The sequence below is a fragment of the Globicephala melas genome, chromosome 7 (genome assembly GCF_963455315.2).
Source record: "Globicephala melas chromosome 7, mGloMel1.2, whole genome shotgun sequence".
Taxonomy (NCBI): domain Eukaryota; kingdom Metazoa; phylum Chordata; class Mammalia; order Artiodactyla; family Delphinidae; genus Globicephala; species Globicephala melas.
This window is the reverse complement of record NC_083320.1, coordinates 50,303,715-50,447,893: the sequence shown is the minus strand read 5'-3', so window position 1 is coordinate 50,447,893 and position 144,179 is coordinate 50,303,715. Positions and strand designations below refer to the sequence as shown.

The 144,179-nt window shown below is 36.7% G+C and overlaps 1 protein-coding gene across 2 annotated transcripts; it reads left to right on the top strand.

Moving 5' to 3' along the window:
* The first annotated feature begins 44,961 nt into the window (after positions 1 to 44,961).
* On the top strand, positions 44,962 to 112,723 carry DNAJC10 (DnaJ heat shock protein family (Hsp40) member C10). 2 transcript variants are annotated; one of them, XM_030850339.3, is made up of 24 exons: positions 44,962 to 45,181; positions 45,742 to 45,792; positions 46,686 to 47,035; positions 48,880 to 49,042; positions 51,016 to 51,066; positions 56,734 to 56,816; positions 57,426 to 57,557; positions 58,124 to 58,217; positions 59,302 to 59,379; positions 78,519 to 78,562; positions 79,210 to 79,347; positions 81,566 to 81,655; positions 82,433 to 82,546; positions 84,100 to 84,214; positions 89,259 to 89,386; positions 89,683 to 89,799; positions 93,778 to 93,879; positions 95,087 to 95,242; positions 96,187 to 96,320; positions 96,978 to 97,031; positions 97,304 to 97,451; positions 100,913 to 101,032; positions 102,830 to 102,934; positions 104,072 to 112,723. In XM_030850339.3, the coding sequence occupies exons 3-24, from the start codon at positions 46,832 to 46,834 to the stop codon at positions 104,081 to 104,083; spliced, it is 2,382 nt and encodes a 793-aa protein (XP_030706199.1). In that variant the 5' UTR covers positions 44,962 to 45,181; positions 45,742 to 45,792; positions 46,686 to 46,831; the 3' UTR covers positions 104,084 to 112,723. The 2 variants fall into 2 exon arrangements, with proteins under 2 accessions (XP_030706199.1, XP_060158155.1); XM_060302172.2 differs by lacking the exon at positions 45,742 to 45,792.
* Positions 112,724 to 144,179: the final 31,456 nt, after the last annotated feature.

Here is a 144,179-nt window from a genome sequence, read left to right as displayed (position 1 = left end):
GATGAATGGATAAAGATGTGGCACATATATACAATGGAATATTACTCAGCCATAAAAAGAAACGAAATTGAGTTATTTGTAGTGAGGTAGATGGACCTAGATTCTGTCATACAGAGTAAAGTAAGTCAGAAAGAGAAAAACAAATACCGTATATTAACGCATATATGTGGAAACTAGAAAAATGGTACAGATGAACCGGTTTGCAGGGCAGAAATTGAGACACAGATGTAGAGAACAAACGTATGGACACCAAGCAGGGCAAGTGGTGGGGGGTGGGGTGGGGGTGGGGGTGGGTGTGATGAACTGGGCGATTGGGATTGACATTTATACACTGACGTGTATAAAACTGATGACTAATAAAATTATTTAAAAAAAAAGAAAGGAAATGAGGATGGTGTTTAACTGGGAATAAGGAAGGAGCTTGTGATGAGAAAATGATATGGGGGGGGGTTTGAGATGCTGACAAGTATCAACACTTTCAGATCTGAGTAGTGGTTATGTAAGTATTCTCTTTTTATTTGTCACATTGACAGTTTTGTCCTGTGCACTTCTCAGTACGCATATCATATTCTACAATTAAAAACCTGCGTAAAGGGCTTCCCTGGTGGCACAGTGGTTGAGAGTCCACCTGCCGATGCAGGGGACACGGGTTCGTGCCCCGGTCCGGGAAGATCCCACATGCCGCGGAGCCTCTGGGCCCGTGAGCCATGGCTGCTGAGCCTGCGCGTCCAGAGCCTGTGCTCCGCAACGGGAGAGGCCACAACAGTGAGAGGCCCACTTACCGCAAAAAAAACAAAAAAAACAAAAAAACAAAAAACAAAAAGAAACAAACAAAAAAAACAGCCAAGCCAACTGTCTCGTTTTTTTTGTCTTGATTCTTTACACAGGTAATACTTTGGCTTAGGGTGAGCACAGACATTCGGGCTCACCCTAAGCCAAAGTATTAGGTCAGTAAAGTTGGTCTCCTGAACTACTTCTGCCTTCTTGATGGTGCACCTTTCTTCTCCCCATCTTAAGTATCCAATATATTTGTCCTCCTTTCCACTTTCCTAATGAAGTCTCCTTTGTTGTTATTGGCCAATGGAGCTGAATTCATTATCCCTGCTGAAATAATTTGCATTTTAATAAGACACAAAATCTATTCCTTTAGTCATTAGAGCAATCTTAATCATCATATATCATATAATGATTCTGTACTACATAATGAGCTTGATTTAAACCAATTTGAACTTGATTTGGATGGCCTTAGCAACCTGCTCTTCCAGAGGAACTGAAAAAGATTTTCAATACACTTCCTTTCCTTACTCTCTACTATACAAGTTTATGGACTGGAAAATTTGCTTGTTGCTCCAGAAGCTATCTGCAAACTGGGGTGAGAACTGAACTAAAATATACCTTCCAAATATGCCAGCAATACCAAAAAGAGAAAAACATCAATTAATACAATTACATGGTTTTTCTTGTTTAATCTGCTGAAGTAATGGTTTATGTTAATAGATTTCCTGATGTTAAATTATCTTTCAACCCTGAAAACCAAAAAATCACTTAATTATGGTTTATTACCCTTTAATACATTGCTGAATCTAATTTGCTAATATTTTATGATATTTGTATCTGTATTCATGTATACATTTGTTTGAACTGTTCTTACTAGTATTCAGTATTAAGGTTATCTTTGAAAAATTAATTGTAGTCTTTTTCTATGGTCTGAAATAGTAAATAATAGAGAACTTATTTGTTCTTTGGAAGTTAGATTGAATTCAGATATAAAACAATCTGGAACTGGTGACTTTTTATTATTACCTCTAAAAACATTTCCCATTTCTTACACAGTAATCAATGTAGACATACATGTCTACTTCCTCTTGGATCATTTTAGGTAATTTATATTTTTATAGATATTTGTAATTATATCCAACTTAATCATAGATTACCTAATTTATTAGTTTTTTTATAAATCCATTTTCCATTTTTATTGCCCTAATTATTTGGCAAAATTTCAGTCTTTATAACAATTCCCCAGAGTCCTGTGAAACTTTACTTCAAATTTCAAATATAAAAGTCAGTGAAACATATGGTGAACTCCGATATACCTATCACCAGCTTTGACAACTACCAATTTTGGTCCATGTATTCATTTAACTTCTACCCAATTCTCCCTGCTCTATATTATTTTGAAGCAAATCACAAATACCATATCATGTCATTATAGATATTTGTAGTATTTATCTACACAAGAAATTTTTTAGCATAATCACAATGCTATTGTTGCAACTAAAGGAACAAGAATTTCTTTTTTCTACTGAAGTATAATTGATATATAACATTACGTTACTTTTGTTTACAACAAAGTGATTCAATATTTGTATATAATGTTAACTAATCACCACAATAAGTCTAGTTAACATTTGTCACCATATATAGTTACAAAAATGTTTTTTTCTTGTGATGAGGACTTTTAAGATCTAGTCTCTTAGCAACTTTCAAACATGCAGTACAGTGTTATTAACTATACTCACAATGCTGTATATTACATCCCCATAACATATTTATTTTATAACTGGGATTTTGTACCTTTTCACCCCTTTAATTCATTTCACCCAAACCAACACCAATTTATACTGTGTACTATGAACTTGTTTCTTGTGGCAGTTTTTGTTTGTTTTTTATATTCCACATATAAGAAAGATAGTACAGTACTTGTATTTCTCTGTCTGGTTTATTTCACTTACCATAATGCCTTCAAATTCCATCCATGTCACAAATGGCGAGATTTCGTTCTTTTTTACGGCTGAACAATTTTTCATTGTGTGTGTGTATAACGTTATCTTTTTTATTATTTTTTATTGAAGTATAGTTTACATACAGTATTATATATATTAGTTCTAGGTGTACAATATACTGGTTAGACATTTCTATGCATTACAAAATGATCACCACGATAGGTCTAGTAAGCATCTGTCACCATACAAAGTTATTAGAATACTGTTGACTACATTCCCTGTGCTGTACGTTATATTCCCATGATTTATTTATTTTATGACTGGAAGTTTGTACCTCTTAATCCCCTTCACCTATTTCATCATTTCCCCTGTCTCCCTCCCCTCTGCCAACCACCAGTTTGTTGTCTATACTATGAGTCTGTTTCTGTTTTGTTTGTTCATTGTTTTGTTTTTTTAGATTCCACATATAGAGAAATCATATGGTATTTGTCTTTGTCTGACATGTTTCACTTAGCATAATACCCTTTAGATCCATACATGTTGCAAATGGCAAAATTTCACCTTTTTATGGCCGATATTCCATTGTATATATGTACCACTTATTCTTCATTCATTTATCAATGGACACTTAGGTTGCTTCCATATCTTGTCTATTCTAAATAATGCTGCAATAAACATAGGGGTGTATATATCTCTTTGAATTAGTGATTCCATTTTCATTGGATAAATACCAAGAAGTGGAATTGCAGGATCATATGATAGTTTTATTTTTAATTTTTTGAGGAATATTCATACTGTTTTCCATAGTCCCTGTACCAATTTACCTACCCACCAACAGTGTAGGATTCCTTTTTCTCCACAACCTGGCCAACAGTTGTTATTTGTTGTCTATTTGAAAATAGACATTCTGACAGGTATGAGGTGATATCTCACTGTGGTTCTGGTTTGCATTTCCCTGAAAATTAGTGATATTGAGCATCTTTCATGTGTCTGTTGACCATCTATATGTCTTCTTTGGAAATATATCTATTCAGGTCCTCTGCCCATTTATCAGTTGGATTGCTTGTTTGGTTGGGGTTTTTTTTTATATTGAGTTATATGAGCTCTTTGCACATTTTGGATATTAACCCTATATTGGATATATAACTTGCAAATATCTTTCCCCGTTCAATAGGTTGCCTTTTTGTTCTTTTGATGATTTCCCTCACTGTGCAAAAGATTTTTGGTTTGATATATCCCCCTTTGTTTATTTTTGCTTTTATTTCCCTTGTCTGAGGAGAAAAATCCAAAAAGATACTGCTCAGACTGATGTCAAAGGGTTTACTGTATGTTTTCTTTTAGGAGTTTAATGGTTTCAGGTCTTGGATTTAAGTCTTTAATCATTTTGAGTTTATTTTTACATATGGTGTAAGAAAGAGTTTTGGGTTCGTTTTTTTGCATTTATCGGTCCACTTTTCCCAGCACTGTTTATTGAAGATACTGCCATTTTCCCATTGTATGTTCTTGCCTGCTTTGGTGTAAATTAATTGACCATATAAGCATGGGTTTATTTCTGGGCTCTCTATTCTGTTTCATCCATCAATGTGTCTGTTTTCCTGTCAGTACCATAGTGTTTGGATTACTATAGCTTTGCAGAATAGTTTTTTGTTTTTTTTTTTAATTTATGGCTGTGTTGGGTCTTCGTTTCTGTGCGAGGGCTTTCTCTAGTTGTGGCAAGCGGGGGCCACTCTTCAACGCGGTGCGCTGGCCTCTCACTATCGTGGCCTCTCTTGTTGCGGAGCACAGGCTCCAGATGCGCAGGCTCAGTAGTTGTGGTGCACGGGCCCAGTTGCTCCGCGGCATGTGGGATCTTCCCAGACCAGGGCTCGAACCCGCGTCCCCTGCATTGGCAGGCAGATTCTCAACCACTGTGCCACCAGGGAAGCCTCTGCAGTATAGTTTTTATTGAAGTATAGTTGATTTACAATGTTGTGTTAGTTTCAGCTACACAGCAAAATGATTCAGTGATATATATATATATATATATATATATATATATATATATATATATATATATCAGATTCTTTTTCAGATTTTTTTCCATTATAGGTTACTACAAGATACTGAATATAACTCTCTGTATCTGTCAATCCCAAACTCCTAATTTATCTCTCCTCCCCTTTCCCCTTTGGTAACAATAAGTTTGTTTTCTATGTCTATGAGTCCATTTCTGTTTTGTATATAGATTCATTTGTATCATTTTTTTTAGATTCCACACATAAGTGATATCATGTGATATATTGTCTTTCTCTGTCTGACTTACTTCTCTTAGTATGATAGCCTCTAGGCCCATCCATGTTGCTGCAAATGGCATTATTTCATTCTTTTTTACAGTCAATTTTATATATATATATAAAATTATAAAATAAAATTATAAAATATATGTATAAAATTATATATATATATCATATTTTCTTTATTCATCTGCTGATGGACACTTAGGTTGCTTCCATGTCTTGACTATTGTAAATTGTGCTGCTTTGAACATTGGGGTGCATGTGTCTTTTCAAATTAGAGTTTTCATTTATCCCAGATATATGCCCAGGAGTAGGATTCCTAGGCCATATTGTAACTTTATTTTTAGTTTTTTAAGGAATTTCCATAGTTTTCTCCATGGCGGCTGGATTTACATTTTAAATTTAAATTTAAATTTACAATTTATACTCCCACCAACAGTATAGGAGAGTTCCATTTTCTCCATTTTCTCCACACCCTCGCCAGCATTTATTATTTGTAGACTTTTTGATGATGGCCATTCTAACTGGTGTGAGGTGATACTTCATTGTAGTTTTGATTTTTATTTTTCTAATATGTAGTATAGTTTTAAATGTGGAAGCATGATACCACCAGCTTTGTTCTATTTCAAGATTGCATTGGGTATCTGAAACTTTCATTATTCTATACAAATTTTAGGATTATTTGCTCTAGCTCTGTAAAAAAAAAAAAAAAAAAAGCAATTGTTTTGATAGGGTTGTATAAAATCTGTAGATTGCTTTGGGTAGCATGGACATTTCAACAATATTAATTCTTCCAATCCATGAGCATCATTTATCTTTCCATTTGTTCGGTCATCTTCAATTTCTTTCATCAATGTCTTATTGTTTTCTGAGTACAAGTCTTTTATACTTCCTTGGTTTGATTTATTCCAAGGTATTTTATTCCTTTTTTTTTTTTTGCATCTTTTTGATGTAATTTTAAATGGGATTATTTTCTTAATTTCTCTTTCTTATAGTTTATCATTAGTGTATAGAAACACAACAGATTTCTGTATATCAATTTTGTATTCTTCAACTTTACTGAATTATTTTCCTAATAATTTTTGGCATAGTATTTACAGGTTTTCTATATATAAAATCATGTCATCTGCAAAAAGTGACAGGTTTACTTCTTCCTTTCCAATTTGGATACCTTTTATTTCTTTTTCTTGCTGATTCCTGTGGCTAGGATTTCCAATACAATGTTGAATAAGAGTGGTAAAGTAGGCATCCTTCTCTTGTCCCTGATCTTAGAGGAAAAGATTTTATCTTTCCTCTTTGAGTATAATGTTAGCTGTGGGTTTGTCATATATGGTCTTTTTTATGCTGAGGTATGTTCCTTCTACACCTACTTTGTTGAGAGTTTTTATCATACATGTATGTTTGATTTTGTCAAATGCTTTTTCTGCATCTATTGAGATGATCACATGATTTTTAACTTTGGTCTTGTTTGTATAACACTGATTGATTTGCAGATATTGAACCATCCTTTCATCCCTGGGCTCCATCTCATTTGATCATAGTGTGTGATCCTTTTAATGTATGTTGAATTTGGTTGGCTGGTATTTTGCACTGAGGATTTTGCCTGTATGTTTATCAGGGGTATTAGCCTGTAGTGGGTTTTTTTTTGCTTTTTGGCTTTTTTTGTAGTGTCTGTGTCTGTTTTTTGTATCAGGGTAATGGTGGCCTTGTAGAATGAATTTGGGAGTGATCCTTCCTCTTCAATCCTTTGGAATAGTTTGAGGACAGGTATAATCTCTTCTTTAAATGCTTAGAAGCCACCTGTGAAGCTGTCTAGTCCTGGACTTTGTTTATTAGGAGTTTTTTGGATTAGTGATTCAATTTCACCACTAGTAATTAGTCTGTTCAGAGTTTCTATTTCTTCCTGATTCAGTCATGGAAGATTGAATATTTCTATGAATTTATTCATTTCTTCTAGATTGCCCAATTTGTTGGCAGTTAATCATTCAACTAATCTCTTATGATCCTTTCTACTTCTGTAGTGTTTGTAGTAACTTCTGCTTCATTTCTGATTTTATTTGAGCTCTCTTTTCTTTTTTTCTTGATAAGTCTAGCGAAAGGTTTATCAATTTTGTTTATCTTTTCAAAGAACCAGCTCTCATTTTCATTGATCTTTTCTATTGTATTTTTAGTCTCCTATTTATCTATTCTCTGATCTTCATTATTTCCTTCTTTCTGCTAATGAGATTTTTTTCTTCTTCTTTTTCTAGTTCTTTTAAGTGTAATGTTAGATTGTTTTTTGTTTTTTTTGTTTTGTTTTTGTTTTTTCTTGAGATTTTTCTTGTTTCTCCAGGAGGCTCTCCAAGATTAGCAAGTGAGTCTACCCAGGCATTTTTTAAACTGCTGCTTCTGCACTGGGACTCAGATTGAGTGAGTTTTTGTTCACACCTCTGAGGACTGAGGTCTCAGATTTCTACAGTCTTCCAGCTCTCTGGAGTTAAGGCCTGCTGATTTTCAAAACCAGACATCCTGGTTACTGATGTCAGCATCATGGCAATGTCAAATGCTCACTTTTTCTTTCCCCTTCCATCTACAACCAGTAAAATATCCATAACTCAACAAAGGTCCTTCTGTCCAAAACAACAGGATGCCAGAGTGTTCCACACATCTGTACATGTAAAGGCAGGTGGACTGGAATGCATAGAGAAGGCAGATTGAGGGGACAGCAGCGGCGGTACCTGTAATCCCAGCCCCCCAGACTTGGCAGCTGAGCCCACAGCCCCAGAGAACCTGGTAGCAGAAGGAGAGGTGGCACACATGAGTCCAGCCTCCTGACCAAAGACCTGCCCCCAGCCAAAGGGAACCAGGCATCAGTCGCAGCAAGGCCTGTGATCCCATCCCTCCAGCCACAGAAGTACCTGCCACTCTAGCCCTTCCACCAGCAGCAGCAAGCTTGCAAACCCAAAAATCTTGGACACAAGGTGTCTTTGACCCTGAATTTCCACACTCTCCCCCTTCTCCAGTGATGGCAGAGCCCACAACCCAGGAGACCCTGGACACAACAGAGGCACCCACCATATTGGTGCCCAGGCAGTGATACCAACTACAGCATCAACACTAGCAGCAGCAAGGCACCAGCAGCCATAAAGAGACAAGCAGAGGCAACGAAGGTACTGAGTGACACTTCTGAGAGAGGTGGTAGAGTGTGGAAAGTACTGATTCCCAGATATAGCCAGAGGCAGCTCAGGTAAGAGAAACCACAAACTTGTGTTATAGTGCCACCTACTGAAAGACAGAAGAAAGGCCTTTAATTACTAACCTGTTGAATTGTTAGAATCAAGTGGGAAAAAAAAAGTGTACCTATGAAGAAAGGTGTTCAGTACTTCAAGTGTGCCAGAAGAGGAACAACTCATCAAGCACAATGAAAAATCATGGGAACACTGTGTTACAAAAGAAAAATAACAGTTCTCCAGAAACCAAATTTAAAGTCATGGAATATTGTGATATAAATCATGGAGAATTAAAAATAGCTGTCATAAAGAAACTCAACAAACTACAGAAAAACTGAGAAAGGCAGTTTAGTGGGTTCAGGAATAAAATTATGAACAGAAGGAATACTTTACCAAAGAGATTGAAACTCTAAAAAACAACCAAACAGAAACTCTGGAGCTGAAGAACTCAATAAATGAGATGAAGAATGCATTAAAAAGCAGAAGTAGAGCAGACAATATAGAAGAGAGAATTAGCAAGCTCAAAGATAGAAATCTAGAAGTGATACAGGTAGAAGAAGAGACAGAACTGATATCTAAAAAAATGAAGAAATTCTAAAAATTTATCCAGCTCCATTAGGAAGGGCAACACAAGGATAATGGGAATGTCAGAAGAAGAGAGGGAGAATGGAGGAGAGTTTATTTAAAGAAATAATAGCTGAGAATTCCTAATTACCTCAACACAAAAAGATTTTCTCCAAGACACATTATATTAAAACTTTCAAAAGTCAATTACAAGGAAAGAATTTTGAAAGCAGCCAGGGGTAAAAAGGATGGTATCTACAAAGGAAACCTCATTAGGCTATCAGCAGATTTCTCAGCAGAAATTCTACAGACTATGAGAAAGTAGAGTGACATACTCAAAATATTGAAAGATAAAAGCTGTCAGCCAAGAATACTCTACTCAGAAAAGTTATCTTCTACCTGAAATGAAAAGGCAAAAGTATACAAAACTTTGAGCAAGGTGATAGACAGAATCAGAAAATTAAAACTCTGTATTAGAATAGGTTGTTAAGCACTTAATTATATCATAAAGGTTAAAGGGAAAAAAGCAATAAAAATAACTATAACTATTTCAATTTGATAATGATCTCACAACGCAAAAAAGGATAATTTGAGACAACAAAAACATAAAAGGGGAAGAGGAAATGGAGAGAACCCATATAGGCAAATGGAGATAAGATGCTATCAGTAGAAAATGGACTATTTTATCTATGAGATTTTTTTTTACAAACCTATGGTAACAACAAAATATAAATCTAGAGCAGAAACATGAAACATTAAAAATGAAGAAACCGAGAAAAACGTCACAGAAAACCACCGAACCAAAAGTACACACAGAAACAAAAGGTGTGAGGGGAGGAGATATAGAACAACCAGAAAACAAAAGATAAAATGGCAGTACTAAGTCCTCATTTATCAGTAGTCACCCTAAATGTAAATGGATTAAATTCACCAATCAGAAGATAGAGTGGCTGGATGGATTAAAAAACAAGACCCAACTATACACGCCTCTAGGAGACTCATTTCAGTTCTAAAGACAAACACAGGCTTAAAGTGAAGGGATGGAAGATGATACTACAAGCAAATGGCAGCCAAAAGAAAGTGGGTGTGGCCATACTTATACCAGACAAAATAGACTTCACTCCAAAAAAAGGAAACAAGAGACAGAGATGGACATTATATAATGATAAAGAGGACAATTCATCAAGAAGACATAACAGTTATCAATCAATATATATGCATCTAACATAGGAACACCAAAGTATATAAAACAATTACTAATAGACCTAAAGGGAGAAATTGACAGCAAAAAAATAATGTTAGAGGACTTTAACAGCCCCATTACATCAATGAATAGATCATCCATTCAGAAAGTCAGCAAGGAAACAGTGGCTTTAAATGCAACATTAGATCAGGTGGACTTAATAGATTTATATAGAACATTTCACCCAAAAGGAGCAGAATACACATTCTTCTCAAATACACATGGAACATTCTCAAGGATAGACCATATTTTGGGACTCAAAATACATCTCAATAAATTTAAGATTAAAGTCATATCAACCATCTTTTATGACCACAGTGGAATGAAACTGGAAATCAACTATAAGAAGAAAGCTGAAAAAGACACAAATGAATAAGACTGAATAACATGCTACTGAACAACTATAGGGTCAACAAAGAAATCAAAGGAAACAATTAAAAATACCTGAAGACAAATGAAACTGAAAATACCACATACCAAAATATATGGGATGCAGCAAAAGTGGTACTAAAAGGGAAGTTTATAGCAATACAGGCCTACCTCAAGAAACAAGAAAAGTCTCAAATAACAGTCTACCCTTACACCTAAAGGAACTAAAAAGAACAAAGCCCATAGTCAGTAAAAAAAAGAAAAAGAAATGGTAAAGATCAGAGTAGAAATATATAAAACAGTGATTTAAAAGATAATAGAAAAGATCAATGAAACTAAAAGCTTGTTCTTTGAAAAGATAAACAAAATTAACAAATCTTCAGCTAGACTCACTAAGAGCAAAAGAAAGTTCAGATAAATAAAATCAGAAATAAAAGAGGAGAAATTACAATGGATTAGAAGAGAATACTATGAATAGCCATATGCCAACAAATTGAAATACCAAGAAGAAATGGATAAACTCTTAGAATCATATAACCTTCTAAGACTGAATCAAAGAAATAGAAAGTTTGAATAGACCAATCACTAGTCAGAAGATTGAAATATATTTACATATGTATTTCAGAGAGAGAGAGAGAGGAGAGAGATTGCTATATGCAAACCTCATGGTAACCATAAACCAAAATCTATAATAGATACACACACACACACCCAATAAGAAAGGAATCCAAATATAACATTAAAGATAGCCATTGAGGGCTTCCCTGGTGGCGCAGTGGTTGAGAGTCCGCCTGCCAATGCAGGGGACACGGGTTCATGCCCCGGTCCGGGATGATCCCACATGCTGCGGAGCGGCTGGGCCCGTGAACCATGGCCGCTGAGCCTGCGCGTCCGGAGCCTGTGCTCCACAATGGGAGAGGCCACAACAGTGAGAGGCCCGCGTACCACAAAAAAAAAAAAAAAAAAAGATAGCCATTGAATCACAAGGGAACAGAGAAAAAGAAGAAATGAACAAAAACGACTACAAAAACAAGACAAAAACAATTAACAAACTGGAGATAAGTACACATACTTATCAATAATTACTTTAAATGTAAATAAACTAAAAAGGAGATGTGATATATTTTTAATGTTTAAGGAACTGTTTTTTAATTTTATTTATCTTTTCTTGGAATTTATTTTTATTCCATTACTTTTAGAGATTTTTTTTTGTTTCCTCTATATTCATTTGACTTATGTTGTAATCATATTTGCATTATCTACATAGATGTCAAAAATGCATTCATTAATATAAAATAGCCATACCTAGTAAATATATAAGTAAATGGGAATGAAAAGAGACTACTATTTAACAAAAGCCAATAATAGCTATCATGTTAAACAGTAAAATACTAAATTAATTACCACTAAAATCAGCAAGAAAACAAGAAATATCTATAATCACCTTTAGTATTCAACAGCCTTCTAAAAATCCTAGACAATGATTTAAGATGAGTAATTGAATTATTGAAAATAAATATTGAAATCAATGAGATAATTTAATTTCTACTTGTAGATGTTATGATTCTATATCCTTAAATTCAAAATTATCCTTTGAAATATTTTATAATTCTAAGAAAATTTAGTTAACAAGTATAAATGAGAATTTAAAAGATGATAGGTGTCTTTCAATTCACTAGAGAAAAGAATTATTTAGTAAGTGATGTATCTTCTATCGTCTGTTTAGGATGTAGAAATCTGAAAAGAGCATCACTCCCACACTAACAATAAGAAAAATCCAGATAATCTATAAAAGCATAACTTCCCTTGAACCCATCAAAGATCAGAGATCTCAGGGTAACCAACTAGCCTAAAATCTGAGGAAAGATAGATGCCTCCAAGGAAAGACAGGTCATGATCAGTGGCCCACCTAGAATAGAGCACAGGAGGAAAACAGGACAGCCAAACAATCCCATAAGAGTATTTCAGCTAAAATGAAGGCTGAGGGAAGGTAGAGGCAATAGAGATATATAGGGTTAAACCAATGCTTTATTTTATAAACTGGAAAAAATTGAAATTATTTCCTAGTAACAGGACAATTTGAGATGGCTACAGAGATCTCCAATGATGAGAAACTAACCCATTCAACTACTAAGATTCATATTTCTACTCAGAGATATATGGAATCTCTAAAGATTTTTTTTTATTGGAGTATAATTGCTTTACAATGTTGTGTTAGTTTCTGCTGCATAGTGAAGTGAATCAGCTATAGGTATACATATACCCTCTCCCTCTTGGGCCTCCGTCTCCCCTGGAATCTCTAAAGATCTTAAGTATAAGTTTTTTCAGATTCCAAGAGGCAAATAGATTAATTTTCACTTTGCATATGACCAATAATCTACTAAAATACCCACAGGAATATAAACCAGTTTATGTTCTGAAGTTGGCTCAAGCAAGTTCCAGTTTGTGACACCAACAGGTTCCACACTCATTCCTTGCTGTCTAAATGGGATAAGGGAGCAGTGTCCCACACAGCTGCTGAGAGGTTACTTCCTAACTCTAGTCCTTGATATTACATCCTAGGTTAAGTCCTTGAATTCTACCAAAGTCACACTATTCAAGAAAGAAATAGGTTTTCCTTTCCCTGGCCCACTGTTGCCACAGGAAGTCATAGCCCTGATATCTTGGAGTTTCCACCTCCTCTCTGACTGTATTTCTTCTTTGGTTTTCAGAACTAAACGTAAAAAATAAAAGACCTCACCTTTCATTCCCACAGGAGAATTGGTGTGGTTTCAAATTTTAAAAAAGGAATGTAATATCTAAAGTATACCCCTGTGTAATGATCTTGACCTTCTATCTGAGAGACTATTGCTCTGGCTCTTTTCCAACATTCCTTTCCTAGAGGGAATAGATAAAATCTCATCATGTAATTGCCATTAATCCAACTCACCTCTTTCTAAACTATGGCTCAGCACAGATTTGTTTTGTTTTGTTTTTTAATTGAGAAATAAGTCACAAACCATAAAATTCACCCTTTTAAATTGTACAATTTTGTAATTTTTAGTAAATTCACAAAGATATATAGCCATCATCACTATATAACTTCAGGACATTTTCATCAGCCCAAAATCTCATTAGAAGTCACTCTCCATCCTCCCACTACCCCATGGCAATTCCTAATTTATTTCTGAATCTATCAATTTGCCTGTACTGGGCATTTGATACAAATGAAATCATACAGTATATGCCCTTTTATGTCTGCTTCTTTCACTTAGCTTGTTTTCAAGGTACATCAATGTTGTAGCATATATCAGAACTTCATTTATATAGCCAAATAATATTCGATTGTATGGATACACTACATTTTGTCTATACATTCATCAGTTAATAGACTTTGGGGTTGTTAACACTTTTTGGCTACTATGATTAATGCTGCTGTGAACTTTTGTGTATGAGTTTTTGTATGTACATACATTTTCATTACTTTGGGGTACATATCTAAGAGTGGAATTATGGGAGTATATGGTAACTCTGTTTAACATTTTAAGAAATCATTACAAAATAGCTGCATCATTTTACATTCCCACCAGCAATGTATGAGGTTTCTGATTTCTATACATCCTTGCCAACACTTGTTTTTATCTGTCTTTTTTATTCTAGCCATTCTAGTGGGTGAGAAGTGGTATCTCTTTGATTTTATTTGCATTGCTCTGATAGCTAATAATGTTGACCATAACTTGATGTGCTTACAACTCATTTGTGTATCTTCTTTGGAGAAGTATCTTTGCTCATTTTTTAATTGGGTTATTTGTCATTTAATTGTTGAGTTGTGAAAGTTCTTTATATATTCTGGATACTAGACTCTTATCAAATATATGTTTTTCAAATATTTCTCCCATTCTATCTGTTTGTTGTTTGTTCACTTTCAAAATAGTGTCCTCTTAAGCATAAAACCTTTTAATTTTGATGAAGTCTAATTATCTATTTTTGGGGGGCTTGCTTCTGCTTTTGGTATTATATCTAAATGTCTAAAATACTATTGCCAATCCAAGGTAATGATGGCTTACACCTATATTATATATATTTACACCTATACTATATATAAGATATATATTATATAATCTTAGCTTTTACATTTAGGTCTTTCATCCATTCTGAGTTAATTTTTATATATTGTGTGAGGTAGGAATACAACTTCATTTTTTGCATGTAGATATCCAGCTATCCTAGCCGCATTTGTTGGAAAACTACTCCTTTCCTAATGAGGTGTTTTGGCACCTTTGTAGAAACTCAATTGACCACAAATGTATGGGTTTATTTCTGAACTATCAAGTCTATTCCATTGATATATATGTCTATTTTTATACCAGTACCATGCAATCTAGATGATACAATGAGTTTAGATGAACACCATGCATTTAGTGGGTTTGTATTTCACCTGAGGAACACTGGATTTGGGGAATTTACTGCTTTTACAGCAAGCAGTAATTAAGCCTACTCTTTGTCTAGAGGAGGATGTATCTCATGTCTTAAAGTATTAGATACACAAACAACCCTGAGAAATGGTCCAGGTAAAAGAACAGTCAGGACATGGCAGTTTTGGTACACTCAGCAGAGAAGAGACCCATGAGCGACTGTCTCTCCTGACAGGGGAAAGCCTACTTAGAGTTGGAAAGGGCAGATGTGTCTGTGTTAGAACAAATTCCTACATAAAGGACACATACCCTTAACTAATACAGCCTATTCATATGCTTAAAAATAAGAACCCAGAGAGAAGAAAGTTTAAAGATTCAGGAAGAAGAGGAGTAATTAATGGAAGAAGCTCTCAAGAAAATGGATTATGGAACCCAGAGCTCTAGTGGGAGGAAATGAAAGACTATTGATTTTACATAGAGAAAAAAAATGGGCAAATAAATTTTAAGACAAGAAATACTAAAGAAATTTAAAAGGTGATTGTGTGTGATTATGGAATTATTGATTTGTTTTACTTCATTTACTTTTCCATTTTTTGAAAGTAAATTATTTTTATAATCTAAAAAGCAATCACTATTATGGACAAATTTTGAAATCTGGAGAAAGAACTCATACTATAAAATTTAAGAATTTAATAGCTTTGACTGATAAAGTATTTCTTTCTTTGAAAGATGTCTTTTAGAATTTCATTCCTCATGTGATTTAAAAACCAAGCATATCTTCTGAAATATATGGAGCATGAAACAATACTATTTCTTGTAGATCATTGTTATAAAGTCATGATTTAAGTTTAAATCATAGAACTCAACAATATTTATGTATAGTTTCTTAAATACTTCTAAATGTAGTTTTAAAGTGTTTCTCATTACAAAATCTTGTCTTAGAGCTTAGGCGTTGACTTTTCGCTCTCATTTTTTTCTGTCTTGAGCTTAGTTAGGCTGATTGCTATAGCTGTTCCAAGATTTGTAGATGGATTCATCATTTGAGAAATGTCAAAAGGCCAAACTGTCCCAAATCTCAATCCTCCTGGTCTTCTAAGATGCATGAAATTCCCACCATTAGAGTCAGTCCTATCCCTTAAGATATTATGTCCCCAGAAATCCTCTATTAAAATAAGAATGTGCTGGGGGGAAATGAGGCTCATGAAGGCAGTAGTGCTCATCGGCACGATGAAAAGAACATGGGCCTTGGGGTCTAGGTTTGAATGTTGGCTCAGCCACTTGCCACTTAGCTATGTGATCTCAGATTGTTGCTTAACATATCTGAACCTCAGATTTCTTACCTATTACAGAGAAGCAGTTCTCCATTGGTCTATGTTGACCAGAAGGCAAGACACTACACTGCCAAGTGGACGGGAAACTGCCTTTTGTCCTCTGGGGCCTGCTTGCTCTCTTACACAGTGAGTACCTGTATTTATAATCTTTATGTGATAAGCAGACCAAGAGGGCCTGCTTTCCCAACTCCAACTTTTCACCTGTAAGCAGATAGATAATAACAGACAGATGGATTCCAAAATGTAGACTTGGAAGGAATTAGGAGGCATTTCACATCCTTCAATCCAACTTTACCAGTAATATGTCTGAAATCTTGAGCCCAGTTTGAATTAGGTCTCTGATGCTGTATTCTATTGACCAGAACCCTGGAGGGGAAAAGAGGTGAGTAGTATAATTGAGAAAACAACCCCTACTGTGTAACTTAAACAATAATAAATGTAAAATAACAATCACTGTGCCTGGAGCCAAGCAGGCACTCACCAAATGCTAGCTCCCCTCTCCCTTCTTGAGGAATTTACCAAGTTGAAAATATGCTCAATTTTCTATTAAACTCCTCTCGTGCATCAGAAGAGCAGCAAAGACAGTCAGCATTTTACTCTGGTAGCAGTGCTGCTAAATGGTTATTATCAGTGACAGAATGCAACTTCCATATACAGGTCTCATGCACCTTGTTGCTATTCCTAAACTATAGCTCCTCGGGACAACTTTCAGGCGCCATATTTTAGAAAGCTGATTAGGTTTTTACTAGGAAAAAATGGTTTCTTGCCTCCTACCCTAATGTCTTGTGGGAATATACCTTAGACCCTAAATATACCTTTGAATCCTAAAGTTCAACTCTTGAGATTCTAAAGGTAAGAAATCTAAAACAGCAAAGGTTTTATGCAGAATAATACTTACATCAGCATTGTTTATATCAGCAAAAGGAAATCTAGAAACAACTTTAAAAACTGGAAATAAACGCAGGGTGACTGTTTAAATAAATTATGCTAAATCCATTCGGTGAAATATTATACACTACACTATCATTAAACATATGTTTATAAAGATTATGTTGTAATATTGAAAATGTTTATGTTAGGAAGTTAACTAGAAAGAACAGAATAAATATTTTTATAGATCTGTAAAAACAGAGTGAGATACAGAAAAGTGCTAAGAGTAATTATATTGGGGTGGTGGAGGATGAGCATCATCTTTTTCTACTCCTTTTTGTGCCTATTCTTATTATGAAAAATATATATCTCTTTTTAAAGCCCAGAGACATTTGCATATAGTGAGCACATCACATACCGCATCACCAAGGCAAAGGGATAAAACTGCCTGGCTATGACTTCATTTCCCCTTTAAGGTTGTTCTTAATGTTCATTTCAAGATGATTTCATCTCTAAATATATTCATGTGGGAGAACATGTGAACACTGTGTATTTGGCCCTGAGACCTCTAGTTTCCAAGAAATGTCTACAGGTACTTGGCAGCACTTGAGGATCAGGCAACACAGGAGGATCAGGCAATAATGTATTTCAGTTATTCTTAAGTATTAAAGACTATCCCTGACATAGCCCTTATCAGTAATAATATTGATGTTTTGATTCCTGTTTGACTCAAATCTCCGTGATTATTCTCTTTTAATCATAACTTAAGGAGAAGGGATAAGTGGTAATACGAAGGCCTCAGGCCTTACCCTGAATCTTCACGAAGGAAACCAGGCTAGAAATTATACTCATCAAGATAACTCATGCTTCTAGACAAAGCTCTGTATGAAATAGCTGATTATCCACTCTCAGGAGGCAATTTACTCAATTTCTTTTCCCAATAAAGAAATGGGTACGACCTGCTGATTGTTTCAGGTTCACAGGTGTTGCATTTTGGTTAATATACCAAATTTTTCTTACTTTTTAGTTTCTAAAAACTGATTTTATCACTTCCCTGAGGAGATAATGAAGCACTATGATTTTGATACACTAATATATTTTATTAGAAACTTTTAAAGTCAAGAATGCAGATGTATGATTTTACACTGTAAGACAATTGTTATCCCACTTGAGTTAATTCCTCTTCAAAAAAATAATAAGATAGAATACAGAAGGTTACTTAGAGTATGTAGAACTTTAGATGACAGTTATAGGCGCTTAAGAAATATTTCCACTAAGCTTAAACAGCATGATGAAACACCTTTCTCTGCTGTAAGAATATTTCTGTAGAAAGAAAAAGGTTGTTTGCTTTTTCCTTTTATGTTACCATTTGTGAATGCTTATCATATACCAGGCTTTTTAAAGACATGCTCTTTTATAATTCTCAAAACAATTTTGTGCCATAATCATTATGACTGTTTTACAGATAAGGATAAAAGAGGTTAACTGATTTGTCCAGGGCTAAAATGGCATAGCTGGGTTCAAACCCAGGTCTTTCTCATCATCCTGTGATCGCTGCTTTTGGTCATGGTACTGAGGCTGCTGCCAGCACTGCTGGTTATTAAGCTCTGTTTCTCTCCTGAAGAAAATGGACAAGACCTTATTTTCCAGATAAACGTACACATAGGTTGTACGAGATGCACATCATAAAATATGTGCAATGAATTATCAGATGGGGTCAGAGAAAATGGAGACTCGTCTTATTTTTTATAATTATAAAAGCTATAGAAAAGACATTCCTGATTAAGGATATGTATTTCATTAATATTAAATGAGAACAATATTTTTAAAAACTATTTCTTAATTATTTAGGTTACTTTTAACTTATCATAGGCCATATTCGTAATTTTTGCTTTCACTAAACCTAAATTTTTTAGCAAAGTGACTGGTGTTGCCCCCTCATCACACCATTGATGTGACTAGTATAAATTCATGTCTTTTCCTATTAGAAATAAAATTAGTAAATAGGTGGCAGTCAAAATATATCAGTTTGGATTTTTGTGAATTATTTATTCTCTTCCTTGTGATCTTTCAGATAGGTAAATCACACAAAGTACTTTCTAAAAGATAACCATTACTTTTTAAGATTTCAAGTTATAATAACAAGTAGAGATGAAAGTTAATGATATGAAACTGTTCATGTATTTTAAGTTGATTGTTAAAGTAGAACAGAACCAACCAATTTGTTCTAGACAGACTAATAAAAGCAGAATAGAATTTCTTTTCAGGAGGGGGTATGGGGAAGTATTTCAAGATATATATTTCATGTTATGTAAAATATCCTTCTTGGAATTTGATCTTATTTCTAATAACTCTTCAGTCCCCAGTGGCAATTTATTTTTAAGTTTCTCTTAGACTAATTCTAATTTACATTCTGGAAGAAACTGACCTATCTTCCATTCATTAATTTTCACAGCCCTTGAAAGGTCAGTGACTCCCCATGCTAAAGGATCTCTGATTAAAATGCTTTTATGAGCAGAGGGAACAGTTGGAAATTCTGATTCTGATCAGGGGGCTGGAATGATCTGAGAGAAAATAGAAATAATTTTAACACAGCTAAGCAGGACTCACCTCTTTAGTTGGGTCTAATTTATGTCCCCATTCTACAGAAATTATTTACTAAATATCTATTATGGTGCAGACCTTCCCCAATGTGAAACCTAAAGAAGAAGAAACAACACACCTCTTGCTCACATGGCCTGGGGGGCTAATCAGACCAAGCTGGGAATTCCAATTCTGCCAATTAGCTGTTTTGCCTTGAATAAATCATTTCACTTCTCCAAACTAGGTTTCCTCATCCATGAAATGAGTCAAATATGCATACCTCCAAAGAAACTGAGGACTAAAAATAATAAAAGCAGCTAATAGAATATCTGACATACTACAAACCATCTATAAATGATAAGTTTCTAGCTCTAGTCCGGTCTCATTGCCTTGGTTACATGAATGTAGTGGTTATAGGAGAAATATTACCAGTTATAAAACTTTAGTTCTTTGAAGCTCACCATTCCTACTCTTATTTCTTCATATCTCTCCAATCAATTCTGCTTTTCAATCAAGTTGCTGCAAGTGTTCAGAACTCTGTAAAATTTAAGATCCAAGGTAATTGATCTGACAGTGAATCTAGAGCTGGAGGGGGAGGCGGGGTAACACAGGATACATAAACTAAAAACAGCTGAAGTCATTAAAATGAGTAAGGATATTAGATAAATATGCAGGTACACTGTTCTCAGGATAGAGTGGGAAAAGTAGCAAGTCTTCTTGGCACTTGGATTGATCAGTGGTTCAGAAACTCTTGCCTCAGAGTCCTTTTACACTCTTAAAAATTGGTAACTTCAAAGAGCCTTTGTTTATATCTGTTGTGTCTATTGATATTTACCATATTAGAAATAAACTGAGAAATTTTAAATATTTTATTAATTTTCATTTTAAAAATAAATCATTACATATTAAAATACATGTTTATGAAAAATTTCTCCCCAAAATTAATGAAGATGACAGTATTTTACAATTCTATAAATCTCTTTAATGTCTGACTTTATAAAAGACAGCTAGATTTTCATATCTGTTTCTACAGTCAATGTACTGTGATATGACACATCATGTAGCCTCTAGAAAACTTCGCTGTATATTTGTGACAGAATGAAAGTTAACGAAACACAATTAACATCTCGTTAGTATTATGAAAATGGTTTTGACCTCATGGATACCTGGAAAGATACCAGGGTCCCCAAGAGTCCCTAGATCATACTTCATGTCTGGATAGACATGACTGAAGTATTTAAAGATTATTTTTTCCTCAGTTATGTCCTGGAGAATGTGGCAAACTGCAGCCTATGGTTTTCTTGTTTTTGCAACTGACAAATTGATGAAGTAGAAACAAAATCAAATAAAACTTTTAGTGTCTACCTTTAAGAGTATAGAAAACTTCCAAGTATCCTGAAGGACCAAAGATCGTGTACAATAATTTTTCAAACAAAAATTCTATATGAAGTGAAGACTTGCTCAATGGAAAGACAGTTTGCTTTCCCAGCATACTCTGGCAACTCACCTTACCTAATTAATAGTGGGTGACACTCTGCTGGCTCAGTGGCATTTTTATGAATTGAACAAAAACAATAATAATGGAGATAGGAGGAGACAGGCATAGTGACAGTATGTTTGTTACCATCAACTTGGTGGCAATCTACCCCTTAGCTTTGTAAATTAAAAAATTATTCAACTAATTAACATTGGTAATTAATAAAGGAACAGGCATTGAAGAGAAAATTTTTTACAAGAAGTAGATTAGGTCTTTGGGATATAAATTGATCTTGATAAAGACTAACTCTTCAAATGCAAAATTTATGACAACAGAATTAAACAATTATATTTAATTGCAGATTATTGCTGATATCATTATGATGCTATAAAACTTTCTTATAGGGCTTCCCTGGTGGCGCAGTGGTTGAGAGTCCGCCTGCCGATGCAGGGGACATGGGTTCGTGCCCCGGTCCGGGAAGTTCCCACATGCCGTGGAGTGGCTGGGCCCGTGAGCCATGGCCGCTGAGCCTGCGCGTCCGGAGCCTGTGCTCCGCAACGGGAAAGGCCAAAACAGTGAGAGGCCACGTACCGAAAAAACAAACAAACAAAAACCCAAAAAAGAAAAAACTCTCTTATAAGTGTAATAACTGCATTAAAGTATCCACTGCTATTAAGAGGGAATATATCAGATTTTTGTAGTCAGTTATGCCAAAAGAATTGTTCAATATAATACTAAGCTTTTGTTGAAAAGTCTGACTATTATAGAAATTAAAACCTTTCAGTGGAGAACAGGATAGAAGCCTATATCAATATGTGAGAGGCTGTTGTTAGGTATGACAAGTCCCAAAGTTATCATCACCAGGTCAGGCACTTGCATCTAGACAGATAGGAACAGTGGTTCAGTGTTTAAAAATCTCAGAGAGCCTTTCATTGTCTTTCATAGTCTACTCCCTTCCCTGAAACCCTATTCCCTCATTTAGAGATAGGGAATGCTTGTCCTTTTTCTTTAGCATCTCCATTAAACATTGAGGAAGGTTCTCTGCATATTAGCATGCAACTGAAATTTTAATATTTTTATTTAATCTTGGTTTTGAGTATATTAATTTGGGCAAAAGGCACATTTGGTTCTGTTTGATGTTTTAAAATGTTGGGAGGGAAAAATGAATAACCCTGGAAACAGCAGGGTTCCAGCAATTCTTAGGTATAAAATAAATTCACCAAGAAACAAGGAGTCATATAACTTGAAACTGGTTACAATGAGTACTATATTCCAAGATGGCCAATGTAAACTTTTCTGATTGAAAAAAAACAAAGAAGTAACAAGATTATTTTTAAAACACCACACCCATATTCTTTTGTTTGTTTTCTTGTCCCCACCACAGAATTTTAAAGGACACGTGGCTGCTAAAGCAAGCAGAAGTTGCACAAAACAAATAATGGTTCTCTCTTATCCACAGAAAAGTCTGGTTAATTAGAGACTAATTATATGTTAGCAATATAAGAAAGACTGGGCCCTCAAAGCATTCTGATTTTACACTGCTAGTAGCAAAGGAGTATGAAAGAGTAAGCAGTGGTTTTAATGAGTCCCAGGGTTTACAGTACCAGAGGTAAGAGAAAATTCAGGTTTCTCCTTAAAGCAGAATGAGGAGACTCAAACATAAATTTGGCAGTGAAAATGATAGCTTATGCACAGCAATCATTATGTGCGGGGAACTGTTTCTAAGTGCATCACTTCTACGATTGTTCACTTACTTCTTCACAACAATTATTCGAGGTAAGCACTAGTTTATGCCCCTTGTTACATCCAAATAACCCATGGGCCAAAGAAGAATTATAAGGGAAACTTAAAATATTTTTAACTGAATGAGAATGAAAACACAAGTGAGATACCACTAAAATGATAGCAGAAGAGGGACCAAGATGGGGACATAGGAGTCTCCTGAACTTCCCTCCTTCCACTAATGCACCAAACGTACAGCTACACATAGAGCAATTGCCTCTGAAAGAAATCCAGGAACTAGCTGAGTGACTCTGGCACATTAGTCAAATGAGAATGCACTCACAGTGAGATGGGTGAGAAAAGCTGAGACACATTCTTGCCACGAACCCCACTCAGCACAGCACCCCACAGTTAGGAGGGAAGCCCCAGCTTCCACCTTCTCCCTGAGAAGTGAGAGGCTTGGACCACACATCTAGCACCACAACTTTTAAGATTCCCACCCAAGGGACGGGCCTCCAAGACACCTGGCTCTTGAGGGCCTAAGGGGCCTGCATCCATGAAATTCTTGGAACTGAGGCAAACAAAGAAACAGTTCTTAAAGGGTGCATGAATGTTTGACACAGCTATCCCCCTGGGGCTGAGTGCAAAGGGAGTGGGCAGGGATGCCCACCTCTCCTGACTAACTCCAACAATAAAAAAGGTCACCAGGATCTCTCTGGAAAAAGCTTCTGGAGCTCCACCTTTTCCACCTGCTGCCTGAGGGATGGGGCCCTAAATTGCCTGGCTCTGACAGCCAACATGATTTGTAATCACAAGTCCTACAGGTTTATAAACAAAGAAACAATTTTTAACAGTCGTGGGCATGAGCACTGGCCAGAGCTATCCCTCTAGGGCCCAATACAGAGGGAGCAGGTAAAAATGCCCATTTCCCATTCTCTCCCTGAAAGGGGTCTTGACTACATACACAAGCTGCTGCCTGAAGGTCCAGCTTCCAATTTAACATGTATCTAGGGTCTGGCTATGATCTTCCACAGAGACTGGGGAGCTGGTGGGCATACCTTTCACCTTCTCACAGAGCTTGCATGCATGGGTCCCACAGGACAATAACAAAAAAAGAAGCAGTTTTTAAATGATACAGAAGCAACCCCACAGCCATACACCTGGGACCTGACAGACATAGATAGAAAATTTCAGCCAACAGGAGCAGAGTACACATTCTCCTTATACACAGATCATGCTCCAGGATAGATCATATGTTCATCCGAAAAAAAGTCTTAATAAATTTAAGAAGATTGAAGTCATATCAAGCCTCTTTTCCAACCACAGTGGTATAAAACCAGAAAACACAAGAATAAAACTGGAAAATTCACAAATATATGGAGATTAAACAACATACTCCTAAACAGCCAATGGGTCAAAAAAGAATTCAAAAGAGAAATCAAGAAAGACCTTGAGACAAATGAAAATGGTACTACAACATACCAAAACTTATGGGATGCCACAAAAGCAGTTCTAAGAGGGAAGTTTATAGTAACAAATGCTTACTGTATGAGAAAAGAAAGATTTCAACTAAATAACCTAACTTGACACCTCAAAGAACTAGAAAAAGAAGAACAAACTAAGCCCAAAGTTCATAGAAGGAAAGAAATAACCAATATCAGAGTGGAAATAAATGAAACGGAGCCTGAAAAGAACAATAAAACTGAAATCTGGTTTTTCAAAAAGATAAACAAAATACCCAAGCCTTCAGCTAGACTTGACAAGAAAAAAAGAAATAGGATTCAAATAAAATTATAAATGAAAGAGATGTTACAACTGATAACACAGAAATACAAATAATTCTAAGAGCCTACTGTGAACAATCTTGTGCCAAAAAATTAGATAACCTAGAAGAAATAAATTCCTAGAAACATACAACCTACCAAGACAAATCATGAAGAAATAGAAAATCTGAACAAACCACTACTAGTAAGGAAGTTGAATCAGTAATCAAAACTCTCCCAACGAAGAAAAGCCCAGGACCAGATAGCTTCACAGGTGAATTCTACCAAGTGTTCTAAGAAGAATTAACACCAATCCTTCTCAGACTCTTCCAAAAAGTTAAAGAGAAAGGAACATTTCCAAAATCATTTTACAAGACATTTTAACCTCATACAAAGCCAGATATGGACATTACCAGAAAAGAAAATTACAGGTCAATATCAATATCACTGATGAATATAGATGCAAGGATTTCAGCAAAATATTACCACATCAAATTCAGCAATACATTAAAGGGATCATACAGCATGATTAAGTGAGATTTTTTTCCCTTGGGTGCATGGATGTTTCAACATATGAAAATCAATAAATTTGATATACCACATTAACAAAATAAAAGATAAAAATCATATCATCACCCCAATAGATTTGACAAAATTCCACATTTTATCTTGATAAAAACTCACAACAAATTAGATGTAGAAGGAACATATCTCAAAATAATAAAGGTCGTATATGACAAGTACACAGCTAATATTATACTCAGTGGTGAAAAGCTAAAAGCTTTTTCTCTCAAATCAGGGAGAAGACACTCTCACCACTTTTATTCAACACATTAGAAATCCTAGTCAGAGCAAATAGGCAAGAAAAAGAAATAAAAGCATCCAAATTCAAGAGGAAAAAGTAAAATTGTCCGTATTTGCAGATGACATGATAGCTTATATAGAAAATCCTAAAGACTCTGCCCAAAAGCTATTAGAACTAATAAATTCAGTAAGTTTGCAGAATACAAAATCAAGATACAAAAATCAGTTGTTTTATACTCTAACAACATATAACAACGTGTATCAGAAAAATTAAGAAAACAATCTCATTTACAAATGCATTAAGAGGAATAAAATACCTAGGAATAAATTTAATCAATGAGGTGAAAGATCTGTACCCTGTACATTTCACCATACACAAAAATCAACTCAAAATGGATTAAAACGTTGAACATGAGACCTGAAGCCATAAGACTCCTAGAAGAAAACATAGGCAGTAAGCTCCCTGACACAGGTCTTGGTGATAATTTTTTAGATTTGACACCAGAAACAAAGACAACAACTGCAAGAACAAACAAGTGAGACTATATCAAATTAAAAAGCTCTGCACAGCAAGGGAAACCATCAACAAAATGAAAAGGCAGCCTACTGAATGTGAGAAAATATTTGCAAACCACAGCTCTGATAAAGAGTTAATATCTAAAATATACAAAGAACTCATACAATTCATTATCAAAATCAATAATAATAATAACACAATTATAAAATGGGCAAAGACGTAAATAGACATTTTTCCAAAGAAGACATACAGATGGCCAACAGGTACATGAAAAGGTGCTCAACATCACTAATCATCAGGGAAATGCAAATCAAAACCAATGAGGTATCATCTCACTCTTGTTTGTATGTCTATTATCAAAAATATGAGAAATAAATTTTGGCAAGGATATGGAAGAAAGGGAATCATTGTATACTGCTGGTGAGAATGTAAATTGATACAGCCACTATGGAAAACAGTACAGAGGTTACTCATAAAGTCAAAAATAGAATTACCATATGATCCAGCAATCCCACTTCTGAATATATGTCCAAAGGAAATGAAATCATTACTCAAAAAGATATTTGTACTCTTGTGCTGCACCCTGCAGGCCTGCAAGTCCTGTGTTTGCACAGCTTCAAGACCGAAGAAAGAGCCCAGAGTCAGCAACAGAGACGTCAACAGTTTAACGGATGGAGTAACTTACACGTCTGAAACACGGTCCTGGAGCCGACACCCCACTGTGCCCGGCAGGACATGGTGGTAGTCTTCGCTCCCGGGGGAAAGGGGAGAGTATCAGTATAGGGGAATTGGCGTCAGGTGGGCTCATTAGTTAGCAGGGAAACCAGCAGAGGGGCACACCCCTTATCCCCCTTTGATAAGAACAATCACTAGCTGGGGCCTGGGGCAAGTACGTAGGAAGGTCAGTCTGTGGGTAAGATGTAGGTAAAGCAGGCACTCATCAGGCGGGGGAATGTACAAAGAGCAAGAGAACAGCCATCTTGAGTGGCCTGAGCATCAAACTCTCCTGTTCATTTCAGTATTATTCTGGAAACAACCTCAGTGTCGACAGATGAATGGATAAGGAAAACATGATAGATAGAAGATAGGTAGATAATAGCTAGCTAGCTAGCTAAATAAATAGATAATAGATGTACACACACACACACACACACACACACAATAGAATATTATTCAGCTTTAAAAAAGAAGAAAATCCTGCCATTTGAAGCAACATGGATAAATCTGGAGAACACTAAGCTAAGCGAAATAAGCCAGACACAGAACGACAAATACTGTATTGTATCACTTCTATGTAGAATCTAAAAAAAAAAAAAAGTCAGACTCATAGAAACAGAGAGTAGAATGGTGGTTAATCTAAAGCCTAGATTAAATGATGGCTTCCAGTTGATGAGGTCAAAATGTCAGAATTTTCTTGGCATACCGTAGAGGAAGAAGTCTAAAGTCTCAGGAAAAAGGGTAAGTTGGAATGGATCTATTATGCTCTGCCACTCCCAAACCATCCCTTCAGGAGGACCAAAAGAACATTACCGGGCTTCCCTGGTGGCGCAGTGGTTGAGTGTCTGCCTGCCGATGCAGGGGACACGGGTTCGTGCCCCGGTCCGGGAAGATCTCACATGCCGCGGAGCGGCTGGGCCCGTGAGCCATGGCCGCTGAGCCTGCGCGTCCGGAGCCTGTGCTCTGCAACGGGAGAGGCCACAAGTGAGAGGCCCGCTTACCGCAAAAAAAAAAAAAAAGAAAATTACCTTCACCAAAGTATTAATAAATGCACTGGGAAGAGGCAGCAGCATCCTCAAAGAGCTCTGTGGTGGCTACATTCTATAGGTCAGAAATGGTTGTGGGGAATGTTGCAGTAGAAATGAGTTGCTTGATCTCATTGAGAATAAGATCCCAGAATTGTAGAAGCCAGGTGGTACAGTTCAACTGGCAGCAATCGAAGGGTGCAATTATTAAAAAGATGGAATGAAAATCAAAGTATTTTGACCGCATTGATCTGTAGCAATGGCTAATTGACTATAGGGTCCCAATTAATAAGAAAGATAGGCACCTACTAAGGTGCTGTTTGACATTTATAGAAGGAAAACTTCTGGGTCTACAGGGCAGAAAAGTAACTCAAGTCACCATAGCTGGAATTCACAGACTGTTACCTGGATCCCAGACCTAACCAGTTCCCAAATGTAGAGTCCCTCAATTGAGAGAGATGGCGGCAACGTGACAACAGGAACATACTGTGATTTTTCCCCTTGGGCCTTCCCCAGGGGAGCCAGTGCCCTTTTGCCAGACTGACACTGGCCTTGCAAAAGGGAAACAGCCAGATCTTCTGGGAATTTTTCAGATACTAGTTCTGAGTTTTTGCTGATCCGTGGAAACTCAACATGTCACCATGATCCACTAAGCAAGGTAGGACTCAATGCAGTTTTGGCCTGAGTCTAATAGTAGGCCCAAGAGGATGTGAACCCATCCTGTGGTTATTTCCCCAGTCCTAGATTGTATAGTATAAATAGATATGCTTAGTAACTGGAAGAATCCCAAGAATTGGTTCCTTGAGGGGGAGGTAGGGCTTTTATGATAGAAAGGGCCAAATGGAAGCATCTGAAACTGTTGCACACAGACACAAAGAAAGCAAGCCAAAAGCAAGATCACATCTCTGGGTGAATTTCAAACATTAATACCACCATTAAAGGCCTGAGATATGCAGGGTTAGTGATTCCTAATATATCCTCATTTAACTTGCCTTTTTGGCTGGGTCAAAAGTCACTGACTCTCGGAGAATAAAATGGTGATGCCAAAGGAAGTTACATTTTCAGCTAAGTTTTCTTAGCTGAGAAAATCTAGCACAGTCTTTGGCACATGGTGTGCAGCTGTTAACCTGTTAAATGCTTTTTTTTTTTTCAGTTGGATAAGAGAAAAGAGAAGCAATTTGCATGTACCTGGCACCAACAACAATATATTTTTATTACCTTATTCCAGGACTATGTCAAACCTCTTATTGTCATAATATGCTTTAGAGGGTCCTTGATCATCCTGATATCCTAAACACTATCATACTGATCCACTATATTAATGTGGAACAGATAAGTAGGATGTACCAAGCCTTACTAAGGCATACATATGCCAGAGAATAGGAGATAAATTTCAGGATCTGCTACTCTGGTAAAATTACTAGTGGCCCAGTGGTCTAGGACAGGTTGAACTATTTCTTTTAAAGTAGTATAATGGTATGAGTTAATATAAGTTATAATGGTATAAGTGGTATAAATGGTAAAATTATATGAGTTGCTGCACCTATCATGAAGGAAGAAGTTAAACATTTGGTGGCTCCTTGAATTTTGGAGGAAATATTTACAATATTTGGGTGTGTTACTCCAACTCATTTACCAATTAATTCATGAGACTGGACATTTTTAGATGGACCTCACTTAAAGAAAGGGTCTGAAATAAGTAGATCTACACTGTGATGCAAATGGTCCTGTTACTTGGAACTTATGACCAGCAGACCCAATGATATTGAAAGTGCCTTTGGCAGACAGAGATACTATAAGGTGCTTCTGATACGCCCCAATAGAAGATGCACAGCCTAGGCTTTTAGAGTTTTGTTACATGGCAATGATGTCCTCTTGTAACAAATATTATCAATGTGAAATTAGCTCTAAGTTTTCTCCTAGATCCTGGTAAATGCCTGACCCTGGGCTACCAAGTAAACTGAATCACAAACTGAGTGTTATCTGATCCACCAAACATAAATCAATTTCTCTGGGATGTAGGACTTCCCCTGTTGCCACCACACTCTCCCACCTTTTATAGAGCTAAGAATGAATGCATGTGTAATAAGAATGATAAATGTAGTGTCCACACAACAGAGTGTCTGTGCCCAGAAGTGCAATATTACAAGGGACAAGGTAGAGGATGGGCATGACCCTGATTGTGTGGCCACAACAGTGGATCAGGATATAGCAGTGCCTCCAGGTTGGTGTCCATCCACCCAGTGACACAGGATGCAATCTAGGCTTCCCAACTGATTGATCAAGTCAGGGCAGAGGGAAAAGGAGTGATCGTGGGAAGTCATATCTAGGCTTGGGTCTTGCACTGTATTTGCTCCACTCCAGAAGATTCCATGCCCCCTTCTGGATTGCTAAGAACAGATAGCTAAGAACAGATAGACCCCTGAGGAGATGTACCTAAAACAGATATAGCATTAGGCATGTGGCCCAGTCTACCAATGGGATGATGAACAGCAGACTGATGAAATTTGTCCTTTTCAGAGACCTATCCCAGCATTTTACTGCCACACACTCTGCAGGTGATATGTGCATGGAATAGCCTATGCTAGGAGGCCCAGCTTAATATTTTCTGGGCCATGAAGTATAATCCAGTGTCTGATTGGAGGGTCACTGGACAACCCAAGAGTCAACAGCATCATACCTCCAATGTTGCAACCATGTGTATGAGCATCTGCAACTGGACAGCCAATGCCTCTGCTTTAATATACGAATCATCAGACGACTCTGGGGTGATGATGGGCTGGGACTGGTTAGCAACTACCTAGAGGACACATACCTTACCAGACAAACCATTTTATTATTTAAATGTCATAGGAGGGGATATAATTTTTGGTTCCTCCTTGTTCTCATCTTCCAGATGGTCTGGGCCCTCCCCTAATATTCCCTTTATCTCACACACTAAGCACTCAGTCTGGTTTTTACAGGAAGGGCCCCCTACGCCCTAATTATTTCCATAGAACATAGTTGGGGACACCTTCAAAGTTATTCTGCTTGACCCCTTTATTTAGATGCCATAACTTCATAGTCTTCCAAGAGGCAGCCTCGTGGTGGAGGTCCACCCAGCAGTTCTTTCAGTTCACTTGGTCTGATTTAAGGTTATCACTGTCATGGGATCGGTGTGGGGGTGTGTGTGTGGATGATCATAAGGGTCACATACTTTATACTTCCCCCACTTTTCTTGCTCTACATAGTGCCCTAACAACATTCTCTGTCTCATGCTACCTAATCTTGACAGAACACGTGACACCTAATCTTGACATGGTTACATGACAACCTACATTGCTCTGATTATAGGAAGTGGATTAGGGAAATGGTTCATTTATTTGGTTTTACTTTATCTAAAATTCTTTGCCCATTCCACTCATCAGAATATTCAACTAGTAGTTTCACCTCCGGTTCCAGTTCACACTTCCTCTTCTGCTTCACCTCCGTGTAACTCCCTCTCAGGCCTTAATAACAACTATGGAATATTGACAATCTGTATGTCACCAGGGCTTAACATTCTTAGCAAATTTATTGCTTAAGAAACATGGGACTTCAAAGGACTAGTTCCTGCAACCAGTTGGTAATTATCCATCCCAGTCCTTGAAGCTAGTCATGATGCCCTGTTTGGGCTTTTCCTACTCCCACAGTAGGTCTTTGATCTGTGGTGCCCTGGTATGCTGGGACAGATGCCCTACTTTGGGGGCCAATTGTTCAGCGAACAACATCAAAACTCCAGGCCTGTATAAAATTCCTAAGAAAGAAGTAGTAGGTGTACAGGTCCTCCATTGCCTATCACAACCTGGCTAGGACCCCCAGGCATCTGGAAGGCCAGACATTAGATTCAGAAGGAGCATCCGGGCCCTAGTGCTGTGGGGATTTTGACTAGGAAAACACTAGCCCCTCTCTGTCATGATCAGCATTCTGGATCTAAACCTTGTGGTTGCTGTTGTTGGATCAGTGGCTTGATCTATCACCTGAGAATTCTACCAGCACTGAGGTCCTTAAACACTCAGCTATGACTTATTTCCATGGGAAATCATGGAGAAACGAAAGGTCAAATCGCTTTCTGAGAAGAGAGCCTGCAAGGAATAAGTCTCAGACAAGTTTATTCTAAACTTTCACTCTGCTTTATTCCTTTGTGTATTTTCAACATACACATTTAAAGTCCTTTTTGTAATGCTTAGATTTCCCATTTCCTCTAGTGTAAAATCTTCCCCTTTTTTTGATCTAATTGGCTCTTTCATAGGAAAAAAAAGTTTCTGACTGCAACAAAATGTATAAGGTTATCTCTCTCACAACAGAATAAGTATATTATATCATGATGTAGAATACTGTTGTTTCCTTTCATTTACTCCTTCTCCACCTCTTATTTTAAATTAGGTTTTTTAGAAGAAGAAATCAACCCATTTCTCATATATGTCTTATAGCTGATGTCTTAACTATACAAGCCCCAGACTTAAAATTCTTGATGAGAGCTCATCTTTCTTGGAAGTTTTCTTCCACTTTTGCCCCTTCCTCTAGTACTATTTTGTATTTGTATGTGCTCCAGAACCTGCTCTACATTGGTAGGTTAGCACCTCCCAGGGCTCCTGTCCTATATGGATGGTACAATTCTGAGCCCTACTCCAGAAATGTGGCATATTCCCCTTCTCAATCTTATGCAGTTAGCTCTGCTGACATTGCCATCAGAAATTAGGAAGTTCATTTATCACTGTAAATCCCAGGAAGGAATGCAAATCCATTTGTTCCTGAGCAGGCAATGCAGTCCCATCTTTTGGTTTTGTGATGAGAGAAGTTTTACCAACAGAAACCCTCAGTAATTGCTGGTAGAAATGCCTAATGGTACAGCCACTTTGAAAAACTGTTTGCCAGTTTCTTTAAAAAATAAGTATCAATATATACTTACCACACAACCCAGCAATCACACTTCTGGGAAATTATCCCAGAGAAATTAAAATTTACGTTTACATACACACACAAAAACTACACACAAATACTCATGGCACCTCATTTGCAAAGGTCCAAAACTGGAAACAACCAAAACGTTCTACAATAGATGAATGGTTAAACGTACCATGGAATACTGTTCAAAAATAAAACTAATGGAACAAATTATTAACACCTGCAACAACTTGAATGAATCTCAAGGGTTTTAGGCTGAGTGAAAATCAAATCTCAAAATGGCAAAATTATAAAGATGGAAATATGGTTGTCAGGGGTTAGAGGTGATATGACGTGGCAGGGAGGGGTAATCTAGTGACTAAATGGGTAGCATAAAGGAGACCTCTGTGTGGTGATGGAATAGTTCTGTATCTTGAGTGACACCAATGGCACCAAACTATGCAAACATTGTATCAATGTCAATTTACTTGTCTTGATGTTGTACTATAATTACATAAAATATAACCATTGGGGAAAATTGAATGAAGGCTTCACAGAGCATCTACGTATTTTCTTTTTTAATTTCCTGTGAAGGTACCACGATTTTTAAATAAAAAGCTAAACAAAAAGAAATAAACTTAATAGCTCTGTATCTTTTTTTAAATTGAATTCAAAGTTAAAAACCATCCCGCAAATAAAATCCTAGACTCAGGTAGCTGCTTTGGTGAATTGTACCAAATACTCAAGGAAGAAGTAGTACCAAACACTCAAGGAAGAAGTAATACCAATTCTACACAAACTCTTCCAGAAAATTGAAAAGGAGTGAATACATCCCAGCTCATTCTATGAGCCCAGCATTACACTGATGCCAAAACCAAACTAAGACATTATGAGAACAGAAAACTGCAAACCAATATCCCTCATGAAAGAGAAGCGAAAATCCTAAACAAATTTCAGAAAATCAAATCCAACAATTTATTAAGAGGAACTGTATTATGACCAAGTGAATTTATCCAAGGAATGCAAGGACAGTTTAGCATTCAAAAATCAATCAACTTAATTCACTATATTAACAAACTGGGGAGAAAAAAACCCAAACATGATCATCTCAATAAATATAAACAATTCGCTTGAGAAAATTCAATATCCATTCCTAATAAAGCCTCTCAGCAAGCTAAGAAGAGAACAGAATTTTCTTAACTTGGTAAAAGTCGTCTACCAAAAAAAATATAGCTAACATCTTACCTAACGGTGAAACACTGAATGCTTTCCCCCTAAGATTAAAAACAATCTGTTCAACACTTCTACTCAGCATTGTACTGAGATTCTGGTCACTACAATAAAGCAAGAAAAAGGCATAAAAAGCATTGGTTGGAAAGAAGAAATAAAATTGTCTTAATTCATACACAACATATTTTTCAAAGAAAATCCAGTGTAACCTACAAAAAAACCTACCATAGTCAATTTAATGATGTTGCAGGATATAAGTAAAAATAATTGTGTTACTGTATACTCACAATGAAGAAAAAATACTGAAAAATATAAATTATAAAATTTATAATAGCATCATAAAATAAAGTTCAGAATCATTTCTCTCAGAACTTTGAGGAAAAATGCCTTCTTGTATTTAGTTTGCCTTTAATCTGAATATCATATATGCTTTTTTTCTTTGGAAGCATTTATCATTTTGTTCCTTCCTTTGAGGTTCTGGTTTTATCACAAAATATGTTTTTCATTCATCCTGTTCAGCACAGTGTGTCCTATTAATCTGAAAAGTTGAGTCTCCTACTGTAGGAAATATGTCTGAAATTTCTTACATTGCATTTGCTCTCTCATCTCTTCTTGGAATCTCTGTAAGAGTTCCCAACTTCTCAAATCAATGGATCCATCTTTGTGTCCTACATTCCTAGAGAATTCCTCATTTGATCTTCTAGCTTGCTGGTTTTCTGTAAACATCCCTCTACTTGGTCCATCTTTGAGATTTTTATTTTAATGATTATACTTTTCATTTGCATTTGCATTGAATTTGCTTCTTTGTTATAACAACCTGTCCTGGTCTCCAAGTTTCTTTTTTTTTTTTTGAGGGGGACAGGGCAGACAAGAGGATGAGGGTTGTACTTTTATCAGTATATTTCTTTACAAATTCTATAACATTGCTGTTCTTTTTTTGTTTTTAATTTATTTATTTTTGGCTGTGTTGGGCCTTCGTTGCTGCGCGCGGGCTTTCTCTAGTTGCGGCGCGCGGGGGCTACTTTTTGTTGCGGTGTGTGGGCTTCTCATTGCAGTGGCTTCTCTTGTTGCGGAGCACAGGCTCTAGGTGCGCAGGCTTCAGTAGTTGTGGCACGTGGGCTTCAGTAGTTGTGGCTCACGGGCTCTAGACCGCAGGCTCAGTAGTTGTGGCACACGGGCTTAGTTGCTCCACGGCACGTGGGACCTTCCCGGACCAGGGCTCACACCCGTGTCGCCTGCATTGGCAGGCGGATTCTTAAGCACTGTGCCACCAGAGAAGTCCTAACATTGCTGTTCTTAATTCACATATTAAATTTATTCATCTATTCCTTCAACAAATACTAAAATCTACTCTTTAACAGATACCTCTAGAATATCATAGGCAAAGCAGACAATATTCCATGTAGCTGACATTCTAGTAACGTAAGTAAAGTTGAATTTTTTATAATTATTTTTTGGTAAAAATAGTTGAAAAATTTCCTCCCTGCTCCTACCCCCAAAAGATCACCTGTGTTCCTCCTGGGATGCACATAGCCCACTTTGTGTGCACTATTAACTCCACTTTTTAAAATTAATTAATTAATTAATTTATTTATTTATGGCTGCGTTGGGTCTTTGTTGCTGCACATGGGCTTTCTCTAGTTGCAGCGAGCGGAGGCTACTCTTGGTTGTGGTGCATGCGCTTCTCACTGGGGTGGCTTCTCTTGTTGTGGACCATGGGCTCTAGGTGCAAGGTCTTCAGTAGTTGTGGCACGCAGGCTCAGTTGTTGTGGCTTGCAGGCTCTAGAGCTCAGGCTCAGTAGTTGTGGTGCACGGGCTTAGTTGCTCCGCAGCATGTGGGATATTCCTGGACCAGGGCTTGAACCTGTGTCCCCTGCATTGGCAGGTGGATTCTTAATCATTGTACCACCAGGGAAGTCCTCCCTCTTTTGTTAGTTGTATTTTTATTTGTTTTGGGTTTTTTTCTTAGTTTTGTGCCTCCTTTGTTGAGTTGATCTTGAAATTTTGGTGATTCTTAGTTATGCTATCTTTGTTTTTACAACTCTCTTGATAGCCTATATGTATATGCTATTCCCATGTACGATAGGATCTCCTTTGTGTTCACGAAGGAGAAAGGGAAGGGAAAATGTGCTGCTGAGAGGAATGTGACGTTCATTAATTTTCTGAGTATGTCTTCTTCTCCTCCCTCCTAGCAAACCAGGACCTTTCCCTGACACCTTGAAAAATCTCATGCCCTCACTGTACCTGTCTGGCAGCAGATGCCTCCACAGTGTACTGCTTGATTGGTTGGAAGAGAGTGATTAGAAGAGGCTGTGCAAAAAAGAGTTAACATAGCAAACCGGAGACTGCTCTCCTTGGAAAGTCTTGCTGGGAAGCTGGTCTTTGTCTGGGGTCTGGGAACTTGGCTGGTAAACAGTTTCCTGGTACAAACCTTTCCTTAAATGATAAAAATGACTCACTGTACCTAAACTCTAAAACAATGTCGTTTGTGCTGAACATTTACTTTCCTTCTGATGGTCGGTCTACAATTTTGGTGCCTACCGAGCAGAGGATGCCTGCCTGCCCATTTGTCAATAAAAACCTTAGCCACTTAGTCTCTAATGAGCTTCCCTTGTACACAACCCTTTGCATGTGTTGTCACAACTCGTTGCTGGAAGTGTGCATCCTGTGAACCCTACTGGGAGAGGACTCTTGGAAGTTACCTGGTTTCCTCCAGACTCTGCTCATGCATTTTTCCCCTTTACTGTTTCTGCTTTGTATTCTTTCCCTATAGTAAATCTTAGCCATGAGTGCAATTACATTCTCAGTCAGATGGGTCATTCTAGTGAATCATAAAACTTGGGGATGGCCTTGAGTATGCCCAATACAGGGGCTCACCTGCATAGCTACCCTAAATTCAGTGATTCAACCAACCAACATCTCCACGTCCTTTCATTCCCATGTCATTCTCTTCTTAATAACATCCAGAGCCATTCTCACATTTTGCAGCATTCTTCTCCTTTGGGCTTTGCTCAGTGATTTCTTCTGTTAACTCAACACCTCCTGCCTTCCACATTTCAGGGATCCCTCAAAATTTCTGGTCCATTGAGGGCACTTGTTCTGCAACAATGATTTGGATATTTTTAAATAAACATCTCTATCATCTCTAAAGATTTGGGATGTGGTAGACTGTCAAGCACATTTTATCAGTTTATATTCCAATCTCCTGGTCCCCCTTTTTCTTTTCTTTTTTTTTTTTTTTTTTGGCCATGCCGCATGGCTTGCAGGATCTTAGTTCCTTGACCAGGGATTGAAAACCCTAGCCACTTCAGTGAAAGTGCTGAGTCCTAACCACTGGACTGCCAGGGAATTCTACCCCCATTTTTTAATCGAGTAAAATAGAAAGAAAAAATATTTCATTAGGACTGTCAACCTATATTTGCTTTTTGTTTGCTTTCAATTCAATTTAGCAATTATTTATTTAGGAATTAGTGCCAAGAAAAGCCAATGTATACAAAATATATATACAGATATGTGTATATATACATATGTATATTTATATGTGTTATACATTTTATGTATGTTTTATTGTGACTTTTTTGTTTAAGTATTTAATTACTACATAACTTTTTTAACACTAAAAACTGTAGTGTCAAAACATTGGGATATAGGAAAATAAGCATAAAATAAAATAAGCATAAAAGAAAGGTCAGTTGTAGGTAAAAGGAGACCTGTTTATTGGAGATTAAAATGTGAAATTATAATTATCATAGAAATATAAGCAACTGAAAATTCGACTAAATTTAACACACATAATGAATGTCAATTCTATCAGTAGGTGCTGTAGGTGATTTTAAGACATCAACCAATTTGTCTTTACAAATAAGTTCTGATCTAATAGAGTATTACAATTTACCCCCAAAGTCAAGCACTTGTGATAGGTTATTATGAAAATAACACCTTATTAAATAAAAGCTATCAAAAATACTTCAGTTAATTAACTGATTATGGACTCCAGATCAGGACTGCCCAGGTTGGAATCCAGCTTCTACCACTTACCAACTGTGCAACAGTGGGCAAGTAGCTTAACCTCTCTTAGCCTCAGTTTCCTCATCTGTAAAACTGACATAACGATTGCACTTACCTCATAGAGTTGTTATGACAATTGAATGTGTTAATATAAGTAAAGTGCTTGATATAGTGCCTGGGACATATAATGTATATTAAGTTTCAGTTATTATGATTATGATTATCATTTCATACTGGCTAAGAAATCAAAAAACACAGGTAGTAGTCCCATACATTCATTTACGTTTGAGTAATGAGTATTTTGACTCATCTGAGTCTTTAGGAAAGTCACTCATCAACATTCCTGGGCCTCCATTTCCTCCCCTATGAATTTAAGAAGTAAACTTTACAACCTCAAAGATTCTACCTGGTTCTAAAATTCCAAATTTATTAAAGAATTTTTTAAAATTTAGAAACACCTATACTGTCCTCTCATTCTACTCTGTACACTTGAGTCCAAAACTGAGTCCCTCTGGAATACATTGTTTATATCACTCTTTCAACATTTACTATTTTTCTACATGTGAATATATGTTCTTCATGCCTCTCCTTCCAGGACAGACACTGATGACTTTAGAGACAAAGGGCTATTCTTTCCTCTTTGCACATAATAAATATTGATTCTTCATTCCATTGTAATGCATGTATTGAATAAGTGCCAAGAACTGTTCTAGCTAGGCAGTGAGAAAAAAAGTAAATAATATCTGATTCCTGATCTCAAAGAATTCATTAGCCCAACCAATGAAATGTAATTACAATATGGTGTGATAAATGGAATAATAAAGGATGGAGTGATCAAACATGCTTGAATGGCTCACAGAAAAATAATTTTTAGAAGAAACATGAACTGGATCTTAAAAGATAAATAGCAATTCCCCAGATGGAACTAAAAATGAAACAAGGGCTTCCCGGGTGGCGCAGTGGTTGAGAATCTGCCTGCTAATGCAGGGGACATGGGTTCGAGCCCTGGTCTGGGAGGATCCCACATGCCACAGAGCAACTAGGCCTGTGAGCCACAGCTACTGAGCCTGCGCATCTGCAGCCTGTGTTCCGCAACAACAGAGGCCACGATAGTGAGAGGCCCACACACCACGATGAAGAGTGGCCCCCGCTTGCCACAACTAGAGAAAGCCCTCGCACAGAAACAAAGACCCAACACGGCCATAAATAAATAAAAAATAAATAAATAAAATGAAACAAAACAGTCCCCTCGTTATAACATATCTCATGCATATATGATGGAGCTATTTTATCAAGTTTTGATTTATTGTACTGAAGCTGGCAAGGCTTCGGTTTCTCTGAAGCAAGTGGACATTAATTATCTGAAGTAGAGATCTGTCTTCAGATATCTTTCTCTTCCCCGCCATGACCAATTCATCACCAAATCCTATGTATATTACCTCCCACTTTTTTCTTGAATCTGTTCATTTTTCTACATCTGAACTAACTGCACCCTAGTTCAAGACATTATCCCCTAACACCTAGGCCATAGTCTCCTAGCCAGTTTTCCTATATTTACTATTGCCCTCTTACTATAAATTCTTCAAACTATAGCTAAAATGATTATTAAAAAATAATCCTGGCCCTTCCCCATCCTGAATAGTTCAGACCAAGAGCCATTAGGTGGGTTTGGCACGAGTTAGAGCCCAACCAAGGTGAGGAGAGTGTCCATACTGGGTGAAGGAAAAGAGATGAGGGAGCAAGTGAGTGCATATTGCAACCATTTCTGGGTGTCCCTGTGGGAGTGCAGCCTGGCATAGGTTGGAACCTGCATGAAGTGGGTGGAGCATCTGCTCAGGAGAGTGACCCAATATAAAATGTGAGACACCAAGTGGGATGAAGAGGGCAACTGCACAGGGGAGGGGCTAGCATCAGCAATGGGAGATTGGTTACATAGGGGAAATTGAACATTAAGTACATATGTATCAAGGATAATGGGAATCAGGTTTCTCATTTTCAGGGAAAGGAGGAAAATAGAATGAATGAAATGAAATGGCATCATATTGGAATTGGAGGTACTGGTGGGACCTCATAGTTTTATATATATGTAAATGTGAACATGTGTATGTGTGTAAGTGTGTGTATGTGTGTGTGTGTGTGTGTATCTATACATATATGTATTCCCAACCTCTGTCCACTGGTAAGAATTGGGCGTAACAGCATCCCAAAAGCATGGAGCATGGTTAGCACCAAGATCTTGCTATCTAAATACCATTCTCTGAAAGAATCAGGACTTCTTGTAGAAATGGCTGGTATCAGGGCTGAGGCAGGAAAAGTGCTGGATGAGTGTAGAATGTCTTACTGTGCTCTAAAAGAAACATATTCAAAAAATGGTGGGGATTGTCAAAGAAACATGCAAGTCAGCTTGAAAGAATTCCAAATAGTCAAATCTAGAACAACTTGGGCATCTAAATAAATGATAATAATGGATTTTAACCCTTTAAACAAAATAGGAATCCATGAATCCATAATAACATAAATTAACGAATAAATTGAAAGTTTGAGGAGCGACAGGATATTCATAGGGTTTTGAAGTATCTCCCCACAAAGCACTTCTTAATTACAAAGAGAAAAAATGTAACTTTACAGTGGAAAGGCCTCACAGAAACCTCTTTAATCAAACGATCCAATTTAACACTACCAATAATGGGACAAATCAAGATTTGGGACCACATCATAATATGCAATGAAAACAACATAATGTCACTTCTACTAGATTCCCGACAAAGATGCATAACCTAAATCTGATCATGAGGAAACATCAGACAAACCAAAAAAGGGAGACATCTATAAAATAACTGGCCTGTACTCTTTACAAGTATCAAGATATTGAAAGTCAAGGAAAAACTGAAGAACTGTTTCTAACTGAAGGAGCTAAGGAGTTATGACAACTAAATGAAACACGTCGTTCTGCGCTGGATCCTACAAGGACATAATTGGGACAAATTGCAAAGCCTACAAGGAATATGAGGATTAGATAGTAGATTAGATGGTAATAATGTATCAGTGTTAATTCTCTGATGATTGTGTTGTGGGTATATAGGGGAATGTCTTTGTCTGTAAAAAATACACACCATAGTTTTGGGAAACAATGGGAATACATGTCAGCAACTTACTCTCAAATGGTTGAGGAAAACAAAGAAACTTTGAAATTTTTTGTAACATTGAGATTGTTCCCAAATTTTTTAAAGTAATATCATAACAATAACAATGATGATGATGATATTCCACTGTCTAAAACTGGCTGTGACTTTTTATTGCTCTTAGGAAAAGAGACAAGAATCCCTAAAATGAACTATTAAGACTTTGCATGATCTTGTCCCTGTGTACTTTAGCAGGGTCATCCTGCTGACTCTCTCTCTCCTTTAGGCTCACTGCATTCTGTTCTTTTTGATCCTCAATCAACCCATGGACTATTCAAGTACAAAGGCCATGCACTTGCTCTTCCCTTTGCCTAAAACATTCTCTAATTCCTTGCCCATATACATTAAATTTCTTTTTTATTTTATTTCATTTATTTTGGTAATACCTTTTCAACCACTTTGCTCCCCAAAGGTCAGTTCTCCGTTATTTACTCTCACAGCACTATATATTTTCCCTTCATAATTATAGACTTGCTTGAATAAAAAATTAATGTGTCCTCCATTATCCTACTTCTTTGGGGCAGAGTTATAACTTTGCTCACCACTTTACCCCAAGGACCTAGCCCAGAGGACAATAAACAATGTTAATGAATAAATGAACTGTTTATGATCAATCCATTCACTTGGGCCCTTGACTCTCTCCTATATCTGCAGCCTCCCTCTCTTTTTTGGCTCCTAACCAGCTTTTAAACTTGTTTAAGTCTTTTCAAGCCTAAAGCATTTCCTCTCTTGAATCCATATCCTCCTTGAATTGCAATAAGTTTACCTGCCTCTCTCTTCATCCAAACTTTCAGTAGATTCCTATTGACTTACAATTTCCATTTCCTCAGCTCCCATCCAATCTCCAGTCCACTGCAATCTGGCTTCCACCCTTACCACCCACTAAAATTGTGCTTTCTGTGATGGCTATAACCTAACTGCCAGACCCAATTAACAAGTTTTAGTCAGTATCTTACCTGAATCATTCTCATTAACTTCCTTCATGTTCAGTTGTTTTTGAATATATCTAATCATCTCATTTTTGACTCCTTGATGAGCTCTTCTTTTTCAGATCACTTTTCAAATTAACTTGTTTTATTCCAAAAAAAATGTATTTAGTACCTACCATATGCCAGGAAGAACTGGCATAACTGACAGTAACTAAAGCAAACAAAAATTTCTGTCTTCGTGGAGCTTATATTCTTTTTATTAAAATTAAGGTAGAATTCACTGGCAGCATTATATTAGTTTCAGGTGTACAACATAATGATTTGATATTTCTATATATTGTGAAATGATTGCCACAATAAGAATTTTAAAGAAGTTTATTCTTGTGATAAGAACTTTTAAGATCTACTCTTCTAGCAATCAAATACCCAATACAGTATTATTCACTATAGTCACCCTGCTGTACATTACATCTTCAGGATTTATTTATTTTATAACTGGAGGTTTGCACCTTTTGACTCCTTCCCGCATTTCACCAACCCTCCTACCCCCAGCCTCAGGCAACCACCAATCTGTACTCTGTATCTATGCAGAGCTTGGTTTTTTGTTTTGGGGATTTTTTTAGAATGCACATATAAGTGAGATCATACAGTATTTGTCTTTCTCTGCCAACTTATTACTCTTAGCATAATGCCCTCAAAGACCGTTCATGTTGTCTCAAATGGCAATATTTCATTCTTTTTTATGGCTGAATAATATTCCACTATATATACATATTTTTCTTATCTATTCCTCCTTCAGTGGACATTTAGGCTCTTTCCATATCTGAGCTATTGTAAATAATGTTGCAGTGAACATATTGATGCATATGTCATTTCTAATTAGTGTTTTCATCTTATTCTGATAAATACCCAGAAGCAGAATTGCTGGATCGCATGGTAGTTCTATTTTTAGCTTTTTGAGGAACCTCGGTACTGGTTTCCATAGTGGCTATACCAATCTAGATTCCCACGAACAGTGCACAAGGGTTCCTTTTTCTCCATATCCACTCCAGCATTTGTTATCTCTTATCTTTATAACAATAGTCATTCTAACAGGTGTGAGGTGTTGTCTCATTGTGGCTTTGATTTGCATTTCCCTGATGGTTATGTAATAAGGAAGAACCATTGTATTCTATAACAAGTTAATCACTAAAGGGATGTTGCCTATAAGCTTAAATTACACATAATGCCCATCTCTGGGAACCCTGCCTCCCAGGTAACGAGCATTAAGGTAAAATACCTTTGTAGAGCTCACAGGAAACATCCTGACCAGGCCCACCTGTGAATGACTGCAAGGAAGAAATTAACACATCCCCTCTGGAGGTTGACCAGAACCAGGAAATGTTTGACTTTACTCCCTCCCCTTTTAGTATAAAAGAAGGCTGAATTCTAACTCAGGCAAGATGGTTTTTTGGGACACAAGTCTGCCATGTTCTTGGTCTGCTGCCTTTCTGAATAAAGTTGCTCTTCCTTGCCCCCAAAACTGGTCTCTTGATTTATTGGCCTGTCATGCAGCGAGCAGTATGACCCTGCTGTGTATCTTTATTTGGACATAATCTAGGGAACTTGAAATAGATATATCCAAATCAGAATCCTTTATCTTCTCCCTAAACAGATCTTCATTCTGTGAGTGGTACTCAGCCACCTAAACCAGAAGTTAACCCTAGATCCTTTCTCTCTTTTATCTCCCACAACCAACTGATCACCTTTTCTTGCCAAATTTACTCTTTCTGTAACATTCTAACTGCTCTCCCTTTCTCCAGTCATGGTCCCTTTGTATTCACTCTCCAATAGCTACCAGAATGATCTAAAATACAATCTCAGTCCCTTACTTAAAAGCCTTAAGCTTTGATTACCTAAAAGGTAGTCTATGTCTTCATCATGGCATAAAACCCACTGTAATCTTGGCCCCTGCTTGATTCTCCAGTTTTCTTTTTTGCTCTTTAATTTACTCTAAAGATTTTCGTGGCTCACAGGGTGACATAATGATTAACATTACAGTCTCTGGAGCCAGGCTGCTCAGGTGTGAATCTCAGCTCTATCGTATATTTACCTTGGTTTCCTCAACTGTGAAATGGATATATTAATAGTCCCTGTCATATGATTACTTGGAGGACTGAATTACATGTGTGCTTAGACCAGTTCCTGGCACTTATTAGCTACTATTACATTAGGCTGCTTCTAATATTTCTGCCTTTGCTCTGACTACTTTCTCTTCTTTCGGGCAATATATTAGTTTAGCTATGGATCCTACGTGGTCATCATTTTTTAACAAGCTGACATTTGATTTACTACACATGAAATTGTTACCAATTACAACTTATATTAGGGTTGATGTCATAAGCCAGCATCCTCTTCATCAGGATGTTTTCTCTTTTGATGGTTGCAAATGCAGCTACTTCCATTGTTCTAGTTACATTTCTGCAGATCAAAAATGCAGTTTCTATACCACATCATTTAGATGTAAATGTGGGAGAGAGGAGTATGGATAACTCCCCAGTTTCCAGCTTGGATGACTAGGAAGTCAGGCAATACTGTAGAATGCTCAAAGGTTTGTCACCCACACACTCATAAATATTTTTATTTCTTCCAAATTTCCTACTGCCTCTTCAGCCCTCTAGACCGACACTGCTATCAATGTCACTTAAGTTAAATTCCCCTTTCTGCCCCACCCACCCAACGACCGGAAAAATCCTCTACAGCTGTGCCTTTCCCTTTACGAAGAACAGGGTCACAGGGAAATTGCACGCCTAAACCCGCCCTCTGGGGGAGGGGGGGAAATTGGTCCCGTCACCACAGCAACGGGAGCAGAAGGGGGCGGACTTTGTCGTCCGGCTTCCTGTCCGCGGCGTGAGCCAGCCGCGATGGAACCGCGGCGCGGGCTTTGTGGGTATTGCGTGTTCTTCGGCTCCGGATTGAAGCCGGAGCCGGAGCCGGAGCCGGATTCCGCGTAAACGGCCACGTCAACCTAAACCTACACCGCCCTCCCCACCCCACTGCGCCCGCAGATCCTGAGACGAGTCCTCCCAAGCAGCGTCCTCCACGCCTTTCCCACAATGCCCCGCGCCAGGCCCCGCCCCGCCTCGCCTAGGAGACGGCCGCGCGAGGAGCCGAGCCGAACCGGCCGCTCGTCGCTGCCGGTGCGGCTGGCTGCTCCTACCACATCTCGGGCTCTGCGGGCTAGCGGCCAGAAGTGCGTGCTTCCTTACCGCACGCACAGCTTGTGTTTGGCCTAGTGGGGTCCGCCGCCAGGGATTGAGGATGGGGAAGTAGCTGCAGGAGACGACCTCGCAGCACCGAGGTGGGCATGGGCGGGGGAACGGGGCTCTGCTGGAGCTGGCGGCGGCCTGGGCCCTCCGGGAAGGGAGGGGCTAAATGCCTGTGCACCGGAATCTCCCCTCCTTTTCACTCTTGAGGCTGGTTTATTGTGTTTTCGCTTCCAGTCTTCTTCCTTTCTACCTACACCGCCATTCCTCCACCCAGCAATTCCCCGCTTTTTGCTCCAGTTTCTCACTTTGCCCTCAGTTATCCAGGTTCCTTTCTCCCTAATCCAACCTGAGATTTCACACACCAGCAACACTTGACAGTCTCTTTCACCCAGTGTCTCCATCTTTCCCCTCTCCCCGCAACCCATCCTGGAGTGGTGGCAGCGAGGAGTTAGTGTTGCATTTACCTGCAGCTTCCACCTGTCCCCGCAGCTCGGCGCACAGCCTCAGGCACGCCCACGCTGTCTGAGAATCACCGCTAGGCAGGGAACAAACATCGCTTGTCTAAAAGTGGTGTTTGAGAATATATTCTCTATTCTAAACTTTTTTTTTTAGTCTGGATGTTTATTAATCTCCATCACTCTGTTTTACAAAGGGTTTTCTGGTGGCGTGAAAAGGATTAGAAATGAACCAAAACCATTCACAGGTAAGGAAAAAAAATTTAAATAGGCATTTAAGATTAAACGAAGAAAGGAACTGAGGATGCTAGGAAGGTTAGATTTTTCGAAGCATTATGACATGTTTGGAACTATTGATAAAGTATACAAGTTTACATGTGATCTGATTTTATTTTTACCCTACACAGGTGAGCATGTCTAAATAACTGATTCCTTTTCTCCTTTTGTTTCTTTTCTATTTTTATTAATGCCCAATGTAAACTTTGCAGTAAAATTACTGTTAACTTGCAGTTATTAGTCTTCTAGTTTATAAAATAGTAACTACTTAGGTATAACGTAAGCACCTTCTGAGAAAATTCAGGGGAAGAAACGTCCGACTATGTAAGTTGTTACAGCAATATAAATTCACTGCTATTCTTGGACGGTTTATATGAAAAATACAGACCCTTTAGAAGGATCTGTTGCTTCTTTCTAGTACCCCCAAAGGGTATTTCCTACAAGTGAAATTTGATTAAAATGAAAACTGAATAGCCTTAAAGGGGTGAAGAAATAACCAAAAAGGAAGCACATCAAAAGAGGCAAGCTTAAGCTGGGTAGAAGATGGAAGGAAATAGCTTTCCCCCCATTCTCCCCCCTTGTGGTCTGGTGCTGATAGAGCAAGTTGCTGCACTTGTTTGTTTGTAAAGAGTTCTAGGTAGCTGCCACCTCACTAGCTACCTTTTACCTTTATCTGCTACCTTGAGTGATCTCACGAATCTGGCTACCTAGATAACGGAAGCAGTGAAGGGGGCCCCCAAAGAACAGAGCCTGATTTGTCATTTACTGGAGATTTTATTGCTGGCCATGTTATTTAGTAAATAGCGTTAATGATGTGTTTGGTTTTTTATTAATGTATTTCAACTACCTGATTTTCTCTCTTCAGATTAACATTTTGGGGAAAAATTCATGATACCTGTTTCACCTTTGGAGTAATGTGGACAGAAGTTCTCAGATTTGCATATTACATCAACCGGAACCAGTGGCATTATCTTAATGTTCACTTGAGTCAGAACTTGGACAAGAAAAACAATGGGAGTCTGGTTAAATAAAGATGACTATCTCAGAGACTTGAAAAGGGTCATGCTCTGTTTTCTAATAGTGTATATGGCCATTTTAGTGGGTACAGATCAGGATTTTTACAGTTTACTTGGTGTATCCAAAACTGCAAGCAGTAGGGAAATAAGACAGGCTTTCAAGAAATTGGCATTGAAGCTACATCCTGATAAAAACCCGGTAGGTAAAAATTTCTTTTTAAACGTATCTAATTAATGTGTTTTAGTAAGTTTTGGTATGTATTTAAATTATTTAAAAAATTATTTAAAATAAGTGCTCAAAATGCTTAAGAACAATCACGTCAAAAATCATAATTCAACTTCTGTACTAAAAACAGAAGAAGCAAAATGTTCTAAGTTCAGAATAGCGTAAAGGAATGTCAGTACCAAAAATACAGTTCTCTCTTAATTTGAAAACTAATTTCCAACAGTTATATTACAGATGTTAATCACAAAGCAGTAGATTTCTTAGTAAAGTAGTTTAAAATCGAGTATTTTAGAACAGTAACAAAAATTATTTCCTTAGAACTTAGAGGGTATGTCTTGCTAAAAATGGCAGTAATAGCTAATAATAGTATGTTTCAACTTTAACTATTTTCTCCCATGTGCAAGTCTAAGAACAGAGTCAGAAAGTATTATAAATTAAAACTTGGGAGCAGCCAAATCCAGTTAATTCCAATCATAAATATTTGATTATGTATCCTATGATGTAATCCTTCAAAACTGTATTAGTTTTCATTCTTAAGGTATTTTTATAATTTATCTCATTCATTTTTTTTCTTAATGAGATTTGATACTCATCAAGGAGAAAGATTTAATTATATCTAGATAGAATTTTTTTTACTGTTAATTTCAGTAACTGCAGTTTTTGTTTTTGTTTTTTTTACTATTTTTATTTATTTTTTATGTTTTATTTTTGGCCTCACCACGGATTCAGTCCCTGACCAGGGATTGAACCCCGGCCACTGCAGTGAAAGCCTAGAATCCTAACCACTAGGCCACCAGGGAAGTCCCTAGATAGAATTTTAAATAGGATTATTTTATTTTGATTACATAAAGCTGAGCAATAGAATCAGTATTTCTCTAAAACTCTTGTTAATTGGTAATCTTTTCTTGAGATCGACATTGTATTGTGTTTAGGGTTTTCATTTTTTCAGATTTTTCTTTAAAATTTCAGAATTTTTTCTTTCTGAAATAAAAGAATTTTTCTTTCTGAATAAAAGAATTATTTCTTTTAAGTTTCTACATGAAAGATGGTAGACCACTTACAACGAACTATTATTTAGATGAAAACATTCTTCAAAAAACAATTCTATGAAACAGTAACAAATGAAACGTATTAATCCACTTTTGAATTGTTACTCTGATATTAGTCCTTATGTCATTATCTGATAGATTGGAGTACATAACTTTTTTTTACTTAAAGTACTGAGTTTTGCCTCAAATAGAAAAATAACCTACAAATTTCTTTGTGGTTGTTTTAAGGGTAACACATAATATTTACAATATTAAGTGTTTCCAAGGGTTCATTAGTCAGTTTTTTCTGTTGCATCTCTTAGAAGTAGTGACTTATATTTGATGACCACCTCTATCAACCTTTTGAAGCATCAATTCCCATTTCTATTACTTTCGTTTTTTTTGGGTTTTTTTTGTTTTTTTTTTTACGAGGGCCTCTCACTGTTGTGGCCTCTCCCGCTGCGGAGCGCAGGCTCAGCGGCCATGGCTCACGGGCCCAGCCGCTCCGCGGCATGTGGAATCTTCCCGGACCAGGGCACAAACCCGTGTCCCCTGCATCGGCAGGCGGACTCTCAACAGCTGCGCCACCAGGGAAGCCCCTACTTTCGTATTTTTTAAGATTGGAGTTCTTTAGAAATACTTTTTGACTTTTTTATTTCAAAGCATGAGCACCCATTTCATATTGTACTACTCCTCCTTATCTTGGTATCTGTTCACACAGAAATCTCAGGATTAAGTTAAATCGATTGTGTGTCTGAAACAAATATTATATCTAATATTTTTTAATAGAATAACCCAGATGCACATAGTGATTTTTTGAAAATAAACAGAGCATATGAAGTACTCAAAGATGAAGATCTGCGGAAAAAGTATGACAAATATGGAGAAAAGGGACTTGCAGATAATCAAGGAGGCCAGTATGAAAGCTGGAATTATTATCGTTATGATTTTGGTAAGATGATACGATATTCCTTATGAAATTATTGTTTATTCGAGTAAATTTAGAAAATTTTGTTTCACCACTTAGCTAATGTATAAACTATTACATAGTTAACATGTGTCCCCTTGACCTTTTTTTTAATTTATTTTATTTTTGGCTGCGTTGGGTCTTTGTTGCTGCACGTGGGCTTTTCTCTGGTTGCGGTGAGTGGGGGCTAATCTTTGTTGTGGTGCGCAAACTTCTCATTGTGGTGGCTTCTCTTGTTGGGAGCACGGGCTCTAGGCGCGCGGGCTTCAGTAGTTGTGGCACACAGACTCAGTAGTTGTGGCTCGCAGGCTGTACACCGCTGGCTCAGTAGTTGTGGCGCACGGGCTTAGTTGTTCTGCAGCATGTAGGATCTTCCCGGACCAGGGCTCGAACCCATGTCTCCTGCATGGGCAGGCAGATTTTTAACCACTGAGCCACCAGGGAAGCCCCCCATTGACCTTCTTTTTAATATAACATGAGAGTGGAATTCAAAAGGAAAGTCAAGTAGTATGTAGGTATCTGTATAAATATGAAGGTGTTTTGGTCATAATCTTGCTAAATACTTTTAAAATAAGGATTGTTATTTAATTCTTAAAAATATTTGTATTAGAAGTTAAATACTGAAGCCTTTCAGTATTTTTAGAGCATCATATTTTCCAAGGAAGACTGAAGTTTCCTTTAATAGTGGTCACTTCAGTAGAAATGCCATTCTTCTTAATTAGTAATGATTAATAATGATTGAAGGTATTGACAGAAATGAGAAATGAGACAAGAGCAGAGAGAGTAAACAAGTTAAAGAGATTGAGGGAGGGGGAAAGTAAATACAGGTGTCAAGCAAAGAGGGAGCATTCCGGTACCCAGTAGTCTCTCTTGATTGTTTTAAGGGTAACACATAATGTTTACAGTCTCTCTTAATTAGCCTCAAATGCAGTCAGAGAACTGAAGTATGCTTTTATCTTAGACTAAATAAAATATTTGCACTTTATATCTGGAGTATTTGTTTCTCAAGACTGACTTTTCAAAATAGTATTTTCAGGTATAATCACTATAGCTTAATAGTCTATAACAGGTGTCAGCAATCTATATTTCACAGACTAAGTCCAGCCTGCCCCCTGCTTTTGTAAATAAAGTTTTATTTATACAGTTTTGTTCATTTATCTACATATTATTTTTCACACTTCAGGGGCAGAGTTGAATAGCTGTGACAGAAACCATATGTCCCACAAAATCTAAAATATTTACTAACCCCTGGTATATATCCATCACTAATATTTAGATAATTTATGTAGTAATGAGAAACTTTCTCACATTGGTGTTAATTATTATTATAAATAAAATTTATATTTACTTAAGTTTGCTTCTACCTCTTCAAGTATTCTAATTATATAAGACTTTTAGTAATACAAAATATTTTTAAACGATAACACATTAAAAAAAAACATGCAGTCTGAAAGTGAATGAGGTCTGTAATCTAGTTAACAGTAATGTACTAGTGCCAATTTCCTGGTTTGGATATTGTACTAAAATTACATAGTATGTCACCATTAGGGGAAGCTGGATGAAAGATAAGTAGGACTCTGAACTGTTTTTACAATTTCCTGCAAGTCTATAATTATTTCAAAATAAAAACTTTTTTTAAAAAACGTGTAACAGAAATTTTCTGTGGAGATGACATTGTGTGAATATTGGGAATCCCCACCCCCTGCCACACACAGACACACACAGCCCATGACAGTCCATATCAGGAAACTGATTTCTTTTGATACTCTTTAAATGTATCACCAATGGTATTATTACTCTTTGCTTTTCTCTTAGTGTGTTGCATATTCTTCCACTTGGAGATTTAGTATAGCAATATGATTTTTGATGATTGAAACAAAAATAAGTAACATCTTTCATGTGGTAATTTATTTTTATGATGAAGTTTTAACTATAATTTTATGTACTTCTCAAAATAGGTATTTATGACGATGATCCTGAAATCATAACGTTGGATAGAAGAGAATTCGGTAAGTTTGTGGGTATATGATTTTCCAAAGCTAGTTCAAGACCAGTCTCCTAACTAAAATGCTCAAGGACAAATGTATTTAGAATTTAGAAATTTTTAAAATTTTAGCAAGGTAATATGGTATATACTGTATTTTAAATAATGTTCTATAACCATAGTTGAGGTTTTCACGTAGTTTCTTTTATTGTCATCATCACCTTTTCTTTCCATTATGTCAGTGAACTTTTATGACATTCTGTGTATTAGCAACAATAATTATTCCTCTCATTTGGCAGTTGAAATGAAACCTTAGAAGAGCTAGCAACATCCTTAACATTCTGTACGTGTGTGTTTGTATATAATTGACACATTTGAAATAATGAACCAATATTTATTCTTCTTTCTATATTTTTTCACATTATTAAAAAGTGTTTATATTTAAGAGTAGTTATGTAAAAAAAAAAGCCTAATACAAAATTGTGTATGCAGTATAATACAAATCATACAAAAGGTATACACATATATGCATAGAGGATAAAAGCTGGATGAGAACAAAATAGAAATATTAGCACTGATAAAAAAGTTCTTTGCAGAATGTGGGGCAGTATACTATTTTTTTAAAAATAGCAGTGAAATGCATAAGTGTGTATACTAAATAAAAGAAGTAAAAATAACACATAGCCCCCATATCAGTTCAGGATAGGTTTGTATGCCAGGTGAGCTTCCTGCAAACTTGCAGAAATACTTCTGGTTTTAGAACTTTTATATTTCAGGGTTTTGAATAAGTATGTGGTTATTTTTGGAAGCAGATTTAATTTGATCTGTGATTTGTGTGAAAATGGATATAAAAATATACTTCTGCACTTTGCATTGCATTGTAGAAAACCTAAAAGATTCTTACATTTTCAAATTTGTACACTTGTAATAAAATATTCTTTTCTACTTCAAACCAGTATATTTTACCTCAAATCATATTTCAATTTTATTTTGCTATGTTACAGTCTCATTTAATTTAGAAAACTAAAATAGCATACTAGATGCAAAATAGATTTATATAATTTCTCATGTTATCATCATAAACAATGTGTTGCAGTCACTTGTTTCTGTACAGTTCCTTCTAAGCAAGAATTGCATCGGATTCTTACTTTGTATATCATGTTGGCGAGTTCAGGCCTACAAGGTAGCTGTTCAGTACATTATTTTGTTAAAAGTCTTGTAGTGAACACTTGAACAAGCTCTAAGGAAAATGAGTGTGTCTTCTCTACAGAGGAAATGGAGGATAATTTGATTCATTTGTATTGTTGGTAGACAGAACCGACACCCATGTCACAAGCTTGCAGAATCATAACTTTTTGGACTGTAGTTATATGAACCTGTTGGTTTTTCTGTGGTTATTGTCTCTCATCTGCTAGTCAATCAGTAAGTATTTTGTGGTCCTGTGGGGCAGAAAACTTTGGAATTAGAGATCGAATTAGAGAAACTGAACAAAACCTGCAAGCTGACTAATCCATGAATCCACCCAGAATGAAAGACTTTCCTGATGGTTGTATTGCACATGGGTTCAAACTTTTTCAAATTTGTCCTTATAGAGAAAAGGTTAAGAACTGCTAATAATTCATATGGAACTCCAAATAGTAGTTAAGAATTAATTAACAGTCACAAAACCTTAGAGACAGTTTTTCAGAAATAATTAACTGACATTGATAGGTTCGGTGCAAAGTTGCCACTATTCAGTCTGAACTCTAATACTACCCTGTGTATTACTAGGCTAAGACAAGCTGATCCTTAAGTTTTAGCTGAAGAAGCCTAGGGAGGACGATAAATAAGAATAGATAGTTGTATCAACTTGTGCCTATGTAAATATCACATTAGCATACTTGCTTGTGGGTCTCTTTCCATTACCAGTAGTTTCTATTGGTTTGGGTCACTTAATCTGGTCTTTTGTGTAACTAATTATATAAACAATTATGGAGTTATTTTTAAGTTTTGTACATTCTCTTGCTCCAGAGAGAAGTTATATTTTCTTCTGACTAGGGTCACTAACAATCTCAGATCAGCTTTATACAAACAGAGACTGAAATTATTCAAAAGCTGAGCTTTGTACTTGTACAGGACTGGTCTCCTTCCAGTTCATCTTTATTTACAGGACCCTTCTCTACGTGTGCCCTGAACTCCATCTTTGTCCCTCTAGTCTCATGAATCTATTGAAAGCTCTGCTCAGTTTCTTGCCTATCAACTACCTCCTGGCAAACAGTGCCCCCCTGATTTCTACCTCCTCCCATTCCTGGGCCCTGTAATTCTTCTCTACATTGGTAACTCTCTGATGCTTTCAACAGAAGTCTTTTGTATTTTGTCCAGTTCTGAAGTTGTAGTGGAAGAGTTAATCCAAATTACATAGTTCACTTTTATCAGGAGTGGAACTCTGAAGTGTTCAACTATAGTACAGAAGAAAAAATGTGACTAATAAACTTCACTTTGAAGTTCTTATCCTTCCCATTAAACATGATGCATATTATCTTTTTATATGTCACAGAAAAGTATTACGCAGTTATTAAAACAAGTTCTAAATAGTATCTGCAAAAGCAAAGAACATCTTGCATTTAACAGTAGTCATTTTGAGTGGTACCCACACAATACATTCTCCTTTTGAAGACAAGCTCAAGAAATTAAAGAGGAACTCAAAGCACTTCTGCCTTTTTTTACATTTTTCTAGGCTAACAGAAGCTATTAGCTATAATCACATAAATATTAACAGACATTAGCTATAGTTGTGTAGTTTAGAAGCTGAAAATCACATTTTGAAATATACTTGTTCTATTCTGAGTTACTGGGTTATGCAAAAACATCCCATTGAGCTTTGATAATACAGTATTAAAAATATTTTTAATAATAGTGGGAACTGGGCAAACAAGTTAGTAGTCTATGAAAACAAAGTACCAAGATGGGAGACATTTTTTTTTCCCACTTTAAATAAGGTTTTGTGTCAAATTAAATGCCATTATTTTTTTCCCTTCCAGTTTTATTAAGATATAACTGACATACAGTACTGTATAAGTTTAAGGTGTACAGCATGATTTGACATACATCCATCGTGAAATGGTGATCAAAATAAGTTTAGTAAATATTCGTTATCTTATACAGATACAAAATTAAAGAAATAGGAAAAAAATGGTTTCTTGTAATGGAACTCTCAGGATTTGCTAACAACTTTATATATGATATACAGCATTGTTGATTATATTTATGATGTAGTACATTCCATTCCTAGTACTTATTTGTCTCGTAACTAGAAGTTTGTACCTTTTGACCACCTTCATCCAACTCTCCTTCCCTCTGACCCCCGCCTCAGGTAACCATAAACCTGATCTCTTTTTCTGTGAGTTTTGTTTCTGAAGTGTAATGACATACAACACTGTGTTAGTTCCTGTTACACAACATAGTGACTTGGTGTTTCTGTACATTTCAAAGTGATCACTACAGTAAGTCTGATATGGTATGTCACCATACAAAGATACCACATAGTCGTTGACTACTCCACACACTGTATGTAGCAGTCTCTGTGTGTGTGCTTATTAACTAATTTTAACAGCCCTGCATTTTTACTCCCTCCTCCACCACATTTACTGACTTTGACGTCATATTTTATATCTTTTTGTTTTTATATTCCTTATTTATTGAGTATATATTTTACTACTTGTCTTTTAACCTTTCTACTAGCTTTATACATGGCTGATTTACTACCTTTATTGTATATTTGACTTTAACAATGAGATTTTTTTTCTTCCATAATTTTCATTTTTCTAGTTGTGGCCTTTTCTTTTTCACTTAGGTAAGTCCCTGTAACATTTCTTGTGAAGCTGGTTTCATGGTGACGACCTTTTAGCTTTTGCTTCTCTGTAAAACTTTTGATCTGTCTTTCAAATCTTTTTTTTTTTTTTGCGGTACGTGGGCCTCTCACTGTTGTGGCCTCTCCCGTTGCGGAGCACAGGCTCTGGACGCGCAGGCTCAGTGGCCATGGCTCACAGACCCAGTCGCTCCACGGCATGTGGGATCTTCCCGGACTGGGGCACAAACCTGTGTCCCCTGCATCGGCAGGCAGACTCTCAACCACTGCGCCACCAGGGAAGCCCTGTCCATCAAATCTTAATGAAAGCCTTGCTGGGTAGAGTCTTCTTGGTTATAGGTTTTTCCCTTTCATCACTTTAAATATATTGTTAAGATGTTCAAAGAATTTGGGAGAAGATTGAATGAACAGAGTGAGAAGTTAGAAGTTTTTGAACAAAGAGTTAGAAAATATAAAGAACAACCAAACAGATGAAGAATACAATAACTGAAATGAAAAAATACACTAGAAGGAATCAACAGTAGATTAGATGATGCAGAGGAATGGATCAGCAAGCTGGAAGACAGATTAGTGGAAATCACTGAAGCTGAACAGGAAAATGAAAAAAGAGTAGAAAGAAATGAGGACGGTTTAAGAGACCTCTGGGACAACGTCATGTGTACTAACATTTGCATCATAGAGGTCCCAGAGGAAAGGGGCCGAGAACATATAAGATTTTACCTAAATTCATACCAGTTGATCTAAGTCAGCATGGCAATTATTTTGACAACCTAGATAGAGTGGTCTGTTTGTCAGACTTTCTAACCTTTGCCAAAGAACAGCTGATAAAATCCTAATGTATACACTTTGCTTGTAATGTATGGTTTAACTGTTTTTCACATAGATCTGTGTGTCTTGTAACTGAAATGTAGGTGAACATTATTGTGCATGTTACTAATTAATCTGAATCAGTTACACATATTTAGAATAGTGTGCATGTTTTGATGTCTTGGTATAATTTATTATAACTTATGAAAATATTTTCTTTAAAAATTACTGATAAGTGATTTTCATATGGAATTACATGGAGACTCTAACTTAAAGCAAATTTTCTTAACTTTTTTATCTTGACTGTTAGAGCACATCCTTACAACGATAAAATTTTTAAATGAATAAATTTTGTTTATATCAGGTCCTCTTATAGATTAGATTATAACGTATAATGTATTGTTGGGTAGATATTATGTAGTGTTGAGATCTATTAGCAAATATGTATTCATGTTTTGAATTGTTAAAAACTTTGATCCAATATTTCAAATAACACAGTTTTCCAAGGAAAATGTCTTATTAAGAGCAAAGATTAGATTTAATCCCCACAGTCCTTACTATGTCATGTAGGTCTCTTCATTCTTTCAGAATCTGGAGTAGCTGTCAGAATTGATTGACTGTGTGCTTAACCAGTGCTGCAGATAGTAGAAGAGCTTAAATGTCAGTCTCTCACACTGTTTCTCTTCATTTCTCTCAACCACACAGACTGTCATCAGGTTTGGCTCTTGCTTTCTTTTGTTGCTTCCTTTCTTTTTACAGCTTCTTGGTGACATTGATCATGCAGTTGAAGGTTGCTTCTTATTCAAGTAGGGCTTGGAAGAGTCAAAAAAAAAAAAGGTATTGTTAGTTTGACAGTTGAAATAGTACGTTTTCTTCTTACAGAAAAAATTATACAGAAAATGATAAAGGCAGTGTGAGAAATATATGACTTTTTTTCATTCTGATCTCAAGGAAAATTTTTAACTAAAATAGGTACAAACCTGTAGTAAATTGGTTGTTTTGGTTGTTCTAAGTTGTTTTGGTTTTATGTACTTTCAGATGCTGCTGTTAATTCTGGAGAACTGTGGTTTGTGAACTTTTACTCCCCAGGGTGTTCACACTGCCATGATTTAGCTCCCACAGTACGTATTTTTTACATCCTGATTTAAAGTTTTACTATTCACAACTGATCTGTTATTTGAGTGTTTTTTTAAATTTGAGTGTTTTTTCTATTAGTATTAACTATAACAGAAATGACTATAATATTTTTTCACGTGTATATGGTTTTATTTCCTGAGCATAATCTCCTTTAAGAAAGTACAGCCTGGGGACTTCCCTGGTGGTGCGGTGGTTAAGAGTCCGCCTGCCAATGCAGGGGACACAGGTTCAAGCCCTGGCCCGGGAAGATCCCACATGCCACGGAACAACTAAACCCACGGAACAACTAAACCCGTATGCCACAACTACTGAGCCTGTGCTCTAGAGCACAGGAACCACAACTACTGAAGCTCGCGCGCCTAGAGCCCGTGCTCCGCAACAAGAGAAGCCACTGCGATGAGAAGCCTGCGCACCACAACAAAGTGTAGCCCCCTCTCTCCGCAGCTAGAGAAAGCCTGCGCGCAGCAACAAAGACCCAGTGCAGCCAAAAAGAAATAATTAATTAATTTAAAAAAAGAGGAAAGTACAGCTTGAAGAATGTTCAGGGAAAGATAAATGATCTTATCAGAAGAAACTTTTTTTTTCCCTCATAGTGGAGAGACTTTGCTAAAGAAGTAGATGGATTGCTTCGAATTGGAGCTGTTAACTGTGGCGATGATAGAATGCTTTGCCGAATGAAAGGAGTGAACAGTTATCCCAGCCTCTTCATTTTTAGGTCTGGAATGGTAAGAGATAAAATTGGCATTTTTTTTTTTAATTGGTAGAACATTATAACAAGGGGAATACTAGAGAAAACACTGTGAATTTGTAGAATCTTTTGATTTTTAAGTCTTATTTTAGATGCCATCTAACTATAGTCATAATAAACATTTTTTATTATACTGTGAATACTTTTAGATGGCATTAGTTTGTCTTTGTTCTATTTCAAAATTAAATGTTTGCCAATTTCAGTTTCCATCTTAAAGAACATAATGTTAACCAGTATGCATGTTGTACTTAATAATTTACAAAGCATTTTACAGCTGTTTTCTCTCATTGAATGTAAAGTTCTGACTTCCCTTCCTCTCCCCAGTGTTGTGATAAAAGTGAAACTAAAAACATTATAAATAGTATTATTCGAATGTCTGACATGGAATGTGTGCAATCAGGATTCTTAGCATGTCAGTTAGAAATACACTGTACCATTGAGACAGAGCTTACTTATTCAGAATAATGGAGAATCAAGGTATTTGGTATGAGTTTTAAAAAGAAAAAGTAAAAGACATTTCTCTTTTTATAAATAAAAATATAGGCTGCAGTGAAATACCATGGTGACAGATCAAAGGAAAGTTTAGTGAATTTCGCCATGCAGCATGTTAGAAGCACAGTGACAGAATTATGGACAGGTAATTTTGTTTTCATAATTTGCTTGATTTTCAAAGATACTTTGAATTGGTATTTTAAGTTTTTTAGTGGCAATGTTCTGGTCATGATACTGAAATTTTTAAATATCTTTTCCATGCTTCTTAGAAGGGAATTGTATCATTTGTTCTGAGCCCTACTAAATAGTAGGCATTTAATAAATTAATTATATTTAGACATAAACTAAAACAGTTTTGATGTAGGACATGGGTATGAAGTGGGGCTAGGTGAAAAGGCAACTTTGAAAGTGCAACTAAATATTTAGTAAACCAAGTGTTTTATTGCTTTCATAAGTATACTACATCAGGCAGTAAATTCATGCCTGTATTCAGTTTAATTTTGAAATTTAAAAACTCTTCTAATCTTAGGTTTTGAATTCATCAAGTGACTTTAGGTGGGTTATTTAATTATCTGTACTACCCATGAAATTATAGTATTTACTTCTAAAGGGATGCTCTTATCATTCATTGAATACAGTTATGTCTCTGAAACTATGTTAAATACTAGGGCTGTAGTAATAAACTATGTAATCCCTGCCTTCCAGGTCCCCATTAGTAAACCATTAAAATGCAGTGTAGTAACCATTATGAGAGGTAAGCTTAGGGAAGCATGAAGGATATGAAAGAACTCAGGTGGGGAAAGGAGGAAGGGTTAGGAAATTCTTCTTGAACGAGGTCAGATATAACCTGTCTTGAAAGTGAAGAGGAAGCCTTAAAAGGTCACTGTATTTGGGAAACTGGCAGTATTTCATGAATCTAACAAAAAGATGGGTAATGGGTAGAGTGGCTTGGGGAAGAATATGGCTGGCTGAATGGGTAGACAAAGCTCAGATCACAAGGGGCCTTACTTGCCAATTTGTTTCTTAATGAAATAATGAATTTAGATTTTATGTAATTAAAAAAATAAATAGTTGAAGGAATTTGATATGCTCAAGAGGATTTTTAGGAATCCTGAAAACTACTCAGAGTGGATTGGAAATGGGTGACATTAGAAGGGAAAACCCATTTAGAAAACAGTTTCCATTATGGAGGAGTAAATGATCAGAAATGTTCTTTATTTTCTCTTAAGGAAATTTTGTTAACTCCATACAAACTGCGTTTGCTGCTGGTATTGGCTGGCTGATCACTTTTTGTTCCAAAGGAAGAGGTAATATTTGTTATTTTGTTATGATGAAGAGACCATGACATTTGATTTTTAGGTGACAATCTTTTTTTTTCCCGGGTTTATTGAGATATAATTGACATAGAACATTCTGTAACTTTAAGGTGTACAGTTTGTTGATTTGCAACACTTACATGTTGCAAAATGATGACCACCACCATGACATTAGCTAACACCTCCATCCTGTCCCCTATTTACTATTTCTTTCTTGGGGCGAGAACATTTGAGATCTACTCTCAGCAGCTTTCAAGTATTTTATACAGTATTGTTAGCTATAATCACTATATGCTGTGCAGTAGATCCCCAGAAGTTATTAATCTTGTAACTGGAAGTATGTACCCTTAGATTAAGTGAAAGTCTTAAGTATGCTTCTATAATTGATTATTTTCAAAATACAATTTGTACCCAGTTATTTTTTTATTTAATGAATATTTCTTTTTGATTATTTTACACATAGGTTATAAAATTAATTTCCTTTTTCTTTTTTTGAAATTGAAGTATATATTTACAATATTGTGTTAGTTTCAGGTGTACAGCATAGTGATTCAGTTTGGTTTTTTTGTGGAATATATTCCAATAATGGAATATATTCCATTATAGGTTATTACAAGATATTGTGTATAATTCCCTGTACTATACAGTAAATCCTTGTTGCTTATCTATTTCATGTAAAGTAGCTTGTTTCTGTTAATCCCACACTGTTAATTTGTCCTTTCCTCCCTCTTTGGTAACCATAAATTTGTTTCCTGTGTCCATAAGTGTGTTTCTGTTTTGTATTAAATAGATTGAGTTGTATTATTTTTTAGATTCCACATATAAATAAATAATATCATATATTTGTCTTTCTCTGTCTGACTTACTTCACAAAGTATATTCTCTGGGTCCATCCATGTTGCTGCAAATGGCAATATTTCATTCTTTTTATGGCTGAGTAATATTCCATTGTATCCATACCACATCTTAAGCCAGTTGTCTGTTGATGGGCACTTGGGTTGTTTCCATGTCTTGGCTATTGTAAATAGTGCTGCTACGAACATTGGGGTGCGTGTATCTTTTCAAATTACAGTTTTTGTCTTTTCCATATATATACCCAGGAGTGGAATTTCTGGATCCTATGATAGCTCTATTTTTAGTTTTTCTTGAGGAACCACCATACTGTTTTCCAGAGTGGCTGTACCAGTTTACATTCCCACCGACAGTGTAGCAGGGTTCCCTTTCCTCCACACCCTTTCCAGCATTTATTTGTAGACTTTTTGATGATAGCCATACTTACTGGTGTGAGATGATACCTCATCATGGTTTTGATTTGCATTTCTTTAATAATTAGCCATGTTGAGCATCTTTCATGTGCCTGTTGGCCATCTGTATGTATTCTTTGGAGAAATCTCTATTTAGGTCTTCTGCCCTTTTTTTTTTATTCCTTTTTGGCCATGCAACACGGTATGTGGTATCTTACTTCCCCCAACCAGGGACTGAACCTTCTTCCCCTGCATTGGAAGCACAGAGTCTTAACCACTGGACCACCAGGGAAGTTCCTGCCCATTTTTTGATTGGGTTATTTTTTAAAATTTGGTCATATGAGCTATTTACATATTTTGGATATTAACCCCATTTCAGTCACATCATTTGCAAATATTTTCTCCCATTCCTTAAGTTGTCTTTTCATTTTGTTGAAGGTTTCTTTGCTGTGCAAAAGCTTGTAAGTTTGATTAGGTCCTATTTGTTTATTTTTGGTTTTTATTGCTTTTGCCTTGGGAGATTGATCTAAGAAAATATTTCTACAATTTATGTCTGAGAATGTTTTACCTATGTTCTCTCTTAGGAATTTTATAGTGTTGTGTCTTATATTTAGGTCTTTAAATCTTTTTTTTTTAATTGATGTATAGTTGATTTACAGTGTTGTGTTAATTACTGCTGTATAGCAAAGGGATTCAGTTATACATACATTTACATTCTTTTTTTTAATATTCTTTTCCATTATGGTTTATCATAGGATATTGAACATAGTTCTCTGTGCTATACAGTAGGACCTGGTTGTTTATCCATTCTGTATGTAAAAGCTTACATCTGCTAACCCCAACCTCCTATTCCATTCCCCCCCAACCCCCTCCCCCTTGCCAACCACCAGTCTGTTCTCTATATCTGTGATTCTTTTTCTGTTTCATAGGTTCATTTGTGTTGTATTTTAGATCCACATATAAGTGATATCACACGGTATTTGTCTTTCTCTTTGACTTTCTCTAGTTGCGTCCATGTTGCTGCAAATGGCATTATTTCATTCTTTTTTATGGCTGAGTAGTATTCCATTGTATATATGTACCACATCTTCTTTATCCATTCATCTGTCAATGGACATTTAGGTTGTTTCCATGTCTTGGCTATTGTGACGAGTGCTGCTGTGAACATAGGGGTGCATGTATCTTTTTGGAATGGAGTTTTTTTTTGGTTTTTTTTTTAGCGGTATGCGGGCCTCTCAGTGCTGTGGCCTCTCCCGTTGCGGAGCACAGGCTCAGCCGCTCCGCGGCATGTGGGATCTTCCCAGACCGGGGCACGAACCCGCGTCCCCTGCATCGGCAGGCGGACTCTCAACCACTGCGCCACCAGGGAAGCCCTGGAATGGAGTTTTGTCTGGATATAAGCCCAGGAGTGGGATTGCTGGATCATATGGTAATTCTGTTTTTAGTTTTTTGAGGAACCTCTATTCTGTTCTCTATACTGGCTACACCAACTTACATTCCCACCAACAGTGTTGGAGTGTTCTCTTTTCTCCATACCCTCTCCAGCATTTGCTATTTGTAGACTTTTTAATGATGGCCATTTTGACTGGAGGTGGTACCTCAGTGTAGTTGTGATTTGCATTTCCCTAATAATTTGTGATGTTGAGCATCTTTTCATGTGCCTACTGGCCATCTGTATTTCTTCTTTGGAGGAATGTCTGTTTACGTCTTCTACCCATTTTTCGATTTGGTTGTTTGGTTTTTTGTTGTTGAGTTGTATGAGCTGTTTGTGTATTTTGGAAATTAAGCCCCTGTTGGTCGCATCATTTAAATATTTTCTCCCATTCTGTAGGTTGTCTTTTTGTTTTTGTTTATGGTTTCCTTTGCTGTGCAAAAGCTTTTAAGTTTGATTAGGTCCCATTTGTTTATTTTAGTTTTTATTTATATTGCCTTGGGAGACTGAGCTAAGAACACGCTGGTATGATTTACGTCAGAAAATGTTTTGCCTATGATTTCTTCTAGGAGTTTTATGGTGTCATGTCATGTTTAAGTCTTTAAGCCATTTTGAGTTTATTTTTGTGTATGGTGAGAGGGTACGTTCTAACTTCACTGATTTACATGTGGCTGTCCAACTTTCCCAACACCACATGCTGAAGAGATTGGATTTTCTCCATTGTATACTCTTGCCTCCTCTTTTGAAGATTAATTGACCGTAGGTGTGTGGGTTTATTTCTGGGCTCTCTGTTCTGTCCCATTGATCCATATGTCTGGTTTTGTGCCAGTACCACACTGTTTTGATTACTGTAGCTTTGTAGTATTGTCTGAAGTCTGGGAGGGTTATGCCTCCTGCTTTGTTCTTTTTCTTCAGGATTGCTTTGGCAATTCTGGCTCTTTTATGGGTCCATATGAATTTTAGGATTATTCTAATTCTGTGAAAATGTCATGGGTAATTTGATAGGGATTGCATTAAATCTGTAGATTGCTTTGGGTAGTATGGCCATTTTAACAATATTAATTTTTCCAATCTAGGAGCATGGGTTATCTTTCCATTTTTTTGAATCATCTAGAGTTTCCTTTTTTAATGTTTCATAGTTCTCATTGTATAAGTCTTTCACCTCCTTGGTCAGGTTTATTCCTAAGTAGTTTATTTTGGGGCTGTGATTTTAAAAGGCATTGGTTTTTTACATTCTCTTTCTGATATTTCATTGTTGGTGTGAAGAAATGGAACTGATATCTCTATGTTACTTTAAAATTTTTTTATACAGCAGGTTCTTATTAGTTATCTGTTTCATACATATTAGTGTATATATGTCAGTGCCAATCTCCCAGTTCATCCCACCACCAGCCCCCACCCCTGCTTTCCCCTCTTGGTGTCCATATGTTTGTTCTCTACATCTGTGTCTCTATTTCTGCCTTGCAAACTGGTTCATCTGTACCATTTTTCTAGATTCCACATATGCATGAATATATGATACTTTTCTCTTTCTGACTTCATTTTGTATACAGTCTCTAGGTCCATCCATATCTCTACAAATGACCCAATTTTGTTCCTTTTTATGGCTGAGTCATATTCCATTGTATATATGTACCACATCTTCTTTATACATTTGTCTGTCGATGGGCATTTAGGTTGCTTCCATGACCTGGCTATTGTAAATAGTGCTGCAGTGAACATTGGGGTGCGTGTGTCTTTTTGAATTACAGTTTTCTCTGGGAATATGCCCAGTAGTGGGATTGCTGGGTCATATGGTTGTTCTATTTTTAGTTTTTTAAGGAGGCTCCAAACTGTTCTTGATAGTGGCTGTATCAATTTACATTCCCACCAACAGTGCAAGAGGGTTACCTTTTCTGCACACCCTCTCCAGCATTTGCTGTTTGTAGGTTTTCTGATGATGCCCATTCTAACCGGTGTGAGATGATACCTCACTGTAGTTTTGATTTGGATTTCTCTAATAATTAGTGATGTTGAGCAGCTTTTCATGTGCCTCTTGGCCGTCTGTATGTTTTCTTTGTAGAAATGTCTGTTTAGGTCTTCTGCCCATTTTTGGATTGGGTTGTTTGCTTTTTAATATTGAGCTGCATGAGCTGTTTATATATTGTGGAGATTAATCCTTTGTCCATTGATTCATTTACAAATATTTTCTCCCATTCTGAAGATTGTCTTTTCATCTTGTTTATGGTTTCCTTTGCTGTTCAAAAGTTTTGAAGTTTCATTAGATCCCATTTGTTTATTTTCGTTTTTATTTCCATTACTCTAGGAGGTGGATCAAAAAAGATCTTGCTGTGATTTATGTCACAGTGATCTTCCTATGTTTTCCTCTAAGAGTTTTATAGTGCCTGGTCTTACATTTAGGTCTGTAATCCATTTTGAGTTTATTTTGTGTATGGTGTTTATTTTGTGTATGGTGTTAGGGAGTGTTCTAATTTCATTCTTTTACATGTAGCTGTCCAATTTTCCCAGCACCGCTTATTGAAGAGACTGTCTTTTCTCCATTGTATATCCTTTCCTCCTTTGTCATAGATTAGTTGACCATAGATACATGGGTTTATCTCTGGGCTTTGTATCCTGTTCCATTGACCTTTGCTATTTTCTTTATTTCTCTTTCATTTATTTGTGCTCTGATCTTTATGAGTTCTTTCCTTCTACTATGGGTTTTGTTTGTGCTTCTTTCTCTAGTTCCTTCAGGTTGTAAGGTTAGATTGTTTATTTGAGATTTTTCTTGTTTCTTGAGGTAGGATTTTATTGCTATAAAATTCTCTCTTAGTACTGCTTTTGCGGCATCCCATACGTTTTGGATCATCGTGTTTTTGTTGTCACTTGTCTTTAGGTATTTTTTTATTTCCTCTTTGATTTCTTCAGTGATCTCTTGGTTATTTAGTAGTGTATTGTTTAGCCTCCATGTGTTTGTGTTTTTTACTTGTTTTCCCTGTAATTGATTTCTAATCTCATAGCGTTGTAGTCGGAAAAGATGCTTGATATGATTTCAGTTTTCTTAAATTTACCAAGGCTTGATTTGTTACCCAAGATGTGATCTATCCTGGAGAATGTTACGTGTGCACTTGAGAAGAAAGTGTAATCTGCTGTTTTTGGATGGAATGTCTTGTAAATATCAGTTAAATCTATCTAGTCTATTGTGTCATTTAAAGATTGTGTTTCTTTATTAATTTTCTGTCTGGATGATCTGTCCATTGGTGTAAGTGAAGTGTGAAAGTCCCCCACTATTATTGTGTTACTGTCGATTTCCTCTTTTAGAGCTATTAGCAGTTGCCTTATGTATTGAGGTGCTCCTATGTTGGGTGCATATATATTTATAATTGTTATATCTTCTTTTTGGATTGATCCCTTGATCATTATGTAGTGTCCTTCCTTGTCTCGTGTAACATTTTTTATTTTTTAAGTCTATTTAATCTGATACGAGTATTGCTACACCAGCTTTCTTTTGATTTCCATTTGCATGGAATATCTTTTTCCATCCCCTCACTTTCAGTCTGTATGTGTCCCTAGGGAAGTGGGTCTCTTATAGACAGCATATATACGGGTCTTGTTTTTGTATCCGTTCAGCGAGCCTGTGTCTTTTGGTTGGAGCATTTAATCCATTCACCTTTAAGGTAATTATAGATATGTATGTTCCTATTACCATTTTCTTAATTGTTGTGGGTTTGATTTTGTAGGCCTTTTTCTTCTCTTGTGTTTCCCACTTAGAGAAGTACCTTTAGCATATGTTGTAGAGCTGGTTTGGTGGTGCTGAATTCTCTTAGCTTTTGCTTGTCTGTAAAGCTCTTGGTTTCTCTGTCGAATCTGAATGAGATCCTTGCCGGGTAGAGTAACCTTGGTTGTAGGTTCTTCCCTTTCATCACTTTAAATATATCTTGGCACTTCCTTCTGGCTTGTAGAGTTTCTGCTGAGAAATCAGCTGTTAACCTTATGGGAGTTCCCTTGTATGTTATTTGTCATATTTCTCTTGTTGCTTTTAATCATTTTTCTTTGTCTTTAATTTTTGTCAGTTTGATTAGTATGTGTCTCAGCGTGTTTCTCCCTGGGACTCTCTGCACTTCCTGGACTTGGGTGGCTATTTCCTTTCCCATGTTAGGAAGTTTTCAACTATAATCTCTTCAGATATTTTCTCGGGTCCTTTCTCTCTCTCCTCCTTCTGGGACCCCTATAATGCAAATGTTGGTGCATTTAATGTTGTCCCAGAGGTATCTTAGGTTGTCTTCATTTCTTTTCATTCTTTTTTCTTTATTCTGTTCCATGGCAGTGATTTCCACCATTCTTGTCTTCCAGGTCACTTATCCATTCTTCTGCCTCAGTTATTCTCCTATTGATTCCTTCTAGTGTATTATTAATTTCAGATATTGTGTTGTTTACTTCTGTTTAATTCTTCTAGGTCTTTGTTAAACATTTCTTGCATCTTCTTGATCTTTGCCTCCGTTCTTTTTCCAAGGTCCTGAATCATCTTCACTATCATTATTCTGAATTCTTTTTCTGGAAGGTTGCCCGTCTCCACTTCATGTGGTTGTTTTTCTAGGGTTTTATTTTGTTCTTTCATCTAGTACATAGTCCACTGCCTTTTCATATTGTCTTTCTTTCTATGAATGTGGGTTTTGTTCCACATGCTGCAGGATTGTAGTTCTTCTTGCTTCTCTGTATGTTACCCTTGTATCCTGCTACCTTGCTGAATTTATCAGTTCTAGTAGTTTTTGTGTGGTGTCTTTAGGGTTATTTATATATAGTATCATATCATCTGCATATGATGACAATTTTACCTCTTTCAATTTGGATGTGTTTTATTTCTTTCTCTTGTCTGATGGCTAGGACTTCCAATACTATGTTGAATAGAAGAGGTGAGAGTGGGCATCCTTGTCTTGTTCCAGATTTTAGTAAGGCTTTCATCTTTTCACGGTTGAGTATTGTATTGGCTGTAGATGTGTCATAAATAACTTTTCTATCTTGAGATATGTTCCCTCTGTACCTATTTTGGTAAGAGTTTTTATCATGAATGGATGCTGAATTTTGTCAAGTGCTGTTTCTTCATCTGTTTAGATGATCATGTGGTTTTTGCCTTTCTTTTGTTTATGTGGTGTATCACATTAATTGAGTTGTGTATGTTGAACCATCCTTGTGAATTTAGGATGGATCCGACTTGGTTGTGGTGTATGATCTTTTTTATGTGTTGTAAGATTAGTTTGCTAATGTTTTGTTGAGGTTTTTTGCATCTATATTTATCAAAGATATTGGCCTGTAATTTTCTTTTTTGGTTGTGTCTTTGTCTGATTTTGGTAACAGGGTGATGGTGGCTTCATAGAATGTTCTTGGGAGTGTTCCCTCCTCTTCAGTTTTTTGGAAGAGTTTGAGAAGGGTTGGTATAAATTCTTCTTTGTATGTTTGGTAGAATTCACCTGTGATGCTCTGTGGTCCTGGACTTTGTTTGTAGGGAGTTTTTTAATTACAAATTCTCTTTCACTTCTAATGATTGGTCTTTTCAAATTATCTATTCCTTCTTGATTCAGTTTTGGTGGGCTGTATGTTTCTAGAAACCTGTCCATTTCTTCTAGGTTGTCCAATTTGTTGGCATATAATTGTTCATGGTATTTTGTATTTCTGTGGTATCAGTTGAGATTTCTCCTTTTTCATTTCTTATTTTGTTTATTTGTGTTCTCTTTCTTTTCTTCTTGGTATGCCTGGCCAGGGGTTTGTTTATTTTCTTTATCCTTTCAAAGAACCAGCTCTTTGTTTTATTGATTATTTTTATTTTTTTAATCTCTATTTTATTTATTTCCTCTCAGATCTTTATTATTTCCTTCCTTCTGCTGACTTTAGGTTTTGTTGTCCTTTTTCTAATTCTTTTTAGTGGTAGGTTAGTTTGTTTATTTGAGATTTTTCTTGTTTTTTGAGGAAGGCCTGTATCACTATGAACTTCACTCTAAGAACTGCTTTTACTGCATCCCAGAGATTTTGTATCATTTTGTTTGCATTGTCATTTGTCCCAAGGTATTTTTTAATTTCCTCTTTGATTTCATCGTTGACCCATTGGTTTTTTAGTAGCATGTTATTTAGTCTCCATGTAATCGTTTTTTCCTCATTTCTTTTTTTGTGGTTAATTTCTACTTTCACGGCATTGTGGTTAGAAAAGATGCTTGAGATAATTTCTATGCTCTTAAATTTGTTGAGGCTTGTTTTGTGCCCTAGTATGTGGTCAATCCTAGAGAATGCTCCATGTGTACTTGGAAAGAATGTGTATTCTGATTTTTTTGGGATGTAATGTCCTGAAAATACCAATTAAGTCTAGCTCTTCTGTTATATTATGTAGGGTCTCTGTTGCCTTATTGATTGTCTGGAAGATCTGTGCATTGATGTGAGTGTGGTGTTAAAGTCTCCTACTACTGTTGTATTCCTACCAATTTCTACCTTTATCTCTGTTAATATTTGTTTTATGTATTTGGGTGCTACTGTATTAGGTGTATGTATGTTGATGAGTGTGAAGTCCTCTTGTATTGATCCTTTTATCATTACGTAGTGTCCTTCTTTATCCTTCTTTATGATCTTTGTTTTAAAATCTATCTTGTTTGATATGAGCGTTGCAACTCTTACTTTCTTATCATTTCCTTTTGTATGAAATATCTTTTTCTGTCCCCTCACTTTCAATCTATGTTTGTCCTTTGCCCTAAAATGGGTGTCTAGTAGGCAGCATATTTTAGGCTCTTGTTTTTTTAGCCAGTCTTCCACTCTGTGTCTCTTGATTGGAGCATTTCGTCTATTAACATTTAAGTTAATTATAGATAGATATGTATTTATTGCCATTTTAAACCTTGTTTTCCCATTGATTTTATATTTCTTCTTTGTCTCTTTGTTTTCCCTTTTGTTGTTTTTTTTTCACACACGCACACTGTATTTTATTTTTACAAGAGATAAATAAACTGACACCAAGCATTGTAAATGGATGACCCTTTTGTGGTTTTATGATTTTCTTTTGTATTATACTTGTGTTCTCTTCTTTTTGGTTTTTGTGAATCTATTGTATGTTTTTGATTTGTGGTTACCCTGCTTTTCTAGCGTGTTAACCCTTCCTATTTCTGCTTGCCTTAGACTGGTAGTCTTATAGGCTCAAATATATTCTAGGAAAAAAATATATACACATTTTCTTACTCCCCGCATCTTATGATTTTTGATGTCCCCGTTTACACCTTCATGTTCATCCTTTTGCTGTTCATTGTGGTTATCATCATGTTCACAAAAGTTTTTGATTTCTTTTTTTTTAATTTGTGTACTGGCTTATTTAAGTGACTTACTTTGAGGTTGTGATTTTCTCTTTCCTATATTGTCCTGCTTTTCTCTCTGATGTTGTTTTTTGGCCACGTCATGTGGCATGCAGGATCTTCGTTCTTGGACCAGGAATCAAACCCATGCCCCTGCTGTGGAAGTGCAGAGTCTTAACCTCTGGACCACCAGGGAAGTCCCCTGAGAAATTCTTTATCTCTCCTTCTATTCTAATGATAATCTTACAGGGTAGATTATCCTATGTTGTAGATTTTTCCCTTTCAGGACTTTGAATATATCTTGCCAGTCCCTTCTGGCCTGCAGTGTTTCTGTAGACAAATCAACTGATAGTCTTATGGTGGTTCCCTTGTAATTAACTCTTTTGTTTTTCTGTTGCTGCCTTTAGAACCCTCTCTTTAACTTTTGCTATTTTTATTATCATGTGTCTTGGTGTAGGTCTGTTTGGGACCCTCTGTGCTTCCTGTACCTGGATATCTGTTTACTTCTTTAGGTTTGGGAAGTTTTCAGCCATAATTTCTTCTAATACACTTTCCGTCCCTTTTTCTCTTTATTCCACTTCTGGAATCCCTATTATGCATAGGTTGGCACGCTTTATATCAGAGGTCCCCAACCACTGTGGCCTGTTAGGAACCAGGCCGCACAGCAGGAAGTGAGTGGCAGACAAGTGAGCGAAGCTTCATCTGCCACTCCCCATCGCTCCCGCTCACTCATTACCACCTGAACCATCACTTGCATTACCACCTGAACCATCCCCCACCCCCACCCCCACCCCCATCGGTGGAAAAATTGTCTTCCTCACCGGTCCCTGGTGCCAGAAACGTTGGGGACCACTGCTTTATATTATCCTGTGGGTCTCTTATATTGCTTTCATTTTTTTTTCATTTGGCTTTCTGTCTGCTGTCCTGATTGGGTGATTTCCATTACTCTGTTTTCCACATCACTTATCTGTTTTTCTGCACTATTCATTCTGTTTTTCATTGCTTTAACTCAGCTTTCATGTCGGCAAATGAGTTTTCTAATTTTTCTTGGTTCCTCTTTATAGTTTCTAGTTCCTTTTTACACTATTCTGCATTTCTGTTGATAGCCTTTCTTAATTTCTTTAGTATTTTCATTACCTCCGTTTTGAACTCAGTGTCTATTAGACTGAAGAGGTTTATTTCATTATTTTTTCTTTCAGGGGAATGCTCTTGGTCTGTTAACTGAAAGTGGTTCCTCTGCTTCTTCATTTTAGTTATATTTCTCTTACTCCCTGAGTTTAGGAGAAACAATTATCTTGTGGCTGTTTACATGTGGGGGCGTCCCTGTGGGTTTGTGTGGGTTTAATTTATTTGTTGTAGGGGCTGTTTTTAGTATGGATGCCTGTCACCTCTTTCCTCAGCATGTGCTTGTTGTTATCCCCTTGATAGGGGGTGTGCAGATGCAGTGGCTGGTGCCCAGTCCTGGGGTTCTTGACAACAGTGGCAGCTCAGGCGACCCCTTGGAGCATGCGATGGGAGCAGGGGTGGCTTGCAACCACTCCTGAGGTCTGGGAGGGAGGCGGCGGCAGCCTGCAACCGCTCCTGGCATCTGGGCAGGCAGTGGTGGCAGCTTGTGACGTCCCCTCGTTCCCTTGCAGGCACTGCCCTACCCTCTGCAAGTGTGTGCACAGGGAAGAAGGCTACAACCCGCATCCCGCCCCTCCCCTCACGCACCCCCCAAATAATGGCAGCTGGCCTCTAAGGCGGCCCAGGCTTCCTCTGTGCACACCACCAGCCATGGTCGCACTGGATTCCAGCACCCCCCAGGGCTGTCTTCACACAGTCAACCCCAGTCCTCTCCCCAGTTCTGATTTCTGAAGCCTGAGTTCCAGTACCCAGCCCCTGCCCGCACTGGCAGACACATGCCTCTGGCTGGAGAGTGCAGGGTGGTGGCACTGACCGTTTGTGCAGTTCTTCCTTCACTCTGGCTGCCACAAGCTAGCTGCTGCACTCTTCTCCGAGTCTCTGAAGCTCCCCTTCTGTCCTGGCCAATCTCCCTGCCAGGGGGGCTGGCACCTTTCCTCTTTCACAGCTCCCTCCCAGGGACACAGGTCCTGTCTTGATTCTTTTTTTTCTTTTTTCCTACCTGGTTACATGGAGATTTTCTTGCCCTTTCAGCAGTTTGAGGTGTTCTGGCAGTGTTCAGTAGATATTCTGTGAGAATTGTTCCACATGTTGATGTATTTTTGATGTATTTGTGGGAGAAGGTAAGCATCACGTCCTACTACTCTGCCATCTTGATTACTCTCTCCTTTAAATCATTTTGAATTTATTTTTGTATAGGGTGGGAGGGGAGTATTCTAAATTCATTGATTTACATGTAGCTGTCCACCTTTCTCAACACCATTTGTTGAAGAGACTGTCTTTTCTCTATATTGTTGTTTCCTTTGTCATAGATTATTTGGGTTTATTTCTGGGCTCTCTGTTCATCTATATGTCTTTGTACTAATACCATGATTTTTGATTACTGTAGCTTTGTAGTATATTCTGAAGTTGAGAAGGGTTATGCCTCCAGCTTTGTTCTTTTTCCTTAGAATTGTTTTAGCAATTCTGGGCCTTTTGTGTTTTCATATAAATTTTAGGATTATTTGTTTTAATTCTGTGAAAAATGTCATGGTATTTTGATAGGGATTACATTAAATTTGTAGATTGCTTTGGGTAGTATATCCATTTTAACAATATTCTTCCCATCTAAGAATATAGGATATCTTTCCATTTTTTTGAATCATTTTCATTTCCTTTACCAGTGATTTATAGTTTTCAGCACGTAGGTATTTCACCTCCTTGGTTACGTTTATTCCTAGGTATTTAAATTTTTTGATGAGATTTTAAATGGGATTTTTTTTTTTTACTTATTTCATTTTTAGTGTATAGAAACATGACAGATTTCTCTGTATTAATCTTGTATGCTGCTATCTTGCCAAATTCCTTGATTAGTTCTTATACTTTTTTGGGTGAAGACTAGGGTTTTGTATATAGAGTGTTGTATGTCATCTGCAAAGGGTGGCAGTTTTACCTTTTCCCTTCCAATTTGGATACCTTTTATTTATTTTCCTTATCTGATTGCTGTGGCTAGGACGTATAATACTCTGTTGAATAGAAGCTCTGGGAGTGGGCATCCTCGGCTTATTCCTGAATTTAGAAGGAAGGCTTTTACTTTTCACCACTGAGTATTATGTTTGTTGTGGCTTTGTTGTAAATGGCCTTTATTATGTCATACTATGTTCCCTCTACACCCACTTTGGTGAGAGTTTTTATCATGAACGGATGTTGAATTTTGTGAAATGCTTTTTCTGCATCTGTTGAGATGATCATGTGATCATGTGGTTTTTGTCTTTCCTTTCGTTAATGCGGTGTATCACACTGATGGATTTGCATATGTGGAACCATCCTTGTGATCCTGGAATGAATCCAACTTGATCATGGTGTATGATCCTTTACAGGTATTGTTGGATTCAGCTTGCTAATATTCTGTTGAGGATTTTTGCACCTATATTCATCATAGATACTGGCCTGTAACTTTTTTTGTGTGTGTAGTGTCTTTGTCTAGTTTTGTAATTAGGGTAAAAGTGGCCTCATAGAATGAATTTGGAAGTGTTCCCGCTTCTTCAGTTTTTTGGAATAGTTTGGGAAGGATTAGTTTAAGTTCTTTATGTTTGGTAGAATTCTTCAGTGAAGCCATCTAGTCCTGGACTTTTGTTTGCAGAAAGTTTTTCTTTTAATTATGATTACAGATTCTGTTTCACTTCTAGTGATTAGCCTGTTCAAACTGTGTTTCTTCTTGACTTAGTCTTGCCAGGCTGTGTGTTTCTAAAAATTTGCCCATTTCTTCTAGGTTGTCCAGTTTGTTGGCATGTAACTGTTCATTGTATTTCTCTTCTGATTTTTTGTATTTCTGTGATATCAGTTATTTCTCCTCTTTCATTTCTTAATTTCTTTATTGGGGTCCTCTCTTTTCTTCTTGATGAGCATGGCTTGTCGATTTTATTTATCTTTTCAAAAAATCAACTCTTGGTTTTATTGATCTTTTTTGTTGCTATTTTTTTCCCTGATCTATTTTATTTCTCTCTGATCTTTATTATTTCCTTGCTTCTGCTGACTTTGCACTTTGTTTTTCTTTTACTAATCCTTTTAGGTGGTTGGTGAGATTGTTCATTTGAAATTTTTCTTGTTTCTTGAGTTAGGCCTGTATCACTGTGGATTTCCCCCTAAGAATTGCTTTTGCTGCATGCCAGAGATTTTGTAATGTGTTCTCATTTTCCTTAATCTCAAGGTATTTTATAATTTCTTCTTTGATTCCATCTTTGACCCATTTGTTTCTTAGTACCATGTTGTTCAGCCTCCACATGTTTGTTCTTTCTCTGTTTTTCTTTCCATAGTTAATTTCTGATTTCATATCATTGTGGTCAGAAAAGATGCTTGAAATAACTTCTATCCTCTTAAATTTGTTGAGGCTTGTTTTATGACCTAGCATGTGGTCTGTCCTATAGAACATTCCATGTGCACTTGAAAAGAATGTGTATTCTGGGGTTTTCAGGGGATGTAGTATTCTGTAGAAATCTATTAAGTCCAACTGGTCTGTTGTATCATTTAAAACCACTGTTTCCTTCTTGATTTTCTGTCTGGATGATCTGTCCTTTGATGTCAGTGGAGTGTTAAATCTACTATTACTGTATTTTTGTCAGTTTTTCCCTTTATGTCTTTTAGTATTTGCTTTATATATTTATGTACTGCTATATTAGGTGCATATGTGTTAATGAGTATAATATCCTCTTGTGTTGATTCCTTTATCATTATATAATGCCCTTCTTTGTCTTTTTTTATGGCCTTTGTCTTAAAGTCTACTTTGTTTGATATGAATATTGCTACCCCCACTTTCTTGTCATTCCCATTTGCCTGAAATATCATTTTCCTTCTCCTCACTTTCAGTCTGTGTGTGTCTTTTATCCTGAAGTAAGTGTCTTGTAGACAGTATATTTCAGGTTCTTGTTTTTCTTTCCAATCAGCCAGTCTTTTGATCAAAGTATTTAGTCTGTTGACATTTAAAGTAGTTGATAGGTTTGTATTTATTACCATTGTAATCCTTGTTTTCCAGTTGTTTTGTAGTTAGTTTATTTTTTTGTTTTTTCTTTTGGTCTGATGATTTTCTTTTGTTGTATGCGTGACTTCCTTTCTTTTTGGTCTTTGTGAATCTATTTTATGTTTTTGATTTGTGGTTACCATGGAATTGAGGTGTGTTGACCCATAACTATCTACTTGATGTAAACTGATAGTCACTCAATTCAAACACATTCTAAAAGATGTACATTTTTTATTCCCCTCCCTGGTACTTTGCAATTTTGATATCCTATCTTACATGTTTATACTTATACTTTTATTTTTATTATAGAGTCACTTTTACAATTTTTTTTGACTGTTTAGTCTACATACTAGTTTATTTAAGTGATCTTCAATTCTTACTATGTATTTGCCTTGCCTATTTTGATCTTCTCTTTCCTAGAGTGTCTTGCTCCTTTTCCATTTAAAGAAGACCCTTCAATATTTCTTTTAGGGTAGGTTTAGTATTACTGAATCTTTTTAGTTTTTGCTTGTCTGAGAAATTCTTTATCTCTCCTTCTATTCTAAATGATAATCTTGCTGTATAGAGTATCCTAGGTTGCAGGTTTTTTCCTTTCATAACCTTTAGTATATTATGCCACTCCCTTCTGGCCTGCAAATCAGCTGATAGCCTTATGGGGGTTCCCTTGTAATTAACTCTGTGTTTTTCTCTCACTGCCTTTAGGATGCTCTTTTTGTCTTTAAGTTTTGCCATCTTAATTATATATCTTGTGGGTCTGTTCAGGTTCATCTTGTTTAGGACCCTTTGTGCTTCTTGTATCTGGATATCTGTTTCCTTCTTTAGGTTTGGCAAATTTTCAGCCATAGTTTCTTCAAATAAGTTTTTGATCCCCTTTTCTCTTCTCCTTCTCAAACCCCTATTATGCATAGGTTGGCACATTTTATATTATTTTATAGATCTTGTAAGTTCCTTTCATTTTTTTTTTCACTTGTCTTTGTCTGCTCTTCTGATTGGGTGATTTCTATTATTCTGTCTTCCAGCTTATTCATTCTGCTGTGTCATTTAGTTAGCTGTACATTGCTTCTAGATTTCTTTTTATCTTAGAAATTGAATTATTTATCTATTTTTGATTTGCTCATCTTTGTAGTTTCTAGTTCCTTGTTACAGTGATATGCATTTATATTGATCTTTCTTAATTCATATAGCGTTTTTATAACCACCTTTTTGAACTTGGTGTCTGGTAGACTGGTGAGCTCTGTTTCATTATTTGTTTCAGGGGATTTTTCTTGCTCTTTTAATTGGGAGTATTTCCTCTGCCTTTTCATTTTACTTAACTGTCTCTGAATTTAGGAGAAACGATTATCTATTATGGTCTTAAAGGGGTGTTTTTATGTGGTAGCATCCCTGTGTAGACTCTGTGTGTATGATGGACACCAGCCATGTCTTTCTTCGGGGTATGCTGGTCGTTATCACCTAGATAGGGGGTTTGGTTGGTTTTGAGGCATCTAAAGACTGTGCAGGGTGTGAGGTGGGACTTCCTCTTTGCTGCATAGCTGTTGCCGCCCTGTCAGGGACAGGGCCTGCTCCTCAGCTGTTGGAGTAAATGCCCTGTGGGTCGGGCTCAGTCAGGCTCCATTCCCCTTGAGTGGTGCTCTGCCCCGAAAGGAGGTGATTGCTGAAGCAAGTGAGGCCCATGTGCTCACAAAGGACCAGTACACCACCTCTGTAGGCATCTGAGGCTCCAGTCGGAACCAGCCCAAGTTCTCATCCCTTCTTCTGTTTATCCCAGACCTAGTGCAAGGTTGTGGCGTGGAGTGGGTGAGGCTGGGACATTCACTAGGCTGGGGCTGTGGGTTGGGGTGTAGTGGCTGCAGGAATTGAGGTGGCTGTGCTACCACCAGAGCACTGGGCTGACCCTGTGGCAGTCTTCTTCCAGACCTGTCTGCCCCAGCTCCAAGGCTAAGCTGCTGTGTGGAGTGGGTGGAGCCAGAGCATTGGCTCCACTGGGAGGCAAACTGCGGGGTGCTCCTGCGACACTACCTGAGCAAGTGCTGACAGTGGCCACTTCCACTCCACCCAGATCACATCCCAGGACCCCAGTCTGTCTCTGCATAGCTAGACCAAGTCTTCTCCCAGGGCTTGGTTGGCCCAAATCTAGCACCAGGCTGTGGTATGGAGTGAGCGGGGCCGGGATGTTCAACCAGCTCGGATTGGGGAGTGTGGCCAAGTGGCAGCTGCCAGTGCAAAGCTCTCTCCGCCCTGATTTTTGGTAAGCCAGCACGTGTACTCCTCATGAGTGGAGTCTAGGCTTCTCTAGCCCTTCATCTGTCCCAGCAGTTCTCCCGGCAGCCAAGGGCGCTTGTCTCCTCCTTGCAGGACCCCAGGACTGGAATGTCCAGTCTGTGGTTCAACCCACTTGCTCCCCACATTGAGGGTCTGCCGATGGGGACCTTCTCTTCCTTTCAGATCCATCTCAGATGGGGGTCCCAACCCTATGCCTTTTCCATCCTACCTGGTTATATGGAAATCTTTCTTGCAGTCTTGGTTGTGTAGGAGTTCTGCCATTTTCCAGTTAGTTTTCCATGAGAATTGTTCCACATGTAGATGTATTTTGGGTATGTTGTCAGAGGAGATGAGCTCCATGTCTTCCTACTCCATCATCTTGATCTCTCCTCTACAGTTATTAATTTCTTAAAGTATCATATGGTTTATATTCAATGGGCAAATTTTTCAGCTTAATTATACTTATGGTAAATTATACCATCAGATAGCTATAAATGTTTTTGACACTTCAAAAAAATAATTAGTTGTTAACAGATACAACCCTCACAAAATAATAATTTTTTGCAGTTACTGACTTTCCCTCATATGTATTCATTTCAAAAATGTACATGTTTGCCTCACAAAAGTATATATTTGGGGGACTTCCCTGGTGGTCCAGTGGTTAAGACTCCACACTCCCAATGCAGGGGACACAGGTTCAATCCCTGGTTAGGGAACTAAGTAAGATGCCACATGTCATGTGCTGCGGCCTTAAAATATATATATATATATATATATATTTGAAGATGATAACTTTCCATTTCTAGGACCCTTTCCCCTAGTAAATTAAGTTGGAAGTTCAGTACCCTACACAAACGTAAACTGTATTCAAGCAATAAGATTGGTTAAAAATTGGTCCTAGTGTTAGAAAGTATCCTAATTAATGAATGCATTTTCATATGTTTAATCCCAACATGGATCTTTTCCCCATACTTCACCTCTCAGCCTTTATGCTGCTGTGTTGGAAAGGTATTGCCTTGCAGATAAAATCAGCCACTCACCTCATGGGGTAAGGCCCATCTTAGGAATGTATTGCCTTGCAGCAAAAATCACCCTTAAACTTAGTCTGTCATTGAGGGGTTTTCCCTCATTTTGGCTTAATGCACATGTTTCTCTCCATTCCACACATAAGGAAAACTTTTAAAGCTTTGTGACATTATTTTACTTTTACCATAGGTAGATTGATTTTACCTATCCCCATGAGCTCTGTGATGCTGCATCTCCCTTTCTTCTAAATCTATCTCATTGTGTCGTAGCATTCATATTTATAGGACTTACATAAAAATGGTGAAGAAGCTATTCTAAGATTGTATTTTAAGGATTCTGCACATACTGTTATTTATCAAATAGGCATTACATTTTATTACCCCAAATCATGAGATCCCTTGGATAAAGGGGACTGTTGATAGGAGGAGACATTTGAGAATAAGTTCCTAAAGAGGTACTTGCGAGGGAATTCCTTCTTTTTTTTTTAGCTGGAAATCCTGAGAAACTAAGGGGAGAGAATAAAAGACTAAGGAGAGGGAGGGGAGGGGTAGGGAGAGAAAAGGGGACGGGAGGGAGAAGAATGAGACATTGACCTCTATGTCTACCTAGTAAATAAAAGTCTCAGTATTTACCAGCACAGCCCAATTAATTGCCTAAGAATCAACATGATGGTTTGGGGGAACAGCTAATGAAAGTACAGACTTAAGCTGAAATTGCCTCATAAGTCTTTTTTCCCCCACCAGATTGTTTGACTTCACAGACACGTCTCAGGTTAAGTGGAATGTTGGTAAGCATCAATTACTTTGTAAAATTGTATCACCATGTTAAGAAACACATTTAAAAACTGATTCCAAATATTTTCTTTGGTGGTTTCTTAAACATTTATCTCACTTATTTGTAATCTTTCTTGTTTTCTGATAAATGTATTCATAGCTGTAAGTTTCTTTCTAATTAATTAGCTGTGTTCAATACATTTTAACATGTGGTGTTTTCGTTATCATTCACTTCTAAGTATTCCATTAGAGTTCCTCTTTAACCAGAAAGTTATATATTAGTGTTTTTGTCATTTCTAAACATTATTTTTTGTCGTTTTGTTATTTTATTTATTTAGTCTCATCATATTATGGTCAGGGAGTGCAGTCTGTGTGTTGTTGATACTTTAACACTATTGAAGCTGCCTCATGGGTTGGGAGTTTGCCACTTACGAAGATTGTTAATGTTCTGTGTATGCTTGAAAATGTTTCCTATGTAAGGTGTAATTTTTATATATATTAGATTAAATTTATTAATCATGTTATTCAAATCTGCATCATTTTTTGAGTGTTCTTTTTAAAAGTTTAATGAATAGTAGGAAAGTTGTGTTTTTGCTAAATATAAATCCTTTTAACTTTTTCTTCCACTTACAACACGATGTTTTGTTTCTTTCCATTTTAGGATGGTCTTGTTAATGTAGGATGGATGGACTGTGCCACCCAGGACAACCTTTGTAAAAGTTTGGACATTACAACAAGTACTACTGCATATTTTCCTCCTGGAGCCACTTTAAATAACAAAGAGAAAAGTGGTATTTTGGTATGAATCACTTATTCAAATACATCATTTTGTAAACAATGAGCAAAACAAGGAACGAGTTTATATCACCTGATTATAGGACACTTAATTATTTAGAATATTTAATTTCTGGGATTCTGTTTAATATTTCAGTTTATAAAGTTAAGCTATAAGGATTATTTTTAAACTGGCATAAACCATTACAGTTTTAAAAACCCAAAGGTATGGAATACATTCTTAGGTTAAATGAATATTTATTGGTTTCCATTTATTTGTGTATTTTCTAATGTTAAAATATAGATCATTGGTAGGTTTAGATGGAATCTGGTACCTGTTTTTTTTAAAGCACCCTGTTTGATTCTGGTGTAGACTCAGTTTGGCAATCTACTGGTGTGGTTCACATTCCTAATTTTATAAATGAGGAAACTGAGGTTCAAGATAGTTGTCAAGGAGCTGAGACAAATACTGGCATATCGGATAGGTCCCTAGAGAACCCACAAAGAAAAACAGACTGATATGAGACAGACTACCTTTAGTTTTCTTTTCTATATTTTAATTTTTGATATAAAACAGCAAGCTCAGATATGATCTTAGGAAACATAAATGAGTGATATTAGAAATGTGACAACACAGAGTGACGAATTAGCAGTCCCTGTCCCTCCTAAAAGCATTCAAGTTTTAAAAAATGTAAAACACTATGCCAGCTAAATATGTCTGGCAGGTGAAATTCAGAGGCTGTACAGTACCCTTCTAGATGTAACTGCCAAATTTTACTCTAAAACAGGTTTATAAGAGGTTCTACTGGATTTGTAACTTACATATTTATATAAGCTGTTATGGGAGTATTTTTAGTAAAATTTTCATGAATGTGACTAAAGTGAATGAGCTTATAGTACTGAGACATGAAAGTCTTCTGTTTTGGCCTTTTAAGCCCTTTGGTAACAAGTTATTTCATAGATTTTTTGAGAATATGCTATAGATTTTTTTTTAAGCTGAAAATTGAGTTTTCTGTACTTACGTTATAGATATTGTTTCTATTGATTATTCTCATGTGAAACACAATTAAACTGTGAATACAGTGGTAGTTTCTACAAGTTTTTAATGGAGTTTTAGATCTTTCAAGTAATATATGAATTTCAAATAGTTTATTATAATTAAAGATATACAATAAACTGTTTCATCAACCCCTGTATACATTTTCTTGATGTAACTATTGCTGCACTCTGTAATAGCAGCTGCTTCCATGAGAATTAGAAGAGCAAAGAGAGTTCTATGAGAAAAATATGCTGAGGATAAAATATGGACAGAAATAAAGAAGGTTTGTTAGAATCGAGATGTGTCTATTTCAGTTGTTTTGTTTTAAATAAGAGACCTAGATCTAAAATATATTTAATTTAAAATATATCTTTTGGGCTTCCCTGGTGGCGCAGTGGTTGAGAGTCTGCCTGCCGATGCAGGGGACGCGGGTTCGTGTCCCGGTCCGGGAAGATCCCACATGCTGCGGAGCGGCTGGGCCCGTGAGCCATGGCCACTGAGCCTGTGCATCCGGAGCCTGTACTCCACAACAGGAAAGGCCACAACAGTGAGAGGCCTGCATACTGCAAAAAAAAAATAAATAAAAAAAAATATATATATATATATATATCTTTTATATATATACATTTTACTCTGTAAAACTCCTAAGTGGTTTGGTTCTGGTACATTATTTCTAAAAATCTCTATAATAAAGTCCATTCCAGTTTTCCAATAAGTTTTTCTTAATTCCTATTAATTATTGATTGGGGTATGAACATCTTAGATCACCAAATATTCTAGTGTTTTAACAAGAATTCATAAAGCATTGGCATATTCTGTAAAACATGTTAGCATTAAAATTAAACTGAACATACCATACATAGCTTTTTCCCAGTGAGCCAGAGGTCACTCCAGGTTATTTTGAGGATTATCATAGAATATGCAGCATAGTTAATAGAAAATTCCAGGTAATGAAACACCTAATAATGAAATTTGTTTTACATCACTGTTTTTTAAAGAAACAACCCAGTTTAATAATTGCCACAATATGATATACTGTCGTTTTCTTTTTTTTGGAAAAGGACAACATTTAGGATAATTAGCTTAAAAACTGTGTAAATTCTATGATTTTTTTCCTTAAAAGTTCTTTCTCTGAAAACTGAAAAACTAAGATACTAAAATAAGTGAACGTTGATTAAAAAGATTACGATTCTCTTACTTCTAGTTTCTTAATTCATTGGATGCTAAAGAAATATATTTGGAAATAATGCATAACCTTCCAGATTTTGAACTACTTTCGGCAAACACACTAGAGGTAATATTTTTTTAATAATAAATAGTATTAAATGTTGGTAAAATTTCAGAACTTAACATTTTAAAATCAGCGTTTGTTATATTCATTTTGGAGAAGAAGTAGCAGTTTCAAAGGACTTATATATATATCAGTTGGTTCTAGGTTGAACTCTAATGCCAGGGTTGCTGGCGTTGCAGCTTCAGTGTGGATCTGTAGTTTTGGAAACCTAACTAGTCCTGAAGGTAGGCTGCAGGAGGTGCACCAGAAAAGGCAAGATTTTGATCACAAAGCAACTTTGGATCTGATCTGGAACTCTTTGTTCTCACTTAGAGAACTGTCTGTATTGTTTACTGAGAATTAAGAAGCAACTTTAGAAATATTCAGTTTGTAATAGAATCAATTATTTTTTCTACTTTTTGATCCCAGAGTGTTCTAAGTCTATATCCCTACCAAACTTTTTGTTAAACCTGAAGAAATCTGACTTCCCCACCTTTCAGCTTTTTGGCTCTGTGTTGTTGAAATCATACTTTTTCCTGGCACGGTCATCGTCTTTAAGATTTTATGATTTAGTGACTCTTTTCTTTGTGTAATATTATATAATTGATTTATGTAACATTATTACAAATAAACTACAAAATAAGAATATGACTGGGTCTGAATTTTAGACAATATTTTGAAGTAATGGGTAGGATAGTTAAAATTAAGTCAAAGAAATAGGAATTATTGATAGAACTCTTAGGATTTCCCATCTCTTATGTTTCTTTTCCTTTATCACTTTCTTCTTTAATCACTTTTAAGGATCGTTTGGCTCATCATCGGTGGCTCTTATTTTTTCATTTTGGAAAAAATGAAAATTCAAATGATCCTGAGTTGAAGAAGCTAAAAACTCTACTTAAAAATGAACATATTCAAGTAAGAAAAGTGTATTCTGCCTAGCCTTCTGCTTACGTGCTCTCTTCCTAATTTAGTACATAAAGTTATGTTTTAAATAACATAAAAATGTTTGTTTGAAATTCTAGGTTAAGAAACCCCTAAATGCCTTTGTTCTTCTGTTGCGTTTTCTTTTTTGTATTAAAAGTTAAAATGATATCCGAAAAAGGTTAACCTTCATTTCTTTTGGGTAGTTGGTATGTGATAAATCTGTATGATAGTTTTTCTGGAATGCATACTATAGAATAGGATATCTTTCCCTTTTTTAAATTCTTATTTCTTTAAGTAATTTCATATTCATTATTTTAAATTAGCATATATAAATAAGCACTAAAATGAACTAAAGTAGATGCCTAAAAATTATCCGCATTTTCTCCACTGTTAATAAACCTACTAAGAATTTACTGTTATTTACTTTCAAGCTTTCAAATTTACTTTCAAGCTTTTTAAGTGTGGGCATATGTATGTGTGTGCACATATATGCATATTGTAATGGCCATTGTAATAGACATACATGTAAATTTATATGTATGCTTTTTAATCAAATTAGATTCACTAAATTCTCTTTCGTAAAATTTTCCATTTAGTGATATAAATTTTTCCACATACCAGTGTAATATATACGTATATATGTGTGTGTGTGTATGTAAATGTATCAGTCATCGTCCTAAAGACCAAGCAGTATTTCACTGTATGGTTACACCATGATTGTTTGACAAATCCTCTTTTACTGGTGACTTTGTTTCCATTTTTATATCAAAAAAATATACTGCAAAAATGCAGTATGAGGAATTTTTTGAACCAAGGTTATATATTTTTTCAAAGTTTTTTATCCTCATTACCAGAGTCTTCCAGGAAGTTTATATCAGTTTATATTCTTACTGACAGCATGTAAGTGGCCATTTCTCTATACCAGTGCCAGCCCTGGTATTATCATTCTTTATAATTAGCACTGTCCTGATAGGCCAAAAGTGATTTGTTAATAATACTCATTTTCATTTATTTGCTTTCTACTTTATTTTCCATGTATGTCTCTGGCCCATTTTCTTTCTCCTGATAGGATGTTCATATTTTTATTTCTTAATAGATCCTTTGTCTTAAATGCTACAAATATTTGGTTTATCATTTGCCCACTGGATTTTTTTTTCCATACCATATGAAAATGTGAACCTTTTTCTTTATTATTTCTGCTTGTAGGGTCTCTCTTAAGACATTCTCTCTTTCCCCCACCCCACAATTATATAAATATTCTCTACATTTTTAGAAGGGTGGTTTCTTAAACAACTTAATATTTTCTTGGAAATTTCCTCTCAGGTTCTTGAAATCTCTAGGAGGCATTTTTTTTTTATAACTAAATTTAGTTTCAGTATTAAATGTAAATTAATTAGTTCTGTCACTTACTTTCATGGTCCATTAACTTCTGTTTAGAAGCTGCGTTGTTATAGCAATGTCATTTTTGGATTATCCTTATGAATATTTAACTGAATGGGTAAGATTTTATTTTCAACGGACTAAACCTTCTCTTTATACTTTAGGTTGGCAAGTTTGACTGTTCCTCTGCACCAGACATCTGTAGTAATCTCTATGTTTTTCAGCCATGTCTAGCAGTATTTAAAGGACAAGGAACTAAGGAATTTGAAATTCATCATGGTAAGAAGGGAAAAAGTGATAAAAATTTCTCAATTTTCAAATAGTAATTCTTAATTCTACTTTTTAACCTTGTTTTATATGGACATGATTATGAAAAATAACTTTGTTCTCACTTATTAGTAAATTTGTTTCTTGTGGGGAAAGATATTTTGAATTAAATATAGTTGTTTTATCTTCTTTACTGTTTAAAATAAATCCCTTTTTTCTCCCCAATATTTTGATCACTGTTTCAGTAAGAGCTCTGATGACTTGTCAGGCTAGTAAGGAATTTCAGGGTTTGTCTTGTTGACAAAAATAAGAAACACCTAGTTTCCATTTCAGTATGCCAAATGTAGCATCTCAATCATTAGGGGCAATTTCTAGATATTGTTTTGGATTTTTCAAACACTAGATGACCAGACATCTCCATTAACTGCTTTGTTATCTCTCTTGAATTTATATTTCTGCATTTCACCTTGTTTGGGACTTTAGCCCTGCATCCTGAAAGTACAGTTCCAATTCCTAGGGTTTGGAATACATCATTGTCCCTGTCCTAAAAAAGGTCAAATGTAGCAAAAGAGAGACATAAACTACTGACTATAACACAGTTAGTAAATAACAGATATTGATAACTATGCCTGTTACAAGACAAGCACTCTTTTAGGTGTCAGGAATGCAAAATTATAAGACATGGACTGTGCTCTCAAGAAGCTTAAAATATCATCTAGTGGTGGGTGAGAGGAGGGAGATTTATAAGAAAATATGAAAAACATTGTAGTAGTCATTATGTATAAATTATAAGATTAAATAAAGAGACTTTTGCATAGTATAGGTCAGGAGGTGATCTTTGAATTAAAATGACATTTGAATACTCAATTTCCCAAAGCAAATAAGAGAAAAACAAGTGAGGCCCTGTAGACTGAAGGAATTCTGTGAGCAAAGACTTGACAAGATAAACTTAACAGTAACTACTGTTTATTCAGTACTTTTTATAAATGAGATGTTTTTCTAAAAGAATTTGCATATTGTGCATATCCATCTTTATCTTCACAACAACCCAGCAAGGGAGAAAACTGAGGCTCAGAAAGATAAAGTAACTTGCCCATGACAACCAGTAATTGGTCAAGGTAGATTTTGTATCCAAGTGTGTCTGACTCCAAAGCCTATGCTTATAGCCACGCTAAACTATGCCACCTCCTGAAAGTGCTGGAAATGACCCAAGTTTTAATAATGGAGTTCTGTTCCTCTGAAATATTTCTCAGATTCCCCCTCGCTGCCTTATTTCAGGTCCATCATCTCCTTCATCTTCTTTAATATTCTCCAATATAATTGTCTCATAGCATTTTCTCTTTACAATTAATTACTTGTTTTATCTGCAGATTTATTACCCTAGAATACCTAGAACATTCACATGTCACTTTTTTGCCTTGAATCTCCTGATCTCTTTTAGAATAAACTTCAGATTCCTTAGCATAGGAGCAATGACTTTGTCTTGCTCACCACTGTATTTCCAGCACTTAGGATGCTGGTGCGTAGTAGCTCAGTAAACAGTTGTCAAATTAATAGGGTACATTCACTCTCTGCCTCTGCCTGTTTTTCCAGCCTCATCTCCCACCTCTGCCCCTCCAAATAATATTAGCTCCGCTACTTGTAGATCACTGAAAATGTTCTTTCACTCCTATGCCTTTACACAAGATTTTTTTCTTGCTCCTGCATTGTAATCATTTCTTCCTGCCCCTCAAAATATTTAGCAAACTCCCAGTCACCCTTCAAAACTTTGCATAAAGCATTTTCTCCCTGTAATATACCATGAATACCCAAGTACTTCCTTTTGTATTTTGTCACTAACTTTATAGTGTAACTTGTATTATTTCTTTGTATTTAAATAGGTGTTGAGTATTGGATTTAAATAGGTGTTTATTATGAACATTATGAACTAGTAGAGAAAACAGACAAGTAGATGGTCAACTTTTAAAATGTCTGAAGTGAGGAGTATTATCTATTTCTGAGTAATAAATTACCCCAAAACTTAGCAGCTTAAAACAACAAACATTTATTAACTCACACTGTTTTTGGTGTTCAGGATTCTGAGAACAGCTTAGCTGAGTGGTTCTGGCTCAGGTTTTCTCATGAGGTTGCAGTCAGGGTGGGTAAGGACTACAGCCATCTGAAGGTTAGACTGAGGCTGGCAGATTTGGTTCCGAGCTGACTCATGGCATAGTCAGGAGGCCTCAGTTCCTTACCAGGTGGGCCTCTCTGTATGGCTACTCCTCTCAGAATGACTTATGAGAGAGAGAGAGACACACACACACACACAAGCAATGATAATCTGATCTCAGATAATATAAACCGTCACATCCACCATATCCTATTGGTCACATCCACCATATCTTATTGGTCACATCCACCAACCCTGGTACAGCAATGGTATGAGTACCTGAGGTAGGGATCATTGGGGGCTATCTTGGAGACTGACTACCATAAGAGAGAAGTATGGGTTGCACTTAGGCAGAACATATAGATGGAATAATTTTCTGAGGTTAGAGAAAGCAAGCTCTTCATTGAGATCTAAAGTAGAAGTAATGGTTATACAAATAAAGAGGTGTTAAACACATTCCAACCCCAGGAACCAGCAAATGTATTCATGGATTCTGAAATAAAAGGGTACCTCATTCATTCTTAGAAAGCAAGAATTTCAGGATAACTGGAATGTTGAGTGTGGAAAGGAATGAGACTTGAGGCTTGAGAGGGCACCAGGGGTCCAAATTATGTGTTTCCTCTGTCAGGTAAAGTAATTTGGACTCTATCCTGGAGGCAAAGCAGAGGGATTCATGGATTTAAGCAGAGATATGATTCAACTAGTTCTACATTTTAGAAAGGCGACTGGCTGCCTAGAATGGATAGAAACAAAAATTGGACGAAAGGAGAGCAGGTAGAAGTCTGATGCAGTCATTTATGTAAGAGGAGATGGCTACCTTATCTAAATAGTGGTAATGTGGATGAAAAGAAGTGGACAGAGTTTTTAAATACCAAGAATACAAATCAGTATAACTTGATGATTGTGGGGGGTTTTGGGGGGGTGTTTTGGTTTTGTGGGGGGGGTGTTTTTTTTTTTGGCTGCATTGGGTCTTTGTTGCTGTGTGCAGTCTTTCTCTAGTTGCGGTGAGCGGGGACTACTCTTCATTGCAGTGCATGGGCTTCTCATTACAGTGGCTTCTCTTGTTGTGGAGCACCGGATCTAGGGCGTGCAGGCTTCAGTAGTTGTGGCTCACGGGCTCTAGAGCACAGGCTCAGTAGTTGTGGCGCACGGGCTTAGTTGCTCCACAGCATGTGGGATCTTCCTGGACCAGGGATTGAACCTGTGTCCCCTGCATTGGGAGGCGGATTCTCAACCACTGTGCCACCAGGGAAGCCCCAATGATTGTGTTTAGATTTTAGATGTAGGGGAATAAGAAAAGGAAACCCAAACTTCTGACTTGGTGAATTGGCAGCTGAGTGACTGATTGCACCATTCCGTGAGGAAGAGAACCCTGGGGGAGGAGGTGCCATGGAGTAGACACCCCCAGTTCACAGTTGAATATAGGCCTGGTCCTTAGGAGAAGAGTTTGGGCTAAAGCTGTAGGTACAAATGATCATCATATCAATGGTAATTGAAGCATTGGGTGAGTATAAGCTTGTCAAAAGTGCATAGAGAGACAAAATCAGGGCCCTGTGGGTCACTTTTAAGGGACTGTCAAAGATAGAATTCATGAAGCAATTCAAGCAGCAGCAGCTAAAGAGTGAGAAAAAAGCAGGAGAATGTGGTGTCATTTTTCACTCTATTTAAATATTTATGAAAATCTCTCTCTTCTACTGGCCTGTGAACTCCTTAAGGAGAAGGTCTGTATCTTTTTTAATTTTGCATGCACTATGGCATTTAAAACAGGACCTGACACATAATAGGTGCTTGACTTAATATTGACTATCGAGTGAATAAATCAGAGGGCACATGGGAAAATGGACTATGTGCTGGTCCTAAGAAAGCTATTATTTGCCAAGCCAAGGAGTATATCATATATATATATATATATTTTTTTTTTTTTTTTTTTTTTTTTTTTTTTTGTGGTACTCGGGCCTCTCACTGCTGTGGCCTCTCCCGTTGCGGAGCACAGGCTCCGGATGCACAGGCTCAGCGGCCATGGCTCACGGGCCTAGCCGCTCCGCGGCATGTGGGATCTTCCCGGACTGGGGCACGAACCCGTGTCCCCTGCATCGGCAGGTGGACTCTCAACAACTGCGCCACCAGGGAAGCCCTAAGGAGTATATTCTTTAGGCAGTGGTCTTTAAGCAAGGGGACAACATGATCAGATGAATGTTTTTGTAACTTGCCAATGGTAGCAATGTAGAAAATGAATTAGTTAAGGAAAGCAGAACAGAAAGACCAGCTTGGTTATTTCAGTAGGTCAGACTGAATTTAGGCAGTAGCCTAAATTGGGGTTGGAGATGGTAGGAGATGGAGCTATGATACAAAGAAAGAAGGCAAGAATAACTCCGGAACATCTTATTTAGGCACCTAGTGGATGATTATGCCATTGCCAAGGTAGGGAAGGTGAGAAAAGGAGCAAGTTTAGGGGAAAATAGCTCAACATCAATTTGGATATATTTTGTTTAAAATGTTTATATGACATCAGTAAATATTTCCACTGGGCAGTTGGTAATACAGGTTTTGAATTCATAAGAGAAGTCTAGGTTGAAGAAACAGATTTAAGAGGCTGTAACAGTAGTTCAGGTAAGCAAAAAGAACTCGACACTGCAAGGAAATTATTCTGCCTCTGAGGATGAAGGAACTTTTCAAAGAGATCTTGACATTTTATCTCATCCTCTAAGAAACAGAGTAAAGGAAAGGTTTCTCCTGGCAGAGCAAACCTATGTGTATATAGTATACATAACACTAAAACCTCAACAAAATCAATTTGTTAATAAGTTTATCTTCTCTTTAATATTTCAAGTACAAAAGCTTTGAAATGTTTCTATGGATAAAAAGACAGAATGTAGATTTTAATTTTTCTCTTTCTCTGTTTCAAAGGAAAGAAGATTCTTTATGATATACTTGCCTTTGCCAAAGAAAGTGTTAATTCTCATGTTACCACACTGGGACCTCAAAATTTTCCTGCCAATGACAAAGAACCATGGCTAGTTGATTTTTTTGCCCCTGTAAGTTATGTTTATCTGTCAAATTTCGATATTGTCATTTTCTCTTGTCGCAGCAAAAAAACATTTTCTGGGTAACCTTGAACCATGAATATTAGAATCATGTTACTCAGTTTGGCCACTGCCACATATTCTAGGAAAGGCTGATATACTTGCCCCTCCCCTCCAAGGACTGAGAATATAAATGCATAAGATTTGTAACTAAGTATGGTTTGTCTTACTTAGAATTTGCTTGTTGTAAAAATGGTGTTTTTTTGTTTCATTTGGCTCAGTGCTTATGAATATTTTTTCTTTCATAGTGGTGTCCACCATGTCGAGCTTTATTGCCAGAGTTACGAAAAGCATCAAAGCATCTTTACGGTCAGCTGAAGTTTGGTACATTAGATTGTACAGTTCACGAGGGACTCTGTAACATGGTAAGGCAAAGTACAAAAAATTTATTCTAATTAATGTTTTTGTAAAATGTTTTGGCAGCCTAATGTTAAAGCAATAAAATAACTTTCAAATGTACATCTAACATTTAGAGTAGTAACAAATTATTTAAAGAAATAACTTCAACAAAATGATATAAAATTATGATTGGAGTAAATGTAAATAGATAATATGTGGTTCAATGTAGACAGGGTCTTATTTATGAAACTCAGAAAAATATTTAGTTAACTTGATAAAATACATGATTATTTGATTTTTCAATTATTTAAGATTTTTTTTAACTTAATATTACCTTTTGGTGGTCTATAGTTTTTATTCTTTGTCTTTTAAGTGTAGTTAATAGAAATTAAACAAGCTTCTTAACTTTTGTTTACATACAACATATTTTCTTAGGTTAATAAATACTCTTCAGTTTAGGAAGAACTAGAAATTATAAAATATCCTTGGGGGGAAAAAAACCTAAATCAAGCCTCCAGATATCAGTGTATAGGAAATCCAATGACAGAGGAACATGTCAAGTGACACCAGGTACATACAATCTTCAAGTCCCAGCATGTAGAGAACTTTACAGGACAAACACCAGTTTATTGGATATATACATTGAAAGAAGGAAAAAAGAGATGAAAAAGACTTACAAGACATATCATTCAAATGCAGTGTCTAGGCCTTGTGTGGATGCAGTTCAAATAAACTCCAGAAAAAAACAATAGAGATAACTGGGGAAACTTGAACACTGGATATCTGATGATTTTAAGTAATTATTATGATGAAGATATACAGATGGCCAACAGGCATATGAAAAGATGCTCAACTCACTAACTATTAGAGAAATTAAAACCACAATGAGGTATCACCTCATACCAGTCAAAATAGCTGTCATCAAAAAGTCTACAAACAATAATAAATGCTGGAGAGGGTGTGGAGAAAAGGAAACCCTCGTACACTGTTGGTGAGAATATAAATTGGTGCAGCCACTATGGAAAACAGTATGAAGTTTCCTTAAACTAAAAATAGAGCTGCCATATGATCCAGCAACCCCACTCCTGGATATATATCCAGAAAAAGCAAAAACTAATTTGAGGAGATTTGTGCACCCTGGTGTTCACAGCAGCACTATTTACAATAGCCAAGACATGGAAACAACCCAAGTGCCCATCAACAGACAGTTGGCTTAAGAAGATACGTGTGTGTGTGTGTGTGTATAATATTACTCAGCCATTAAAAAGAATGAAATATTGCCATTTTCAGCAACATGGATGGACCTAGAGAGTATTATACTTAGTGAAGTCAGTCAGACAGAGAAAGCCAAATATTATGTGAAATCACCTACATGTGGAATCTAAAAAAATACAAATGTATATACACAAAACAGAAACAGGCTCACAGAAACTTACCGTTACCAAAGCTTGCAAGGGGGACAGATAGGGGTATGGGATTAACAGATACACACTACTATACATAAAACAGATAAGCAACAAAGACTTACTGTATAGCACAGAGAATTATATTCAATATCTTGTAATAAGCTCTAGTGGAAAATAATCTGAAATATATATATGTAAAACTGAATCATTTTGCTGTACAATTGAAACTAACTATTGTAAACTATACCTCAATTTTTTTTTAAAAAAGAATGTGTTTTAAAAACATAATAGAGGGCTTCCCTGGTGGCGCAGTGGTTGAGAGTCCACCTGCCGAATGCAGGGGACACGGGTTTGTGCCCCGGTCCAGGAAGATCCCACATGCCGCGGAGCGGCTGGGCCCATGAGCCATGGCTGCTGAGCCTGCGCGTCCGGAACCTGTGCTCTGCAACGGGAGAGGCCACAACAGTGAGAGGCCCACACACCACAAAAAAAAAAAAAAAAAAAAGGCAAGCATAATAGAAGTAAATGTAGGGTGAAATCTTTATGCATCTGTGTGAGGAATAATTTCATTCCACACAGACATGCATGCCTGTGTAGGCACACATACACTAAGGATAAAAATTATGAATGGGAATGAATTTGGCTACGTTAAATGTTTAAAACTATTTTCGAAGAAAGAGACTATAAAGTCAAAGCAAACAACAGAGTGAGGAAATATTTGCAGCACATATAACTGACAAAACCTTACTGTCCAGAATATTTAAAGACTACAAATCAATTTTTTTTAATAGAAGAAAAATGAGAAAGTGTACAGAAATTTTGTAAAGGAGGAAATTCAATAAATATGGAAAATGTTCGACTTCACTAGTCATCAAGAAAGTACAAATTATAGCAATAGTCATACACCCCATCCATCAAATTTTTTTTTAAGTTTAGCTGACAGTAGCAAGTACATGAATAAATTAATTATCCAGTCACAGAGTGGAATAACCATAGAGGACTTAAAACTAGATCTGTCTTTACCAGCATGGGTAAATCTCAAGAATATAATGGAAAAAGCAGGTTGCAGAATAGTATAGAGTATGATGAAATTATAGAAAGTTTATTTATAAGTGCTGAAACATTACAGTGTACTGCTTAGGGATACATATGCATGTAGCCAAAGTGTAAAACATCAATGGATTGGATACGTGCTCTTTCCTGGTGTCAGGGAGGAAAGGAAATGGGATCAAGAAAGAACTTTCAACAGTCTGCCAGAATGGCAGAAAAGTTAATCATCTTTAAATGTAGCAGAGGTATATGTGAGTGTTTGTTAGATTATTCTCTTTTCATTATGTTTGAAATTTCATTAAAATACGTTTTAAAAATGAAATAAATAAGGCCTTTCTTTTGAATGCCTTGTATGCAACTTTAAAAAGGTGCTAAGCAAAGATAAAATATTGTGATAAACTAATTAATTTGAATTCCTGTAGTTTTTCTACTTTTAATCTCAACTTTTAAATATCCTATAGATAATTAAGCAGAGTTTAAAGATTTAAAACTATTGCATCAAATTCACCTGGAATAGAGGTCAGGATTCACTACTCAATAATTGGTTAACTTGACCAAGTCAGTTCGCCTCTCAGTACCTCAGTTTCCTCATCTATAAAGTTGACAGTAATTTTAGCTTCTGAATAGAATTGTTGTGAGGAACAGATGAGAAACTCCATGTGTCACTGCTAAAAAGGTGCTCAGCACATAATAAGGACTTGTCAAATGTTAGATAAAATTATTGTTTTGTTCATCTAATGGGTTATTTGTGCTCATTTATGAAAGTTTGATAAATGTTTCCATTGTTTTTTCTAAAATTATTTTTGAATCCTAGTCAAAGATTCCAATTTGCTAATGAGTGCTTTTCAACTTTGAGGATACAAAGTTCAGCTACAGCAAATCCACAGATAGGGATCTCTTTATAACTTTTTAAAAAAATAAATAAGAAAAACTTTAGAGAAGTGCTTCCTGGATTAGTGTTCATACTAATTCTGAGGAGGAAATTATAGTATTTTTTACCATAAAAGCTGAATTGATCAAAGAATAAAAAGTAACCTCATTTTTAGGGCATGATTCATAATTCTTTAACCTAAAATATGGTTCTATACACATGAATTATTAATTTATTTCCTTATTCTTGCTATTATTATTTCCTTGATTTTTCTTCTACTTCTAAACAAATTGGAGTGTTTATTATGGTATTAAAAAAAAACCACTCAAGCTAGAGATTAGTCTGCTCTTTACATCCTCATACACCTTGGTTCAGGAGAGCAGAAGAGGACCAAGCTAATAATTACCCATACTCACTTCTCAGTGTTTCAGTGCCTGTGGATTTTATGGCTAATGGAGTAACTATAAATAAGGATCAGATACTCAGGAGTACAACAATAAATCTATTTCCTTTGCTAAATCTGGCCAGGCTAAAATTTTTCAGTCACCAGCAGTTTAGCAATGAGTTTTTAAAATCTTGTTGTTGTTACTTAAATAAAGGCAAGCTGGTTATGAATTTGAAACAATTGGGTAAAGTGTATAAAATCTTTGTTTAATTTGTATTCTTATTCCTAACAGTATAACATTCAGGCTTATCCAACAACAGTGGTATTCAACCAGTCCAACATTCATGAATATGAAGGACATCACTCTGCTGAACAGATCTTGGAGTTCGTAGAGGTATTTTAAGTTATAGCCTGTGGCTATAAATCCTTCCATGTATGTTTACACTTTGTATGAATATTTGATAATGTTTAATAATAGGATTTGTTCTTTTTATGCCAAAACATTTTCTGACAACATTAATTTGTTAAATTTTCTATTCTTTTAAATATTATAGACTTATTTTCAGAGTTTATAGCAAGTATATGTTTTGTTTGTTACCTAGTATAGTGCTTTGTACTTATGGACACATTTATTAACACATGAAATTGTAACTTTTACATAAAGCCTTGTCACCCCCTTTCCCTGTTTTCTCAGGTAGAATTACCACAGATTATTTCTTTTCAGTCTCATATAGATGAGACAGCAGTGAGCCCCATTCTTGTATAATTCCAAAAAATATGTGGCTAAGGACAGTCTTACCCCAACCACCAATGGAGGGCTTCTTCAAGCCCAGGCAGCTTATGCCGAGCCTGCTGTGTTATTAGCCCAGAACTGCTCTACATCTACAACATCTCCTTTTTTCTCACTAATGGTCTTAATTGACTAAAATAGTTACAGGGAAACTCCTAAGAAAGAAATGAACAATTCTAGCTTATTATCCGTGCAGTGACCATTCTACTTTCTGTCCTGCTCATCTCTCCCTCCTCCTCCAAAGTAATAGTGTTTTGTTTTGTGTTGTTTTTAATTGTTTCCCCAGGGAAGCGAACATCTTCATTAGTATTACCCAATCATGATAGACTGAAGCTCTGTTAAAACAGTATTTGGAGCAAGTGATCTGAGGTTGTGCAGTATCTCGTCGGAATGTCAGAAAAATAGAATAGTAGGCTTTCCATAAATAATTAAAGGGTCATTTCCAAACCAATTATTGAACTATATGGCCTGTGTAGACATCTGGGCAGCTCTTGGAACTCTTGCCTCATCTACGTCTATCCTTAATTAAAGTTGCCTCTTTTCTCTACCTAAGATGATTTTAGTGATGTATAAAATAAGAAAGTATACCTTGATTTAATAAGACTGATTGGCAAAATCCAAACTTAAAAAATAAATTATGGATCATTTCTTTTTAAAATAATTCACTATAGATTCTCTTTATATATCCTAATGTATCTTTTGATTATTCAGAAACAGGAACCTTTCTAAATGACATATACCAACAATTTGCCAAGAATATATGAACTACTCCTTTTTATATCTGTTACAATGAACGTTGTATTCTCTTTAGGATCTTATGAATCCTTCAGTGATCTCCTTGACACCCACCACTTTCAATGAACTAGTTAAACAAAGAAAACATGACGAAGTCTGGATGGTTGATTTCTATTCTCCATGGTGTCATCCGTGTCAAGTCTTAATGCCAGAATGGAAAAGAATGGCCCGGGTGTAGTAAAATAGTTTATTGTAAATCTTAACATTTACTAAGAATGTTTATTTAACAATTATTTTGAAACTGAGTGAACCCGCCTCTAGATTATCACTTAATAAAAGTTCTGATCACTTTTTATATACCAATTAGATTTCAACTCTGCTTCTGTCTGGTATATGAATAGTATAGAATAATTACCCTTTTTTCTATGTCACTTGGTGTATATTTGACCAAATTTCTGCCAGCATCAACACAAAGATCTCCTTTATTTCCTATTAACATTTTTTCTACGTCTTCATTTTTAGAGCTTAAGGATACAGTTTCTTCACAATATTGTGAGACTTTAAAGTAAGAAAAAAATGGCCTTGATCAATGAAACAGATTTTTAAATTTCCTACAGAGCAGTATAAATCATGAAGGATCAGGAACAAATTATTTAAATACCAGAATGGAAAATGAAATTACTATTTTGTATTTATTTCTAAGATAAATAATAAACCTAAGAGTTAAAATTATTTAGTATCTTAAATTCATAATAATATAATTTTCTGCTCTTTTCAATAAAATTTTTAAATTTGGGCGTGACTCAGTATGCTGTGACCCATGGCTGCATTTGAAAAAGTAACTCTTTGAAATACCATTGCAAAGAACTTCATTAGTTCTTGGTTTCTAACACTTTGAATTTTATAACCACACAATTTTCCCCATGTCATAGATGAACAAAATCAATTATTTAATCTGCAATAATTGTAATAAGTTCTTGACTACAAAATTAGATTTCCAGTGCATTACTATAAATGTTCTGTTATGTTTTAAGCCCTTACCCATTTTTTTTTGGTGAAAATCACTGATAAATAATATAGTAATCATCTCACAGTGACTATTTCTCTATTGTAAACATATATAAAATAGTTATAGTAATTTTATTCTAATTACTTTGATCTTTTTTTCTTTTATAGACATTAACTGGACTTATCAATGTGGGCAGTATAAACTGCCAACAATATCACTCTTTTTGTTCCCAAGAAAATGTTCGGAGATACCCTGAGATAAGATTTTTTCCCCCAAAATCAAATAAAGCTTATCAATATCAGTAAGTGTTCTCTAAAATTTGAAGATGTTTATATAATCATTTATTTATACAGTTAAAATTTAAAAGTTATCCTAACTAAATAAAAGTTAAACCACCAGTATTTTTGGGAGCCCACCATGTTTAAGATAGTGTGCTAATGAGAAATTTACAAGATGAAAAGTGAATTGAATAGTCCCACTGATCATGAAGCTGACAATCTTGTAAAGAAAATGAGGAGAGGAAGAACACTTATTAAGCCCCTATTTGGTTTCAGGTATTCTACCAGAGGGTTTTTGCTCACATTCTTTCCACTAGTCCTCATGGGTCTTAAAAAGTGGGTAGGAATTTGATAGACAGTAATAACTGGAATAAAGGTTCAGAAAGTAAAGCCCTGGAGATTTTGAGTTTTGCCATTACCACAGATCTATAGGAGATGTCCAGCAGGCGGCTAAACATTCAGGTCTGTCTAGAGTACAAAAAGACATCGAGACTAGAGAAAAATATATTTGGAAAGCCATGTAAGTAGTATTTGCAGCTAGGTATATCTGAGAAAAGAGATGCTAGATGAAGTCAGTCAACTAAACTTATCTTTTAAATTGCTACAAAGAGATTGTTTTCTGAACATGTCCAGTAATAGAAAATAACTGTCTACAACTTATGTATTTTTTCTTCTTTCAGTAGTTACAATGGTTGGAATAGGGATGCTTATTCCCTAAGAATCTGGGGTCTAGGGTGAGTAATTAAAATATGTATCATTGTATAAATTATACTCAATGCTATTTACCTTCCTGTCATGTCTGTAGCTAAATTTACTGAGTTGTTTAAGGTTCTAGCATTTTAAAGTACTTAGTAAAGAATAATTTACCAAGATAAGGTTGTGCTTTATTACATTATTACATTGTCATTCTTTGAAGTCATTTAACTTAGAACAATTTGCAGTATTCTATTTTAGATGTTTGGTTTGGTTTTGTATAATGAAAAGTAATTTTCATCCCTTGTCACAGATTTTTACCTCAAGCATCTATAGATCTAACGCCTCAGACTTTCAATGAAAAAGTTTTACAAGGGAAAAACCATTGGGTGGTTGATTTCTATGCTCCTTGGTGTGGACCTTGCCAAAACTTTGCTCCAGAGTTTGAGCTCTTGGCTAGGGTAAGTACGTCATGTCTAGCTTTTTAAATAAGTTGTGGTCACTGGCATGTTTTAATAAGTAGATAAGACATAGTAAATATAATTTTATTTCTTAAAAGTTTCCTTGAATTTAAAAAACTCTGTTCCATTTCTGTGATTATTATCTTTGCAGTAGATTTCTTCCTTCCTTATTAAAGCTTTTAGCTAACATCCTTATCTTGGTTGACATTGTCTTCTTAACCAAAATAGCCAGAAACCTCACTTCTGCTTGTTACTTATTTTCTTCCCATCACCATTACTCTGCTGCCATCCAGGCAGTCACTAGATCCTATCAGTTCTATCTCCTAAATGCCCTTCAAATCTGTCATCTCCTATCATCTCCTCTGCTAGCCTTTTGTTCAAGCCTTCATCATCTATCATCTAGACTCAATCATATGTGCCTCTTAACAAGTCTCATATTACCAGTCTACCTTCTTCAGTTCCACCCTGATGATCTTTCTGAAATATCGCCTTCTCTGGCTTCCTGTTAACCACATTACTTGACCTGCATCCTTGACTACAAATCTCTGATGTGACCCTTCTGACCTCTTCAGCTTTATCTCTCTCCCTGACCTCACACCTTACACTCCAGGCACTACAAAGTACTCCGGGTTCTCTGAACAAGTACCCTTATGTACATGCTGTTTCCTCTCTAAAATGCCTTTTCCTTGCCTTGGTCATCTAGATTTTTTTTCTCCCTATCGTACAAAACCCAGCTCCAATGGCATTATGTATTCTCTAACCTTCCCACTTAAGCAGTGTCACCTGGATATCAGGTACTCCATCAGTGTGCTTATACAATGCGTGTTAACTATATATTAAGATATCTTTCTCCTCTATAAAACTATGAGCTTTGTGAGGGCAAGATACGTGTCTTATCTATCTGTATATCCCCTCTGTCTTAACTCAGTAAACGCTTATAAAATTAAACTAAATGCAGTCTGTTTTGGTGTTTCTGTCATAACAGTCCAGTTAGTGGCCTCATCCAGACTGATAGCTTCCTCACCTCTATACTCAAGGAACTTTGCCTTTGGCTATGAAATATTCATTAGAATGAGAAAGTCAGTACCAGTTCCACCAGTCTAAAACAAAACCTGAACATTCCAAGCCAGGGGCATTTTTTAGCAAAAGCATTTCAAAAGCCCTATGGAACCGTAAAACATTGTTTTAGTTATTGACTGGTCTTTGAAGTAAGAGGTTATTCATTTTTTTCTACTTATATCTTCTTTTCCTCTTATGCTTCCTTTTTCTCCAATAAGTCTAACAAAAATGTTTTATTCCCTTATCCCTTAAAAACTTAATTATATATTTTGTAATGCAGCAACATCTTGCATATAGCAGAAAATTATTAAAAAGGTCATTCAGCAAATCCTAAGCACCAAGTAGCATTATGCCAAATATTAGGGCTAAAAAAATGGAAAGACAAAAATTCCATGTCTTTAACAAGATTTTAGTCTAGTGGGGATATAAAATGCAAATTAATATATATAAATCAAGAGGATCATTACTATAGTGAAATTAGAGTGAAACAAAAGTATGGGAAGAAGAAGGTCAGAGTCATGCCAGGAGGACAGAAAAGTTAGTATTTGAGATGAGAATTACAACATAACTAGGAGTGTGGCACTTTGAAAGGGTTGGCTAGAGAGTACTCTAAACAGAGAAGACAGAATTTGCAAAGATACAGGGACACAAGACAGTGGAGCATGTTAAGGCTTCTCCACTGTTGGTCCAGGATTACCACAAGATAAAGACAGAAGGGGAGTGGCAAAAACTGAGGCTCTTAAATAGGCAAGAAGGAGATGGCTTGGTCTGCTTGCCTACACTACTCACATTGTACACTCTTCCTCACTGTTCTCATACTGTTCAGAATGTATTCTATATAAGCATTGGAAGAGAACTGTTGGATATGTCAGGACCCATTTTATATTCTAGAAGGATCACATTGAATGGACTGAACATGAGCCATCAAGATCAGAGAAAGATCAGAGCACCAAAAACAATATGGTGTCCTTCTGTAACCTAAAGTACAAGTCAACTGGATTTTTCTGACCTTCACTATGAGAGTGTGTGTGTGTGTGTGTGTGTGTGTGTGCGCGCGCACGCACACGCATACATGCTTCTGCATGCATTTTTGCTGGTGCCGTAGCACAAGTTAGTCTACCTGTTGAGTACCCCAGCCTTGGGGACAAAATTAGAGGTAGCAAAGATATTTTAATTGTCCTGAAGTGAGAGGTGATAACCTGAAACAGGATTATGGCTGTGGTGATAGAAAGAATGGAACAAGTGTGAGAGAGATATAAGAATGACTAGAATTTAGTATTTGTCTGTGATAAGTACAGTAGGAAAAGGAGTCTAGGATGGCCCTAGTTTCTGGCCTGAACTGAGTGACTAGTTGGACAGAAGGAGTAGTGGGTTAATGTGAAAGGATTCATTTTAGAAATGTTATGTTTAAGGTGCTTATTTAAGTGAAACAGGCCAGTACATAGTTGACTGAAATCAAGGGGGAATAATAGGGTTCAGCAGCATATAGGTATATAAAATCTCCCTGGGAGATTTTTCACAGTGAAAAAAATTGTTGATGAGAGATGGATCTGTGATTGGACTTTTTAATTTGAGGGGCGTGTGTAGGAGGAGGTCCCCATGCTAGAAATGAGGAAGAATAGCCAGAGGAGTAGAGTAGCCAAGAGAATAGTGATAAGCCAGGAAAGAAAACAGGAAAGAAAGGTGTGGTCAGTAGTGACAGATACCCATTAAGACGACTGAAAATTGTCCATTCAGTTTGGCCAAATAGAAGTCATTGGTGAACTTCTCGTGGTTTCAGTGAAGGGAGCAGTAAGAACAGAAGCTAGCTAAAATGTGTTGATAATAAGTAGATGATGAGGAAGTGGTCAAAGAATAAACTGCTCAAAAAGAGAAAGAAAGAAGCAGGTGGTAACTAGAGGAACCAGTGCAATTAAGGAAGGAATTCTTTTTGGTCATATGTGTATATACTGCAGAGTGAGAAAGAGCTCCGAGAGAGAGGGACCAGAGAATGTAGACATAGTCAGCCTTCCACAGGAGGAAGAGTGCTGCCTCAGCAGATGAGGCCAGAGATCTGAGGGAGGTGGAGGACAGAATCTGAGATGTTTGTGGTGTGACAGACACATTGTGGGTAACAGGAGGGAGGCGAAGAAGTAGTTCAGGATAAAGCTTCTCAATTTTCTTGATAAGGCAAAGGAGAGTTTATTTGCTGTTGGCGGGGCTGTGCTAGGTAAATAAGAGTTCAGAGCTAGTAAAAATTTGGAAGCAATCTTGTTTGAATGGAAATGATTAAAACTACTTTTTTTTTAAGTAACAAATCCTTAGATTTATATATATTTAAAATTTTTAGTATCATATTGCTTTGTGGTTGCCAGAATAGTATATGCCAAAGAGAATAGCAAAGCATATTTTTCTCTTTTTAGATGATTAAAGGAAAAGTGAAAGCTGGAAAAGTAGACTGTCAAGCTTATGCTCAAACCTGCCAGAAAGCTGGTATCAGAGCCTATCCAACTGTTAAATTTTATCCCTATGAAAGGGCAAAGGTATGTACATGCCTTCTTCTGTGTGCCTTTCCTTTAGCAGGTAACGCTTTTTTCTAGTTTCTTTCCCTTTGTCATTTTTAATTTCACTGCATGTCACTGAAACAAGCTTCTTTTCACATACACACCAAGTGATTTTAAAAGATTTTTCTGCCTCACAGTTGATATGATCTCCATTGCCTTAAAATTTTTATACTCCTGAACGGGGAACTACTAAATAGACACACCAAAATACTAATAGTAGTTTTCTGTGGGTGGTATAATTCAACGTAATTATTTTCTGTGAAGTTTTGTATTTCCTACTTTTATAGAATTAACATATATTATCTTTATAATTAGTTTTTCTAGGAAAGAAAGAGAAAATTAAGAGAATACTGTCATAATACTTACAAAATAGCCTTAGTACCTGAGCATTTATCTTGAGGAATACTTATTAATGGTTTAGACTATAAAATAAAAGTTAGGGTTCCATGGTTCATTCATAATTTCTTTTTTGGGCCACTGACAATATGCTTTTTTTTTTTTTAACAAGAAAATTTGGCATTTACCAGTGGGTCTCTATGGTCATTGATACAAAAGCGTATATCTTTCAGCCAGTATAATTGCTAGGACTCATGACCTTTGCTGTCTTCCCAAGTAAAATAAGACATTTTTGACAATAGAACTGTGATAAAAATAAATATCTGCCATGCATTCATGTTTTCTTGTAAAACATTGAAATGAATAATTTCAAATGTTGTAATGGATACTTTTTAAGAATATCAGATTAAGAGCTTGTGTTATTTACTTGTGATTATAATACATTTTGAAATAGAGCTAAAGAAATAAGATGATGAATTTCAGAAATGTAGATTTGTCAGACATCTAGATTTTTCAGTGAAGGATTTTGGTTTATGAGGAAGCTACCTCTGTCTTAAGAACAGTCTGGGGTAAGCAGAACTCAGTGATAGTAAAGGAGCTTTATACCAGAGCCTGAATCTTAATTCCTTTGGAATCACTAGCTTCCCAATTCTCAGAACACTTGAGAATTAGGTGACATATATAGGCGTCTTATTCAGGTAGAATGATGTTAGGGAAGTATCAGTATAATGAGCAGTCACAGAATTAACCAGGCCATACAGGGAGCTGTTTGAAAACATGATGTTACCATGTGTCCAGAGGATAAGATTAGAACCCAAAATATCCCTGTCCAAACAGAAAGGCAGGGGTAGAATCCAGAAGTCCAGCAGAGAAGGCCAAAGCAGAATGGTGATTGAAGTGAGAAATTCAAACCAGGTGAGCAGCTATACACAGAAACAAAATCCTAGCATACAGTTTGGAGTTCCCACCAGGAAGAAGGAAACAGGTGGCTCCAGATCCAAAATAAGCGGGCCTGGATGTATTGACCTGTCTTCTCCCCTGCTTTTTAGCCACCTTCCTGCTGTGGGCAGATGAGAACCAGGAAATATACATTGCTTTGCACTGTTGCAGTTGGTCAAGGTTTTGTCTATGCCAGTGACTTTAGATTAGAATGTTTTGAGTCCTCTGGGGACATCTTAAACAATTGAGACGTTTTGAGGCATTTGGAGTTAGCAATGCATTTTAATCAAGGTATTAATTTACATGTTTCCATAAAAGTATTGTTAGTATTTATTTCAGGTAAATTATTGGTTAACTGCTTTTGCAGCAGCATTTCCTTGAAGAAATTGAAGTTTTAAACACTTGGAACTTTAAGGAATAGTTAATCAAGTTTCTTAGATGGAAATGTCATGTTTTGATGAGATACTTAAAAGCTTATAAGAAGAATGTTTTCAATTGTAGAGAAATACTTGGGGAGAGGAAATAGATTCCAGAGATGCAAAAGAGATTACTACCTTAATATATGAAAAATTGGAAAACCTCCAAAATCATGGAAAGAGAAATAAGGTAAGGACTAAATCTAGAGCTGACTCTGGCAAACAGTATTTGAATTTATTCTTACTATATAGTATATGTATCAATAAACAGTAAAATGAAGCTTCAAAAATTAATAAGTAGTTAGAAATTTCTTCTTTGGAAAATATGACAAATTTAGCCTCTGGACACTTAAATGCTTAGAAATTGGGACAAGTAAAACCATTTAACAGAAAAATAGTGACTATGGTCATAAATTATTAAAATTTGTTCAAATGTAAAAGCATTGATTTGAGCCTCATAACACTTTGGAGAGCAAGTTTTCTTTTGTTCTTGGTATAGTCAGGATGTATTAAAACCTGTATTCATCTTGCCCCCCACCCTTGAATTATTTATCAAGAAGCATTGCAGCCTCTTTCCTGCTATTCTTCAGAGGGCTATTCATGTTTTCCTTTTTTAAATCAGTATCATTCTGGGACATATTTAGAAACAGACCAGAGAGTTTACAAATGCTAGAGTGCTTTCTGAATGGAATTTAATACAGTCACACGTGAGGTTTCTTGGATTCTTTCCCTATAAGGTGAAAAGACGAAAGAACAGCACAGCCTCTGAAGAGGGCTAGAGATGTCTAGCTTTATATCCATGTTAGAACTACAGACCCTGGTATAGGAAGCTTTACAAGCTACCTCAAGAATTATGTTTTATCCAAACCTAAAAGATAGAAAAGAGATAGTTATGAAACTTTATTTTTTTTGTTTCAGTGAACAAAAATGTTTTTCTGATATTTTGGCTATGTTCGTTTTCTCAAGATGTTTTATTTTTAAAATTGTGACTTATCTCAAGTGAAACATTTGAAATCGAAAACATTAGTCATAAAGTAGAATATGCTAACTGAAATTAAGTTATAGAGCACATCAAAATATGACTTTGAAAGTGTGGTAAAGTTATAATTGGTATTATCTATCTGCCATGGGCAGGTGAGAATTGTGAGATACCCTTTTTCCATTGTTACAACAGGTGAAGTATACTTCATCTGATCTATTAAATAAGAATATTGAGTAATTATTTTTGAAAAGGTAAAACTTAGGTCAGTTTATTATTTTTAACTTCTTTTTAACATTAGATGTTGAAAGAGAAAGGAATTCAATCACTTTTACATTATTATTGTAGGATGAACTTTAATGATGTTGAAAATGAAGAAAAAATTGAAAAGAAATTGACAGATGACGTCAGAAGCCACCTTTTCAGAATGTTACCATGTTCTGGATGGGACTAAATGAACATTATCTTGGACTTGTAATTGCACTGCTTGAATTCTGTACAACATTAATATAAATGAAGGGTCTGCAGACTTTTTCCCTAAAGGGCCAGATCGTAAATACTTTAGGCTTTGTAGACCATAGATGGTTCTTTGTCACATATTCTGTTTTTATTTTGTTTACAACCCTTTAAAAAATGTAAAAACCATTCTTAGCCTCAAGGCTGTACACAAATAGGCCACAAGCCACATTCAGCCCATGGGCCACAGATTGCTGACCTGACCCACAGAAAGATGTTTAGGCTGGCTGGCTCAAACATGAGCCTGCTCTATGATCTATGTACATGCTAAGTTATACAACGTGTACTTTATCAATTCAAGTTTTGTGGCTGGCCTGAAAAGAGAACTTTGTTTTCAGTCACCTGTTCTCCTAAAAAATATCTCTGAAATTGATTATCTGACCATGTATTTCATTTAAAAAACATACTCAAAATGTGGGAAAATAAACAGATACCCTATTTTCATGCTGTATTATAGTGAAGAGATTCATTTTCTTTTCTAAAGGTTGAAGAATTGGTTTTAATTTTTCACATATGAGAAAAATATTTTATAACAGAAAGTAAACAAATCCTATTGATTTCTATAGTATCCACATATACCTGAGGGGAAAAAAATATTTATAGCAATTAACTGGGCATTGTAGAGTACCCCAAATATTTCTATATTTTAAAGATATGTGTTCATTTATTTTCTGAATTGCTTTCATAATGTTTTCCCTGTGATGGTTACTGATTTCTGAAGCATCTTTCTAATATCTGTTTTTGATTTCTGGACTTGGTTTTGATGCATATCCTTTATTTACATTTGCCTTTTTTCCTTCATGGTTTTGGTTGTTCACTCTTGTCCAATGTTTATTATTCAAGAAGGAAAAATTAACTTTGTAGATTTGTTTTCCTAAAGCTCGTAATGATGCTGTGTTTATTCCAATTATTTACTGTTGGAGGCTGCCATTTTCAGATAAATATTGGCCTAACAACTGAAGTTAATTTTGTAAGAAAATCAAGGATAAAAATTTAAGGATGGGATCTTTTAGTTTCTTAATTGTTCAGGCTCAAGGAATCCAAATTTCTTTTCCTTGCACATTAACAAAACATTGTAACATGTAGTTATTTAGTTATAATTCAGAATGTATGGAATGGTAAAATCCCAATTGATCAAAAGAGGTCAACAGATTTTTTTCAAAACTTAAGTGTTCCCAAAAACCTATTTGAATCATGCTTTATTATGTTGGGAGAATTTTGGTTTTTTGTTTGTTTTGTTTTGTTTTTATCCCATTCCCCAAAATTTCCTCATAAAGGTTAATTTATAACTGCAATTTATCCAAAAAGTAATCGATTTTTTTTCATTTTCAAGTCTAACCCTATTCTTCATATTCTCACCCATATTGTTTCTTGTGTATCTTTTAACTTCTTATCTTAAATTCTACTTTACACATGTGGGCACATACAGAAGAGTCACCACTTCTAACCTTAATTTTATACCACCTGTTTTACTTATGATCAGTAATGGCAAATTTATTAAATTTTAAATTTTCAAAGCCTAGAACATTTTCAAAATTGGTTTGTTTCTACAAGAATTCCAAAATGGAATGCCTAAAGAAGTTTTGGTAAATATTTACTGAACTTGTACCAATTATGAGAGTACCACTATGCTGGACACAGAAGTGTGCAAAAGTAAACTAAACCCAGCGCTTAGTCCCTGTCTCCCTAGTGTCTGTAAATTCACAATTCTGACATGGGACCCATAAACAAGCTTATAGATACCTGTACTATTACCTATAAATAGAATGCCAAACTTACTGGTTGAGAAATATCTTAGGCAGTAAATGAAATAGTAAATATTATGTATCCTGTAACTGGGCCTAGGTATGTGCCTGTAGAATCAGCTCAAAAGCCAGGACTACCTGGGAGACATGTTAAGTAACACGTAGCATAAAAATAACATGCATCAGAATTTTCTGCAATCATGTCAGTCTCATTGACATGCTGACAGGATTAAAGGTTCTAACGGCCACATTAGTGCAGTAGAGCACTTCTAGAGTGCCAGGTAAAACATGGCATTTTTCTCAGCAACACCATTTTTGTGTGAAGCTAGCCTCAGGTAACATAGCACCATTTCTCGCAGACCAGAGTGCATTCTATCAGGCAGCGAGACTTGAAAATTAGATGTTTAATGTGGTTATGTGAAACTGTTGGGAATGTGCGTTTGGGGCATTAATGATGCTTGCCTGCTCTAGTTTCCCAAATTTTATTTAATGTCTTTCATATCTTTTTCATTTTAAGGATATGATTAAGATTTTAAAATAACTATTTCAAAATAACTATAACTACTTTAATATTTTAAAAGTTTTCTTTAACTTTGTCCTTGTTTTCTAACAGTATTCAAAGCAGGAATTTTCTTTGAAGAGTACAGTTATTAGAAAAGCATTACTATGTTGTTTCCTATGGGACACAGTTTACAAAGATACTTATATAAGAAAGTTTTTAATGAAGAGGGGTAGTGTTTCTAAGCCATTTAAACAATTTTTCTATAATAGTCTAATTTCTTCGGTCTACCAACAAACTCAAATGTCTCATATTCAGTCCATCATGACTGTTTAAGAAATAGTACAAAGTTTAAAATGCATTTAAAATTTTCTGTAGTGATACTTGCAGGATAAAATTGATTCTGAATATGAGAAGGAAATAACCTTTCTGGTAGTATACCACTTTATATAAACCAAAACTTTAAATGTACCCAACGGGAATTCCCTGGTGGGCCTGTGGTTAGGACCAGGTGTTTTCACTACTGTGGCCCAGGGTCAATCCCTGGTCAGGGAACTAAGACCCCACAAGCCATGCTGCACAGCCAAAAATAAAATAAATAAATGTACCCAAATTCTTCTGGTGAATAATCTTGTTTTTAGTAAGAGTAATAAGAAAATTTAGGTCAACCACCAAGCTAAGTATAAATGTATTACTGATCATATATAAAAACGTTAGTGATTTACTGGCTTGAGTCTTTTTTTTTTTTTATATTTAACACTAGATTTGCATTTAGGTTCTTGTACAAATGACCCACAGGTTTGAACTGTGCAATTCCACTTACATGAAGATTTTTTTTCAATGAATAGGTTCTACAGTACTACATGATCCGTGGCTGGTTGAATCCATGGATGCAGAATTTCAGATACATAGGGCCAACTCTAAAGTTACACGTGAGTTTTCGACTGTGCTGGGGGTTGGCAACCCTAACCCACACATTGTTCAAGGGTCAACTGTACTGTCACTCAGTCCCCTTGTTAGCAGCTGGATGTATTTTGTGAACGGAAACTAACCAGAATAACAGATAGAGGCTGATGCCAAACTGTCCCATATCAATATTAAATCCAGGAATGTGGTATCTTGACCACTCGATTGCATTATCTTGTCACTTGAGTGAATTATTTAGTAGCCTGAAAATTAGTAATCATGCGAAAAGGTCTGTGCTGCTCTAAATTAGGGTTTGCTTAAGATTCAAAAGTGGGTAAGTAAAATAGATCAGTAGAAAAGATAAGTCCAATAGAAGGGTCCCAGCATGTGGAGAAACTTGGTCCATCAAGGGCTCCTGAGACAAACCATACACTTAACAGTACCTGAGATTGGTCCTCATGACCAGACACAGTAGGAAAGAGGGAAACCCAGAAATGTGCTCTTCATCAGTCTGCCCTCTGGTCTAACAAGTGATAGACAATTCTTCATTAAACTACTGCTATTCCAAACATCTTGAGGAGGTAAAATATTTTTTTAAAAATAATCAATAGGTTCCAGTACAAGATGACTCACAAACTCACCTCCTCCCATGGACAAATTGAATATACGGCTGTATACAGAACAATTCCCTCTGAAAGAAATCTAGAATCTAGCTGAGCAACTCTTACACATCAGGTGAATGAGAAAAAACCCACACTGGAGTGGGTAGGAGAGGCTGAGACACTATCTCACCATAAACCCCACCTGGCACAATGACATGACCAAGAGGGAACTCAAGACTACCCGTTTCTCCCTGAGGATCAAAAGGTTCAGACCCCACAGCTGGTGCTCCAACTTTTAAGACTTGGACCCAAGAGATGGGCCCCCAAAGCATGTAGCTTTGAAAGCCAGCAGGGCATGCCTCCCTGAGACCCACAAGGCTAGTGCAATCTGAGAAGCAGTTCCTTAACAGGATTGTATGGAATCACCATGGCTAATCCCCCAAGGCCTAGCACAGAGGGAACATACTGAAACTGCCCAGTCGTTACATGGAATAGGCCTATTTGCTTATCTTAAATGCTTTAGCCTGAACAGCAGTCTTCTACTTTAACACACTCCTAGGGACTCACTACATTACTACTCTCTACAGAGACCATGGAGGCTGGCAGGCACCATCTTTGTGTGCCTCACACCAGATCACCAGCACCTCCAGAGAAGGAGTTTGTGCAAACATCTGGCACCCCAGCTATTATGGCTGCCACCCAGGGGACATCCCTTGAACACCTGGTTCTGGTGGCCAGCAATGCTTGTGGATCCCATAGGACTGTAGCAAAGAAGCAGTTCCCCACAAGCCTCAGTGCAAAGAGAGCAGACAGAAATGCCATCTCCCAGTCATCCTCAGGAGGTGTATTTGCTTACTTTAAAAGCTGCTGCCTGAGAATAGTTTCCAATCAGCCTGCATCTAAGTGTGGGACTGAGATCCATCCCCTTTGGGACACTGACAGGTCTTGGTACACTCTCCACTACTGAGAGCCACTAAGAACAAAGAAGTCTGCTTGGAAGATCACAAAGATGTGATAGCCAAGAGCTAGGGCATGGTTAAATGATAAGGTTCATCTACACAAGACCTTCAAAACTGGGAGAGCTGGTTTTACCTAATGCATAGAAACCAACACAGAGTCAAGGAAAATGAAGAAACAGAGGACTATGTTCCAAACAAGAACTAGATAAAACCTCAGAAAAAGACCTTAATGAAATGGAGGTAGTGATTTATCTAATAAAGTTTCAAAATATAGTCATAAAGATGCTCACTGAGGTAAGGAGAATGATGCATGAACAAAGTGAGAATTTCAATGCAGAAAATATAAGAATGTAGCAAGTAAAAATTACAGAGCTGAAGAATACAATAACAACTGAAAAATTCATTAGAGGGGCCAACAGTAAACTAAATGAAGTAGAAAAAGGATCAGTGAAGTCAAAGACAAAACAGTGGAATTCATCCAATCAGAGCAGTGAAAAGTGAAAGAATGAAAAAGAGTAAAGATAGCTTATAGGACACCATCAAGCAACGCAGTATTTGCATTACAGGGGTCCCAGAAAGGGCAGAAAAATTTGAAGAAATAATGGCTATAAGCTTCCCTAACCTGGGAAAAGACACAGACGCCCAGATCCAGGAAGATCAGAGTTCTAAATATGATGATCTAAAGAGACCCACACTAAGACAAGTTATAACTAAATTGCAAAAGACAGAATCTTTTTTTTTTTTTTTTGCGGTACGCAGGTGTCTCACTGCTGTGGCCTCTCCCATTGCGGAGCACAGGCTCTGGACGCGCAGGCTCGGCAGCCATGGCTCACGGGCCCAACCACTCCGCAGCATGTAGGATCTTCCCGCACCGGGGCACGAACCCGTGTCCCCTGCGTCGGCAGGCGGACTCTCAACCACTGTGCTACCAGGGAAGCCCAAAAGACAGAATCTTTAAAGCAGCAAGAAAAAAAAAAATTGTTTCATACAAGGGAACCCCCATAAGACTATAAGCAGATTTTTTTAGCAGAAACTTTGCAGGCCAGGAGGGAGTAGCATGGTGTATTCAACATGCTGAAAGAAACAAAAAACTGCCAACTAAGAATAGTCTACCTGGCAAAGCTGTCCTTCAGAATTGAAGAAGAGTTTTCCAGAAAAGCAAAAGCTGAAAGACTTCATCACCACTAGACATGGCTTACAACAAATGTTAAAGGGGATTCTTTAAGCTGAACTGAAATGACACTAGTTAGTAACAGGAAAACATACAAAAATATAAATCTCACTGGTAGAGGTAAATATATAATTAGATTCAGAATACTCTAATGCTGGTGAGTTAATCACTTACAAATCTAGTTTCAAAGGTTAAAACACAAGTAACAAAAATAATGAATTACAATAATTTCTTAATGGATACACAAGAAAAACAGATGTAAATTGTAACATCAAACATATAAGAGGGGGAAGTAAAAGGGTAGAGTTTTTGTAGGTTACTGAAGTTAAATTGTTATAGCATAAAACAGACTTATATATAAAAGATTATCTATGTAAGTCTCATAGTAACCATAAAGCAAAAACCTACAGTAGAGTCACAAGAGATAAAGAGAAGAGAATCAAAGCATATCATTACAGATCATCATCAATTCACAGATGAAGGCAACTGAAAAGAAGAACAAAGGAACTACAAAATAGCCAGAAAACAATTAAGAGATGGTATTAGTAAGGCCTCACCAACCTATAATCTAAATGTAAATGAATTTAATCTCCAATCAAAACACATAGAATGGCTGGATGGATAAAAAAATTAAAAAAAAAAACCCAACTGTATGCTACTGACAAGAGACTCACTCCAGCTTTAAGGACACAGATAGTCTCAAAGTGAAGGGATAGGAAAAGATTTCATGCAGATGGAAACCGAAAGAAAGCTGGGATAGCCATACTCATACCAGAGAAAATAGACTTTAGCACAAAGCAAGTAATAGTGACAGAGAAGATCATTATATAATAATGATGTCAGTCCAACAAGAAAATGTAACATTTGTAAATATTTATGCACCCAACATAGGAGTACCTAAATATATAGAGTAATTATTAACAGATTTAAAGGGAAAAATTGACAGCAATACAATAATAGTAAAGGACTTCAATATCCCACTTTTATCAATGGATAGATCTTCCAGACAGAAGATCAATAGGAATCATTGGACTTTTAAACAACACATTTGGCCAGATGGACTTAACAGACATTTACAGAACATTTCATCCAAAAGCAGAAAAATACACATTCTTTTCAAATGTACATGGAACATTATTCAGGATAGATCATATGTTAGGCCACAAAACAAGTCTTAATTTAAGAAGTTTGAAATCATATCAAGCATATCCTCTGACCACAATGGTGTGAAACTAGAACACAATTATAAAAGGAAGACTGGAAAATTTTCAGATATGCAGAGATTAAACAATATGCTCCTGAACAGCAAATGGGTCAAAGAAGAAATCAAAAGGGAAATCAAAAAATAACTTGAGACAAATGAAAATGCAAGTACAAAATACCAAAAGATATGGGATGCTGCATTTCTAAGAAGCAAACAGCAATAAAAAGCCTACCTCAAGAAACAAGAAAAGTGTCAAACAGCCTAACTTTACTCCTAGAGGAACTAGAAAAGCAAGAGCAAACAAAGCCCAATGGTAGCAGAAGGAAGGAAATAAATATCAGAGCAGAAATAAATGAAACAGAGACTAAAAAGTAAACAGAAAAGATCAATGAAACTAAGAGATGGTTTCTTGGAAAGATAAAATTGACAAAACTTTAAATTGGATAAATGAGAAGAAATGGATAATTCCTAGAACATACCACCTACCAAGACTGAATTATAAAGAAATAGAAAATCTGAACAGCCCCATTACTAGTAAGGAGGTTAAATTAGTAATCAGAAACTTTCCAACAAACAAAAGTCTAAGACCAGATGGCAACCTTTCTCAAACTCTTCCAAAAAATAGAAGAGGGAAATTTCCAAACTCTTTAGGAGGCAAGCATTACCCCAATACCAAGACCAGTCAAGGAAACTATAAGAAAGGAAAATTACAGGCCAATATCCCTAATGAACAATGATGCAAAAATCCTCAACAAATTATCATCAAACCTAATTCAAAAATACAGTAAAAGGATGAAACCCCATGATCAAGTGGGATTTATTCCAGAGGTGCAAGATGGTTCAACATCTGCAAATCATCTACTAATCGCATTTTAAAAATGGAAGATAAAAGTCATATGATCATCTCAATATATGCTGGAAAATCATTTGACAAAATTCAACATCTATTCATAATAAAAACTCTCAAGAAGTAGGTATTGAAGGAATGGTACCTCAACATAATAAAGGCTGTGTGTGACAAGCTAACAGCATACTCAATGGTGAAAAGTTGAAAGCTTTTTCTCTAAGATCAAGAACATGATAAGGATGTCCACCCTTGCCGCTTTTATTTAGCATAGTACTGGAAGCCCTAGCCAGAGCAATTAGGCAAGAAAAAGAAATAAATGGCATCCAAATCTGAAGGGAAGAAGTAAAACAGTTTCTACTTGCAGATGACATGATATTATATATAGAAAACCCTGAAGACTCTACCAGAAAACTCTTAGAACTAATAAATTAGTAAAGTTGCAGGATACAAAATGAATACACAAAAATCAGTTGCATTTCTATAAACTAATAAACTGTCAGAGAAGTTAAGAAAACAATTCCATTTACAGTTGCATCAAAAAGGATATCTAGGAATAAATTTAACCAAGGAGGTCAAAGACCTGTACACTAAAAACTATAAGACATTGATGAAAGAAATTGAAAAGACTCACATGAATGGAAAGACATTGCATACTCATGGATTGGAAGAATATTGTTAAGATGTCCATACTACACAAAGCAATCTGTAGGTTCAATGCAACATCTATCAAAATTCCAATGGGGGACTTCCCTGATGGCACAGTGGTTAAGAATCCACCTGCCAATGCAGGGGACACAGGTTCGATCCCTGGTCTGGGAAGATCCCACATGCCGTGGAGCAACTAAGCCCGTGCGCCACTACTACTGAGCCTGCACTCTAGAGCCCACATGCCACAACTACTGAAGCCCACACGCCTAGAGCCCGTGCTCTGCAACAAGAGAAGCCACCACAGTGAGAAGCCCGCACACTGCAACAAAGAGTAGCCCCTGCTTGCTGCAACTAGAGAAAGCCCGTGCACAGCAACAAAGGCCCAACACAGCCAAAAATTAATTTTAAAAAAATTCCAATGGCATTTTTCACAAAACTACAACAAACGATCTTAAAATTTGTACAGAACCACAAAAGACCCCCAAATAGCCAAAGCAATCTTGAGAAAGATTATATTTCAGAGTTACAGTAATCAAAATAGTATTACTCTATTTTTGAGTAAATTTAAATTTAGACTTACCCTAACTAGTCACTAACCTTTCTTTTCTTTTTTTTTTTTTTTTTTTAAACATCTTTATTGGGGTATAATTGCTTTACAATGGTATGCTAGTTTCAGCTTCACAACAAAATGAATCAGCTATATATATACATATGTTCCCATATCTCTTCCCGTTTGCGTCTCCCTCCCTCCCACCCTCCCTATCCCACCCCTCCAGGCGGTCACAAAGCACCGAGCTGATCTCCCTGTGCTATGCGGCTGCTTCCCAGTAGCTATCTACCTTACGTTTGGTAGTGTATATATGTCCATGCCTCTTTATCGCTTTGTCACCGTTTACCCTTCCCCCTCCCCATAGCCTCAAGTCCATTCTCTAGTAAGTCTGTGTCTTTATTCCTGTTTCACCCCTAGGTTTTTCATGACATTTTATTTTTTTCTTAAATTCCATATATATGTGTTAGCATATGGTATTTGTCTCTCTCTTTCTGACTTACTTCACTCTGTATGACAGACTCTAGGTCTATCCACCTCATTACAAATAGCTCAATTTCGTCTCTTTTTATGGCTGAGTAATATTCCATTGTATATATTTGCCACATCTTCTTTATCCATTCATCCGATGATGGACACTTAGGTTGTTTCCATCTCTGGGCTATTGTAAATAGAGCTGCAATGAACATTTTGGTACATGACTCTTTTTGAATTATGGTTTTCTCAGGGTATATGCCCAGTAGTGGGATTGCTGGGTCATGTGGTAGTTCTATTTGTAGCTTTTTAAGGAATCTCCATACTGTTCTCCACAGTGGCTGTATCAATTTACATTCCCACCAACAGTGTAAGAGGGTTCCCTTTTCTCCACACCCTCTCCAGCATTTATTGTTTCTAGATTTTTTGATGATGGCCATTCTGACTGGTGTGAGATGATATCTCATTGTAGTTTTGATTTGCATTTCTCTAATGATTAGTTCTGCATTTTGTTTCTTTTACTTTCTATGTTGCTAAACAAGTGAAAAAAAATGTTTAATGATTTATAAAAGTGATGTGTGTATTTATATAATAAATTTTTCAGGCTTAGAATAGCAATGTTTCATATGGTTTACTATAAAAACTGAGGTTACTGTTAGATCAACTACATTGTGATTTTTAAAACTACCTCAGCAATTCATTCTCTCCCAAAAACAAGTCACCAAAGAACACAAGACTCAATAATATGACATATCAAAAGGCCTTAATCTAAATCACTATATAAGGGGTTAGGAAAGCTAATTTAATCTGTATTAACTATAATGATAAATTCAAAATGCAAAAAACATACATATTTTACTACAGAGATTAAGTTACTTTTAGAATTCATTTTGTTGATGTGTTTTGCATAAACTTAGAAAAAGCCTAAATGAGAAATTTTTCTACTTCCTCCCTCCAATATTTACAATTATCTTGTCTTAGGATCAAAGCCATGGCTTTCTTATGTTCTGCTCTGTTTTCAGAACCTAGCACATGTATGTATAATATATACTCTAATTAACAACCAGCAGTATCGTTCTATATTGTTAAATTTGTTAAAATTAATTTGCCAGTAATTCAACTGTGATAAGAATTGTTGGCTAGAAGTTATACTCATATTTTTTTCTTTTTTATATTCTTTTATTGTTATTATTTTGAGGTGTACAACATAATGATTCGACATTTGTATACATCATGGAGTGATCACGGTAAATTTAGTTACCATTGAACACATGTTTAATTGACAGTGCAACCAAGGGCATTGAATCAACAAATATCAAACTTAGCATGCCCAAAACTGAACTTATATTTCTCTTTCAAATGTGTTCTTCCTTAGAATTTACCCTTTGTTAAGGCAGTTATTCTAAGAGTCCAACTAAAACTTTGGAGTCATCATACTTCCCTCTTCATAATTCCCTCTTCATTGTCCCAATCAGTCATTTCATCTACATAGTCTACCTCGTCTTTATATCTAGATTCTGTGCTCTTCACAGATCTCTACTATATTATTTCAGCCCTTTATCATTTCTGACCTGCTATTTTACAGCAATCCTTCAGTCTCTTTGCTTACATTTAAATATAATTTTAATTTTACTCTATAGAAGTTATACTCATTTTATGCCCCAAAATTTGTAGCAGATGATCTAGAATTAGCAGATTTTATAATGCTGAGAGGGTATTATAATAGATATGGAAGTTTTTAGAAGTTAGTAATTTTTATTGTACACTTAAGGTAGCTTTACTTACCAAGAAAGCACCTATTCCTTTGAAAGGAACTTTCTCAAAGAATTTTTATGACTTCATAATTTCTTTTTTCTCCATTCAAGTCCCTATGACAGACTTCCCCCGAAAGATCTTAATCAGAAGTAACACCAGGCACCAGTAGATGGCAGTGAAAAATAAGCAGAGACGTAGAAGGTATTTCATTACTCAGAAAATGCTGTTTCTACTTCAGTACTGAATGAGAATTCACATAGCCCAGTTTGCCTTTGTTTTTCACCAAAAACCCTGAATATCAGGCACATACATCTGACTATGAGAAACTGCAGAGAAACAAACACTGTACTTTGCATCCAAAAGTTTATAATCTAGTATAGCAACTAAGACAAAGAAATACTCAAGCATGTGAATGATACGAAAGAATAAATTTAAGACAGTCATATAGGCATATATACTACTGTAGACAAGTAAATATATACATATATTGAGGCTCAGTGATTCCCATTCATGACAAATGCTGCCTAGATAACAGTGTACATGGATTACTTTTAAGAAATTAAAACATTAAACTGTACTAATAATATTTTATTTTTTTTATTCAAAGCCTCCTCAGGATATTTGGTGTTTTAATACTGCTTTAAATCATGAAATAAGAGGTTCAGTGTTTGGGTAAAAAGAGCTGAGCCCTGGTTTAAGAAATGTGTTTCCTGGATTCTAGTTTTGGTTCAACTACTTATTAACTCCAAGTTTGGACAAACCGCTTTATCTCTCTGTACCCTGATCAACTCCTTTGCCCAGTGGTAAAACTATCTCTTCTTTCTACTTCATCAGGTAGTTATGTAGACAAAATGAGATATATATATATATACATATGCAGGCAACAGAAATCAAGAAAGTGAGAAATTTTGTAGGACAGATGACATACTTTCTTTAAAAATATATAGCAAGAAAAAAATACAGACGGAAGGGTAATCTATAGATTTAAAGAGATATTAGAGAGAGGGGCTTTTGAGTTATATTAGCTAAAGGCAACGTATGGACTTTATTTAGACTTTGATTTGAACAAACAGACTGCAAAAAATTTTATGAAACAGTTGGGGATATTTAGAACAGAGTGTATATTTGATATTAAACAAGTATTCAATGAAGGGGAATTGTTTTCAGGTATGTTAATGGTATCTACCAAATGAAATGTCTGGGATTTGCTTGAAAGTAATTCAGTGACTAGGATGTGGGGGAAAACGAAATAAAACATAACCAAAACAAGGGAAAAAGTAATAATCTAGGGGCTGGAAGTGGTGGTTAATGAAATAAGACTGTGATATCTTATTAACTATTGGAGCTGAATAAAATGGACAAATTAAGGTTTGGTATAGTATTCAACTTTTTCTTTTCTATTTGAAAATTTCCATAATAAAGTTTTTAAATAACTAAGTTTAATTTTTAAAAAGCAACATATTGACTTTATAACGAAGATATTACCAAACTTTTATGCAGAACACCAAATGACAAATTTATAATCATCTCTTTGCCAGATATAAATCCGTTTGCTGAATTAGGAAAGGTAGGAAAATTACTACAGGATAAAGATGGAATTGGTTGGCACTAAGTAGGACTATTTTGGAAGGGACTATGTGCAATTCATTTTCCTATCATTCCTCCCTCCCGGCTTGGAATCTGAGAACCATTTCACTGTTTAGAGGCTTGTGTAATTGGCCCACGCTGTCAGAATGCTTGAAAATTATGATGCTGTTTCCTCACTCAGGTCATAAGACTGAATTCTCAGACAGAAGGAATTGACTAGAGATTGTCTAGTTGAACCAGACTAATAAAACTAAAGACTGATGATACACAGAAGTCTCACCATCTTCTGCAAGGGTGACCTGAGGGGCAGGGTACATCATCTCCCTAAAGTGACCTTCTCTGCTGTTCCTAAGGGCCATTTCCTTGCCTGGCAGCGCCGAGCCCATGCCCTTGATGGATACCACAGCTTTGAATTGCCAGCCATCAGTGCCTGCTCCTCTCAGGGGTGCTCTTTCCTGAACTGAATCTCTCTTTCCGGCCCTGGATCAATTGATCTCTCTCTCTCTGCAGCCCAAAAGTTCGCTGTTATTCTCTCAGTACTGCTTCTATACAAAAACTTGTGTTTGAGAAACTAGACTTTTTCCCTATAAACAGCACTTTAAGAGAGCTTTGTGCATTGTGCAGCATCTATTCTAATAAGACGATTCTGAACACCTTTGAATAATATTATTCATTTAAGAAACATGGTATACAGTAAATTGTTATATAATTAATGTATGAAATGGACTCACATGGCTTCTAGTCTGTGATATATTCAATACAACCCCTGTCCCCTCAACTCCTTCCTTCTGTGTTCTAAGGCAGAACACAGGCTTCCCCTTGGCTTTGGATGTGCTTCCATAGTCCTCGGAGTCACAGTTTTTCTTACCCTTGACCTGTCTTCTTGAGTAGCGCCCATCATTCCTTCCGATGTTACATGAATTTAGTTCTCGAGGGAACCTAGGAGCAACTCTCAAGATTCTTTGCCTGTCCCAGCCATGAGGTACACATGCACACAAATTGGGCCCAGAAACATTCTTAGGTAAGCCATCATGCCCCAGGTTGGAGGCACAAATTCAGTCCTACTGAGTCTAGTAGCTTTTGAAAAGGAGATTCCCTTGGTTTGAGAGGAGAAAATTGGGAAGGATTCAAGCACCTACATTTTTGCTCTAATGTTATTTTCAGATTTCACAACAGTCTATGACTAATTATTTTTAAAGACTATGAAGAGAAAGTTCTGCTCACATCAGGAGGTGAAAACTCCAATGGAAAAAACAAACAAACAAACAAAAAAACTCCAATGGAAATAGTGGGGATAAAGGGGTCAGAATGAGTAGGATCTCTGCAACAGAGACCAGTGGTTTGGAAGTCTGTTTGAAGGAATTAGTGATAGTGGTAATTTGATAATGATCATCTGTTTCCTCTTGCAATACAAAAGATTAAACTGGGGTGGTACTTAATAGGTAATACTAACATAGTAAAGTTCAATCTGAAACAAAATTATCTCCAAAAATCTCTTATGCATTGAAAAAAAATATTGGCTGGGATCAGCTAAGGCACAGATTCACCTAAGCACAGTCTTAGTGTTTCCTACAACTGCAGTCCTATATCCAAATCAGTTGCAGCCCCACTGGTCACATGAACACCAGAGGGAATGATCCATAGGCACGGTGTTACCACTTTCCGTATTCAGTCCGGCTCCAGCAAGGGACACATCACCCACTAGTTTTGGGGGCTTCTGCTTCTTAAGGCTCTAGAAGTTGGGGAAGGAAATATCTGCCTTATCTACTGTTGACCTGGTGTTTTGATTTCCGAATAGTTTACAAGTTCTGCTGTTCAAGAAGTTCAGGCAAACCTATGAACTACTACCAAACTGTCCGTGAGTTAGAACAAAAATGTGCCTGTCAAAGCAACAGACTCTAGATTTATGTCTTTCTATGCAAGACCACTACTGAAGGCCTACCTGCTTGGTCTTGCCAATTGAAAAGTCAAAGAAATCTAACTTAGTCTAAATGGGTATAGGAATGAAGGTAGTCATTTGAGATTTAATAGGCAAAGATTATCTTAGGAGTTAGATGCCTCTTAGTTGAACTAATGATTAGTAGAAAACTAAGATATACTCTTTCACTATAATCTCAGGTGTAAGTGTAACAAATATTTTAAAGGGCCACTATTTAGTGAACATGAGAGAAAGCTAGAGTAAAAATAAGAAAGGATAAATAAGTATTAAAAGTTGAAAATTACCTAGAAAGTAAGGGTGGAGAGTTGAAATATTATCTCAGAAGGAAAAATGTTAGCAATGGGTAGTAGTTCTAAGTTCTCCACCTTTTAGAGATTGTTTAATGCTGCTATGAATATCTCTGACACTCTGCTTTCAGTTCTTTTGGATATTTACCTAGAAGTGGAATTTCTGGATCATACGGTAATTCTATTTTTAATTTTTTGAGGAATCCCATAATGTTTTCCATAGTGGCTGCACCATTTTACATTCCCATCAATAGTTCACAAGGGTTTGAATTTCTCTAATTCCTCACCAACCCTTGCCATTTCCTCTTTGATGATAGCCATCCTAATGAATGTGAGGTGATACCTTTTGGTTTTGATTTGCACTTTGAGTTTTTTAATTATTACATTTTCCATACAAAAATATTTTGTGGAAGTTGGCTTATATTTTCATACTTCATTTCATAGTATTTTCCCACCTGGATTCATCCTTCAAACTCTGTCTTCCTCTATGAAGCTTTTGCTGACTTCTTTACTCCACACTGATTTCTAAATTTCTAAAATTATCTCACTCTCTACCACATAATTTAGCATTTGTTTATAAGAAAGCATAAGCTTTTATTCAGCACTTTACTATTCTCCAGTTATTCTATATGTTGTCTTCCAAAGTAGATTGTTAGATCTTCAGGAGCAAAAGAAATTTGTTTACTTATGACCCTCAAGAGTCACTAACGTATTTTAGGGGGCTAAGTGCTTGGTATTCATTTAGTTTGCATGACTTTCTACATGTGAAATTTGAGAAGTTTGTAAAGTTAAGTATTTTGGCCTTATAGAACTGAACAATACTTAGATGTGTTTAAATCTGCTATATAAAATGTCAAATGTATAAACAACAAGGTCCTATTGTATAGCACAGGGAACTATATTCAATATTCTGTAATAAATCATAATGGAAAAGTATATGAAAAAGAATACACACACACACAAACACAAATATATATCTGAACCACTTTGCTCTACACCAGAAACTAACACAACATGTAAATCAACTATACTTAGTAAAAAATAAAATAAAATGTCAAATGTAAAAGCCATTATCTAATGAAGCATGTTTTCCCTTTTTTAAAAAATAAATTACAACAGTATAATCATGCCTTCTAGCACCAAGAATCAAATAACTTTAGTTGCTCAATATATCAATTACATAATAACCTTAGCTGCTTAATATATCAGTTATATTGCCTGCTATGCTGAGTTGTTTTTTTACATTGCCTTTGCTTTATTCTCTATCTTATTTCTTCCAAGTAACTGTATCCCTTCTCCCCTTCTGTCCAACTATGTTCACTATTTAAATTTTATGACTTATTTTCAAGTAAATATTTTTTAATATTCTTCATTTGGGATAAAATATACACTATATAAATTCAGTGGATAAATACCCACACACAGATCTACCCTACATGAAATGTGTTCCCTCAGAAGTGGGCCGATTCATCCATTTTGGGATCAAGCCATAAAAATTGAATCCAAGCAGTAATTCTCAATTTAAAAAAAGAAAGTCTAGAGCCTCATTTTCAGTCCTCCTTAATCATAACTAGTTGGCAAAAAACGTTGGCATTTCTTGGTGTGAATAAGGCTTAACATAAAAACTCACAGTCTCAAGAGTTAGAATTTAAGGGAGAAATGTATTCAGGTGGCCATTTATACACAGTATTTTTAAATACCATTTTGGCCAAATGAATATCAAGTGGGTTGCTGTCAAGTGAAATTTTAAAAGCACATAAACATCTTAAACTTTAAAAGTTCAGCCAGGGGACTTCCATGGTGGTCCAGTGATAAAGAATCCGCCTTACAATGCAGGGGACGTGGGTTCCATCCCTGATCGGGAAACTAGGATCCCACGTGCCGCGGGGCAGCTAAGCCCGCGCACCACAACTACTGAGCTCACGTACCTCAACTAGAGAGCCCACGTGCCGCAAACTACAGAGCCCACATGCCCTGGAGCCTGCGTGCCACAACTAGAGAAGAGAAAACCTGCACGACACAGCTAGAGAGAAGCCCACGCTCCACAACAAAAGATCCCGCATGCCTCAACGAAGATCCCACATGCCACAACTAAGACCAGATGCAGCCAAAAATAAATAAATTTTTTTAAAAAATGGTGTGATGAATTGAGAGATTGGGATTGACATGTATACACTGATGTGTATAAAATGGGTGACTAATAAGAACCTGCTGTATAAAAAAATAAATAAAATTCAAAAATTCAAAAAAATTTCAGCCTGGCTAGACGTCATTATGTGTCCTGACACTATGCAGGGGAAAATAGATTTGTCCATGATGATTATATAGCTATTAACAGAATATTGGCCCAAACTGCTCCAATTCCATGTCTCATCTTGAAGATACTCTTCAAACTGGCCTCTTCTGTGAAATTTTCCTTGACATGTGAAACCTGGCTCCATTAATGACTACTATATTCTGCCTCTCACTTCTTTTCTGATTAATACATCCAGCATCCAGGCATACATATTATACACAGTGTTTTGAGACACTCAAATATAATGTAGATAAGACACTTCAAAAACAGGAATATAGTCATTATAAGATACAATACAACTTCTAGTCAGAATTTATAGAATCATGTCTTAATTAATTGCAACATGGGTATAAAATAGATGTTTAAAAGTCAAAAGTGCATCTCACATTTCAACAATGGATGTTTAAAGTGTTTGTAAATTATATTTTGCATTTGACTAAGTACTGAAAATGTGAATTTTAAATTAAATTCTAAACAGTATTCTAGAGAATCAGAAAATTGGATTCTAAAACTCACTGTGTAAGTTTAGGCCTGTCCACTTGTCTGTTTTCTTGATCTAGACTGCATGAACCTTGAAGGCTAGGACTGTATCAGCAGTCAACACATTTTTTGAGAATAAATGAATGAAAGAAAAAATAGGTATGCAAGTCCACTTATAAGCAATTCTCACAAATGTATATAAACCATCAATGAACAATTGTTCTTTAAAATCTATGCTGTGATCTTTCAGTTTTCATTAGAATTAACTGCATCAGTTGAAGTATGTGTTTTATTGAATTAACTAAGTTTACACTACTGTAGTTGGTTATCTTCGTGAGAGGGGTTTGAGGGTGTGGGAACAGGATATTTTGAAGTCCAAAAATAATGTAAAAGACATATTCTTTTTTTCCCCAAAAGTTTTTCATTAAAGCTGTTACCAACCCTGGTAGAATTGCTTGGTTTCTTTTACAGCTTCATGTTTGGTCCCTCAAATTAATGTCCAAAAAAAGTTCCATCCATGGATTTGGTGTTTAACATATCCCTTTTTTTTTTTTTTTTTTTGCGGTACGCGGGCCTCTCACTGTTGTGGCCTCTCCCGTTGCGGAGCACAGGCTCCGGAAGCACAGGCCCAGCGGCCATAGGCTCACGGGCCAGCCGCTCCACGGCATGTGGGATCTTCCCGGACCGGGGCACGAACCCGTGTCCTCTGCATCGGTAGGCGGACTCTCAACCACTGCGCCACCAGGGAAGCCCATATCCCATGTTTTGAAAGAACAACTCTTTGCACCCCACAAACTACAGAGGACTTATACCAGTCCATCTGAAATGCAAGCCAGTTTCTTTCTTGATAAATTACAAGACTGTAATCTCAAAGTGAGTACATCTTAGGTTCGACTCTTCCACTAATGGAACACTGTGATCCTCTTTGTCATCCTTCCTTTGGCCTGCCTGAATAGGAATCATTTATGAGCTAGCTGTATGAGTTCAACATAACCAATATCATTCAACAAAAATTTATTGAGCACTTATAAAGTAAAGGCTTTCTTCTAGGCATTTAAGATAACAAAGTAAATTTCTTCATCTCATGAAGATTTGATTTTCTCAGTGAGAGACTGACAATAAACACTTAGCGTAAGTAAATGTTATAGTATGTTACAAGTATGTTATAGAATAGAGAAAAAGGTAGAACAAGGTAAGAGGGATTGAGAGTACAGGGGCAGCAGCAGGAGGGTTGCAGTATTAAATAAGGTAGGCAGGAAGAGTCTGCCTTTGAAGGAGACTATCTGTGGGTGGAGCATATCAGTAGTGAGAATAGCTAAAGAGCAGGCTCCAATACATGCTAGGCAAGTTCAAGGAATGGTAGGGAGGCTACTGTGGCTGGAGAGGAGTAAGCTACTGGAGAGTAGTAAGGTTTGAGGAGAAACTGAGAATTGGGAGCCAGACCATAGAGGGCCTTGCAGGTCATTATAAGCACTTTAACTTTTACTCAGCGTGAAACTGTTAAATTCCAGAACCAAACAGAAGGCCCTAAAAACTTCCAGACAAGAAACACACATACACGTACACAAAAACACACACACTAAGTTACCTACAGAAGAACAAGAATTAGACTGTAATTGGAACTCTGGATATGTTGGAAAACTGTGAAGGAAAGACTTTCAAGTTGAGAGGAAAATATTTTTAACCTAGGCTTCTATACACACCTACCCAGACACAAATAGCAGGCAGGTAATAAAGATATTTTCTCGGGAATTCCTTGGTTAGGACTCCATGCTTCAGGGAGTTCGATCCCTGGTCAGGGAACTAAGATCCCGTGAGTCATGTGCCATGGCCAAAAAGAAAAAAAAAGTTTCCTTAAAAAAAAAATAAATATTTTTTTCTCTTAGGCAGTTAGCTGATGGTATGCCTCCACTAAATGAAGGCATTAAAAAAAATGCGTGAGATCCAAGAAACAATGGCTCTGACCCAAGAGAGCAGTGAAGCAAAATCACAAGACAACAACTGAACAAGAAGATTAAAGGTGACCAGGTCAGATTGGAGCCAGAAAGTGAGGCCCTGGAAAAGAAATCTCTGAGGAGGGAGGGGGAAGTATAAGGGCACATTCATGTCTGGGAAAAACTGAATATATAGGAAGTAATTGGTGGGGTGTAGAAATGAAGAATGCACTCAGACTCTCTTCTTTGAGTAATCATAGCATTAAAACTAGAGTAAGGGGACTTCGCTGGTGGCACAGTGGTTAAGAATCCGCCCACCAGTGCAGCGGACTCCAGTTCGATCCCTGGTCCGGGAAGATCCCACATGCTGTGGAGCACCTGAGCCCGTGCACCACTACTGAGCCTGTGCTCTAGAGCCTGCGAGCCATGACTACTGAGCCCACGTGCCACAACTACTGAAGCCTGGGTGCCTAGAGCCCGTGCTCCACAACAAGAAAAGCCACTGCAATGAGAAGTCCACGCACTGCAATGAAAAGTACACACACTGCAATGAAGAGTAGATGCTGCTCGCTGCAACTAGAGAAAGCCTGCACACAGCAACAAAGACCCAACGCAGCCAAAAATAAATAAATAAATAAATTTCTTTAAAAGAAAAGAAAAAACTAGAGTAAGAAATATAAGTCTAGCCCACCACTTGGCTTTTCAGTGAACTATTTTTTTATTTTTTATTTTTATAAATTTATTTATTTATTTTTGGCTGTGTTGAGGCTTCATTGCCGCATGCAAGCTTTCTCCAGTTGTGGCGAGCAGGGGCTACTCTTCGTTGCAGTGTGCTTCTCTTGTTGCAGAGCATGGGCTCTAGGTGCATGGGCTTCAGTAGTTGCGGCACACAGGCTCAGTAGTTGTGGCTTGCGGGCTGTAGAGCGCAGGCTCAGTAGTCGTGGTGCACAGGCTTAGCTGCTCCATGGCATGTGGGATCATCCCAGACCAGGGCTCGAACCCATGTCCCCTGCATTGGCAGGTGGATTCTTAACCTCTGCACCACTGGGGAAGTCCAGTGAGCTAATTTTTTAATAAAACATAGAAATAAAATTAATTAGTCATGAAAATGCAAATACTGTCATTGATTTTCAGATTAACAACACAAAAATAAATATACACTGATCCAAATAAAGGGAAGGGTAGGAGCACTAATGTCCTTATCTCCCAGAGAGAAGATAGACTCTGTAGTTCACAGGTTGCAAACTCACATAGCCCAGTAGGCAAAGTAAAGTAAATGAGAGCAGTTAGAACATGTCCTATCTAAATGGGGCAGCAGCAGCTCCTTAGGTCCAAATGATTGTTGACATGAAGAAACAGAGACCCAGAGATTCCAATGTACCAAGAAAAATCTGGATTTTTATGAAAAATCTTTTAATGTTGACAACTACTTTAAAACATTTTAAAATATTAATAGGGCCAAACAATGCCAGATCCAGCCCAGGGTTTCCAGCTTATGACATTGCTATAGCAGATGGACAAGAAAATGAAGGAAGGTGTTTGAGGGTACAGAGTTAACCAATGGAGAAGCTGAGCTGGCAGCAGCAGCTTTAAAACATGGGAGGTCATTCTTGCCATTTCTATTTAACATAGTATTGGAAGTCCTAGCCATAGTAATCAGACAAAAAGAAAAAGAAATTAAAAGCCTCCAGATCGGAAGGGAAGAAATAAAACTGCCACTATTTGCAGATGCCATACTACATATAGAAAATTCTAAAGTCTCCACCAAAAAACTATTAGACTTAATAAATGAATTTAATAAAGTTTCAGGATACAAGATTAATATACAGAAATCTGTTGCTTCTCTATACACTAAAAATTAACTATCAGAGAATTCAAGAAAAAAATCACATTTACAATTATATCAAAAAGAATAAAATACCTGGGAATAAACTTAACCAAGGAGGTAAAATACATATATGCTGAAAACTGTATAACACTCATAAAGGAAATCAAAGTGGACTCAAAGAAATGGAAAGATATTCTGTACTCTTGGATTGGAAGAATTAATACTATTAAAATGGTATACTACTCAAAACAATTTGCAGATTTAATGCAATCTCTATCAAAATATGCAGGACATTTTTCACAGAAATAGAACAAATAATCCTAAACTTTATATGGAACTGCAAAAGACCCTGAATAGCCAAAGCGATCTTGAGAAAAAAGAACAAAGCCGGAGGTATCATTCCCCAAGACTTCAGACTATGCTACAAAACTACAATCATCAAAACAGTATAGTACCGGCACAAAAACAGACACATAGGTCAATGAAGAAAATAGTGAGCCCAGAAATAAACACATGCACTTATGGTCAATCTATGACAACAGAGGCAAGAAGATACAATGGAGAATGGACAGTCATTTCAATAAGTGGTACTCGGAAAACTTGACAGCTACACGTAAAAGAATAAGAACATTTTCTCCACAATATACAAAAGTAAACTCAAAATGAATTAAAGACCTAAATGTATGGAAACCATACAACTCATAGAAGGAGACATAGGCAGAACACTCTTTGACATAAACTATAGCAATATATAGCAATATTTTTTTGGATGTCTTTTTAGGCAAAGGAAACAAAAGCAAAAATAAACAAATAGGACCTAATCAAACTTAAAAGCTTTTGCACAGCAAAGGAAACCACTGACAAAACAAAAAGACAGCCTACTGAATGGGAGAAAATATTTGCAAATGATATGACTGATAAGGAGTTAATATCAAAAAATACATAAACATGAGCCAGGAACCAAGATGGTGGAGTAGGACAGGCTCTCAACCCCTCTTGCGAGAACACCAGAATCACAAATAGCTGCTGGACAATCATCGACAGGAAGACACTGGAACTCACCAAAAAAGATACCCCACATCCAAAGACAAAGGAAAAGCCACAATGAGACGGTAGGAGGAGGTGCAATCACAGTAAAATCAAATCCCATAACTGCTGGGTGGGTGACTCACAGACTGGAGAACACTTATACCACAGAAGTCCACCCACTGGACTGAAGGTTCTGAACCCCACGTCAGGCTTCCGAACCTGGGGGTCCGGCAACAGGAGGAGGAATTCCTAGAGAATCAGACTTTGAAGGCTAGCGGGATTTGATTGCAGGACTTCGACAGGACTGGGGAAACAGAGACTCCACTCTTGGAGGTCACACACAAAGTAGTGTGTGCATCAAGACCCAGGGGAAGGAGCAGTGACCCCAGGGGAGACTGAACCAGACCTACGTGCTAGTGTTGGAGCATCTCCTGCAGAGGCTGGGGGTGGCTGTGGCTCACTGTAAGGACAAGGAAATTGGCAGCCGAGGCTCTGGGAAGTACTCCTTGACGTGAGCCCTCCCAGAGTCTGCCATAAGCCCATCAAAGAGCCCAGGTAGGCTCCAGTGTTGGGTTGCCTCAAGCCAAACAACCAACAGGGAGGGAACCCAGCCCTACCCATCAGCAGGTAAGCAGAGTAAAATTTTACTGAGCTCTACCCACCAGAGCAACAGCCAGCTCTACCCACCACCAGTCCCTCCCATCAGGAAACTTGCAGAAGCCTCTTAGATAGCCTCATCCAGCAGAGGGTACACAGCAGAAGCAAGAAGAACTACAATCCTGCAGCCTGCGGAACAAAAACCACATACACAGAAAGATAGACAAGATAAAAAGGGCAGAGGGCTATGTACCAGATGAAGGAACAAGATAAAATCCCAGAAAAACAACCAAATGAAGTGGAGATAGGCAACCTTCCAGAAAAAGAATTCAGAATAATGACAGTGAAGATGATCCAGGACCTCAGAAAAAGAATGGAAGCAAAGATGGAGAAGATGCAAGAAATGTTTAACAAAGATCTAGAAGAATTAAAGAACAAACAAACAAACAGAGATGAACAATACAATAACTGAAATGAAAACTACATTAGAAGGAATCAATAGCAGAATAACTGAGGCAGAAGAATGGATAAGTGACCTGGAAGAGAGAATGGTGGAATTCAGTGCTGCGGAACAGAATAAAGAAAAATAGAATGAAAAGAAATGAAGACAGACTAAGAGACCTCTGGGACAACATTAAACACAATAACATTTGCATTATAGGGGTCCCAGAAGAAGAAGAGAGACAGAAAGGACATGAGAAAATATTTGAAGAGATTATAGTCTAAAACTTCCCTAACATGGGAAAGGAAAGAGCCACCCAAGTTCAGGAAGCACAGAGAGTCCCATACAGGATAAACCCAAGGAAAACACACCAAGACACATAGTAATCAAATTGGCAAAAGTTAAAGACAAAGAAAATTATTGAAAGCAGCAAGGGAAAAATGACAAATAATACACAAGGGAACTCCCATTAGGTTAACAGCTGATTTCTCCGCAGAAACTCTACAAGCCAGAGGGAGTGGCATGATGTACTTAAAGTGATGAAAGGGAAGAACCTACAACCAAGATTACTCTACCTGGCAAGGATCTCATTCAGATTCGATGGAGAAATCAAAAAGACAAGCAAAAACTAAGAGAATTCAGCACCACCAAAGCAGCTCTACAGCAAATGCTAAAGGAACTTCTCTAAGTGGGAAACACAAGAGAAGAAAAGGACCTACAAAAACAAACCCAAAACAATTAAGAAAATGGTCATAGGAACATACATATCTATAATTACCTTAAACGTGAATGGATTAAATGCTCCAACCAAAAGACACAGGCTCCCTGAATGGATACAAAAACAAGACCCATATATATGCTGTCTACAAGAGACCCAGTTCAGACCTGGGGACACATACAGACTGAAAGTGAGGGTATGGAAAATGATATTCCATGCAAATGGAAATCAAAAGAAAGCTGGAGTAGCAATACTCATATCAGATAAAACAGACTTTAAAATAAAGAATGTTACAAGAGACAAGGAAGGACACTACATAATGATCAAGGGATCAATCCAAGAAGGAGATATAACAATTATAAATATATATGCACCCAACATAGGCACACCTCAGTACATAAGGCAACTGCTAACAGCTATAAAAGAGGAAATTGACAGTAACACAATAAGAGTGGGAGACTTTAACACCTCACTTATACCAATGAACAGATCATCCAAAATGAACATAAACAAGGAAACAGAAGCTTTAAATGACACAATAGTCCAGATAGATTTAATTGATATTTATAGGACATTCATCCAAAAACAGCAGATTACACTTTCTTCTCAAGTGTGCACAGAACATTCTTCAGGATAGATCACATCTTGGGTCACAAATCAAGCCTCAGTATATTTAAGAAAATTGAATTCATATCAAGCATCTTTTCTGACCACAATGCTATGAGATTAGAAATGAATTACAGGGAAAAAAACGTAAAAAACACAAACACATGGAGGCTAAACAATACGTTACTAAATAACCAAGACATCGTTGAAGAAATCATAGAGGAAATCAAAAAATACCTAGAGACAAATGACAATGAAAACACGATGATCCAAAACCTATAGGATGCAGCAAAAGCAGTTCTAAGAGGGGAGTTTATAGCTATACAAGCCTACCTCAAGAAACAAGAAAAATCACAAATAAACAATCTAACCATACACCTAAAGGAACTAGAGAAAGAAGAACAAACAAAACCCAAAGTTAGCAGAAGGAAAGAAATCATAAAGATCAGAGCAGAAATAAATGAAATAGAAACAAACAAAGAAACAAAAAACAATAGCAAAGATCAATAAAACTAAAAGCTTGTTCTTTGAGAAGATAAACAAAATTGATAAACCAATTAGCCAGACGCATCAAGAAAAAGAGGGAGAGGACTGAAATCAATAAAATTAGAAATGAAAAAGGAGACGTTACAACAGATACTGCAGAAATAAAGAGCACCCTAAGAGACTACTACAAGCAGCTCTATGCCAATAAAATGGACAACCTGGAAGAAATGGACAAATTATTCCAAGACTGAACCAGGAAGAAACAGAAAATATGAACAGACCAATCCCAAGTAATGAAATTGAAACTGATTAAAGATCTTCCAACAGGGCTTCCCTGTTGGCACAGTGGTTAAGAATCTGCCTGCCAGTGCAGGGGACATGGGTTCAAGCCCTGGTCCGGGAAAATCCCACATGCCGCGGAGCAAGTAAGCCTGTGAACCTCAACTACTGAGCCTGCGCTCTAGAGCCTGCGAGCCACAGCTACTGAGCCTGCGCTACAGTGCCCGTGAGCCAGAGCTACTGAGCCTGTGCTCTAGAGCCTGCGAGCCACAACTACTGAGCCTGGATGCCACAGCTACTCAGCCTGCATGCCACAACTACTCAGCCCGTGTGCCTAGAGTCCATGCTCCGCAACAAGAGAAGCCACCGCAATGAGAAGCCTGCTCACCACAATGAAGAGCAGCCCCTGCTCACCGCAACTAGAGAAAGCCCGCGTGCAGCAACGAAGACCCAACGCAGCCAAAAATAAACAAATTAATTAATTAAAAAAAAAAATCTTACAACAAACAAAAGTCCACGACCAGACAGCTTCATAGGTGAATTCTATCAAACATTTAGAGAAGAGCTAACACCCATCCCTCTCAAACTCTTCCAAAAAATTGCAGTGGAAGGAACACTCCCAAACTCATTCTATGAGGCCACCATCACCCTGATACCAAAACCAGACAAAGATACTACAAAAAAAGAAAATTACAGACCAATATCACTGATGAATATAGATGCAAATATCCTCAACAAAATACTAGTAAACAGAATTCAACAACATATTAAAAGGATCATACACCATGATCAAGTGGGATTTATCCCAGGGATGCAAGGATTCTTCAATATATGCAAATCAATCAATGTGATACACCATATTAAAAAAGTGAAGAATAAAAACCATATGATCGGGCTTCCCTGGTGGCGCAGTTGTTGAGAGTCCGCCTGCCGACGCAGGGGACACGGGTTCGTGCCCCGGTCCGGGAAGATCCCACATGCCGTGGAGCGGCTGGGCCCGTGAGCCTATGGCCGCTGGGCCTGCGCTTCCGGAGCCTGTGCTCCGCAACGGGAGAGGCCACAACAGTGAGAGGCCCGCGTACCGCAAGAAAACAAACAAACAAACAAAAAACCATATGATCATCTCAATAGATACAGAAAAAGCTTTTGACAACATTCAACACCCATTTATGACAAAAACTCTCCAGAAAGTGGGCACAGAGGGAACCTACCTCAACATAATCAAGGCCATATGTGACAAACCCACAGCAAACATCATTCTCAAAGGTGAAAAACTGAAAACATTTCTTCTAATATCAGGAAAAAGACAAGGATGTCCACTCTCACCACTATTATTCAACATAGCTTTGGAAGTCCTAGCCACGGCAATCATAGAAGAAAAAGAAATAAAAGGAATACAAATTGGAAAAGAAGAAGTAAAACTGTCACTGTTTGCAGATGACATGATACTATACATAGAGAATCCTAAACATGCTACCAGAAAACTACAAGAGCTAATCAATGAATTTGGTAAAGTTGCAGGATACAAAATTAATGCACAGAAATCTCTTCCATTTCTATACACTAATGATGAAAAATCTGAAAGAGAAATTAAGGAAACACTCCCATTTACCATCACAACAAAAAGAATAAAGTACCTAGGAATAAACCTATCTAGGGAGACAAAAGAGCTGTATGCAGAAAACTATAAGACACTGATGAAAGAAATTAAAGATGATACAAAGAGATGGAGAGATATACCATGCTCTTGGATTGGAAGAATAAATATTGTGAAAATGACTATACTAACCAAAGCAATCTACAGATTCAATGTAATCCCTATCAAATGACCAATGGCATTTTTTATGGAACTAGAGCAAAAAAATCTTAAAATTTGTATGGAAACACAAAAGACCCCGAATAGCCAAAGCAGTCTTGAGGGGAAAAAAAGTAGCTGGAGGAATCAGACTCCCTGACTTCAGACTATACTATAAAGCTACAGTAATCAAGACAATATGGTACTGGCACAAAAACAGAAACATAGATTAATGGAACAAGATACAAAGCCCAGAGATAAACCCATGCACCTACAGTGAACTAATCTATGACAAAGGAGGCAAGGATATAAAGTGGAGAAAAGACCTCTTCAATAAGTGGTGCTGGGAAAACTGGACAGCTACATGTAAAGAATGAAATTAGAACACTCCCTAACAGCATACACAAAAATAAACTCAAAATGGATTAGAGACCTAAATATAAGACCAGACACAATAAAACTCTTAGAGGAAAACATAGGAAGAACACTCTTTGACCTAAATCACAGCAAGATCCTTTTTGACCCACCTCCTAGAGTAATGGAAATAAAAACAAAAATAAACAAATGGGACCTAATGAAACTTCAAAGCTTTTGCACAGCAAAGGAAACCATAAACAAGATGAAAAGACAACCCTCAGAATGGGAGAAAATATTTGCAAACGAATCAATGGACAAAGGATTAATCTCCAAAATATATAAACAGCTTATGCAGCTCAATATTAAAAAAACCAACAACCCAGTCCAAAAATGGGCAGAAGACCTCAATAGACATTTCTCCAAAGAAGACATACAGATGGCCAAGAAGCACATGAAAAGCTGCTCAACATCACTAATTATTAGAGAAATGAAAATCAAAACTACAATGAGGTATCACCTCACACCAGTTAGAATGGGCATCATCAGAAAATCTACAAACAATATATGCTAGAGAGGGTGTGGAGAAAAGGGAACCCTCTTGCACTGTTGGTGGGAATGTAAATTGATACAGCCACTATGGAGAACAGTATGGAGGTTCCTTAAAAAACTAAAAATAGAATTACCATATGATCCAGCAATCCCACTGCTGGGCATATACCCAGAGAAAACCACAATTCAAAAGGACACATGTGGGCTTCCCTGGTGGCGCAGTGGTTGGGAGTCTGCCTGCCGATGCAGGGGACGCAGGTTCGTGCCCTGGTCCGGGAGGATCCCACGTGCCGCGGAGCGGCTGGGCCCGTGGGCCATGGCTGCTGGGCCTGCATGTCCGGAGCCTGTGCTCCGCAACAGGAGAGGCCACAGCGGTGAGAGGCCTGCGTACCGCAAAAAAAAAAAAAAAAAAAAGGACACATGTACCCCAATGTTCATTGCAGCACTATTTACAATAGCCAGGTCATGGAAGCAACCTAAATGCCCATCAACAGACGAATGGATAAAGAAGATGTGGCACATATATACAATGGACTATTACTCAGCCATAAAAAGAAATGAAATTGAGTTATTTGTTGTGAGGTGGATGGACCTAGAGTCTGTCATACAGAGTGAAGTAAGTCAGAAAGAGAAAAATGAATACTGTATGCTAACACATATATATGGAATCTAAAAAAAAAAAAAAGTTCTGAAGAACATAGGGGCAGGACAGGAATAAAGACACAGACATGGAGAGTGGACTTAAGGACACAGGGAGGGGAAGTGTAAGCTGAGGCAAAGTGAGAAAGTAGCATGGACATATATACACTACCAAATGTAAAATAGATAGCTAGTGGGAAGCAGCCGCATAGCACAGGGAGATCAGCTCGGTGCTTTGTGACCACCTAGAGGGGTGGGATAGGGAGGTTGGGAGGGAGATGCAAGAGGGAAGGGATATGGGGATATAAGTATCGGTATAGCTGATTCAGTTTTTATACAGCAGAAACTAACACAACACTGTAAAACAATTATACTCCAATAAAGATGTCTGAGCAGAAGACCTGAATATACATTTTCTACAGAAGACATACAAATGGCCAACAAGTACATGAAAAGGTGCTCTACATCGCTAATCATCAGAGAAATGCAAGTCAAAACCACAATGAGATATCACCTCACATCTGTCAGAATGACCATCATAAAAAGACCACAAATAACAAACGTTGGCAAGAATATGGACCAAAGGAAACATAGTAAACTGTTGGTGGAAATGTAAATTGGTGCAGAAAAAAAGTACGGAAGCTCCTCAAAAAACTAAAACTAGAACTACTATATCATCCAGCAATCCTGCTCCTGGGTGTATATCTGAAGAAAACAAAAACACTAATCTAAAAAGATACATGTTCCCTTATGTTCTTGGCAGCGTTATTTAAAAGAGCCAAGATATAGAAACAACCTAAGTGTCCACGAACAGATGAATGGATAAAAAAGATGTTATATATATATATATATATATATATATATATATATATATATATATATATATACACACACACACACACACATACACAATGGAATATTTCTCAGCCATAAGAAAAACAATAAAATTCTGCCACTTGCAGCAACATGGATGGAACTAGAGGGTATTATGCTTAGTGAAATAATTCAGACAGAAAAAGACAAATACTGTATGTTATTACTTATATGCAGAATCTAAAAAACAAAATGAAAGAATATAACAGAATACAAACAGACTCACAGATATAGAGAACAAACTAGTGGTTACCAGCAGGGATGGGGAGAAAGGAGGGACAAGATAGGGGTAGGGAATTAAGAGGTACAAACTACTATGGCTAAATTAAATGAGCTACAAGGATTTATTGTACAATACAGGGAAATATAGCCATTATTTTATAATACCTTTAAATGAAGTATAATCTATAAAAGTACTGAATTACTGTGTTGTACACCTGAAACTAAATATAACACTGTAAATCAAATATGCTGCAATTAAAAAGAAAAAATTAAAAAATTTTAAAAAACAGGAGGGCCATCTATTAAAGTCAAGCTAGGGGACTTAAAGCTACTTTGGCATTGCAAACACACTGCTTGTGTTTATTTCAGAAAAGCGGTAGCAGAAATTATGGGAGCTAACGTTCCTAAGTGCCAACAGGGAGAACAGTGATAAAACCATTGGGAAGAAGGAGTTAGAGATAAGGTATAAGCGTGCAAGTCCCCGGCAATGAAGACCCAATGCAGCCAAAAATAAAAAAATAAAAATAAAATAAATAATAATGACCTTTTGGAAGCTCAGAGGTTGAAGGGGAAGTTGTCGACAGCTAGCTGGAGTAAAGGCAATACCAGATCGATAGATCCACAGTAAGCCTTCTGACCCCAGCACCCCTTAGATTTTCTCTAAGAAATCTCCAAAGGAGACCCATGAAAGAAAGATAACCTTCTCTGAACTCAACCTGGAGTTGCCCCAAAATGTCTGCTGAGAATAATTGGATTAAGAAAAGAAATATAATGAACCAGACACTCCTCCTCCACTGCACACATCTAGCAGATGTGAGCTGAATGAGGGGAGAAGCATTAATTGGATGAGAGCAGGGGTTTTGATACTGTATGGGAATGGGGACATGTGATGAATACTCTGGAATAGACTAAAGTCTCTTGTAATCTAACAGTTAACAGAAAAGCTATGGAAATTTTCTAATGTTTTCATTTAAGAACTAGGAGGAAAAATGAATGTACAAATCAATCTAAAATTACAAAAGGAGAAAGAACAAAATAAATAAATGTGCAAGTCATCACCTATCATAATAGGAAATCAAATGCCAATGTCTAAATTAATATATATTTAAAGGCACTATAAGCATGTTACTTAAATACTCGAGGAAGAATTCAAAAAGAGAAGTAAATTTAAAAAATGGTCATTGCAACATATAACAGAACTACTTCTGCATTTACCTTCTGTCTAGCAACCCTACTTCTAGGAAGTTTACACTGAAGATATACCTCAACAGTATGAAAACACATGGGCACAAAATTTGTCACTGTAGCATTATTTGTAATTGCAAAATACTATAAACAACCTAAATGCTCATATGTAGGAGATTGGTTTTATAAACTATAGAATGCAGTCTCAATAGAGTAATAGGTAGCTGTGAAAAATTTTTTTAAGTTTATTTTTTGAGAGGAAGCTCATATAAACAGATATGGAGTGAATTCTAGATATACTGTTAAGTGAACAATGCAAAGTTCAAAAGAATATCTGTAGTATGGTATCTTTGTATCTTTGTTTAAGAAAGAAGGGGAAATATGAAATACATGTGCTTGCTTATTTTTGCAAAAAGAAACACAGAAAGGATAAATAAGAGATTAATGCAATAAAGACAGTATGGTACTGACACAAAAACAGAAATATAGATCAATGGAACAGGATAGAAAGCCCAGAGATAAACCCATGCACATATGGTCACCTTATTTTTGATAAAGGAGGTAAGAATATACAATGGAGAAAGGACAGCCTCTTCAATAAGTGGTGCTGGGAAAACTGGACAGCTACATGTAAAAGAATGAAGTTAGAACACTCCCTAACACCATACACAAAAATAAACTCAAAATGGATTAAAGACCTAAATGTAAGGCCAGACACCATCAAACTCTTAGAGGAAAACATAGGCAGAACACTCTATGACATAAATCACAGCAAGATCCTTTTTGACCCACCTCCTAGAGAAATGGAAATAAAAACAAAAATAAACAAATGGGACCTAATGAAACTTCAAAGCTTTTGCACAGCAAAGGAAACCATAAACAAGACCAAAAGACAACCCTCAGAATAGGAGAAAATATTTACAAACAAAGCAACTGACAAAGGATTAATCTCCAAAATTTACAAGCAGCTCATGCAGCTCAATAACATAAAAACAAACAACCCAATCCAACAATGGGCAGAAGACCTAAATAGACATCTCTCCAAAGAAGATATACAGATTGCCAACAAACATATGAAAGAATGCTCAACATCACTAATCATTAGAGAAATGCAAATCAAAACTACAATGAGGTATCACCTCACACCAGTCAGAATGGCCATCATCAAAAAATCTACAAACAACAAATGCTGGAGAGGGTGTGGAGAAAAGGGAACCCTCTTGCACTGTTGGTGGAAATGTAAATTGATACAGCCACTATGGAGAACAGTATGGGGGTTCCTTAAAAAACTAAAAATAGAACTATCATACGACCCAGCAATCCCACTACTGGGCATATACCCTGAGAAAACTGTAATTCAAAAAGAGTCATGTACCACAATGTTCATTGCAGCTCTATTTACAATAGCCAGGACATGGAAGCAACCTAGGTGCCCATCAACAGATGAATGGATAAAGAAGATGTGGCACATGTATATAATGGAATATTACTCAGCCATAAAAAGGAATGAAACTGAGTTATTTATAGTGAGGTGGATGGACCTAGAGACTCATACAGAGTGAAGTAAGTCAGAAAGAGAAAAACAAATACCCATATGCTAACACATATATATGGAATCTAAAAAAAAAAAAAATGGTTCTGAAGAACCTAGGGGCAGGACAGGAATAAAGATGCAGACATAGAGAATGGATCTGAGGACATGGGGAGGGGGAACGGTAAGTTGGGACGAAATGAGAGAATGGCATTGACATATATACACTACCAAATGTAAAATAGATAGCTAGTGGGAAGCAGCTGCATAGCAAAGGGAGATCAGCTCGGTGCTTTGTGACCACTTAGAGGGGTGGTGGGATAGGGAGGGTGGGAGGGAGATGCAAGAGAGAGGGGATATGGGGATATATGTATACGTATAGCTGATTCACTTTGTTATAAAGCAGAAACTAACACATCATTGTAAAGCAATTATACTCCAATAAAGATGTTAAAAAAATTGAATTTACATGCAGTTATTTTTCCAAAAAAAAAGAAAAGAAATTAATGCAATTGGAGACCTACAAGAGGAGTGGTAAATGGGATAGAAGGGATAGAAGAGAGAGCAACACTTCTTTAAATAAACCTTTTTGTACTTTTAGAACCATGTGATGTTCTACATATTGAAAAAATAAAATTAAGCCAACAAAGATGAGAGTAAAAACCCAAAATTGAAAGCAAACAAATATAAATGAACCCAACTATACTTCAAATGAACAACATAACCAGACTGAAAGGGAATGGGGGTGACTAGCCCAAGGAATTTTAAAACCTGATTTGACCATATGCCTGCTGTCTAGGGGAGATGCAAATAAATCTTGAACTCTTTTTAACTGTCTTGTTTTCAGTAGTGATATGGGTGTAGTAATTCTTAAACAATTATTTGTATATTATAGGAATGAACAAATGAGTTAACATGTTAGTGTTGTTGAGAGCTGGGATTGTCACTATAGAAGAAGGGAGGATAAAATATGAAATAAGTGACGTCAAGGAAGAAGCCTGAGGGGTTGGACTGAATTAGAGGAATAGATAAGTAGGTAGGTGGAGAGACGGACAGATAGATAGATGAGCTAGCTAGATTAGCTAGGGTAGATGAGCTAGATTAGTTAGATTAGCTAGCTAATCCTATTGGCTCATGAGAGCTAATTGTGCATTTCTTCCCAGAGATGCACTCAGTGATTTCATAAAGGTAGCTTAAAACCATCTATAGTGGGGGTACTTACACCATGGAAATTGGCAAATGCTAAAAATCAGGGTTTCCCACCCCTCCCAGCCTTGCCCGTACTAGCTAGTTGTTAAATTTTTACAGTTCCTAGATAGCCAGCTAGATAGCTAGCTAGGTAGATTTCCCTGGTCAGGGAACTAAGATCTCGCAAGCCAAGCAACACGGCCAAAACAAGGCGGGGGAGGGAGGAAGAGAGAGGTCAAGTGGGCTCTCTTACAGTAGCATGTGAACTGATAAATATAGGAGTGCTTAAATTATAAAATCAATACGTTGCAATAATACTAGTAAAGATTGGTTCAGGGGCTTCCCTGGTGGCGCAGTGGCTGAGAGTCCGCCTGCCGATGTAGGGGACACGGGTTCGTGACCCGGTCCGGGAAGATCCCACATGCCGTGGAGCGGCTGGGCCCGTGAGCCATGGCCGATGAGCCTGCGCGTCCGGAGCCTGTGCTCCGCAACGGGAGAGGCCACAACAGTGAGAGGCCCACATACCGCCAAAAAAAAAAAAAAAAAAAAATTGGTTCAGGACGTCATCATCAAGTGATACTAAATCCAGGAAGAAATTTGATGAGGAACAGGAACGTTTCCACGGTCTCAAAATCTCTCTCCACAAATTGCTTATTAGTTGAAAGTGGGGGAAAAGTAACTATGGGGAAGGAAGGCTGGGCCACACATTGCCCAGGGGATTATATTACCAACATGGAGCAGAGAGATAAAGTGTGTCTCCAGATAAAGTGCTCTGAGAAGGAAATATTATGTTTATGTTATTCCAGTTGGGTGTGCACAGCCTAAATCTAGTAACAGGGAAACATCAGGCAAACCCAAATTGAGAAACATTCAGAAGTCTCAATACCAAGGAAAAATTTTGAAAAGACACTTCACCAAAAAAGATATACATATGACAAACACACCAAACATGCTCAACATCATTAGTCGTTAGGGAAATGCTTAAAACCACAGTGAGACACTCCTACACGTTTAGTAGAATCACTAAAATTAAGAAGGCTGACATTCGAAGTGTTCGCTAGAAATTGGAGGATCTGAAACTCTCCTACACTGCTATAGGAATACAAAATAGTACAACCACTTGAAAAGTTTGTCAGTTTCTTAGGAAATCAAACATGGGCCTACCATATAATCCACATATTTCCTTATAGGTCTATCTAGAAGGTAAATATGTCCATACAAGATTTGTACATGAATGTTCATAGCTTCATACGTAATTGCCAAAAACTGTCAATGACCCAAATGTCCATCAACAGGTGAATGAGTAAACAATCCATATGTATCCATACAAAGGAACACTTCAACAATAAAAAAGAATGGAATATTGATGGAAGCATCAACATGGATGAATCTCAAAATAATTATGCTGAAAAGAAAAGTACACACTTTATCATTCCTCTTACATGACTCTAAAAATATAAACTAATCTAGTAATAGAAAGCAAATCAGTGGTTGTATGGGGAATGGGGGGAGATGGGGTGGCTGAAGAAATTACAAAGGGACATGTGGAAACTTGTATACATACTTCAAAACCTATCAAATTGCACAATTTATATACAGTTTACTGTATATATTGTGTGGCAATTTTATCTCAAAGTTTTTAAAAATTAAAAATGTAAAAATAAGTGTTAATGTTGTAAAAGACAGAGAAAGACCAAGGAATCATTTCAGAATAAAGGAGATAAAGAGGAGTGACAAATCAATACTTGATCCTGAACCAAATCTTGCACTTACAGAGAACAAATGCTCTAAAGGACATTATTGAGACAATTGAAGAAGCTGCAATATGAACTATAGATAAGATAAAATACTGAGCCAATGTTAAGCTTCCTGAATTTGAGAGTTGCACTGTGGTTTTTTTAAAGAATATACAATTTGTACTTAGGAAATACATACTTAAGTTTCTAAGGGTAAAGGGTCATGATGTATTCAAACTACTCTCAAATGGTCAAAAAAATTAATCATATGTCTATCTATATCTATCTCTATATATGTATATAGAGTGAGAGGATGATAAAGTAAATGTGGCAGAATATTTTAAAAAATTATAAATCTGGGTAAAATGTAAAAACAACAACAGAAAATTTAAGTGGTAGCCTTTGGTGAGTGAAACAGGAAAGGAGAGGGCTGCTGTAAAGGATGATTGCTTTTTTGGTTAAGATTCTTTATACTATTTTTTTTCTCTTTATACTATTTTATTTTTTAAATTATGTTTATATTTTTATTACTTTGGTTTTATTTTTAAGTTTAAAAATTTTAGGAGTCCATTACTGAGATTTTTTTTTAATCACTGAGGTATGTATTTGGTTATACCTGTTTTAAGAAGTCCATACTGAAATTGTCTGTGGGGAACTTTTTGATCTCCACAGAGTCATTTTGGCTCCATATATTTTGGGGGTGGTCAAGGCCCCAGACTCTATCCCATTGAATGTGGTCCCATGTAGACTGGGTGGCCCTCTATTCAAAGAGTCTCCTTGCATTTCCTCAGCTTTTACAAGAAAATCTGTCCTTCACCCAACTCAGTCAGCTGCTAAAAAAGCTCTGTACTTAATCAATAGCACAGAAAAGCTGCACTCCAGGTACTGGTCAGGAAATAACCTCAAAGTCGCTACCAAAGTTTTACAAAAGCTCAGCTGAGAGGAATAATAATTATGGACAGCGGGCTGTGGAATCTACAGTCCATTCTTCCCTCTAAATAGCTTAAAATGTTTTCCTAAATTAAGCCAGACCAGCAGAGATCCACAAACCTGACCACATCTTCAGAAATCACCACCCTTGCAGAACTGCCTTTTACTGAACTTGGCTTTGGTGTTGGTTATACATTATGACACAGTGAAGAATGTAAAAAACAGACCTATGAAAACCTGACAGCCTAACTGGAGAATACTGTCCACTTCATCACATAGTGACTTCTTTGTGAGAATTTACAAGAGAATTTTCCTCCTGGTCTCCCAACTAGAAATAATTATGCTACTCTTGAGCAACTAGCTTGTTTTTTATCTCGTAAACACTGTGAATCCTGTAACTGATCATTTTTCCTTCTTGATTTTGTCTGCCAAAACTCTTAGAGGTAAACTTGTGGTCTGCCTCTAGCAGGATGGCGGGACCTTACAATTTCTACTTTGTGCATTAATCTTATTTCCAGCTTCATTGTTGAATCGGTAAAGCATGATGGAGCCAGAGTGCTGAGCTTTGAGCCCCAGAACTCTACCACTTACTATTTGTATGGTCTCAATCACTTCTCCATGCCTCAGTTACCTCATCTGTAAAATGATGAGAATAACAGCACTAGTCTTGTAGTGATGTTGTCAAGATAAAATGAGTTCTTATATGCAAAGTGCTTAGAACAGTGCCTACCTCTCCCCAGCAAATGGTATATGTTTAGGCATTATTATTCTTATCTCACCTTGCCTATTCTCACTTTTCCATTATATTGATTTCCTCTTCACCAATTTTTAATGTAATCTTTTTTCTTATTGTGTATGTGCGTGTGTATATATATGTGTGTGTGTGTGTGTGTGTGTGTGTGTGTATTTGTAAGCCACTTTAAATGGTTCCTGGACCAAGACTGGGTGTAAAAAAATAAATAAATAAGCAAATGAGCACAAAAATATCAAAATGTATAAAGCAGTTGAGAATTAGAAATAACCAATGTGAAAATTTGATTAAGTTTTACAAAAATAAACTTACACGATAACCACAATATGGATTATCGTCTAGATAGACTTTAATCCAGCACTTGCACCTTTCAGAAGCCACCAGAAGTCTGATCCTGCTCTGATTTGCTCCTAATTACAATTTGTCCTGATAGTGGGTTTCCGTGAGAAAAGGCTCACCCTTCATACCACATAACTGTTCAAAGTCTGCCATTAGGAAGCTACACGAAGCTCTTAATCAATAGACAAGGCTGCAGGAGAAGGATTTCTCTGCCTTATCCTTGATTAAATGAGGGTCTGGGTCTCTAAAGAGGCATCCCTCTGATTGCTCCCCTAACAAGGCAAGGCCTCCTTTCCGTGTGTGTGTGTGTGTGTGTGTGTGTGTGTGTGTGTGTGTAAAGCATTTCTTTTAGATAAAATGAAAATCAGATACCTGACGTAAAGAAAGATGTAGGACAGAAAAAGATGTTGTTTAAACGCGCTGAAAGTTTTCACTTCTGATATTTAATATATTTCAGTTAAAATAAAATCCTGTTTTATTTCTTCACAATTTAAACCTACTACTGATGCGCAGAATACAAAGTCTGTTTCTCATCCACTTTTCTTTTCTCACTCTGTCTCTGATGACCGCTGTTGGGAGGGCTGGCCTTGGACATAGGGTCAGAGATCATCAAAAAGGACCCCTTGCTGGACAGAAATACTTTCTTCAAACTATTAGCTGCAATGAATTAGAGCTTTGTTCCTTTGGCTAATTCACAGTAAGGTTTCTCCTATTATAATGAAAGTAACCCCTAGGAGATACGTTAAGCCTTCTCAACCACCTTGAGATAACACTATTGAATTTTAACTAAAAGCAAGTTTTAATAAAGGAAGGGAGTTAGTCAACAATTATTTACTCAGTACCCACTTTGGGCTCAACAGGCATTGGAGGCACACTAATACAGTATTCCCTCATGGAGCATCTTAATAAAGGGAGACCAGGAATAAACAATGTGCCAGGTAATAAGGTCAAAAAGAAATCAAAGCTGGAGAAAGGCATTATATGATGGGGGTTGGGGTGGGGGCAGATGGAGGGATACTATTTAGTGGTCCAGGTGGTCCAGGAAGGCCTCACAGATGAGAGAAGAGATATCACAAAAGGCTTATGGTGAGGGGATGGATTATGACTAAGATGAGAAAGGAAAACCACCCAGAGAAGGCAGCGAAGGGTCCTGGAGTTACTTTGCTGGTTGCTGAACAGCAGTCAAGTTCTGAGTCCTAATCTTGGCTCTGCTGACTCCCTGACCTGCCTCACCTCATCTTTCAGATGAGGGTAATAATGTTTGCCCTGTCTGTACCTTGGAGCTACTGATGTTTGAGTTAATGTTTAGAGAATATTTTGAGCCACACAGGCAAGAAACATTAGGAAAGTACAAGGTACAATTATGTTGTTTTCCCGGTATTTTTCTCCTATTTCTTTCAACTCTGGCTGGGTTTTTTTTTTTTTAATTAAGACAAACAAACAAATAAACAGAGCTGGTGGTCTATTCCTCCCTCTGTGTGAGCCAACGTCATAGGTCAGTTTATAAATTCTTCATCTATCAAAGGGCAGTCCTGAAATCATCCTGTACACTCTAGGGTCAACGTCAACAAGAAACTGAAAAAGAAAGTGTTCTTCCCTTTTAAGTAAACAAACTCTCTCAGCCAATCACTGCTAGGCACAGTGTATGGGGTTAACCCTTACTAGGAAGCCTCCCTTAGAGAATTTACTCTCAGAAAAGCAAAAGAGCAAAGGATGTCACGGAGTCCTTGAGGTAAGAAGGAGAGCTGTGTAAATAAAATCCCTGGCAGCAGCTTGTTCGTTTAATGTGTTGATTGTTCTAGAGAGGTGGACAGAACCCTGCAAGACATAATTTACTTTTTTGGGGTCTGTAAAATTCAATTAAACTCTTTTCAAAGCCCTCAGATTGTATTCTAACTTCCTTCCATTTTCTTTTACCTACAACAGTAGAATGGGGTAAACCTGGAGGAAACAGGATGATAGAGGCAGGAAAAAAATTAG

Bases quoted from the DNA above. Each gene is read 5' to 3' on its own strand.
- DNAJC10 (XM_060302172.2), top strand. From the start codon at position 46,832: ATGGGAGTCTGGTTAAATAAAGATGACTATCTCAGAGACTTGAAAAGG. The intron at 82,547-84,099 runs GTAAGAAAAGTG...TTTATACTTTAG, and splicing joins TTAAAAATGAACATATTCAA to GTTGGCAAGTTTGACTGTTC. The intron at 89,800-93,777 runs GTAAGGCAAAGT...TATTCCTAACAG, and splicing joins ACGAGGGACTCTGTAACATG to TATAACATTCAGGCTTATCC.